Source organism: Melanostigma gelatinosum (assembly GCF_949748355.1).
Source record: "Melanostigma gelatinosum genome assembly, chromosome: 7".
Lineage (NCBI taxonomy): Eukaryota > Metazoa > Chordata > Actinopteri > Perciformes > Zoarcidae > Melanostigma > Melanostigma gelatinosum.
Window position 1 is genome coordinate 12959775 of NC_136640.1, and position 107369 is coordinate 13067143.

General features: G+C 44.1%; 3 protein-coding genes across 5 annotated transcripts; 1 reads left to right on the forward strand and 2 right to left on the reverse strand.

Moving 5' to 3' along the window:
- Positions 1 to 6458: 6458 nt before the first annotated feature.
- On the reverse strand, positions 6459 to 63186 carry arhgap35a (Rho GTPase activating protein 35a). 2 transcript variants are annotated; one of them, XM_079271295.1, is made up of 7 exons: positions 62576 to 63186; positions 23466 to 27308; positions 18530 to 18671; positions 13204 to 13281; positions 11769 to 11900; positions 10214 to 10319; positions 6459 to 9755 (listed from the first exon to the last, which is right to left on the reverse strand). In XM_079271295.1, the coding sequence occupies exons 2-7, from the start codon at positions 27198 to 27200 to the stop codon at positions 9263 to 9265; spliced, it is 4686 nt and encodes a 1561-aa protein (XP_079127421.1). In that variant the 5' UTR covers positions 27201 to 27308; positions 62576 to 63186; the 3' UTR covers positions 6459 to 9262. The 2 variants fall into 2 exon arrangements, with proteins under 2 accessions (XP_079127421.1, XP_079127422.1); XM_079271296.1 differs by lacking the exon at positions 62576 to 63186 and adding an exon at positions 34568 to 34597.
- A 2905-nt stretch (positions 63187 to 66091) lies between these two features.
- ap2s1 (adaptor related protein complex 2 subunit sigma 1) lies at positions 66092 to 71176 on the forward strand. The gene is made up of 5 exons (XM_079272527.1): positions 66092 to 66227; positions 66746 to 66895; positions 67164 to 67277; positions 69017 to 69076; positions 69720 to 71176. Exons 1-5 carry the CDS (start codon positions 66225 to 66227, stop codon positions 69819 to 69821), a joined length of 429 nt encoding a protein of 142 aa, XP_079128653.1. The 5' UTR covers positions 66092 to 66224; the 3' UTR covers positions 69822 to 71176.
- A 744-nt stretch (positions 71177 to 71920) lies between these two features.
- Positions 71921 to 81252, reverse strand: rab4b (RAB4B, member RAS oncogene family). 2 transcript variants are annotated; one of them, XM_079271204.1, is made up of 9 exons: positions 81192 to 81252; positions 79830 to 80086; positions 76780 to 76860; positions 76012 to 76126; positions 75746 to 75808; positions 74832 to 74986; positions 74627 to 74722; positions 74338 to 74512; positions 71921 to 74245 (listed from the first exon to the last, which is right to left on the reverse strand). In XM_079271204.1, the coding sequence occupies exons 2-8, from the start codon at positions 79843 to 79845 to the stop codon at positions 74400 to 74402; spliced, it is 639 nt and encodes a 212-aa protein (XP_079127330.1). In that variant the 5' UTR covers positions 79846 to 80086; positions 81192 to 81252; the 3' UTR covers positions 71921 to 74245; positions 74338 to 74399. The 2 variants fall into 2 exon arrangements, with proteins under 2 accessions (XP_079127330.1, XP_079127329.1); XM_079271203.1 differs by having other exon boundaries at positions 71922 to 74245; positions 74338 to 74515; positions 81192 to 81245.
- Between the last annotated feature and the right edge of the window lie 26117 nt (positions 81253 to 107369).

Genomic DNA, 107369 nt, shown 5'->3' on the forward strand with positions numbered 1-107369 from the left:
GCTTGCCACGTAAATAAATTATGAACAAGTATGTTACACGGGATGTACTTGGTTGGGAGCTTTCCCAGGAGGACTCTAGCAAAGATGTTGTCTCATCTTCCAGCAGTTTTGTACCATACAGCAACTTCTATGACTCCATCTTCATCAGCATGATGGATGAAAAATGCGGCCTATCCTTATGCCAGGAGATCTATGTTTTAGCCCTTTAACAATCAACTGTATACGTCTCAAACTCATCTCGCGTTCTACAAAGAGCAGAGGAATACAATGGCAAAGAGATCTATCGTTTTGTCACTGTGTTCGAAAACGACTGTATAGATCGATCAGTTTGAAACACTGAGAGATGTTCATCAAGCCGATCACAGCCAAGTCTAACTGAATTTGGAAAGGCAACAACATCAGCCTTCGTGCAGCCTGCTATAAGCACCCAATAAAAGACAGATAATATATTATCACAACAGAAAGCCTCATCTGATGGGAAGACACAGGTAATGTGCCTGACCCTATTTTCTCCGGCTCTAACAGAAGTGCTGGCTGTTGAGGGTCGCGGAGAGTGAGCGGGGCCTGCTGTGCTGGGGAGGAAATTCTCAGGACGATCGATGCGGAGGATTAGGGCCGGCTTTGGGGCTCAGAGGCCTGGATCTGAGCAGTATTCTCAGTGGGGCCCCTGAGAGAGCCGGAGAGGAAAGCTGGAGGAGGGAAAAGAGGAGGACCAGGGGAGAGGAAGAGAGAGGCTAACCTGGAACTGTCAGGAGGCTGAGAGAGGGTTGGTCAGGCTGGGAATAGAGGAGCTGTCATGGTCCCAGTTGAAATTATGAATGGCGCTGAGACTCAGCCACCCACCCAGACAAACACTGGCCAGTCTCATTGGATAAGCTGCGGAGCAAAGAGATTGTATGTAACACAAGAGAGAAAACAGACTGATGAACACAGATGAAGTTGGTTGTTTTGCCTCCTTACTCTTCATTGTTTTTAATTTTCTTCAGACCAAATCGGCAGTTGTCTTCTAACTTGATGATTGCAGCACACAACAAAAGGCTCCCTCCGTCTGCGAGTCTGCCTCCGATGCTCATGATTGGTCAGCCCGTTCGCCAGCTCGCCGCTTTCCCCCGGGTACAGACGGTCGGATCCATGATTCATTTTGCAATGAGGAAAAGAAGAAAAAAAAAGAAGAGAGCGCATGTGAGAGAAGAAACAGCCAAGACCACTGGGAAATTATACGGAGGAGCGGGGTGGTGGATCTGGAATTAAACGGCATAATTAATCAAGCAAAAAAACAAGCACGTTGCTCATACATTTATTATTTGCATTTTTTCCACTTCAGGAGATGTAATCAGCAGATATACGTTAGGGCCGCTGATCCATGTCACGGGGACCTGGAGGCCAAGCGCCCATTTAGACCACTGACCCTAAAAGCGTGAAGTGGGATCAGTTCTGTTCAACACTTTATTTGTTTTCTCACTGACTATCATCTCCACACAATGCCCTCTGCCTCCAAAGTAATCTCTACAACAAGCAGAACAAGTCCCACAGAATCATGTTGCTGTCTCCCTGTCCTTTAAATTAGGGTGTCTGCAAAATTGGGTTCACAACTCTTGGCTCTCTGTGGAGTTGTTCTGCATTATGCAGTGCGTGCACTTGACCTGATGAAGCAGAAACGAGCCACTTTTAGAAAGATAGCGTGGAAATATTACAGCAATATGATCACATAGCAGCAAGGGGCTGGCAAAGCCATGTAAACACCTCACAAAACAACTTTAAAATCAGTAAATCACCATTGCAAACACGGCTACAGAGGTCACATTAGGTTGCACGCCAATTAGCAGCCCTTGGAAAACCCCTGTACACCACTGCAAGTTCATCATACCGTATCCTTGAGTTGTTGTTTCCTGACTTTGGTATATAGTTGTCATGACTTTCAACACTGGTCCTCACGATGCACCTGCAGGTTGGGCACAGATCATTTGACTTATTTCAAACTTTGTTAGCTGTGTCATGTTGCTTTGAAAACTCCTTTACCAAAGCAGTGAATGCCAGGTCGGTTTTTTTACAGTTTCGAATGTGTAGCTGACAAATGCTGCCGTGTGTTTTAATAATGATTTCGTTACTTTAAATCCTTATTTCGTGTGGTATGTTCAAAAAAAGTTGTGAATCAAATGTTGCAACCGAACGCACCATTAAACCCCAGCAACCCTCGTCGCATGGTGCGGATGTCTATGAGCTACAACATGAGCAGATTGCATTATTATTGATTTTAATGGTGTTTGGACTCCTGGAGATGGTAAAAATAAATGAGCAAAGATTTGTGGAAAAAGGAGAAATAAGCATAATTGTGTGAGTTGTGTTTATTTTTTCCTACCTCCTTGATCATCTCACGGCCCCTCGGTTTGATCTTGTGATACACCAGGGGGTCCCGTCTCCTCTGCTTGGACCAACTGACCTCAAGGACAACAAGTTTACATTCAGTCACATTTGAAGAAACATTGCACATAGAGTATATTTCAAGCATGCACACTAGGCTATAGCTTTCTAACTTTGATCTATTATTTAAGCTTATGGCTCGGATGCTGTCTGTAATACTTGATTTTCCTCCTGGTGATCAATAAAGTTTGATCTTATTTGATCATCTTATACAAATAAAGAAAGCTGTAAAGCACAAAATTGGCACACTGTATTTTACCCAGTTGTAAATTGTAGTCCTGCTATTGTCTACATAAGTATTGATGGTGGTATAACAGCTTGTTGTTATTATAGGAATATCGATCACAGAATACAGAGCATTGCTGAATTTGCACGTAGAATATGTGATGCAGCCTCCATCATGACATGCACTTCATCTTTCACCTAGTTCTCCTGTGCCTCCGCCGCATATGTATCTAACCCTCGTTATGCCCATTATCCATAAATACATCCGCCAAATAGTTTGAAACGTATCACTTCCCAGCTGGTCAATACGGCTTGTTCCTGGGGCGCCGTCATCAATCGAGCCATCAATATGGAAATACCACTGTGACCCAGACATTAATCAATGGGCTCCTCGGGGAGCCGATGGAGGGCAGGGGCACCTAAAACCATCAATGAGACGGATCGGCCCGCAGTCAGGCTCGGACAGTCCGTATTGATAAGAGCATTTCCACCTGTAGCGGCGCAGAGCCGGGGAGGCAGGCCGCATCTGAATTCAATACCCGCCGCCGCAGCTGCGAAGCTCGAAGCCCAGAAAGACACGGTTGAACGGAGATACGTGCCTCGACTCATCATAAGACCAGTCTCCTTTTTCTCCATATATGTCCCCTTCCTCCTCCTCCTCCTCTCTGTCTACCTCAGAACTTTTCTTTTTTTTTTTGTGGCCGTGCCTCGCACTAAATAACCACATCACGCCTCTAATACAGAGCAACAATAGCTTGAAATTAAGTTCTTTGTCTTTATTCCGCGGCTTACTTCGCCTCCTCCTCTCTCTCCCCACACGATCTCTGGAGTTTAGTCAAACCTATTTCCTCAAACTTCAAACTGAGAGAGGGGAAGTGGAGCTCGACATCAATGAGGAACGTCTTGAGACGCTCGTCTCACGCATTCATCTCACTGTGAGCGCTGGATTAAAGCCTCGTCCCACCGTTGACGTCCAAAACCTTAAACCCAAGCAATTAGGTCCACGCGCCGCCCGCGTTTACCATCCGTTACCCGGGTACAGCCGCGTGATGGGTAGTGTGGGACAAGGCAGCCTCCCAGTGGTGTCTTTGTGTACGCACAAGGAAAAGCAGCAAAATCCACGTGAAGACATTTAATCTAAGAATAAAAAGGGAATATGAGATCATTGTGATTTAGTTAAGTGGCTGAAATGGGAACAAGCTCTAAAAGCTTTATTCTTTTGTCTCATTTAGTTATTTCCCCTCAAATGAGCTACTAATTATGGCATTCCTGTCAACCCTGAGTGGCTTCATCCCTACACTGGCCAGGAAAGTAAATGTTGACTATCCCCATATTTGACTTCCAATCAAATCCCACACACACTCTCTCCCTCATGACACTTCTTAAAGGTTAGAGTTCAAGGGTTGTGTGTCATGTGTGCACAAGGGCCTGCCCTTTTCATTCCCAATCAGCCGTTCTCTCGTCCTTTTTTTTCCTTCTTCTTCTTCTTCCTGAGCCAGAATGGAGAGATGGACCACAAAGGTCATGGACATGGATTTCCTTTGGTTTGACTCAATGAAAAGGTCAGATGAGGGCACCATGAAATGGCAGTGAGGCCTTCACATCGCCCTCACAGGGACCCGAGTCCTTAGGCTACGTCGTCCCTAAAAATGGCACAGGAGGGTCCCGTGGGCCGCTGTGATCCCATCCGGTCCCCTGGGTGGCTTTAGTGGTCCTTCAACAGTGTGCAGAGAAAACTGTGGTGGAAAGATCATAGCATTCTGTGTGAAACTAAACTTTGGAAGACTTATAAATGAATGTACACACGTCTTCTTATAACTGCTACTTAACTGGCAACAGTGTTCCACAAACTGATAAAACGACTCCTTACCCACTTTTCCTACAGTGATTTATTTAGTAAGTGTGTGTGTGTGTAGGCCCGTCTCTGTAGTAATAGATCAGAGTTGTTTTGCTCCTCCAAAGCAGCTGTACCTCTGTTGGTAGGGCAGAGTGGCCATTAATCGTAAGGTTTGTACCAGATTCCTCCCGTCCACACGAAGTGTTACGACACGGAGCACCAGACAGCACTCACTTTGGACAAAACATCTGCAAAATGAATGTCACGTATCTTAATAAGTGACTTAGCAAATTCAGGTGACGATAGAATGAAAAATCTGCCTGTGTTTGATGTGCGCAGGAACAGACTTCTAATGTATCAAGCCAATTAGTTTACAAAATCACAATCCACTGTATAACATGTATGGAATGTCTCAATTAAAAAATATATATACTGATTATACGGTTTCATATGATTTTTCTGTTCAGCAATTCTTGACATCAAACCTCTTACTATTAAACTTCTTCCAGTTATCCTGTTCCAAGCCACAGGGGGCTGCAAGATGAATCTGAAGGGTTGTAAGATGATTAACAGGGTAAATATAGTTGTTAAGTATACTTGTTACACATTTTATTTGATGAGAATTTAACTCAATCTTTATTTTTGCTTAAAGAGATCAGTTTACCTGTTTTGAGTCTCTAAACCTTTTAAAAAGTAAAACAACAAAACAAGGACAAACTCACACTTTTGGTAGAACCGGTCACAAACAGTAGACGTCTGTGGCCGCCGCTGACGGGTTGCAAGCAGACGTCTCTCGGCTTTATGGTGACACAAGCCAGAACAGGTTGGGAACCACATGTAGACCATCACTGTACCGGTCCTCAATGCACACTTCTGATTTTACTAAGCGGGTTTTGGAATTTGGATGTGTTGCCTCACAGAAAAAGTGATCAGAGCCATCATATAACGCTGATGAATAGCAATGTATAAGCAGTAGTTTGACGACAAGGAGAAAAAAAAAAAAGAACTGAACTCAAGTTCCCCTTTCTAGCTTTTCCAGAGCTCGTCGGAGGTTGATTGAGATTTAAAAGTTGATTAAGACTGAATTACACTCCCTGCAGACTGCTCGTGATTTCCTCATATGTTCAATGTGTCACTAATCACTGATGTGTAAAAGAAAGAGACAAGAAGCAGAAGTTTTACAAGATTTGATTTATTAACTATGATACAGATCACATAAGGCCTTGCTGTATACACCATTCCCATTGAGACAAATTACCATACTCAGCAAATAATGACAGTTTTTTTGTTTGATGTTATCTTTTCACTTTACAGTACTTCATTTCTTTTTTAATTATTTTCAAACCCCCTCCCCCATTATTTCTTTATATTTTTTTAATCATCTCTTAAATAGTGAGAGTGGTGGAGCCCTCTTCCTCGGTTGGGAAGAAATCATGCACTATACTGGGCTGCTCTCTCAATCGTTCACAAAGAAATTGTTAAAAAAAAAGAAAAAAATGCTTTGTATTTTTTAATTATTAAAATAAAACAAATTTTTTTTATTTTTTTTTCTCTATCACCACTGACTAAAGGGCAACGTGTTAAACCCCCTAACATACCAATAAACAACCATTTGAATATAGTTTTGCTTGTTCCTCATTTTAACTTAACAGACATCTGTCACCATTGTTGCAAAAAAGAAAGAAAAGCAATGCAGCCACATATCGCTGAACCAAAGTCACATTTTTTAATTCAATTGTTCTTCTAAACTGTCACTTTGCTTCCTATCTCTACCTCGACCCTTTTTTCCAGTCTTTGGCTGCCTCACAGTCAGTTCAGTATTAACACATTGATATACACAGGGAACGCCACTGGCCGGCGTTCACACACACACACAAGTACCAGTGGTCACCCCTCCTTCACCCCTCAGTCTCCCAAATAATGATCCCATTCACCCGTTTGCTGCCCGTCTTCCCTCCCTCTAACCCTCCCCAATCTCTCCTCCGTCTCCCTCACACTCTCTCTGAGGATCAGTGTGTGTAATCTGGACCAGCTAACAGGGTTACACCGCGGGGTAATGACCGCGAGGAGAACTGCATTCCTCTCCTTCACGTTTATTTGGATCACACGGGTGTCTGGCCGTCTGCCAAGCACAGCTCGCTAGCATGTTCACTGAAACCCACCGGACCAAACACACGTTCTTAACTCCTCTATCCCCTAATCACACACACACACACACACACGGTAAATAGGTAGTGTTGACTTATAAAAGCTCCTTTAAGAGTTCAGTGATTGGTTAAAAGTTTGTTTTTCTCTCCTTTTGGGACAGTCTGGGGAGACGTGCCGAGATGCAACTCAGGTGTCAGACAGAATAAGTGACCCTGGTGAGCATCTGATTAACATTAACACGCATAAGTTCACATGCGTGCACACTTTCTCGAGCTCACAGAAACACACACACACACACACACTTCATAAGCTGCTTCGATCAGGACTCACTCGGCAATTATCCTCGAGCCCCATCTCACTGGTTTCTACGGTGACAGCAGGCCGGGCCGAGGAATTCTGCGATGCTCGGTTGCAGTCATGCAGACGGATGAATGGACTGTCTGTTCTGTCTGCTGTCTCTCTTGGACTAGGAATGACGAGGGGATGTGGTGGCATAACAGTGACAGCGGGGGCAGACTGGTGTCGTGGTCACAACTCTTGCAAAATTATGTTTTTTGAGTGCACAGAGAGCAAGTTTGAGTCTTCCTTTCAGAGGTATGATGCTGTGTCCTAAGAGGGACAGCATGCTGAGGCCTGGAACAGTGCTCACCAATTACTTCCAACAATAAAAAGCCTTTCCCTGCCACCTGCCAAAGCGCGAGCCTCACTTCCAGCTCTTACTTTCTGGACCCATGCTGCTACATTTTGCCTCAAACTCCTAAATTCTTATATCCTACCACTGACACGGGGCGTCTGGAAAGTGGCCTGCACTCCTTTACAAAGGGCTGAGTGCTGTGGTGAAGTGTTAAGTAACAACACAAGACAGAGGACATTTTATTCACTGCATATCTAATCAACTGCAAGAGCAGAGCCTGAATCTATATCGTCTCAATTGATTTGTATCAGATTTAAAACTGCTGTTTTACTCTTACACTTTATGAGCTCTAAAGTTAATTTGACTGGACATACAGTGATGAAAAATCGGAACAATTGCTCCTAATAAGAGAATCTGACGCTACACACAAGCCACAGAAGGAAAATGGTGCGCCGCCCATGCAGTAGAGGAAGTCAGGTTATGGCTGCAATACCCATTTCTCCCTATAGATGTCAGTGGTGTGCTGCCAGAGTGAGAGAAAGTTGGGTGGACTGACAATAAAGTGAACTGTGGCTGTCATGTCACGGCAGCTCCAATTTAAAATGTGCCTTCAAAGTGCTCAGAAAAGTGCTTTTTGAACAAGGTCCTCACTGTGGAAACTGCAGAACCGCCTCGCTCGTAAAACCACCACAGCGTGAAAGAAGCAACATGACAGGTGAAGGTCCGACACTGGAATTATTCCCACTATCTGCAGAATACAGGGAAAAAAGGCATGGATATATATGCACACACTGACTGGTAAGACTCTCACACAGACACACACAAGGCCACGCATTGAGTGACGGGCCCCGTCCCACGATTCTGTCAAATGAAGGACAAAATAAAACACGCGTCGGGACAGCGGGAATGTAGAATCAAGATTTACACCGATCAATATATCAGACTGTTTTCTTCATGTGTTCACAAAGTGCATGAGGTTGAAGTTCAAACCAAGAGAGCGAGAAACCAAACAGGAGACTGGGAGGAGCCTTCCCAGAATGCAAAGGGTGTTTGAGTTCCCATAATCCTTTGCTCCAATTTGCTGCCTAGCAGATCCGGTCTGTTGAGATTTATTTTCTGTGCTTGGCATATTGCCTCAACTGAAACTGATTTTGTCTGCGTGCGTGTTTGTGTATCTGTGTGAGGGGTTGATAGATAAGAATGTGTGTGCGCGTCGCAGAGGACAGAACATCCTGTCGGGTGAGTAGTAACACGTGTTTCTTGCCTAAGTCCTCCGTACAGTGGCCAAATAAACAAATCGGTGTTAAGGACTCGCTCTCTGCTACACCGTGTCCCAGCCACAGCCTCCCAGGTAGGTACAGTGTGTGGGCGGATTGCAAAAAAAACAAAAACGTGCGCTGGCCACAAAAACTCCCAGGACAGCTCGCGGCTTCGGGATTGAGGAGAATGGTTGTCGGAGGCACACTGGCCACTGGGTGTTAGTGTGTGTGTGGTGAAGCAATCCCAACATAGCAGAGTTCACGTTCCCCTTTCCACTTTACTTCCGAGTCCCTCCCTGAGTCCCTTTAACAGTTACTGGCAACATCGCACTCATTAGTGTGTTTGTGTGTAGGTTCTCTACAAGGCAAGGAGGGCAGGTCTATGTGAAGTGACACAGACAAAGGGATGAAGTGGCGAGGGGGGTAGAAAGATCATACTGCCAGTTCAGAGGCTCTTCAGTGTTCCCCTTTTCTGCCTTGTGTGTGTGTGTGTGTGTCTGTTTTTCTAAAATGAGCAGAGGCTCAAACGCCCCCTTCTTCTCCCAAACATGTAGGTTTCTCCCTGTACATACTGCATCTCACTCAATCTATCCCAACTTGTCTTCCTACCTCTGGTTCCCATTTAAATTTGTCTTCTTCAATTCCGTCCCAAACTTCTAAATCTCTCATTCTAAACCCTTAAATCTCTCTGAATCTCGTCAGCCATCTTCTTCGTTTTTTCCCCCCTTGATCCCTGGTTCACAGCGTGTGTTGTTCCGTAGGGGGGTGATGGGGGTGTAGGGAGGGCGGCAGCAGGGCTGGGATGGGGGACTGGGGAGTAGGAGGTGGGGAGTGGGGTGGGGACTGATGTTGATGGAGGTGGTGGAGGTGGTGGTGGTGGTGGTGGATAGGAGGGCCGTAGTGCGGAATGACTGGAGGGGTGGCCGGGAGGACATAGGGAGTCGGGGACGGAGTCGGCGAGGCTTGGTAGCCTCCGGCCATGCAGGAGTAGGCCGAAGTTCCTCCCCCGGAGGAGAGCGAAGAGGTGGGGGAGCCGGGGAGGCCGTCGGCCAGCGGCTGATTGTAGAAGAAGTATGCGCACTGGTGGATGAAGCTCTCGATGATTGTCTGGTAGGTGCGGGTGGCAGTCAGGGCGTCCATCGTGGTAAAGTCTGGTCTCATCAGTGTGGGCCAGAAACAGATGGACAGGTTCTCACTGGTCATTAGGTTCAACTTGTTGTTCTGGTTCACCCTGCGCAACACAAAGACACCAAAAAGAGAAATTGATTGGCCTCAAATCCCCACAGTTCAATCACATAGTATTATCCCCAAATAGCTTCAGTTGAAGGAGGTAAAAGTATTTTATATTTGCCAGATTAGTTTTTTCTCTTGTTCTTTTAATCATCTTGCGACAACTCAAGATTTTTCTTGGGACCTCTTTGGGGGTCCTGACCCACTGGTTGGGAACCACTGATGTAAACAGTTTGGCTACAACGTTTTCCGAGCATTTATGGAGCAGAGTATTCATCAACACACGCAGAGAGATAACACCGCAATAACACAGATAATGACTCAACCCGAGTAAAGAGACCTCTGTGCTGTCAGTAAGCTACTTTCGGTGATGTCACTGCTAGGTCACTTGACTGGATGACCGGCGGGGTTAGTCAGCACGGCTGTCAGAGGCAGACTCTGACCCCGTCACTCACTCACTTGTTCAAGTGGCTGGCGACATATTTGAAGACCTCGTAATTCTCTTTGGGGAAGCGGCGCAGGATGTCCTTCATCGTCTGGAAGCGCTGCTCCCTATCATTGATCTCTGGATGGTGGCAGAGAGAGAGACGATAGAGGTCAGAGGAGGGAGGAAAGCGGCTGAAAGGAAAGATTAAGGGAATCTATGGCAAAGATGTCGGGGGAGTGAGAGTTAAGATGAGGGGGGCTGAAGGGAGGGGGAGGGGGCAGTACAACGGCTCTAAAAAAATACGTGCAGAACACAGCAGTACGAGTTTCACACATTTAAGTCATGAAAACACACACATTCAAAAAGGACTACAGTTACAGTACAAAAAAAAAATGTTCACCAGACAAAGACCACACACACACACACACATTCCAAAAGAGAGAAGTACACCCATCACAATGTCCTGTAGATTACAGCAACTCACACACACAAACACACACTGGGTGTGTTAAGCCTGATGGCAGCGAGGAGTGAGTCAGAAAAGCTGACGTCAACGGCGAACACAGTCCATCCTGTGTGTGTGTGTGTGTGTGTGTGTGTGTGTGTGTGTGTGTGTGTGTGTGTGTGTGTGTGTGTGCGAGGCAGAGAGCCGCAGTGGGAACAGCAGATGTTCTCGTCTACTTCGAAAAACATGATTTACAAGCAGAGAATTTGAGTTTGTATTCCCACAATGAGGTCAGTGTGGATCAAAAACACATTGCATGCCTAATGACTTACCACAGCCCCGGTTCCTCCTGCTGTACGTCCATCATCGGGCATCAAAACATAACTTCCTACAGCTTGTTTAAAGTAACGTCACCATGACCATGTGCACTAAAAATCCACCCGCCCAGCTTTTTCCGCATCCCTTCTTTTTCTCCACCTCTCATGCCTGACAGTAAGAAAAAGCCCGGCACAATTTGCAATTTTCAACCGAATGAAGTCTTTCTCGTCTCTAAACTTCACTCGCTCGTCTTTTCCTCTATTGTGGCACAGACTGCAGGAGCTTTATCAGGTCTCTGTCACAGCTGAAGAAGCTCGCCATGGCCGTTAAAAAACACACACACACACACACACACACACAGAGCGCTCAGTGAGTGACAGCAGCCTTGCGGCCGGGTGTAAATCTCTGTGGCGCGATGAAAGACTAAGCTATGCCTTAAATCTCCATTCCAACAGATTACAGGACACAAAGAGAAAAAGAGAGGCCGTGGAGAGCTCAGGAGCACCCTCGTTTATCTCACATATGACTGTTTTCTCATGACTTCATCCAGACCCCGCTATCCATAGTGCTCCTGCATCCCTTCAACATGTGCAATCATCCCAAAATTCTCCTCTCACAAGCCTTAAATATTCTCTCCTCCATCCCCCATTTCGTCACGGAGTGGCAAATCTAATTCTCATGGATGGTTTTGGATTGCAAGAGCTTTGCTTGTTAGGTTAAATAAAAGTTACAGAAAAGGATTTAAGGTCAAATCCAATACACTTCAGGTGTTCGTGCAGAACGCTGAGCCCCAAGTCCCCTTAAACCAGAGCCGAAGGACTTACTGAAGGCCTCCACCAGCTCTCCCTGCATGTTGTAGGGCACCAGAGGCTCAGGCAGCTCGGAGAAGAAGGCCTTCATGGCTCCGGCTACTGTGTTCATGGTGAAGTCTTTCTCCACCAGGTCCAGGTTGTGGTCTGGAAAAAGGGTTGAAATGGAGAGAAGACATTTAAAGTACAAAACACACACACTGTGTATATATACACACATCATCATTTTACATGCATACAGTAAATAAGAGCGATAATAACGATAATAATAACAACAATTGTGTTATTATTAAGACAGCATGGTGGCTTGCCAAATCAATGAACAGGAGTGTTTTATGGAAATAATAGACTTTTATATGAGTTTTGCATGAATGTAATTTAGTCGGTTATTACATTTTCTGGATCAAAAACTTACATTTCGGTCTGGTTGCGTTTCAGGGTTTTATCCATAAAGCCTACTTATGGAATTATTCACAGTTTGTGGTTGTTTTTGATTGTAGACAAGCCTGGTCTGTTCAATTCAACATTTAATCAATATGAATAGAAAGCATGAAGCTTATTTGGTGATACCATATGATCCTTTAGTTTAATAGAGAGAGTGAACCGCAGACTCTTATGAAGTAGATTAAAGCCGAGAGAGACCGGTCAGGCAGCAACACCACTAGAGAGGCCCTCAAGCGTGCGAGTGTGTGTGTGCGCACAAGAGACTTAATTAAAAAAAAGTAATTTTCTGATAACTTTCTACTTTACAAAAGGTAGTATGTGTAGAAAGATGAGGCGCTGAATAAAGTAACAGAGATACGGTTCGTGAGTTCTTGAACAGTCCGAGGAGAGATCCCATTCTGAGAGTTCCCAAAGTGCGCGGCTTCTGATGCCGCTTTGTCCTGCAATGAGATATCTGAATCTCCACGGGGCTGTTGAAGTGCCATCTTCAGTGTGGCTATGAGACACCTTCGCTGTAGTTTCACCTGGAACGTCTTGTCCCATCGGCCGGAGGCTCAGAATGATTCAACGCAGGTCTTCAACTCTGATTACCTGAGTTGGATTTTAGGCTCAACCAGGCGTGGACGCATGCGCGCGCACACACGCACACACACACACGGGCCATGTTGCTCTGCTATCTATCTCGGTAGCGACACGCTTCATTAACCAAACCAATCTGGAGGTAATTAACTGCCCACAGCAGATAGACACACGCATGGAGTCGCACACGCACGCAGGAGCAGGTAGAAGATAGAGGAGGCAGCGCCGCAGTCTAAAAGGAAGTGAAGGCCAATTCGCTCTGTAGAGTTAATGCTCCCCGGTTAATGAAGGGGGCCCGAGGTTTGTTGTAGATAGAAGCAGACATACATACGCACGTCTTCGTGGCCTTTTCGCCCCGCTTGTAAGTGCACAGCTGAAGCGAGGACGAGCAGGTGTACGCTTGTACTGCAGGTTGAAAGTAACGTACCTTGGTCAAATTGCCGCTGCATGCTCTCCATCTCTGCCTTGTTCCCGCTGACCCTGTAGAGGCCTTCTGTGCTCAACCCTAGTACAGACAGACAGACAGACAGACAGACAGACAGACATGTCATTATCACAGTGTTCTTTTCATGAGTCTAATTTGCAAATATCAAATATGTATAGTCACTGGTCAATCACCACCAATAACTATTTGATGTATCACTGTGCTGCTTATAGATGTACTCTGAAGGCCTAAAAAAGTAGAACTGCTCTAATGGCCTCTCCCTGTGTCCTCTTTCATCTAGACACACTATTAGCTCTATTTATTAAACCCATAAAGCACTCCTGCAGGTCTGCTAAGAGCCCACTGGTGCACTGTGACAACCTGAGGCTACCTTTGTAGCCACACATACTTTAAAATGACTTGAGGAACTGCAGATGCCAAATACCAGCTTCATCCTCGGGAGGATAATTACTCAGGATGTGCCGCCTTTCTTTAGACACGACGCAGTCAAATTCTGTCCATATTTACTCCGGGCCGTGCTGAGGCTTTGTGGCAGAAAATTGAGGTAAAGTAGGAACACTGAAATTAGCGTGTTTGAGCTCTTGTAATATTTACTTCAAAGTGCATTTCTATTTAGAGCTGTGAAATATACCCAAAGACCAATGAAGCGGAAGAGACTGCGTCTGATATTTAATGTCTGGATAAATCAGCAGTAAAATATGCGGCAGCGTTTTATTCGACACGCGCATAAGGAGACTACCGGCACATTGAGAGGGTCACAGACAAGCATCTAATATTCAGACAACAACAACATTTAAGTGGCTGCAATGAATAATACTGCAGCAAATTAAAAGGTGACTTAACAAGAGCTCTTCATTCATCACTGGAACGATACGAGACAAAAGAGCGGGAATCCAACAGGCTGCTACTTTTCATACAAATTCTGCCTTCCCGTTTCTCTCGCCTCTTGACTCAATATGTATTTTTCAACACTTGTCATGGCTCACACCCGCAGCAGTTGTGAAATACTTGTTAAAGAGGCCTGTTGGATTTTATTATTATTAGTGTTTACAGCAATAATACATCCCGTTATACTCTAATAATCGAATATCGTCGACGGTTTCAACGTTTTAACAGCGAACTAAAATCTCCCACATTGATTTTTCTTCGCTCTTGAAGGCCTTTTTAATTAATTCTGAGATATTTTTGTTGAGCTGACAACCACCGACTAAGCTATTATGTACTGTGGTCTCATGCTGCATGATTTCATTTCGTGCGAAGAATAAAGCACAATAGAAGTTCAAAAACTGTCGACGCTTCAAAATATTTTAAGTTCAGCAGCAGAAAGCACGTCTTCTACGGCCCAGCGTCGGTTCTTATTTTGCACATCATATCACACAGACGAGACTTACTAAATACTCCCTGACTTGAGTAGCGGTGGTGGTTTGCAGAAGGCGTAACTCTTAAGTATTTTCACAATACATCCATGTCCTCAGAAATGGAAAACACAACAGTGAAAGGCACACGGATAGCTGGTGGGGATGAAAGCTCACTTCATTTTGCTTAATTTTTTTCCCCCAGTTTATAGAAAGATAAGGTTCCAACTCCCGCCCTTGAAATTCTCTCTTCGTTCACACTTTGGTGGAGATTCAGGGAGACAAAGAGCAATCCAGAGGGAGTGAAGGAGATAAGGAGTGGCAGAAAAAGAGGGCGAGATAGAGAGGCAGGGAGGAAATGAGAGGGCTCTCAGTCAAAGCATACAGCATCGATCGACTCCTTCTCCCAATCAATTATCCACAAAAGCTTTTCTAGCCAGACGCACTAGGAAAACGGGGATGGGAGGAGAGATAGGGAGAGTAGTGTAGCAGTGGTGGGGAGAGAGAGAGTGAGCGATAGGGGCAAAACAGCACAAGCACCCAAGTATGAGAAAGATAGTGGGGGGGGGGGGGGGGGGGCGCATAGGAGTGAGGGGGTCAGGACTGATGAAAGAGAGAATGATAAATAATAAAGGGATTAAGATAAGGAGGGATCTATAGAATGTGTTTGAAACAACGCAGCATATCAAAGATGGAGGTTGCAGGAGAATGAAAATAATGGAAGAGGAGCCACAAAGCATTGGGAGGGTGGGGGGGGGGGAGTGAAAGGCTGACGAATAGAAGAGTTTTACAATGATGGAAATGCTGGAAGGTGAGCTCTCCAAAACAAACAACAGCATCCTCTTCCTCTGGGGTCAAACAAAGCGGCAGTGCTTCCTGGGGTCAACGTAAATAGGATTTCTTCTTGTGGCAAACAAAGGTTTTCTTCTACATCATCTAATAATTTCGTTAGAAAATGTAACAACTAATACCTTTTCCATTCTTTTAATCTATACTACTATCATTACTGTGATCTGCTTCTCGAGCTCATACCAGCAGGAGCCGAACATTAAAACCATCAATGGTGCCTTCACAGCTTCCAGCAGCACTCGAGTGGGCAAAAACATACCTGTGAACCTGCAATCACTCAAACCCCGAGAGGGTGATGAATGCCCCTGCAGTTAGCGGCTGTGCTCCTACAGCGTGTTACTGTCTGACAACACTCCAGCTGATCCCAAATCAGCCCAGACCCCCAGCGGCTGATTTCATAGTTCATCATGGCTGGGTGCTGCCCTTTACGTCGCTATGGAGGCTCCTACCGCCAGCAGATATGCCCGCACACGCTAACACACACACACACATTCATCACCCGGGCATCCGCGAGCGAAACACACTGCGGCTACCATGCCAAGAGAGAAAGCCAGAGCTGAGAGATAAGAGCAGTCACAATGGATAGATTTTATAACGCTGCTTCTCTACATGCTCAGAATGCATGAAAATAACACAGAAATACCACATCTACTCCTATTATTCTCAGGGACAAAGGGAAGCACAATTAAGAGATCCAACAAAGAAATAAGACTTTTGAATAGAAATACAAAAACAGAAAACAAGTTTTACTTCAGTGGCTCTTCTGTGCTGTCAAGACATGCCTCTAAAACATATAACAAATAAGAAAATCCATAAATTCAATGTTTTGTGACGAGTAAATCAACAATTTGGCTTCGTCTGAGGGCAAAACAAAATCTGTTTCCATCACACAGACCAACATCTTCATCGGTATATGAACACAAGACTGTAAGAGGATTATGATATTCAGCAAGTTAAGAATAAAGGCAGGAGGTAAGGGGGAAGGATGTATGTCAAAGCTGCAGGTCCAGGGTCAGCCTCTCGAGGTCACTCATTATGAGCTCACTCTATAGTGACAAACATAGTGTCTGCACTGAATGGCAATTTCCCGTGAGTGCCATTATACCCACAGATTGTAGACACAGATATTGTACAAGTAAAGTCTGACTTACAGCGACTACAATTGAAACTAAATAGCACATTGTAACTCATTTCCCCTTGCGGTCGCAGTAATTGTCTGTCTGGGTGTGCCATTCTGTACCGCATGCGTTAGTATGTAAACAAAAGCATTTATGTGCGCAGACTCTTCTTAGTTCCGACCGTGTGACGTGTGAGGCTACACTTCTCTCTCTCTCTCTCTCTCTCTCTCACACACACACACACACACACACACACCCCCCCCCCTCAGGAGCAAGCTGAACACACACAGAAAAGAGCTGAGCCCAAACATTCTTCCAATTTCCCACCTTGTGATATCGATCGGCCAGAGGGAGCTATGGGGCAGAACATTACCTTGCTACCTCCTGGTGAAAACACACCCTGACACACACACACAGCATGCTGACAAGAGGAAGGAGAGGCAGATATGAAAAAAGGGGGGGGGGGGGGTAGCAGGGAGAAAAAACTGCAGTGAATTGTGAATTGAGAGAGGTGACAATAAGGGAGAAATGGGGAGAAACAGAAATATGGGTTAGGAAGTAGATGAAAGAAATCAAATCTGACAAGTGAAGGTATTCGTGGAGACAGAAGGAGCAGGATGACTGGATCGGGAGAAAGCAGCAGAGAAACAAGGACACAGGAGGAAACAAGGGGATTAGGCGAAATACTAAAGGAGTGAGTGAGGGTAAGAGGTGTATGCACACAAGTGTGTGTGTGTGTGTATATTGACGCATATTCAACCAGTTTTTTCTCCTTCATCCAGAACTAAGTACAGCTGAGTCTGCTCCAGTTAGCACCTGAACAGGGGGAGATGAAATCTAACGTGATGCCTTGTTATCTAGCGCTTCGCCCCTATACTCCTACACAGAGGAAGGCGGTGGATGTTTTGTAAAGGCCGCCACAGTAATCCACAAATACAGAGTCTGTAATCAGGACACAGATCACAGCGGAATGCAGCGGCACGTCAGTAAGCGACGGCAAAGGTTTCGGCAAACATGCATGCAACTCACTTCATGGAAGGTAATGAAGACACAACTTAAGCAACTGTGGATCATTAAAAACTGCAGTATTCTTAGACCCGGTAATTTAAGGTAAAATAGACGGATTGAGAGATGGTTCCTGAGGCTAGATGTTAGTTGTGTTGTGTTTATTAGCTCTTGTGGATTTTCAAACACGTACAGATGCTCAGTTTAAATAAAACCAGTAGAAAACACAATAAAACAGCCAACTAATCAATAAAAAGATGTTCGGCAGTAGAGGGGTGAAAAACCGACTCATGACTTCACAGCCCAGCGAAGAATAAAGTAAGACGTGTTCAAATATCTACACACACTCGTGGACCCTAAACCAAGTTCTCTCTGGTTTAGTTTAACAGCTGCTGGCAGACTGAGAGGCAAGCTGGCAGCCCTGCGGCTAGGTTAGGAGGTTAGGAGAAGCTATCCAATCACATCCGTGCTCTCAGGGAGTACGGGACAGGAGGTATGAGGGCATGTGGATGACTGGTGGCAACGGCCTGAAAACCTGTTCAACACAATTGAGCACAGACTCTAATCCACACAAAGTTCAAGGTAAATGTAAAAAGATGAGCATTTTAGTTCAAATACGTGGAGCCATTTTAATGTCATACTCTCCATGACAACGGAGAACGGAACGGAGATACAAAAGAAAGCACAGACGCTCGTGCACGTTGACACAAAGGCTGTGATTTAAGGAGGACTGGAGAATTGTCATTGCGACGAAGACCACAGTACATAAGAATCCCACCAGGGAGGGACGAGGATTAAGATAAGGCAATGAGGAAAAAAAGAGCTGAAATGACAGCGGTACAGCATACACAGAGGCAGAATGGATCCTTTGAAATCGTTTCAAAACACTGAAATGACTGAAAACAACAGCCTGTTCTCTGCCTGATTGGATCCAATCAAGCATCTGTACTCCTCGTTATGTAAAGTAGAACAGATTCTTACCTGTTGTTTCAATGAAACGGATGCACTTCTCAATGAAGACTGGGATCGGCCTCTCGGGAGAGACCACGGTGGCCAGTGGGATGCCAAAGTAGTTGCTCTCGATGGGTTTGGAGATGGAATGCCTGGGTTTGGGTCGCGGTTTCTGCAAAGATATGATCGAGAGGAAAGAGAAGATTGGTAGGAGCACCCGGAGACTAAATCTAACATTTGAACTGCTGACATATAGGCACACATTTCCAAAATGACACTAAGCCTCGAGGAATTGTTCTTTAAATGAGTCGATATGGATGGAAAGGGCCGCATTTAATAAGTATTTATGTTCGTATCTGCTTGAGCAAAAAGACAGACACATGGACACACACACACTCACAATCTCACACATTCCTGAGTATCTTAAACTGATAAGTCATCAAACATTCCGGACTTTAACCCTGTTCTGTGCATAAATGATACACATCAGTTCCTCCATCACTCTTATCTCTTCATCGTTATCCTCCTTCCTTCAGAGTTCCGTGCTTCTCTTTCTGCAGCTCTCAGACAATCAAACTCTCCTATTCACCGTTTAATTACTTTGTAACTCCTGTTATTCTCCTGTTAAGACTCAGACCTCTAATGCACTCCTGCAACATTCTCTGCCTGCCCTCCGTAAGGCTGAGGCATCAGCAGTAATTGTACTGCACTTTAATGGTGTTCAGCGGGAATGTTTTGAAGGCCCCTGAGGCCTGGATCTCTAGTAAGTCTGTCAGCCCCCCGAGGCTCTGCTCTGGCAGGCAGGGTGGTGAGGCAGGGGTGCACGGTTGGCTGGGCACACACAGGGAGTGGGAGCAGTGCAGGCCTGACAGACACAGAAACAGGAAAGGAGCAGAGGAGCGCTCATTAGAGCGAAGGAGCACGGCGTGCTCTCTGCTGCAGATACTGGCCTCACTGCACTCCCGCAAACATTTTCGACAGCACATATATACACACACACACACACACACACTCACAGCGGTATTCAAGGAAACAAGGAGGGCAACACAAATTAATACTGAGCAGATTAACACTCACCTGGACTTTTTTTTTTTTTTGTTCGAACATTTAGTGAATTTATTCTGTTGATGGTGTGCGTTACCTTTCAGCTGGCTTTCGCCTAAACGAGCCTGACCGAACCAATATTATCAGCCAATACGTGGTTATTACAGATAAAACTACCAGTTACTATGTTTGGAGATACATATAAGAGATGGAAGAGTAAAGTAAAGCAATACATGTTGTATTGGTGGCATTCCAATGTATATACATTTTCCCCAACTTAAAATGTATTATTTTTTATTACATTTATAGCATTATTAATGCTTCATTTTAAGTTAAAATTCTAAATAACTTATATTTGAATGTTTAACGTCCAAATTGTCCTGCTATATTTACCATTTTGGTCAGCTGTCATTGTATTGTACAGTATTGACATCAGTATGGCCTCAAAGATCCAGTGTCATCCATGATTGATGAGTGTTTAATGATAAACTGTAGAAAAAGGGGGGGCAGAGTCGCTACTTCACCCGTCAACTGGGTGCCAAGTGTCAGGAAAAACAAAATGTCAACGATAACTCGATAACGCCGACTGGCTTAAGAGTCTGCACTTCATTCAGCGAGGCCCCTGAGCTGCCGATGAAGGCTCTGCGCTGAAGCACATCTAGGTTAAATAACGGCAGACTTTCCCAGCAAATCAACAAATGTTACCCAGTATATCTTTCTATGAGACCCAGCATGAGCAGACTCCGAACTGGAATTCCTTCACTTATCACTCCCGGCTAACTCCCCTGCGGCCCTGCCCGATCCACTCTGTGACGCTCCCGTTCTCAACGTACAGACATCCCTTATACTTGTGGTTATTAGCTGAACATCTGCGCGTACATAAATGTGCAGTGTGTATCCACACGTGTACAAAACACTCACATGAGGCTTTAATTGGATTACAGGGGTGGTAATAATAGATGTGACACGACAAGACAGCCTCTGTGGTGGTAGAGAGCTGTGCTGTCATAACTCACTGCCAGCTTTGTTTGTAGCTCCATGTAGCAGCTCATAATTTATTTGTGTCCTATCAAACCGACTGTGTTGTATATATGTGCCCTATCTCAGTTTAGCAGACTGTCTCTATCCCCCCCCCTTCGCCTCTCTTCCACCCACTTTTCTCTCTCACTGTCTTATCCCCCTGCAGTTCTGCCTTCTGGACACTCCTTTTAGTTGCTGACTGAGACAGGATATGTTGCCAGCGCTGAGAAGACAAAACAGACCTCTACCGCGAAATACAAACAAAACACATCCTTAATAACAACATGCAGACACCATGGTGAGCGTTTACATACACTGTAGGCTGCTGAAACACAAAGCCGCAATAAAAAAAAGAAACAGTTCTATCGTAACTCTTATTTCTCCCCGGCTCCATTTCATTTTCTTTCTGTCGTCGTGTTTTCTGTTTTTCTTTTGATTGTCTGTCTCCCTCCCTCTGATTTTTTTTGTTTGAGGACACTAGACTGGAACTAGGTGACTGAGGAATTTAAAGCATTTCTCTTGCTGGCTGAGGAGGTTTGAAAAAAAAGCTGCAGGAGAGAGAGAGAGAGGAAATGTTTCCGGCCTCTCGCTGAGGGAGGGCGGGCGGGACAGAGACACAGTTGGTCACTGCCCGAGGTGAACGGGGTGTTAAAACAGACTCTAAATCTACTTTCAATTATTTGTTCCTATCAGTCATGACTCGGGAGTGGTAGACGGGCTCCCTAAGGCTCTGATTAGGAAAGTGTTTACAGTGCATGAACCCAAACAGTCACCCTAAAACCAACCGTCTTGTTTTAACCCTTGCAAGCCACTATAACAGGAACGGCTGTTTCTATACCAACCTTGAGTTACTGCTACAACACGTCTCCCAGAGATGACCAAATAACTCAAGAACACGCCAGCTATCCTTAGGGGATTTTAGACTACAGCATATTGAAAATTGACTCTTATCTTTGAGACAGCTGCTTAGAAAATCGGTGATGGAACTTGATACAACCACAATTAAGCCATTATGGCCTTTAACACGGATATCCAGATTCCAGACCTGCTGTAGGGCGAAATTTAGAGGCACTAATTACAAGAAACTGATCTAAATACAGCTGGCTTCAATTTTCTTGTGGATTTGTTTTGAAACGAGCCTAATAATGTGTCATGTGATACTTTATTGATCCCCCTTGCCCCCAGGGGGTCAGAGCACAGGGTCAGGTAAAAGTCGGCGCTAAAGGAGCTTGTTTACCTGCTAACAAGAGGGCTTGAACCGGGCTGTCCAATTCATCGGTAGCCTGTCCTTGCACACTTATTTCAGAAGGACAAATGGCCCAGAGCACACTATGTGCCAAGTCAGTTAGTGCATAAAGGAAATAACGTGGTTTCGGCAGTAAGGAGCTATGTGAGAAGACAGCCTTCATGCAGGTACTTGGACATCACAGCCGAGTGTGTGTGATAACATTAATCATCCCCCCCTCCTGTTCCACCCAACTGACAGCCATGGTAATTATCACAGACGCGCAACATACAAAGCAGTAACTCTTATTCAGCTGACACTTCTGTAACACGCCACGTGTGTGAGTGAACAGCATTCCAGGCCGATAAGCCTAACAGAGTGAGGTCAAAACTATCGTCACACGTGTGGGAGACAAGCATAGAAAGAAACAGGACAGGGGTAGACAGAGACTGACGACAGAGAGATATGAGGACCACATCATGGGATGGGGGGGGGGGGGGGGAGAGAGACAGAGCAGAAAGTATGAATCAGCAAGAAGAGAAGAAGTGTTAATATGAGAGAATGAAAGGAAGGAAGAAAAGAAAGCCAAGCTGACAGGGAAGAATTTTGGCGTCTAAAGAACAAAGAACAAGCTGACCAGCCTTGGCACATACTTTCCTGCAGTACCACAACACTGAACAGTAAACAACACTGCCTTAACCTGACGACACTGATGTCAATCACCAGATCATTAACGCCAAACGCGCTGCACCGTTGGCAACTGAGTTGTAAACAATGCGTAGTCGTACTACTAGCGAGGCTTGAAGCAAGGTGACTGCACAATTTGGTACTGTAAATTATAATTAAGGAGTGAAGGATTCTCACACGTTTAGTACTTTTGTTTGCTGAACAGCAGGGGTGTTTACAGCTAATTTGCTGAGGGTATAACATTAGTTTTTATTTCTCTTCATGTATCGCTACAGCAAGAATTGTAAGATGGATGTTGATGCTTTCAAAATCATGCTAAAATAAATATCAAACATCATGAAGTCAGCTCTCGTATAATGGGAACATGATGCTAAACAAGCAGACATGCACACAAGCACAAACAGATAAAACCACACAGTGTGCTACTCTGGTTCTGTCCCTATTCATTAAGAGTTTCTGCCTTCTAGTATGAAAGTTTAGCCACTGGAGCTTGTCTCTTTTTCTCTCTGATTATTTGGCTAGTTTAAAGAGCTCTCACACAGTCGTCAGGGTCAAAAATAGCAGACATGCTTTCAGGCAAACTCCTACAGCATGGCTTGTTTTCACTGATGTAAACTACAGAGAGTAGAAAGAGTATACCGAAATCATTCCTCCACTTTAGTAATTAACACAGTTATCCACCAAAGCAAACAGGTGTTGAATCTCAACCAACTAATTGTACTGAGGATTATGGACAATTAATTAATTCTGTCCTTAAACCAATACATGTGTATTTATACACTGCAGACAAATTTGTATAGGTGAGCATCAAACATTGACTGACAACAGTCAGTCATAAGTTACAATTGATGTCTTTGGGAATAGTTAAATCAACCAATTAAAATGAAATGTTGAGAATTAAATTTAAGATTTAACAGTATTTTAGAAACAGATTTGAGACTCAAACATCAATCATATCTCACATAAACAGATGGATGCACAAACACTAACCTTCGTATTTCTGCGCAGGCTCTTAAGAATATTTCTTCTTTTGGGGTCCTCACTCTCCTCAATGGAGTTGTCTTTTTGGGCTCCTCCCTCATCCTGGTTAACCTTGGGTGGACCCCCCATCTCATCATCACTGCCGATAGAGAAGCTCGTCCTAAAACTGCTGAACTTGCCAAGCCGTTTGGATCTGTCTCTGTAAAGCTTGGGCTTTACCCCAATGGCGGACAACTTTCTCCTTCGCTCCAGCGAACTGCTATCGGCCTCACTGTCTGACCCATTCCCCCCAGCACTCCCGTTGGAGTGACCTTTGTTGGCATTGCGGATAGTGATAATCTTGCCTTGTGTGCTGTCATGAGGGACGGAGTAAATATTCTCCTCTTCTGTGGGTCGAGGTTTGCTCACAGCATCCATGGGCTCCGCGTAATCTGAGGGGTCATAGCCACCATCGCTACCTGGAGCCCAAGTGACAGCTTGGGGCAAGGAGCGGCGGTTGGTGCCACCCTGTTGGTCCATGTAGGGGCCGAGGTTCACCTTACGGACAGGCTTGGGCTTCACTTGTGGAGGAACCTTGTTGTTCAGCTTGCTCTCAAAAGTGCTAAGCTCAGAAATAACAGAGAAGGTGTCACTTGAATCCAGATCTGGCAGCTTGAAGCTTCCCAAGTGGGAACTGAGGCTGCCATCCTCCCTGAGGGTAGGGTAAGGTGGTGATGGATCGATATCGTCCTCGGAGTCCATAAGAATACTAACTGGACTAGGAGAGCCACAGCGAGGGCTGATGCTCTCATTGGTACATGCCTCAGCCACATTATCATACATGTGTGTGGCCTCAATAATAGTGCAATTCTCTACTGCCTCTTTGAGAAAGGATTGGAAAAGGTCTATCTTATGAAGCCCCCCTACTACCCCACCATGTCCACATATCACTGTGTTGAACCTGGCCTCTATTTCATGGGCTAGTTCCTCTCCTTGACTGACCTGCTCCTTAGCTGACTCCGAGTCTGACAGCTCCATCTGGCTCTCCCCAACTGCCAGCAACTGGACTGGGATGATGTCTTGGACCTCACACAGGAAAGCACATAATGTCTCCATAGAGGCCTTGCGGCGAGCAGAGTAAACTGCAATGTAGCCGTGGACCAGCTTGGTCTTGCGGAGCGAGAATGAGGAATGAAAGGAGAGTAGCGACAGCTCAATATTCAGCCTCTGACCTCCTATACTAAGATCCAGCAAAACCGAGGTGCCACTGCTGAGGTTAGCAGCAGGACGACAATGCTGGGGCAATAGGAAAGGAGCAAGCAGCTGGTCTATGTCGTACGTGTCTCCACACATCAGGCACATGACTATCCTCAGGTCTGCCTCTACCACTGGCTGGGACTGAGAGTCTCTGAAGGCAGAGGATGGAGGGGGTAAGGGAGGGGAGATGGTCCCAATGCTTCTCCGCGATTCTAACAGGCCCTTCAGCATCTGGTTGATCTGCCTCTCATTGACATTGCGACCGTAGCCCACGCCTGGAGAGGCGGGGTCCAAGTAGGCACACTGCAGCTTTCCAGCCACCTGCTGCCCTTGTTGGATAAGAGTCTGAGCTGTCTCCCCCCCAATATCCCCAATGGACCCCACTCCCCGCTTGGTGACCAGAAGAAGGGACAGCGGGGGTTGAGCTAAGCTGTTTTCCCTTTCCCTTCTGCTTATAGTTGACTCCCTAATCTTCTCTAAACTCTCGACAACATACGAGAGGGATTCCTTTGAGTTGTACAAGCACAGGCAACCATGAGGTGTAAAGGTTGGTGTGTGGAATGAATTGACTGGCAGACGTACGTTGCCCTCTATGGGACGAAGGGCTAACTCATACATCTTGCCATCCAACACGTACCGGTCGTCACTGGTGCACATGGCCCTTATCTCATTTGCCATCTCTCTGGCTAGCCCATCTTTACCGAGGATGACAAGATTTATCCTTTCAGCCCTCCCCAAATCCAGTCTTGAACTATCTGATGATGGGTAGCGGGTAGGGAATCTGTTGGCCAGTATCTGCTCTATCTTACTGTCCACACAGTGGGGATTGTTGGGACAGGTGTCCTTTGTAGGGTGGTAGACAAAGTGGATATGTTTTAACACCAGAGCATCCCTTTCTGCCTGTAGCTTCTGCAGGGCTTTAAACCTTTGCTCCTCGCCCAACACCTCCTGAATGGCTCCCATTTTCTCTTTACTTGGCTTTGCATCCACTTCCAGCTCATAAAAGAGCTCAGAGTATTCAAGAAGTAGTTCCTGAAAGTCCTCTTTGGCTCGGTCAATAATTTCCTTCTGGTGTTTGTTGTAGATATCCAGATATTCAGCCTCATCCAGCCACTGGTAGAAGTCTTCATTCATGATGAAGCTTCGGGCCTCCTCCCAGGGTTTCCCTGGTGTGATGAAAGGAGAGACGCTTAGCTTCTCCTTGAACTCCCATCTCATCTCAGCCCGCTTGCGCTCATTCCTTAGCATCTCCAGGTGGGTCTCATAGATAGCTTCAGCTGCGGGAGTCTCCAGGAGGTCCTGGGGGATTCGATCATCCTCCATTTTATCAATGTGTGTCGTGGTCTCCCAAGGGGTGTCATCTAGCACTATAAACCATTGGATGAAATCTCTCTTTGTCTCCAGGACTTTCTGAACTCCAGACCAGCTGAGGTGGTCTATCACATCCAACTCTGGTAAGAGTATAGACAGGGCCTGTGGTAGAGTACTAAGATAGGCCTTCCTACGTTTCTCTATGTGGTCTTGTTTAAGTCTATGCACATGCTGCTGGAAGAGCTTCTTGGCTTTAGCTGTCCCCTCAAGAAAAATGTAGTCCTTGTACTCAGGGGCAGACTGCATGCGACGACTGACTGTGAGCCATGGCTCATTGTGGTTCTTCACGATTCGGCTGACCAGCCACTCATAGCGGTCTTTAGCTGAGGCAATCTGTTGACTCTGCTGTTTCAGTGCCTCAAAGTAGGGAATGGTTTTGGGCTTTCCCCTACCCTTGTCTAGTAGCTGAATCAGTGTAAGAAAGGCAAGTTCAACATTGACATTAGATCTTGCTGATGTTTCCACCACCTGTAGGTTCTTCTTGGCTAGGGCAAATGTGTGTGAGTCTTTAATATAGCGCTCAACTCCTTCATCACATTTGGTGAGAACCAGTACAACAGGTTTCTTCGTTTTGGCTAGCTGGTTGTACAGGTTGGTAACAAACTTCATCTGGTCCTCAAAGCTACGGTTCATACCCCTGCTAACATCCACACAGAGTAAGAAGCCATCCACCATAAGCTTGCCTTCAGGCATCTGTTTCTGCTCAAAGTCCTGCTCCAGCCCCAGCTGATCTGTGCAAAAGTACATCAGCTTCTCAGCCGAAGCCAGCTTGGTGGAAGCTGCCCTCTTGATGTAAGGCTGGAGCGCCGTGCTTCGGTGCGGCTGGAACGTCTGGTCATCAATGAACTCTGTCTGCTCCACCACATTCATCCGGCATTCGGGCCCCTCCTCCAAAATCCGCCCGGCCTCTCCCCAAAACAGGAAGTGGTCATTGTTCACCACACGGCCTCCAAAGTCACTGGTGCTGAGAACAGAGGTGTGGTCTAGGTAGAAGTCATCGGCACTTGGCCGGACAAAGCGGTTACACAGGCAAGACTTGCCCACACCACATTGGCCTTTCTCCTTCTCCGTGCCGGACAGCCCAATCACGACCAGGTTGTAGGTGGGTGTCCGCACATCTTGCTTTTTGGCCATCATCAATGCTGGCAGAGGCTCATCCTGGCCAGTAGCTCTAGGGAGAGGAAAGGACTGCCAGGGAAAAAGGGGTTTCCATGCAAGAGTATCTCACTGGGCTGGTGTCTGGCCCTGCATGACAGATAGAGAGAGAAAAATGGAGAGATATAATTAATCTACAGAAATACAGAAGAAAAACACATTCCAATGACAGGCTTTATTATTCGAGAGCTATTGTGTCACTCATCTAAATTCCTTCTGCGCGCCTATGTCCTGTTAATAATGTTAATAATAATTTGTGATCCTATTTCTCTACTGAATGTTTCCGGAAAAGATTGAGGTCAGTGGCAAAGCTGCTGGAATGCTGCACATTACTTAACCCAGCTGTAGCTCAGTAAAAGGCAATTTTTCATCATTTACCTCATTTAATTTTTATACTGCCAGGATCGCACTGCTAACAATGGTGCCTTCCACATTTCATTCCTATGTTCGTTGAGACTCTGTGTGTGTTTTGGCGTATTATCCAACATCTAACACTATGGTTAGTCGTCTCACTGCCAGTAGCGGTACAATAAAGTTAGGTGGAGTTTTCGGTATTGCAGAAACAGACGTATTAATGTGCACACAAACACATGCACACGCACTACCACCACACACTTGTGAAAACCGGCTCACTAAGCTCCCTGCACCCAAAATGAAAGACACACACACACACACACACACACACACACACAAGAAGATGAAAGCAGATAAGTGTTCCAGAGCTAAAGTTACTAATTGGCCAACTAGGGAAAGCCATCTGCATTTTAAAAGGCTGCACTGCCTGTTGGCTGCCTCGTCTCCATCAAAAACATGTTTTCCTATGTTTCTCACTATACAGCACTCTGCAAGCCGATCAGACCGATCAGACTTGGCTGATGCACCATCACTAATGTCTCAACATATTTACCTACAGTAGATGAAGGAAAATATGGAGCCAAATTCTGGACCACATCAACAACAGACAATATCCAGAACTGATCTTTCATCACGCACAGCCATTGTTAATTAAGAAAGCCTGTTCTTTTAAAAAGGTATGCTGATGAACCTCCCTTTTCTTTTATTTTTTTTTTTTTTTACTGTAGTGCTGCTTGGTATCAATATTGTTTGCATTATTAGTTAGTCATGAAGACATAGGGTGGGGTTCGTGGCTGGAGGAGTGTTAACAATATGAAAATGTCCTAAAAATGTATTGCAATCTTCATGTTTTGACAGACTGTTGGGCACAAATATGAAAAAAAGAAATGAAAACAATAGCACATAGAAAGATACTTAGAGGTTTAGTAGACTGGCCAATCACAGTTTAATTTATTCCATCAGTAGAAAAACAACAAGAGAAAGGACGAGGGGTGGGGAATGCTCTTCATGGAATGGCCCTCTTTGACAGCACAATTTGTAAAGGAATAAAAATCTTTCAAGACAGCCAGCAAACAGACTTGCAGTACAAGACCACCCCCTCCATGTCATAACTGAGGCGTTAATGTCGTAAAACAGACATTAAAACCACTATTAATCATGAATAGCTCTTTTGACAGAGAGCACAAAAGCAGACAAAGCCTTCACTGCTGCTGAATCGAGTTTGTCAGACAACACAGAATTATGGATGCGCAAAGATGAACTTCAAAGCCCAATGCTGCTACACCAGGGGGCGAGACAATAAAAAGGAAATGGAAGGAGGCGTAAGAAACTCACTAAACTCACTACAGTGGAACACACTGTAGATAAAAAGCAGCCTCACAGCTGCGGTGTACTGACTACTCCTGCATATACTGTACATTTTTTGGTTTTACTTGAAAGCTGAGCCACTAATTGAAGTTCAAAGCCGACAGTTATGGCCTTGAAAACCTGAGTTTCACTAAAGCAAATTCTGATCAGACTGACATTGAATTAACATTAAAGAAGCAAGACATCCCAGGTGTATAACCGAGTGCCAGCACAAAAAGGAATAAATATCAAAAAGAAAGTCTTGTGTTTTGATATTTGCAGAGGAAAAATGCATGAAAAATGGATCAAGGCCCCCATAGAGGGACTCAGTCTCTGTGTTAGTAATAAGGGATGGTGCTGTGTGTTGTGCTCGGCCAGACTTGCTGGTCTATATTCTTCAAGTAGGTATATAACCTTGGAATTATGGTTCATTCAAAATCGTGTCTTTCCAGACTCTCTTGTAAGTTAGTAGGTTGACTGCATACATGTGTATTTCCTCATCTATACGTGTGTGTGTGTGTGTGTGTGTGCGAGCGTGCGTGCGTGTGTGTGTGCGCGCACCAACATCCAGTTGTATATCCAGCCTTGACTAGATGAGAAGAACTGCAGGTGTCGTATCTACAGAGCTGGAGTCCGCAGGTTAAAAGCACACCTGTGTCCTGACCTAGTCATGCTCACAATACAGAGCAGACAGCCTAAACTGCAATCAGCCACCAAAAAAACATGACTTGCTGCCCCTGGATATTGTTATATTATATATTGGCTAAAGAGAACATGTATCCAGCCTATTAATCATCATTTGTATATCCTGTATCTACACGATACCTGTGCTACACACTGACCAGGTTCATAGGCATTCAATTATTTGGAATTCATACAATAGATACCTCTGACATCTAGAATAATGTATAACGTTTTATCATTAACTGTGTTCTAAATTGTATATCGTTACTTTTGGAAGTCAAACAAAAGGGCTCTGCTATTGCAAAAGGTTGCCGTGATCTGCATCTCTGCACAGACTGAACCGTTGCGACATGCTCGAAGTAGCTGCCTACTCGGCTGACAGAGGGTGTGTTACATACAGATAAGTATGGAGACCCACATTAGCACAAATGGCCTCTATGAGTTTACACAAAAAAGTACACACATGCATGCACACACAGGCCATTTTTTTTGATCCTATGCAACTCCCTGGTGATGAGCGTCTCTTGTGTGAAATAGGTCATGTTTGTGACCAGTCGTGAGCGTGTCTGGATTAAATAAAGTCAAGCACTCCTAATGTCCCTACGGACCTGGAGGCTAGCCAGGCTCAACATTCTCACAGATGCATTGCTAACATCTGCTTTACTGACCCCACCTATCATTATCTAGGAATGGTCCTATGTATGTATGTACCATGCATGTCAATCTACAAGTTCGTACACATTTTGTGACGGTTAACTAACATACTCACTGCGGTAGAGTGCAGGTTAGGCGTGTGTGCGTGAGTGGGAGAGGGAGAAAGAGCTGGTTTTTTTATGCAATTTCCACAAAAGGAATGTCAAATAAAAGAGAAATAATGCAGTTCTGATTTTGTCCCTGGTCTGTCCGAGGGACAAGTCAGTGTGAGTAGCAAACATACAGCTCAGAATTCAGTTTCAAGTGATGTGAGGATGCAGTGGTTTAAACTCATAACAGCAGCAGATAATCTCTCCGGAGACTGGCTGCCGTGCCCAAGCCCGACGGACAGAAACACTGAATATATGTGACGTTACAACTGCACAACTCGGCTTGTTTCAACAGCCTGTGTGTACTGGCAGTCGAAGTGCAGCATTTCACACACACAATAGATCTGGTCATTTCGGGAATACATTTACTCTTTCCACAGACCTATAAAAACACCACTGCCTGAGCTAAACTAGCCTTCGTGAAGCAAGTCCAGTTGTAGAGCACTCAGACAGCAAGTCTCCCAGTTCACCCCGAGGCCTGGCGCCTGGTGCGCATGTCCAGCAACATACCACCGTCTCGAGGCCCAGGGCAGTTTAGGGCTGAGGCAGAGATAGGTTAGGGCCTGCGTTGCATCTGCCTCCGACTCTGAAACATTAGGGCAAGCAGAATATGAGAAAGAGAGAGTTTGAGGGGGTAAAAGAGATGCAGGAAGGAGTGGAAGGAGTTGGGGGGGGGGGGGGAGGAGACTGAGGGCGGGAAGTTAGTGCACATGGAGAGGATGGGGGTATAGAGAAGAATGGGTATGAGGGGAAGGGGAGAGGGGTCAGTGGCCTGGGTCATGTGAGCTGCACATTGGAATCCCCTCGGGGAAGAGGGGGGGGAGGGCGTGGTGAGGCCTGCATGAGTTAAGGGTCAGGGTCTGACCCTTCACATCTCTCTCTCCCCCTGCCTATTCACAAACAGCACTACAGGGAGGACATACCCAAATACCGCATGTCCATTTCCCCGTTGCCTTTTCTCCTCCCTTTCTCCGACAAGCATTTACAAATCTATTGGTTGAAAACAGTCTAAACACAGTTAAGACAGCCAATCTTGGCCTGGCTGAACTAGCCATTTCTAGGTCACCGACTTGTCTCACGGACAAGAGAAGCCAAGGAAGATAGGATGCATCTATAGGGTATTGGGAGTGCAGCCTGAAGCTAATGCTAGGGCGGCAGGGCGTGAAGTTCACCATAACACGTGCTACAAAGGGCAGCAGGGAAGAGGCTGCGTTCACTGCTCATACGGAGAGACCATGTCGCCTTCACGGGGTGGCTGCATTCCTTTCAGAACAGAGCAAGAAGAGTTCGCCTGGGAGTAATTGTCAGTCAGGCGTGTTTTGACATGGCAAAATAAATCCTTATTGCTTTGACGCATCAGCCTAAATGAGTGCAAATGGACTGAATGAGATAACCATGAGGGTAAGCTGGATCTCAAACGGAGTAAGAGGAAAATCCAAAATAAACGCGGAAGATCGCCTGCACGGTTTCCGAGCAAAGCCCTCTGGTTGTACAGTATTATACACCCAGGAAGGGGGTTGACAGAAACAAAAGGTCATGAAATAGTCATGAAGCAGTGTGATGGTAATGATGATGACAGAGCGGCAGAGAGGGAAAAACTCTCTCTCCCTTATTCTCTAAGGCTCGGGACTGGCTAGCCCTCCCTTTGCTGCAGCTTTTCCCTCCCCTTCTCACTCCTTCTGCATGATGCAAGTCTGCAACCAGTCGTACTTCCTCTCTCCTCCATCTTATTGTTTTTCTGTGTCTCCTGCGCTCAGCCACAAACAGGCAGGGCGGGCAGGGTTGGGGTTGGGGTGTCAGACTGTGCTCACTTCACAAGGGTATAAACACACAAATGAATGTACAGAATAAAACATGGACGATGAGTCCAAGACAACGAAATGAAGATATGTAGCACATAACGGCTGAAGCACACACAAGCATACAAATGATTCAAAGAATATATATGGAGAAGTCTGGCTCTACACCACATTTAACACACTTTATATAAAGTGCTCTGTGGTGCAGTGTGACTCGGTGTATTCACTAAAACAGAAGTCATTTGTCTCTTCCACAAATGCAGCACATCAATCTAGCACTCACCAAACAGGAAACACAAATATCCTCCGTGTTTCCATTAGAGAGGAAACGGTATGAAAATTTCATATCAGTGTCATAATGACCAAAAGAAAAACAGTTTTCAGTATTATCGACGTATTGTTTCAAATGTGCTGAAACATTCAGATAGTACTGATATACACACTGAAATCATTTCACCAAGTTTTCTATTGGAAACAAATAAAATTAGCAGCACGACACACGAGCCAATACCTTAATCAGAGCGCTGCCATTGACCCTCCGCCATGTTTTCATTGACGTAAAACAAACCCTCGGTGCATGCTGCGCCTGTTAACTTTGGTTGATGGGCAGTATTCACCATGACCAACCAAACCACCTGAGCAAATCCAACAGTCATGAATTATTCCAATGAGAAGAAAATACTTTGAAGTACCACAAAAGCTCAGCACAGGCTGAACCCATGTCCCTTCCATTCATTTAGCATGTTTTGCATCACACAAAAATACATATCTGCCCACAAACACAGAGATATTACATATCCAGGTCCTGATCCAGGAGAGCTGGTCAGTTGTGACTGGGATTATGGGCACCATGGATTACCTGCAGCTATTTCCATCACTTGCAGGATCACAAGTGGTGCAGTCTGAGCATTAGCATGATCTGATGATCACACGGCCGCTCTATCACACCACTGCCAAAGTGTGCACACAGACACACTGACACAGAACCACATTAAGTGTGTGCATGAAGTGAACAATTAGCTATTCCATATATTCTAATAAAATTAATTTTACATACAGTTTATGTTATGTATTCCACACCTGTCTGCTGCGGCCTACGTCTTCAGTGTATTATAGTTTATAGTAACCTAAAGTGAAGCCGCCATGTAGCCACTCCCCCCCCCCTCCCTCCCTCCCTCCCTCCCTTCGCCTGGCACTGCAGAGATAGAGGGACAGTTACTGATGGGCCCCCTGAGGAGAAAGGTGGACAGACAGACAGACAGAGGGAGGAAGGAAGGATGCAGGACAAGAGCAGAAAAAAAGGATGCGAGGGACAAAGACTGCAAACAAACATTCAGTCAACAACGGAGAATGCAGCATATCAGGAATGAGACAAAAGGAAGAGGGCAGAGAAGATGAAATTCAAGGCTGAAGAGTTCACGGAGCGGAGACAGACGAAAGAGTTTAAGGTTTAAGTCGGATAAAGAAAGGATCTTGAAAGAATGGGCAGCCTATTTAGAGAGTGGAGGGAGAGAGCGGTAAGGGCAGAGAAGGAGTGTGTCACTGTGGTGAAACCTCCTCAATTGCACCAGAAGGCCTCACTGATAGCACAGCTAAATATAATGTGCAGGAAACATCGACGATGACAGTTGTACATTTGGTACCAGCAGCGATAAAGTGAATGTGAGAGGTCACAGTGTTTCTGCAGCCGCAACTTAGCTCACCGCAACACCAGTTCTCTGCCCTTCACCTGCTGCTTTGTTTGATTTCAGTCACTATAGCTTTGATCAGTTCACTTTCACCGGCTGTTGAATTTTCTCTTTGTTGCAGCCGGAGCTTGACTCATCGGTGGATTGATTGTTTTTGTTGAATAATAGAAAATGAATTGGTTCATTGTTGAATTCATTCATCAGACAAGATGAGCTGAACATCTCTGCTTCTCAGATGTGAGGCTTTATATAATTGTAAATTTAATAACTTTGGGTTTTGGACTGTTGGTCCGACGAAACAAGCAAGGACGAGAGCATCTTTGGTTTGGGAAACTCTTGGATGATCTAGTTAAAAAAAATAAAAACGTTCGATAGCAAAGCTGCATGGGATATGGGGAACCAAACACTGGTAGATGGAAACATTTGCTCCAGAAACTCCCTGTTCAACAGGCTACACAACCTAAACAACAACAACAACAAGTGTTGCTTTATATGCACGCTCAGAAAGACAGACAAGCCTGTGTTTTCCTTTGGCACAAAAGCTCATCTGTGGGCCTCTGCTCTCCCTCCCACTTAATTCCCTCTGCCGGGCATGAACTGTCTTACTCATTTATTTCGATGCCCCCTGGCCCTCGTCTAATTCTGCCTATATTTCCCGTCTTCCTCCGGCTTACCATGTCTCTGCTGTGCTCCGTCTCTCTCTCTCAGCAGTAGTACCCAACCTCGTGGCCCAGCCCCTTGTCAGACTACAGCAGACTGTCTGCTGCCGGTGTTATCAGCATACATCTGATCCCTGCTCCCCTGCTAGAATGCCTGTCAGCATCAGCACAACTGTATACACACATTCAGACATCCAATACAGCTGTCCCGTCCTCCCAGCCAAACTCGATGCAACAGCACAAACAAACAGCTACAACACAGGCAGATATAGACCGTACGCAAATATGTCCAATGCGCTCGACAGTTGTGTGGTTAAATATGACGGCATTTTGCCCTCTTCCTAGAGGAGAGGGATTCGGGGGCGGGTCTTCAAATCCAGCTGCTAAATCTTCCACCTGAGTGAGCCTCCGATTGTAGATGCTATTGTACGGTAATTGGTTTGACAGCAGTGCGTGTGTGTGTGTGTGTCTTTAAAGAACTGGAGACTCCCATCATATCGTTTGATGAATATTTTCATGTCTACACCTGTTTCAAAAAATTCTATATTCGTCTGTGTTAATATACGTGTTCATGTCTTGGTGCATTAGTGTGAAGTGAAAATTGCGTAGAGCACATTCTCTCTGTTTACAAATGAAATTAGACTGCATAATAGATTTCCTCTATAAAAAGAGCCTGTAAACCAGAAAAGGAGCCGCACTCTCATACTGCTGAAGGGATATTACAGCAGAAAAGTTGCTGAACAGAAACTAAACTACTGCAGATACATCTGCACTCTGACCTCTGGGTGGAAAGGCGTCGTGCAGTCAGAGAGTGTGTCTTGATAAAACATAACTCCATATTTCATAAATTTCGAAAACTCGACAAAGGGACTCGCACTTACTCAAAGCCTCAATTCCACCCCCAGGCAGACAAAGCCACCCACATAAAACACTATGATTTGTGAGGGACAGACCGACTGCATTACCTTTAATTAAATTGTCATTATCAAACCATTTTTAGTGGAGTGCTCATTATGTGCGAGAGTGGGTTTCTGTCTAATAGATGTGTTATCTGTGATCGACTGCTGGGAGGGAGGGTTGTGATTGCAACAATAACTTGATTGCAGCCGCACAGCTTTCATTGTCTTGTCTTACAATGACAGAAAGTTTCCATCGTGCAGCATATGGGCTGCGTTCACGCATGTGTTCTGCTAGGGCTCCCCCTCTTGCTCGATTAGTCGACTCATCGTTTGTCTTGGTCTTAGTCGACTACGGTTTCTTTAATCGATCGGTTATATTTTCTGCATTATTTCATGCCGAATGACTCATTTCCAAGGTACTTTAGAGAACATAAAGTGGTGCTTTTTGTGCGATTCTTTGTGGTATGAGAGTTAAGTCGACTAAGAATTTCTTCGGTCGAGAACAGCTCTATCTTTTGCATCCCGTCCTTTAGAGGGGTGGTGGAAAGACGGGGTAGAATGACTCATGCAGAATGGCGTTTCGCGTGGGTTAGGTTAGCGTGGTTAGCTAACGGCCGCTGCTCTGCACTGTGCTCATATATCGCCGTTGACACGACGAGCTGTCGAGAGGCAATCTAAATATTCCCAATCTTTGATCTTGCACGTTAAACGTAGGCACACAATGTTGTAGATCAACTAGAGAGCCTTTAATAACCTGCACCATCTGCTGAAACTCATCAGCCAAGACATATTATACTAAATACACGGGATTCAGAAAGACTTCTCCATTTGAATATAATGTTGCTTACGTTTTTCCATCTGGGCTTGTAACCCCGAGGCTTTGTATTTAATCAGGTGTTATGATCCCAACCGGGAGATCTACCAGTCCAGAGATCACACAAACTGTTACTAGGTGACAGATGGTCATCACACACACACACACACACACTCAAACCCAACACCTACATCAGTTGCTCCACCGTAGATACGGCACGCTCTCATCTCTCGCATACACACTCCTTCCAACTTGCCTGCTCTCTGCTTAAATAGAGAAAGTGTTTTTTGTCTCTTCCATGCCGGGAGAGATGTTCAGGCACCGCTGAATCTTGAGACCAATTAAATCAGAAAATGACAGAAATTAAAAAAGGGACAACATTGGGAAATGCAAAACGATATAAACCAATTCCTGCCGAGGCTCAGAAACTGTGTTTGCTGTGAAAACGCCGTCTTCCAGGAGCCACTGTGCATCACTGCGAGGCTGTGAACGCCGCGTTGGATGTGTTCTCGTCATGTTCTGCTGTGTGGAGCCTACGTGCTAATGGGCCGGTCTGAGCGGCAGTATCCGTATGGCATCATCACAGCCAGTCGCACAAACTAGTCAATAGGTGCCACGTCCACTTGCATCTCAAGTCAATCCCCTCAATCCTTCACTGGCCTGCGGAAGGCTAATAAAGCATTCAACAGTAATAAAAGGTGCGCCTGGACACTGCACTGCCAGCTGCTTTTGACAGGCTCTCTGGTAGGTAAAAGCACAAACCTGATTCAAACAAGAGCGGTAGACAAAACAATCGCTGGCTTTGTTCGTGTAATTATTTTGTGTTAGAATTGTACCCACAAACTGATCGACCCATCTGGCGATGTTGGCAAAAAACGGCTCGTTATTATAAAGTGGATTCGAAAACTACAAATGTTTTTTGAAGGCATGTATGCGTTTGTACACACCGGAGCAAATTGTGTTTTTTATCGTGAGTGGCACAAAGAGAAAGAAATTATTTTCCAACAGTAAATGCAATTTTTCAAGAACTTAGGTGTCCCAACCTATAAAAGAGAGCAATTAAATAACCCAAAGAAAATAACAAAAGTCTGTTGGATGCAGATGTATTGCGAGGGCGAGTGTCTGGCATCATGCATGAGGAACTGAAAGGTACTATGAGAGGACAAGAAGAGTTTTGAGCAAAGTAAGGGAAGAAGGGGAGAAGGAGAGAGTTAGCATCTGGGGGAGGAGGTTAACACAAGCAGCTTCTGGTAAGTGCTTAGCACTTGCGGTCGGCTAATGGTACACAGACAGGGCTACTTTACGATCGCTCATCCGCACTTCTTGCTGCTGCCGCCATGACAAGCCTCAACATGAAAGAAATAAGACGCTCTTAAGAAGGCTAGACAACCACTTTCTCTACCTCTTTGCCCTTCACCTTTCCCACGGTCGTCTCCGCTGCCATTCAATTGTTATTATTCTTCTCTTTAAATCGTTCTCTCATATCGCACAGATGCATCATGCCCTATAGGAGCAGGATAACCTTACAGAGAATAAAGAGGTACACGGCACACTAAAAGAAAGGATGACGCGGAGAGAAAAAAAGGAATGAAGAGCCCCAGAATGAAGCGGAGGACCGCTGCCAACTGTGGGTGAGTCACTGCAGAGAGACAATTGGAAACACCTGAACCTGCCACAGTGTAAATTAAAGATAATGACTTTTTACTGGTTGCCACAGTAACCAACTGTTACCCCCCCCATCCACACTCCTCCCCTCCCTTCCCCTGCTTCCTATGTAGCTTTCATTTCCCCCCCCAAGAGCTTCGCTCTCTCTGTCTGCCCTGCCGTGAGCTCCACCAGAGTGAAAGTCATACAGAGGCCATAGCAAGCCAAAGAAATAAGCCATTTCCATGCTGAATAACCCCCAACTAAAATATTATTTGCTTTGTCTCAGTCAGTACTTGGTCAGTCCCAGCTGCCCAATCCGCCTACCCAGCATGCCTTGCCCCTACTCTGATTGGCTACAAGCTGCTAATGTTAGCTAAGATGCTAACCAGTGTTTCGAGCTAGACGGGCCTGGAAGGAGCGACTCATCCGGGGTAGCTCACACATTTGTTCTCCCTATAGTCCCACGGTAGGCTACCCGGTCTGAACAACAATACGTTGTTTTCATTTACTTTTATGTATACTGTTTCGTCATTAAATTCAATGCTGATAATTTTTGAGGCGAGGTCTATTTTTCGAGTATGGAGTGGTCTCGTGTGACGTCACAGTTTAGCTGTCGGCCATGTTGGAGTACATGTTGGAGTACACACAGCCACTGGCATGCACGGCTGAGTCGCAGAACCTATCGATCATGGTGAACTTTTGTGCTGTCTTTGGTTGTGGCAGCAGAGCTGATAGAGACAAGAAATCATTCTTTGGTTTGCCAGCGGTCATTACACATCAAGGAAATTACACGAAGGAGCTATCCAAGCGACGTCGCCAGAAATGGCTGTCGCGCATCTCTCGGGATATAAAGGAATCGAATTTGGGGTACACTCGAGTATGTGCGGATCACTTTATAAGTGGTCAGTGATTTTATTTACAAATTCGTTTGTGAACAGTATTTAATAAAGGAAATATAAATTAAACATGGACATGAGAAGGTTACCGAAGCTTCATCGGCCCGTGACAGCAGTCGGTGCCAGAGATGTGTCGAGCGTGTACAACAGGCGAAACACAGCGATGCAGCCTCAGCATTGCTTGATATGAGTTTAACGTCGTATCATGTATATATATATATATGTGTATATATATATATATATATATATATATGTGTGGGGGGGGGGATGAAGTTAGGAGTTAGTTGAAAGTGAATTCCTACACACACGCACACAATGACATGCACGTACAATGTAAACAAACACACGTGTCTGTTTGCGCTGAGTAAACATTGAATATTGCTAAATATCGGACCAGATCTGTATATATTTACCCTTCCAATGACGAGATGAGAATTCTCGACGACCGTTGCTTTGACGTCTCGGACCCATCCACTGACAAACTGATTATAAGCGTCGAGCCCTTTGTAGCACTCCAACTCGTCTTTCGTGTAAGGACTCGGGGTGTTCACGAGATACGTGTAGATGTTGGCGTAGTTTACCGATGGAAGATAAGTAGGATCGGCACTGAAACGATCTGCACTCATCGTATAAGGATCCAAGTTACCAATAACCTTCAATTTGGCAAGGTAGCGAACCTTTGATGCACTATCCAGTGATTCAAAGTATGGTATTTTCGCCGCACTTCCTTGTTTACTCGCCGCCATGGAGGATCTGTATGTACTCCAACATGGCCGACCGACCTGGTAACTAAGGAGATCGTGACGTCAGTGAGACCACTCCATTGGCAGTTTTGTGAAAGTTTGTACAATAATCCATATTAGTATGGCAGCCTCTCACAAATATGAAAATATGTGAAGATGAAATAAAACAAGAATACTCGTTATTAATATTATTAACAGCTGAGTAGCGCCTCCCTGGTCGGTCGAGTTCGATGCGCAGGCTAGCATCAAAGCCAGGCTAACTTTAGCATTTAGCAGCAAGTAGCCAATCTCAGGCAGAGTCGGGTCGGGTCTTGCCGCAAGTCACTCTGGGTAGGCAAGCAGCTGGGAAAAGACCAAACAGCTGGGCCGGATCAGGTAGTGACAGAAATGAACCAGATTCCGGATCACAGACGATTAACTAAGATGGAAAAGTAGACTCAAATACAGTATATCTCCCACAGTCTAGTGTAGCTGGTAAGCGCCTACAGAGTGTGCATATCTAAACAAATCACCTTTTAACACTCTTAAAGCCGTGTTTATGTGCGCACATGTGGGAGTGTCCCCTCTGAGCGCCTTCTGCAGGCAGAGTGGAGGAACCTTGTCCAGAGGTTACAGAGCTTGTGCTCGGTCATCCATTTTAAATCAATCTCCAGACAGACACTGGAGCGCCATTACAGCTCAAAACTTTGCTCCTCTGCAGCGTTCCGCCTGCAGCTGCAGCAGTATTAGGGCCCAAGGCCGAGCATTGCCTGCCGAGGCTCACGTGGTGGTGTCCACTGCCCAGTTGGTCCCGTCTGCATCGCAGTGAGAGGAATGCAGCCTTGCAGGGCAAGAGTCAAGCTTTTACCACAGTCAGATAAGTACTTTACAGGCTGCAGGATATTTTGTAACTGTGTCCTTGTGCAACCACAAAACGGATTCTTTAATCTCTGTCTTGCTTTCCTCTTGTACATGCATTGTAATTCTGTGGTAACTGGAGTACTCTGTATACACATGTACTATAAAGATGACCCTGGTACTAGTGTTATGCGAAAAAGAAGGGGTAAGACAATTGATCTACAATAAAACAGTGCTTATCACACCGCCTATGGATTCATTCATTCATTAATGAAAAAGGAAGACATCAGATCAAACTTGTCCTTTCAACTTGTCCTTTCACAAACAATTTCCTACAGTCTAAAAGAAATCCTGTTTTCTTAAAGTATGTGTGGTTTTTAAGCATTTTTTCATAGTTTTGTGTTGTAGTTAACCAAAGAACCGTTTTAGTATCAGACTGGAAGCATGGAAAAACAACGAGCCTGCTTAAAAAAAAAGATAACTTATGGATTTTACATTCCTATTTGCATACAGCTTAAACAAACAAGAAACAATATGTTAATCACTCACTTTTAGACGTGCCAGTGAGCATATTTTTGAACTTGTGAAATTGACGCTAACCACCCCCTGGCTACAGCTCCATAAATAGCACACATATTTGAGAAGCATCGATCTTGCCATCTAAGTCTTGGCAAGAAAGTGAATAAGGGTATTCCCCCAACATATATCCACCATTGGCGGCACCGTGGTGTAGTTGGTGTCATCAGCCTCACGGCAGGAGGGGTCTAGGTACAAACCCTTCCGTGTGAAATTCACATGTTCTCCCTTTGTCTGCGTGGGTTCTCTCCGGCTTCCTCCCATGCCTGTGAGGTTCCAGATAATGAATGGATAACTGTGATTCTGAAGACTATTGTTACGCCAAAGTAATTCTATATAGTCCTGGGATAAAACTAGCTAACATGAACAGTCGGTCCAGCCTTGAGTCGACCATTATTTCTTCCTGGGCTAGAGAGGGTGTGTTGAGAGTGGCAGGAGTGCGGCCACAAACAGTCTGGACTCGTACTATGGATCCGTTAAGAGGCTGTGGAGCACATTGAAGCCGAGAAGCTGCAGACTAGGTGAGAAGTCTGAAGCTTAGAATGTGAAAATATATAATGGCAGACCACAAACTCAGATGCTGCCACATAGGGGAGAAAATAATCAATGTTGACCAGTTGATCTCCTCCTCCTCCTCCTCCTCATTTCTAAAAGTTACACATGCACTATAGTATGCTTTCTTCCTGAAACTAGTTGCTATGCCGTGCTGGCCATGTTCCCTCTCAAGGCCCGGAGGAAGAAAATGTGTCAGGAAAAAGCAGTGGGTGAGAATTAGACCAGTCTCTCTGCCGAAACAGGAAAGGCACCACGTTGGATGTTAAAGCAGTTCTCCTGGCCCTGATCCATGTGTGAACCGCCCCCCACCCCTTGAGCACATGCGCACACTATCAAATTAATTTCTCTACTTAGCCATGATGCCGAATCTTGATTACTCTATTCCCTTCCTTCACTGGCCAGAGAAGGGCAAACCAAGGATCCTTGCCTGAGTAAAAACGTTGTGTACCCCTTCATGCCGCTTTTTTAATCTCTATTCTAAAATACATGGACACGTGTTTTAAACTAAACTTGCCTATTGACTATTAGTAAATGGTTTATGACAAACTGCAATGTAGCTGTAAGCCGATGGGGACATTTCTAAATGTCTATTCATGTATTCGACAACACATAACTGGTGTATAAACAGACAATGACGGACAACATGATACCAAATCAAATGACTCTCTTTAAGGTCAAGCTCAACACGTCTTCGTGAGTTTTGACAGTTTTAACCCAGTCGTGAATGATTTGTACGTGTGCGTGAACAACACAAAATCTGTCATAATGCAGTGTGAGGATTGGTTGGTTCAAGAGCATAATAATCACGGACTAAGATGACAGTTATGTTACACTGTCAATCATTCATTAATTGTTTATACACTAGTAACAGATGCTTCGTAAGAGAAAAATAACTGATATCTGCTGAAAAACCGCATTATAGTGCGATATGAAATTATAAAGTGATTATTTATCGCTCGCAAATGCTAAATAGGGCTGTTAAAGTTAAGTGTTGCTTATTTATGGATTAAAAAAAAACTGTTTTAAGAGCTTTGATGATGAACCCATGAGACTACTGTGACTTGCAGACGCCAAACATTATGTTTCCGTCTCTGAATCCACAGCACGGGGCCAATGTTACTGCAGCCTCTGCACTGGAGAATGTTTCGAATGCAACACCAGCCTCTTTAAGTGCTGACGTCATCTCAGATAATGCCAACACCACAAAGACACAAATGCACACACCCAAGCTAGGCGTACCATCTTTAAGCCTTTCTAATCCTTGATCTCAGACGAAGGAGGTGGCCTCTCACACACACCCCACCTGTCTCTATGACGATGCAAGTCTGTCTATTGATGAGCGCAGGCTAAGGTCATTACTGTCATTGTCGTGCGACGGTAAAAAGGGATTCTTTTTGCCAGCGTCCGCTCAACACACATCAGGGGGCCGAAGGTTCTCTCTCGTCTCTCTTTCTCTCTTGTTATCTTGCTCTTATAAACTCTCCAGCTCACTTTGCTACCCTTTCTTTCTCTCCTGTCATTTCTTTTATTATCAAGAGATAAAGTGTGAGCGTGTTGTGCAAAGCCTTGACAGGCACACGGTGACCGTACAGCCCTGAGTGGGCTCATTCATAAAGCCAAACCTACGTAGCGGGGGGGGGGGGGGGGGCACAACCACAGAAGAAACCGGGATAAAATCTACTGGGTGAGAGAGGGGGGCAATAAACGAATTACGCCAGATAAAGCCTTGTTCCTATTGCACTCTGGAGACTTGCTGTCATGGCGGTGAAAAGGGGAGAGAGGAAGAGAGCTTTAGAAAGCTCCTGGAAGTGAAAGACAGAGGCAAGCTGAGTCACACACTGAAACCTGCTGCTACACCTATTCGCAACTTTATTACGGCAGCCAGAAACTTTTCCATTTATAAACAAATTGATTTTAAAACAATGTACCTACATATTAGCTCTCAATATCCAATCATCTTTAAAAAAAATCCTCCAGTGGCAGTATAGCAACAGACTGCTCCTGGCTTCCATCCCACAATCCACTCTGATGTTTAGGGTTTTTAAGTGAGGCTCTTGCCTCAGTAGAAACAACCTATGATAGACGCTAAATCAAACTCTTGGCACAATCGAGGCTTATGATAATGAATGAGCCAGATTAAATAAGAACAATTTAAAGATAAATGACACACCGGGAAACTGGGAGGCCAATTTAAACACAATCTGACATGGTCCAGACGGGTAAATATTGCCCCGTTTAAATAAATCTACTATTCTTCCTCCAATGCCTATTAAACTCTGTCCCTTCATCTCCCTATTAACTGGCCTGCCAGGCTGTCTGTTTGCTGGCCTGCTCGACACAATGACATGTTTACCGCCAGTCAGATTCCCATTTAGATCCCCGAAGAAGCGCAGGGAGGTGAGAGCGTGTGTTTGTCTATGTGTGCAACAACAACAGAAAGCCTTGCTGTTATTTCACCCGTGTTGCTAAATGAGTTGGTTTAGTGCGACGTCTTTCTCCTCACCAGGGTATCATCCTTGGAAATTTACAAATAATGTGTCGGGAAGGTGCGAGGGCATTAACGCCGGCTACCATGTAAAACACGCTCATTATGTATCGCGCGTTCCTTCGCCTGCAACGAGGACACTAGTATATTCAAATCCAAGGACATTAACAGCAGCACGGTGAAGAACCAGGAGCACAGTGAGCAGCGCACGCAATCTTGGGATTTAGTGTTGCAAGTCCACTCTGTTTGCCCCTTCAGTATCTAACACAGTTAAGGCCCACCTGATTTCCAGAGGCAGTTTGTACTGTAGGCGGGGAGGCACAGATTTTCTATACATCACGCACCAGAAAAGAGACGTTAACTCCGCCACAGTTATGAGGCTGTGCATTCTTCTTTTTAAAGAACTCCTACATTGTCAAGCTCTACATCGCTCACTTACATCTCCATCAAGAAGGCCAGAAAGTGAATGCTTTGCAGAAAATGGCTGGCAAACTCTGTGAGAATGCCTCCACGGGGCATGAATCTACATCGATACAGAGTTTAAACGCTACACAGCATCATTAAAAACACACTCGTAAAACCCAAGCATGAATGCACTGTCATGCTATACTCTCATTGGCTCTAAACAGAGCCAGGACACAGTTCCCTTTTCGAGTTGTCCACATATGGGTAAGCTTCCATGTTGTCAGTGGTTTTACAGACAACTGTATTTATAGTGTCATCCCGGATTAGACTGTCCAAACTGTGGCCAATAAAGCAAAGATTGCTTAATCAGTCACACTTAACCAACAACTAAATCATTCTTTGATTGTCCCTCATGGTTAGCCATGGTTTTTCTGTCCGACAGTTCACGTAGTTATTTATTTTGCAGTTTTTGGATTCCACAATGAAACGCATTTCGACAAAACACGAGTCGAGCATATTTTAAGCTCATACATTGAATCTAGCCTCGACATATTGTATTAGAGCAGAGCGTATTCCTGGAGCTCCTTTTTGAGAGTATACCAGAAGTAAAACTGACTTGAAAGCTAGAGTGAATGTGTAAAAATGGGTACAATATATGCTTCGAGTTAAACCTCAGTCACACCTGCCACCATAAGTGTTTGGTCAAAATAGAGCCACATTACTCCTTAGGCTCTGCATTCATCTTTTTGCATCCCAGAACCACCTGCTTCCACACCCACTGAACATAAATCACAACCTACATTCATCTTCATAAAGCAAAGAGGCAGGCATACATTCTCTACAACTCTCCACATACAAGTGTGCGTCATGCGGTGTGTGGTGTGCATACTCCCCTCGACTGCTACAAGAGATCCCAGAGGGACCAAATATTCATGAACAAAGACCTTCACACTCAGGTATGGGTTTTCTGATATTACACACGATCTGTAAACCATACAGCAAAGTCTACCGGAAGGCAAATTTATGCGCACACGTCACCGTATCTCACGAATGTGTCTGGAGGCAAATTATTCAGCTTCTGCTTTGACGGCATTTTCTCAGAGCCCACTGCTCACACACGGACATATCGACGTGCTGGCACAGGACTCGTGTCTGGTGTGACGGCCACACAGGTGCATGTCATGTTGCAGACAAAGATGAGGACACGTGGCTTATAAACGTCACTCAAAAGTCCTTCGCGTTAACACCTCGGTCACACACACACACACACACACACACACACACACACATATACAAAATAATTGTTTCATTCAAGCTGCATTAACACAAAACCCACCCATGCTCACTCTGCGTGCAGATTCCACACACGCACACGCACACACACAGCTTGTGGTATAATAGGAGAACATGCAGCATAAAGACAGAATAAAGGCAGCTGGACCTGACTGGTGACAACACTCCCATTCACCACCATGCCCTTGGAGACTCTACATCCCTCCACAGTGACAGCAGTCAGCAGAGCGCTCGCTCACACACGCTCACACACAGTGTTACAAAAAGCACAGCATACAACGGCCCCGTGTCAGCATCACCACCACCAATTACTTGTGTTGTGTGCGAGTACGCGCTTGTATCCACATATATTATTCATCTGCATGGGAGCACATGAACCAAGTGTCTCTGGTAGGAGAGATAAGGGGCTCCTTTATTGCCGTCTTGTATGTGAATGAATGTGTGCGTTCTTCCAATCGTCTTTTAAAAACGGACAATTTGTTAAAAAAGGGGAGGAGTGGAAACGTACAGAGATGCCAATCGAGGAAGCAAGAGGGTTTCAAGGACGAGGAAAAATACAAGGAGCCATAAAATGAGGAATCACTTATAGGAACAGGAATAGAAAATGAAAGGCAATGAAAGAGGAAGTGAGGTTCGGAGATGGCAAAGAAGGAGCTCAAGGGGGCTTATCATTGTCATATTTTCATTTTAGTGCACAACCTTGAATTTATCAAGAGAGATTTTGCAGAATTCAGACACATCCGGTACAAGAAAACACGGCAGATTTGCCTTCCCATTCTAGCCCACAGTACTCAGCATTCATCCACCCAATCAGCGCCAGCAAGCCAACGCTGTCAACACTCGCAGTGGGCTTCACTTTATTCCATCTACAACGCAGCCTGCTTCCAGAAAACATAACACACACGCTGGCACAGGCGTACAGAATTACACATTTACAAAAACATCTGTGGAGGAAAGGCCTGAACCGCACAAAAAATATTGTTTTTCGTACTAAAATACAGCGACATATGGAGACGATGTAGTAGGGCCAAATGATTCATTGATTTCACATTGAAATCACAAACTGAAAGAGTGTGATTTTCCTGTAGCAAGAGCCACCACTTTAATGAGCACTGACATGATTAACACTGTCTTATAACAACAAGCAAGTAAAACTTTAAGCCAGCTATTTCACCAACTACAAAGACAACTGTCACCGGCACATTTCCTCAGCTGTGGCCAATTATTGTTAATTGTGCGAATTAGCAAAACAATAAAAAGCACCGTACTATTTACGCCTAGCCGCCAGTTTCATAGAAGAAGAAACACCACTTTGTATAATTTCCGTTAAAAAAAAAAAATGGGGGGCGATCTTTGTTTTGCTACACACAGAAGACCAACAGAGTAGCAAGACTGTTTCGACAGAAATGAAGAGTAAATATGTCCCGTCAATTTAGAAAGGTAGCAGGTTACTTGGACACTAGCTGTTGAGTGTAAATGACGGACAGTTAGTACAGTGGGTGTTCGAGATCTGCATCTTAAACCTTTTCGGAACATTACACATCCGATATTAATAATTATCATTACAACGATTTTTAACCATTCACCTTAAAAAGGAGGCAGCTTGTCCCGTCTATGAAGCTCACGTTAGCAAAAGCAGCTACTGTGCAGAGCTATTGGCAGTAGCATTATTCTGCTTCTTCCGCAACCACGCCCACTACCAAGAGGACCTGCATTGTGACTTTCAGAGAATACAATTCGACTTCTAGAAGAACCGTGCTCCTGGTCCCAGAGATGTATAGAAAGGCCGGAACCAGTGAGCAATTCTGATAGTGCATGTATGTGCAGACACGGAGAGAAACTGCTGCACAGACATCCTTCAATATTTCACACGAAAAGCTATAAATGCATGTATGAAGGTGGTGCAGTGCAGGGATTCGGGGATTTGTCGTGTCTGAGTATTAACATGTTTCAAGCACAGAATCTGGGCTGCTATCTTATGGGCTGAAACAAAAATGGTATACTAATGGTAACGTGTACGCACAGACACACACACACACACACTTCCATAGGCACAAAGACACACAATAGAAAGTCGGTCAATAAATGGGAGGGGGCCGGCAGACTAGCAGGTGCTGTGTTGGTGGACGATATGGCTTCTGTCCACCTCAGCATTTCTTAACACTCAGTTATCTTCCCTCTGAAAAGGAGGAGGTCGTTTATTTTTGCCTATGCACCACCATCCTCTCCATATTTCTGCTTTCCCGCTTCTGCTCCAGCCTTTTCTCCCGTCTCATTTATCTACTCCCAACCTCTCCTTTTATACCCTTTCCCCGTTGGCTTTTATCTTCTTTTTTTCCAGCCTCCTCCTGCTGCTGCTGCTGCTTTTCCTTTTCCACTCCACCCTTCTCCTCTCCATCCCCTCGTCGTCTCCTGCGCCCTCAGTGGAACAGCCCATTCAGCAACAAAACAAAGCTGCCCACAGCATCACACACTGGCTAATCAAGCAAGACCAGAATGCAGCAGCCCTCACATCCACTCAACACCACCATGATACTGGGCCGCACTGGAGGGGAGAGCTTTGTCACTTGAGGAGGAGAGGCAGCAGCGAGACAGAAAAAGGTAGAGTTTGAGAAAAGGCTAAAGAGAATGAATATTACCTCGTTTTCTGCAGCCGATAGGCGCTAAAAGGTCATTTTAAACTCCCACGGTTCAGTCTGTGTTGACATTTTCACTTATGGAAATAGTGAAGAGAATGAGTTTGACAGTACAAAAGGCCACAACCACCTCAGGTAAAGATGAGGTAGGAAGGAGGGCATGATGGAGAGGCAGAAAGATAACGGGGTGAAGAAGATTCTCTGACAGGCTATGCCCGGTGAAGCAGCGCATTCATGATGATGATGATGATGATGAAACCCAACAACGGTCAGCTGCAATCTCCTCCTGGACAGAGGATGAGCGTTTACAAGCTAGCATGCCAGCCAGCTCCTCCGCGAAGCTGTTCAGCTTCAGGGGGAAACTCAAAACACAACAAAGAACCCGGTCCTGCAAGATGCAGAGATGGGAGAGATGAGTAAACATGCCACGGCATCAACAAGGGGGGGCCACATCGAGAGCCGGTGTACGAATGAAGCGTATTGTAAGCTAGCTAGAAAGTTGGAATAACTCATCCACAAATATTCATACACATGGCCAGGGCACAGATTTGCTCCATGTAGGGATTAGGCAGGGGAAGTGTGTTTCTGACATTCTCTTCTTGCTGGAAGAGGAAGAAGGAAGGCTTAAGAACAGGGTCAGGGAAGACTGTGGAAGCAGAACTGCTGCAGAGAAGAAAAATGTGCTTAAGTACAGCAGACCCTGCCAAGTAACTTGTTGTAACACTTACCGCTTCCTCCCCCAGTTCTCAGTCCGGCTTCAACCTTTTGAATTCAGATCACATCAGCCATTAGTGCCTCTCCTCAGAAAGACCTCGTTATTTGTTTTATTTTTCTTGAGGAACTTTGTCATGGAACTGCATCTTCTCTGTCAAGCTCACACTGGGTACCAATCATTGACGAGACAAGAGGTGTTTCCTTCACCGTCTTTAGCATTTAGTATTTGTTTACCAGTGACGGGTATAAATCTGAATTCATGGCTTTCTGAAGGCTTTCCTCTGCTCAAACAATGTGCTCATTAGCACCAGGACTATAGGCAGACAGAGTAAACTACGGCTACAGTTGATCACGATTCGTAAAACGTTTCTATGCTCATGCACCGAATATCTGTCCGTATAATAACGTTGGTTTCTGGGGGTTTCACTTGTTCTAATGATACGCAACATGGCTGAAGCTTGTAATGTGGGCAGGACAAAGGAAAGAGTGGGACTGCAAGGAGGAAGAGAGGGCAGAGTGTGCCACGAGGAGGAGAGTGTGTGATGGTAGGCAGCAGTGATGAGACCAGGAGGCGCAAGTGATGGTGTGATGTAGGATGGGATTTGAGTCTTTTAACTTCATTAGTTCCGCCTCAGTCTGGGGTCTGTAGATTATGTCTAATTAAGCAGCTTAACATGGCTTAAAAAACACCGCACAGAAAGCACAAGAGCCTTATCTATCAACCTGCTCAAACGATTCTCCGCTTCTCCCTTTCTTCCCGTGGCAGGCGGACATAAATTCCCTTTGCATGGCCTTTATGCTGGAGAGATTAGAGGCGCCGACATCGGCGTGAGCTGGATAGCTAGCAGCCGCGGCAATAGCAGTGTGGGCTGTGGCGGGAGAGAGAGAGCGAGAGAGAGAGAGCATGTGTGGCGGGCAGTGGGGAGGCAGAGGGGCAGGCAGATGCTTCAGACTGCAGGGGGAGAGAGTCGATACAGAAGGGTGGGGCTCACCAAACACCAGAGCTCCTGTCGTTCTAATCGGTTTTGGTACACCAGCTGGAGTAAGGCCCAACAGTCTGCTCATCATTAGAGAGCGTAACAATGCATCACCAACCAGACAGCAGCATTAACACCAGGTGATCTTAAATTACAGATGTGCAAATCCAAAAGAGGAGCGATGTTCCCTCCAAAGTATTGAGAGGGTTAACATTAGCAGACCAGCATTCAGTTTATGATCAGGTTTTGGGAGGATTCTGGTAATCTGTCACACATTCATAAACCCGGATGAAGCCCTCGTCATGGCTTTGGGAAACCCAGATGTGCTAACTGCAGTACCATTAGTCAGTAAAGCAAAAAATGTGATGATAAATGATGGCCAAAAGAACAAACTTAAATATATCAACTTGGTTTTTGAAAATTACGATCTGCATTTTCACTCGTTCTGGATATTTTCTCGACCAAACGACAAGCAGCACATTAACTGATGATGAAAGTAACTGTTGGTTACAGCCCTGCTAATGATTTACATACTGAAATGAAATTGTGTTGTTGCACTCATCTTCCATTTAACTGGTGATCCAGCAGAGTAGTAAATGCAGCAACAGCATCAAGACAGCCAGTTAATGCTAAACTGCCATTTCATCATGCGTTCACAAACCTGGATCGTGTTATAAGCTCTATCAAAAGGACACGGTGAACGAGGTTTTTCAAGTTCCTTGTAAACGTCTCATCTCAAACATGATCAAAAGCGGCATACGACTCGAAACTGGAATACTGCCCTGCATGCTGAAATACTCATTACAGAAACGGTTGCAACGGCAACAACATTCACCAAACCAGATATTCCTTCTGGGTTGGGTTACAGGGAAATCTTGTTTGGTGAGACACCTCATCCCAACATCACATGAAGAGTGCGCGTGTGGCCTCTCCACCTCTTCCCAAACACCGCCTGTTAATTATCGAACAGAATTGTGTGACATCAGACGTGCCTGGCTGCCATATGTCATCGGTGAGCGACGTGGCTGAGGAAAAGTTGGAGGTTGCTGTAACGGAACACAGGAGCTCACTGGGAGTTTGGCTCCACTCGGCTTTTCCCTACCAGGCAACATTCCTCACCTCCGGCTCACAGGAAGACACGCCCTTCTTTTTTCAGTATCTACAGGTATCTCACGCCACAATCTTCTTTATTCCCGCCTCGGTTAAGTTATTATCTTTTGTGAATCCACAAACACCATCTTCCAGCTACAGACAGGATGTGCAGTATTATCTCCTGTGGGATTTTTAGACAGACAGTCAAGATGGCCGCCCCTCAAAGCTGGTCCATCACAGCAAAAACAATCACACCAGAGGATTGAGGAAACTGTTCACAGACGCAGACTGTAACGTGCTGGTTGCACGATCGGCCTTAGAGCACAGTCCACAGAGCGTCTCTTTCTGACACCAACTCATCTCATTCACTCCGGGTGCGAGGCCCATGGGCTGGCAAAACCCACTCAACTGCAGACACACAAATAGGTGCACAACATGAGGTATTTACATACCCCCCCCCCCCAAAAGAAGGAAAGCCTGAAAGAAAGAGGGAGAAGTAGAGGCCAACGGCTACAGAGAGGAGAAGAGCAGAGCAAGGTAGTGATGAAGAGATAAAGTCAAAGCCTGACTGATGCAGTGAAGAGAAAGAGAGTGCGGGACTTGGAAAGGAGGGAGAGATGAAGAGAGCGCTGCTATCTGATAGAAGGGATTTGCCCTTCCCTGGAACAGTAATTTACTAAAGCCAGTCTACAGAGGCGATCTGCTGGCAGATTAGACGACAAAACCTCATCCCTCGCTTTCCCCCCCAGCCAACCAGCGCTGGGCAGCGAGCACAGGGCAGAGGATGAAGGGAGGACGCGGGAGGGGAGGGGCAAAATTTCCGGTCTGTCTCTTGAATTGAGGGAGGCCGCATACACAAACACGGTCGCACACACACAGGAGATTGGATTGGAGTCGGAGCCATTACTGTTGCATGTCCCCCACCCTTAGGATACAGCTAACACTGCTTGGTTGCATGAGCTGGGGATTTGTCATTTATAATCAGTTTTCTGCTCTTGTTTCCTCTGCGCTCGCTTGTGCTTTTTGCAGTTTGTATCCTGCCCTGAAGGCCCACACAGCATTCCTCTGTTGTGTTGGCTCCAGCCACTCTCCCCTTCCCCTCCCTCTCTGTCTGTCTGTCTGCCTTCTCCCAATCCCTCTCTCAATCTCCCTCCCTCCATGCACTGCAGAGGCCGGTCTAGTGTGCCCCAGCTGTGCAAGCAGTAGGAGCGGTTTACCATGCTACATCATCAGGGAGCCCTGGGAGCACCGCCCCAACACGCTCAAAGAGCACTTACGAGTCACGACCGTGTTTCGCACATGATGTTGGAACATTATAGACCCTCTGAACAAGTCACCGACCCAGCGTGCACTAAAACAACCTTTCGTGGCAGACGCCCACAGCAGGAGAGCAAATCTCAACTTATCTTATTCTTCACGACTGTGGAGCAAAAACAAGGGAATTCTGGAGGTGAAAAAAAAAATATATATATATATATATATATATATGAATATAAAATACAGCTGAATAACAATTCTAACTCAACTCTGTCGGCCGTGTGGCTCATCAAATGGTTCCAGTAGCTCATAGATAAAAATGTGCACATAACCCGTGACTGAGCTCTTCCTGGCCGCACAGTCCTAACCATCTTTGTCCTGCGTCTCCATCTTCGGCGCCGACGTGTGACAAAAAAACAAACAAAGTAGAACAGCAGCAAGCTGTTCCTTCCCCCTCTCATGCCATCACTGCTTCCTGTTTGGAGCTGCTGCTGCTGCCCAACCTCACAAGACACCCGAGGATCCCCGGAGGCCCTGAGGAGAGGCCTGACATCACCCACCCATGTCTCCTGTCAACTATGACCTCTGGAGGGAGGGAGAGGGAAAAAGACAGGAAAAGGCAAGGCCCTAGATGTAAGCCCTGCTCTGTGGTCCAACGGCACAATACCCGCAGAGTTGCACAATTTCCGAGAATCTGATCCACTCTGGCCAAACACTGAGGGACCAGGGACAGAGATAGGATGTGTTTACATAGTTGTGAAGCAAAAGCTGAAATATTGTGGATGGGGGCGTCTTTGTAAAATATGTGTGTTGAAATAGAGTTTGCTCAAGGTCTGGCAATCAGTGTGCTCGTGTGTAACACTTGTTGTGGGACAAGGACAGGCTAAACTAGTCTCAGACACTTGTTCGGTTGGTTCCAGAAGGGCCCTGCAATCAAAACAACATGACTCAAATGATCCGACATGTTTGTGGCAACAACAAAGCTGATGGCTCTGACATACTTTTGGACATTTCCATCTTACAACTCTTGCTGTTCAGAGTCACTTCATCTCTCTGACACGTGCATACATACTTGCACAATATACGAAACACAGCAGGTGGTTTAAATAACGGAAGGATCAACATCCCTATAATGATAGCTTTGGTGTTATTTCTGGCAGCCGTTTGACAGGAAACTCATAAAAAGGCATAGCAATTGCCAATTACTGCTATCACAGGGAGTCTGAGTGTTTCCAAGAACACCATGACAGTGGAAACACAATGACATGTCCCAGACATGACCACAATCATGCCTTGTTTTAGCTTGTGTATTTCACTGACATATTCAACACATACTTAATGGTTGAGATAAAGCATTACCTTAGTACTCTGACAATACTTGAGCTGAGAAGTAGAATAGATTTCCACTTGTGAACTCAAACAACTCATTCTTCTCAAGCGACTTTAAATCACTACCACTAATAAACAATGAGTGGTAGTAGTTTTAAAGCTTCACATGGGTATTCTTGGAGGAGGCGGAGACATAATAACCACCTTGATTGGACTAAAGATGTGTTGTCTTGTAGGTAGTCTACTACGGGACAAGGAATGCTATTAGCCTGCGTTCCAACATGGGCAAAGCTTCATTTTTGAGAAACCCTTTTTGTTCAATCTAGCCGCCACTATGGTAAGTGATCCGGGCTGGGGATTAAAGTATTACTCGTGTAAAAGCACATCCGTTCTCTAATAAAAACCCTTTTGCATAATGCATCTTAAATTTGATGTCAGGAATGAAGCCAAACATTTCTCATAATCTATGACGCATGCGAGGGACAAGTTCCAACCACAACACCATGATGTCTCTGAGCTTATTTAACTTCTCTCTTTGATTGTTCAAAGATATTTCTTCTCATTGACCGGGTCAGATATGATCAACAATTGAGAACAAAAGAAATTCTTATTCGGCATTTACTCCAATCACCGCAGGATAAATACGCCATCAGTCATCCAGAGTCATTAGTCATGAACTACTTTGCCTTCTAGGAGTAACTGCATGACCGAAAACACAACAGTCTGCATGAACAAACACTGTTTGAACAGCTTCCCTCTTGGTTGGGACCCACTTAGATCGAACGGTCAACTTCAATGCCATTGAACAATATAATAACACCATACTGATACAACAATACTAATTTCTGGCATGCTCTAAATGTGTTTTTTTGTGTCAAGTTTTACATGAAAATGAAAACAGTTCAATTCATAAATACATTTTACGTTCCAGTATTAGCATGCAATAATTGTTTGTGAAATATTAAAGTTTTAATAAATCCATAAAAATCATGATTCATGGCACTCCAATTTTAGTTGTAAAAGTCAGTTTATTGCCATGAGGAGTATCACACAGGCTGTAAAAACAGTTACTGGCTCTAGTGGAGCTTGGACACTGCCGAGTTGCATTATGGGAGATGTAGGATCCAGTGTGTTTGGAGCTTGACCTATACTAAAGGACAAACAGTCATTGCTGCTGTTGCACAAATTTCTGAGCATCCTTCATTAAATCAGTCTCTTGATGTCCCCTAAATTTATGGTAATTAATAACTTAAATAGCTGGAGTACCCATCGTGTTGACATTTCACTTTTAAAGATCACATCGACTTGTACAAATAGCAGAATTCAAATGTTAATTCAAATGTAAAGAGGAAAAGGCTGCACCCCCCCCCCTCTTTTCTCCTCACTACGCCGAAAAAGTGATCCACACTAACATTTCAGTGGAGATGTGGTCTCTGTGGAAATCTAAAACCGCATTGACAATGTAACCGATACAAAAATGAACATCCTATAAGTCATCTAGAATGACGACATACTCATCCTCATGTTTCTCCAAACATTAGGTTCTCCCCTCTCTCGTTTTCTTTCTGGCAGTCGCGTAGACTAAAGCTACAACAGGCACCAGCTCGCAGCTCGTCCGGACCTGACAAACTGCATTCACAACGACCTTTTCCCTCATTGGGCAAAAAGGTCTGCATTCTCTTCTCTCCGATGACTGTGACTAATACGAGCCATGGTGTGGTGAGGCTCTCCCTGAACAACCCTCAAACCAAAAACAACCCGGAGAAATGTTTACATTCTTCCCCCATGTTTCCCTTACTTTTATCTTCACGACTTCGGACATTCGTGTAAGTCAGCACAGCATCGAAAGGAAGATGCAGGACTTGTGCAGACTCAGGTTTGTGGTTTTATGGGGATTTGCGACCACAGATGCTGCATTTAAAGTACGATTAGAAACTTCAGCAAAAACTATTGTGAGGCCGTCTTCCTTCCAAAACATTTAACTGCCTCATGTTTGTGACTCATGAACAGTATCTTAAATAAGGACACACAATCACACCTCTGCTACTTATGGCATAGCGTGTCCTCGGCTGTGCTAACTGTTTACTCAGCGTTAGGCTGAATGCAACATGATGAGTGTTCAACTCTTTAACTGAGATGAAAGGTTTTTAGAGTTAAAAAGCAGCCACGCTTGTGAGTAATGGGTGGTGAATTGAGACACATTTCTCCAGACCTCATCGGGAATGTTACAAAATGGTGGATCCTCAGTGCTGGAGCACTGCAACAGGAAATGAACTCTGACATAAGAGCTATGGACCTTGGGGCCCCACCGACTGCATCCTGGGAAATCACGGCACTGAGAAGAGAAATGACCCGTGTCACCCCCATGAAAACACAACTCACAGCTAAATCCATTTACAAACCTCCAAAATGGCACACTGGACATACGTCATTCTGGCATTCATGGCAGCCTTTTCTAATTGCCTCTAGATTCAAGCATGCAAGGTGAGTCATCGCTAAGATTATTTATTTAGCGCAAATGTGCTTTTGTTTGCACAACAGTAACAATCAGAGCAACGAGGTTAAAACCAGGCCAACACAGAGACTGGCACACTGGCGGAAAATCATGGTCCGTCTTTCTTTCATGCAGATGGACCAACCAGCACCACAACAAAGACAGCCAACAAGAGAAGGAAACGGGAGAGGGAGTTGGGACGGAGAATGACAGCGCTACCATCTTAAGACAGCACAAGGCAGTACCATTTTGCTCAGGCTGCTTCGGGTGTGCCTCCTCGGTCGGTAAAATCCATCTTTCCCTCCGACGCCGCTCTCCGTTTTATGGCCGTTCTCCCAGCCGTGAGACAATAGTATGGACACCATTAGCTAAGTGGTAGCTGGATGACAGGCAATGGCGCTGCAATCGATAGCAGCAGGCCAAGCCACCCGCAGGCTGAGCAGTGCTTACTCATCAGCCCCAGCTCGGGCCAGGAAACCGGGACATGGCCAGATAAGGGATGCGAAGGTGTCGGGGGGGGGGCTCACTGCTTATGATAACAAATAGTTATTCAGCCACCTTATCTTCTCACCTTAAAGAGAATATGATGCCCACTCTCACACAGCTGCCTAGCGGCCAGAACCACTCTGACAGTTGTGTTATGAGGGTGAGGAGGGGTCAGCCAGTGTTAGTTACAGAGTAGCATACATACTTCAATTCAGACCGCGGTGCTGAACAAGTTAGCCCCTTCCAATGCAAATTTCCAAATTTTTGCAGTTGAGTTGCCAACCATGAATACTAAACAATAACAGCCACATAATGATTTGGAAATGTTGAAATGCCTGGGGCGAGCTCCAAGTTAAGAATACCTAATCACAACATTGTAAAAAAAAAAAAGCCCCTTGTCCAAATACAAGGGGTTTGTGTGTCCTTTTGTGTGTGAGAGAGACAGTGTCAGCACATGTTGACTGGGGAGATGCCACAGGCCAGCACAGTGGTGGCCTGATCCCCCTGAAGTGGCATCTGAGACTAACATCTAGTGACAAAGGTGGTGCCCTTCCTGCGTCCTCAACCACAGCGGACTAGAACATGGCACTGTGCTCAAGGACAGAACATTTGAGCGACGGGGGGAGCCATGGGAACAGAAATAAACAGAAACAGAAATGTTCTGTGAATTCAAAGAAGCAGGGAGGCAACAAGAGCAATCGATAGAGCTTAGGAGGAGTTTGAGAAAAGTAGGAAAAACCTGGGGTTGAGTGAGGTACTCTCAAAGGCTTCCGGTTGTTTTGGTCTCCAGGCACCTTTTCCCTTCCCTCTCCGATGCTTATCAATCTGTGATTAAACCTGCCAACTTTAATTAGAACACGTTGGAAGAACACCTCTCTGCCTCCCACTCTCCACCTCTCTCTTCTCTTCTTGCATGCTGCACGTGTACAAAGACACTTCCAATAAAGTTGTCAGAACGCTGGGCCGAAACAGAGTGTACAGTAAGAGACATCACGGTAACTGGACAACATGGCGGGATAACACACAAACTAGAACATCATGTTCCTGACTCGTCGTCATGCTTTACCCATGACCATCAACGTTCCTACAGCAGTTATCGATTGACATGGCACAGATCTAAACCCAAAGAAGGAGTCACAACTCACAGTAGAGGGACTTTATGTTCGTATCACCACAAACTCACTCCATGCCTCTGCACACAGTTGTAAACTGCCAAAAGCATTCCGACGCAATCTTTCACAAGACACCTAATCTTATTATGGCGATTGTGTAAAAATGAAATGGGAAAGTAGTTTGTCACACAACCCATTGGTTTCAATTACAGCGTTTACAGAACAGTTAGAGGAGCAGAGCAGAGGTGGGGTGGTTGCATGTTTTTTCTCTCTCTCTCGCTTGTGATATTACACCAAAGGTGCAGCTTACGAGTGCAGCCAGTCTTCTGTCGATAACAGCCCACCTCAGAGCCTCTCAGTCGCACCGAAGTTGCCGTTACAGGAGCCTTTCCGAAATGAAATGAATGATACCCGAGGATGTATGATGATGTAAGGATGTACTGCAGCACTAAATAAAACGAATGCATTAAGGCGTCCGAATGGAAAGTCCCACAGTAGGTAATCCCAAAGTAGGTAAGAGAGCGATGTCGCGTCACACGTAATATGTAATAAATCCTGCACTCCACCTCTCTCTACAGTTAAAAAGGACGGGAATGGATAGACATGCATTGAGAGCTAGACTGCTGAGCTTCCTACTGAACCAACAAGTTGTATGAGAATACATGAACGGAAGGTGTGCCACCTGCAGCACCCACCATCACTCACCACGGTAGTGGCATTTCGATATTTTTCTCATTTGGTTTATTCCTCCGAATCTTCCCCTCACCTTTGAAATGACTCTCTCCTCGTCTCCTCCACCCTATCCTTATCTACTTCTCCTGAACCCCCGCCCCCCCCCCCCCCCCCCAGAGGAAACCCCAGGGGCGCCACAAGGGAGAATCTCCACAGAGAAAGTCAAACAATGACACACGGGGACTTCTCCTCCTGACTCCGGCCCAATTTAGGCAATGAAGCCTGGAGCCTTGCCAGTGACACGAGGGAAGGTCAGCACGACATGTTAAGACAGAAATGAATACCGAGTGTTGGGTTAGGGTGGGAAACGTGCGAGTGTGTATGTTAGTGATCCTTTAATACTCGTGTAGGTGGATTTCAGGGCCACATCTCTTTGTTTCTGAGAGGTTTCCAGCGTCTACAGTACAGTCAGCGTAAACACTGACTCACTCGAAAACAATCGGAGGCCATTATACCCGTAACGTGATAAAATAATGGAATATGTATTCACGTAAGACAAGCCCCTCTTTTCAGACTAGTCCCCCTCACAACCCATAAAACATTGCATGTCATAGCAGCAGCAGTCCAACCTAATGAACTGATTTCATTGGCAGTGACTCAATCATAACGTTTTATCTACAGACACGCTGAGTCATGGAATTTAACCGTGGCCAATTGCCAAGCAGCGGGGTTACTTGTGGCTGTCATTGATTGGTTGATCCCTCAGCAGAAGGCTGAAAGGGCACATACCAGGAACACAGCCTGAAGCAGAAACTGGCAGCTCGCATTTTATTTTACTCTCTCATGCTTGTAGCTTTGTTTTCTCCTCCAACTGACTACCTGCTTTGTTGTGTCACTCTCTTCCTGTTCATAGTTTATCCCCTCATGCCCCCCCGCCCCCCCTCTTCAGCTCTTCCAAATTACCATAGCCCATAAGCCTTGCCCCTCTGTTGTGTAATTTGTATCTGGAATAGCAAAGCGGGGCCGCTCACGTCCAGAGGTCACCATTCCTCTGTGGCTTACATCCTGGTCCCTCATCTCCATGGTCACCGTGAATCCAAACAGTGTCTTTTATTTATTTATTTTCCTTCTTCTCGGGAAGAAACATGAAGGCTAGTTAAAACTACCCCAACATGGCACTAGGGCCATCATTCAAACCATTAATCATATCTAAAGCCCTTACTTTCCAATAGCATTATCCATTAATAATGCATTTGTATTGGAAAAGCAACACCATAATACAGTGGGCTTGGGAAATAGAGCAAATGCAATCTTTATTACCGATTGATTTCAATAAAAATGACTGACAAACTTCTTTGGTGAACCATTTGTTATGAAAGGGCCCCTTGCATATGAATACTAGTGATATGTTCTTATAATTTTGTTCCAGGAATTAAAAACAAAGCGCAGCCACCATGGCTGAGCGGGGGTGGGTTCCCTCATACATAATTCGGCCATTCAGGATATGGAGTTAAAGTGGCTCTAAAACAGGAGAGGGGCTCACTACAGAGGCCTTTATATCAAGCTGTCCCCATCTGCAAATCTGTATTGAGCATGGGAGCTGAACCAGCGGGGAGAGAAGAGAGCCTCAGTTCAACTGAGGCAGGCACACTTTCTAATGGAAATTCAGATACAATCATCCCAGAATGCACTTCTCTCTGCCTAATAATCGGCCACTAGAACAAGGCAGCCATTGAGAGGAGAGTGACTGTAATCTGGTCCACCAAACTCCAAAGCTGCCCGCTATAATTAGCTCTTTTCTCCATCAAACACAGGCTTATACTGACTCACAAGCAAACCTCTCCTGTGATACAAGAGAGAGACGGCACATTTTCAGATGAGCGGTGACGTTTCTCCATCCCCGGCATACGGACTCACTCTGCGTTGACAAGTACGCCAGCTGGGAAATCGGCAAAAGAGGGAAAGGCCACAGTTTCATTCGGAAAAAAAAGCCCGCGTTGACATGGAAATAACATTGCATGGTTCAAGTTTTCAAATTGAGTGACATTACAATCAAATTAACTCAAAGCTGGGTTTACTGATTCAGAACATGTTCCACACTTAAGGGCCCATGTACTCTCGGATTGCCTTTATCTGTGTTGAGAAGTCATATTGAAGACTATAGAATAAACTTGATAGAAAGGATTAGCTGTCCCTCTACTGTCTCCCTTGTTTTTCTATGTGTATCTGTCCACATAATAGAAGGACATAATCTCACATCAAAGGATATATCCACATCTCTAGCCTACATCCTGACGAACAAAGCCTGCCCTCCTCTAATCCCAGGAACATGTTCTAGCCCATACCAACGACACGATCCGCAGCCCAGAGGCAGGCAGACAGACAGGGGTGAGTGGGTACGCTGGTAGCTTGCCTGCTGCCTGGGCAAATGGCACGGCCATTAGGGGAAGAAGAGGCTTCCTGGAGAGGTGTGACTGCACTGCATAGGGCCCAATCAAGCAGAGAACAGAAGTGCTGACAGCTGCTAATGCATTTACCTGAGAGCAAAGAGACTCTCTTGCCAAGGAAAGTGTGTGTGCTTGCGTTTACTTCCTCCGCGGCATGGTCGTCCCAATAAGGCCGATTAAGATCAAAGATCAAAAAGCACTCAGTCAAAGAACAGTCAGGGACATGAGTCAACTTATTTGCTTGGTAAGGATGTCAAATCCTCATCATAAATCCATGATTAAATGACAAAGTTCCTGTTTTGAACATGTCCCCCGTATATCTGGCAATGACACAGCAGTACAGGCCACAGCCCTCGCTGTGTTAAAGGCCATATCACAGACATTCCCCCCACTTATCTCCTTCTCTGAAGTCTTTCACAGTCGATCTTAAATCAATATTCGAGAGGCAGGTAGAAAAGACCACTTCTAAATTAAAGTAGTGAAGTCCAGTGGAAAAAGGGAGTGGCTGGCAGGGCAATGACCACTTTGCAGTGGCAGTGAGACTGAGCTTGTAACACACCGGTGACAAGTTCTGGCACAATAATAGATTAAAACGCAGTGTAAATTGTTATCATACGGTCACCTTAATCAGTCTGTACCTTGTCTTAGACCGTGAAGTGGTCGACAAGCCGCATCCAGACATTCAGGTTAAAATAGCCACACCTGAGATACATATATATTTGGTAGAAATGGCCACACATATAATGTATATCCTGCCTTGGAGGATTTAAGCCACTTGTGTGACAGGTAGAGTTAAACAGGAGCAGAGCACTGTTACCTCCCGGCAGGGCGTACGCACATTATCTAACGGTGTCACCAGGAAGCACTGCACATGCAGCTCTGATGTTTGCAAAGTTAGTGTGGCATTTAACAAAAGAGAAAATAATCACTCAAACAATTTACAATGTGTAAAGAGCGTGTATCACGATCTAAAACTGATGAGGGTCGTGGTTTGTGGCTACTAAATAGCTAAACATGACAAATAAAAGCCCAGACAGCGACATTAAACAACTTACAACTTCACAAAACCTCATTTAAAAAAAAAAATAATAATAAATAAAGCATTTGATCTGAACATTGATAAATACACAAAACACGCAGCATCTAACAGTTGTTTGACAGCCAACGCAATTAAACCCAATCCCCCCCCTCCACCAATTAAAAATCCGTGCTGCTCCTTATATTCAAGGCTTACATGGGGAGTTTCTCTAGGCCTGACCAGACCAATGCATACCAGGTGTTGTTGTACAAACAATTTTAATGTTTGGACAAGACCCATTTTTACCTACCCCCCCCCCCCCCCTTTTCTCCTCTGTGAACTTCCCATTTAAAAACACGCACAGGGCAAATGTAGCCGACATTACAACAGGTTTTATTTGTATCCACGCACGCATCGTCATTAGAATAATCATTATTACTATCGAGGGCTTCAACATCTCTCCAGCCCTCAGGGGGACTGGGGTTGACTCCCAGTTTCTTGTTATTCGCAGCACTTCATATTGTAGGGAGGAGGTAAACGCCTAAAAATATATATATCCTTTCACCATTTGTTTCAAATTGTCCATTCACGTGCGTTATTTGGGTGCAAAAGAAGAGTGATCTCGTGTGGTCTACATACCATAGCATTCCTCTCTCCGGCTCCTCGTCCACTCCTTTCTTTCTGTCGCTGCTCCTCTCTGCTCACAGCCGGGGCGAAAGACTTTAAAAAACAGATTAAAACACTTCCTACCAGCACTGACACCGATCAACGTTCCGCGTTTTTTAAATGTACAGGCTATCTGTCCACTGCTTTCCCCCGTTAAGTGCTCGTTTTCATCAGACTGAAGTTTTCAGAAACGAGATGCGTATCTCGCCCCGTCTTTGGAGAAGAGAGGAGAGGAAAAAAACACAACTAAATTCTCGTTAGGGGAAAAAAAAAAAAAAGAGAAATGCTGTTCAAACTCCAGTCTGGAAATGAGGAGGAAAGGGGGAGGCGTTGTAAAAAGCGCTGTTTCGGTGTGTTTTTTTCCCCCTTCTTGATTCAACCACCACGTTGTTTTCACCAATTATTATTTCCTTTGTTGTGTCAAAAATAAAGAGTCCGTATGAAACGCGATTAAAAGCCCTGCCTTCATTTACCAAAAGCGCCACTTTTAGTGTACAACAGATCGTCCGAACCCGATGTATTCTCCTTTCTGATCTTAAGCCCTTTACAGGCGAAATGTGTGACGGTGTGTATAAGTCTATTTTTTTTTTTCAGCTTCACAATAATGGCGGACCTTCTCCCGAATCCAGCATCTGCCCTCCTATTCACAGAACAGGGGGGGGGGGGGGGGGGGAGAGAGAGAGAGAGAGAGAGACGGAGAGAGAGAGTCTCGCCCAGCGGTTCATGGACACAATTACAACACGCACTCTGTTTATGAAGAGATTTAAACGTGACTATTAGATCCTTTTCACTTATTATACATTATACATATTATTTACATATTTAGACACACGTCATATTCATTAAAAAATAATCACATTCGCAAAAAAGCCGGAAAATTTCTCTCTAGATCCCAGATCAGTTTTTTTCTTCCTATTAGTATTTATTTTTTTGTAGTTTCATGTAAACATGTATTGTTTCTGTAATTATCAGTGGACGAATTAATCAACTAAAACATACAGGAATATCTGTAATAATGACTGAACAACTATATACTCACACGCAAAAAACTTAATAAAAAAAAGAATGATCTAAACCGGAGCCTGCTGTGCTACAACTACAATGTTAACGTACATCTACATGAGTATTTCCTTTGTTATTTTGTACTTATACTTTCACTACATTTCATTTTAAGAAATAATGCATTGTTATTTCAAATACTTCAATTTGTATTGTTTCATATATGTCGAAAAAACAACATAAAGTACATTGTTGACTTTAAAAAGGTAAAGATGGGAGAGGAAATTTCAAATGAATAAAAACATTTCAAATTGGATGTTAACACTGATATCAGACTATTATTCTGTGTTGCACTGTGTTCTACTGCAACACTGTTTCCGAGCTACAGGAAAAAAGAACATCATGTCATCATGATTGTAATTCATTTACTTTATTTCGGCCCATTTGCCCTCTTGGCCTCATGTCTCACACATCATTTCCTTTCACAGCTGATCCCCGTTTTCCTGTACAAACTCAGACATGTCATCTCCAAGATTTTAATGTTCCGCGGCTCCATAACTGGTAATAGATTTGTTGAGCGTTCACCCGAGGACTCCTACCTAAAACCATATCGAACAGCACAGAGGGAAAATATTTAACACCTTTTTTTGGGGGGGGGGGGGGGGGGGGTAAACATCATCTCAAAGATTAGTCATAATTATATATGTTGTGACCAGAGTCATCCATTTGGTACAAGGCTATAGCTGTGAAGTCTGCTTTGATTTGACTACACAATGAAACATTTTAAGATCCTTAAGTAGTTTTCTCAGAAAGACAATGCAACTACTTTCACATACTTGGTCTGCAATGTTGTACAAGACAACTGCCTGTACCAACAGATGTAGTGTCTTGCATTGGGACTTTCTCCTGGAATTTAACCTCATCTCTCTCCAACAGTCATTGAAAACAAATACGTTTATAGGGATTTAAAACCCAATTTATTGATTTGAAATTGAATTCCACATGTTAGAAGACAGTTGAGACTGAAACACTGCATCATTGAAGCAATACAGACATTATGTCAGAGGCATGTCATCAAAGTTAAAGTCATGGTACAATATCCCACCTCCTGGCTGCTGAATGGCAAAACCAAAACATATAAGAAATAATTATTTGTAAGTGCTGTAGATGTTGTATTTTTCCAACATGAGTTGTCAAATTACAATGCGCTGTGTGTGCTTTGACAGTCAGGGTTCAAGGTGCACTGCCCACCGTTTTAATAAGTCCACACTTCTGTCCAATCACATTAGTCACTGTGTCCTCAGTCATATTTGCATGACCCCAATCACACAGAGCAAGATTAGCATGGGGTCAAAGTTTCTGTTGATTAATCTGCATCCCTCAATCCTACCACCGTTTTTTCAACATGCTCCGGACCCTATCATACAACTTGTTCATTTAGCTGTTAAATGATGACACAAAAGGTTATTTGTGCTGTTCAGTTTTCATGTGAAGGCTAAAACATGTTGTGCTTTCTTTACCATAAACGCACCAGAGTCAAAACACAGCTGCAAACACATATGGAGGAAAACCTATGTTTATCGTTAAATCATTGGTTTTCCCTTTCATTTTACATTGTTTCTTTATCAACCCTCTTTGTATTTGTTGCTGAAATATTTATGGGCCCCAAGAGCAAGCACATTCCTTCACTCACAGTGTTGCAATCCCTGACAATCACAGTTCCCCCATCCCCCTCTGACCCCCTAAACACCCTGAATGCCCAGAGAGGCAAGCTGTCCAAGCTGTCTGGGCAATGTTCTGCAGTGAATGGCTGCACACCCAGACAAGTAAACAAATACTGGGCCCTGACACTGCAGAAAACAACCGCAAATGGTGTAACCCTCGGAGGTGGAAATATATACCGGTTTTGCAACTTTTTCTTTCTATATAGTGTATGAAAGTTATTCAGAGGTGCAGTGTGCCACAAATGTTAGTACACATAACCACACATACTCTCTGTCTCTCTCACACACACACACACACACACTGAAACTCACACACACACTGAAACACTATTATGAAGAAATGGCTAAAATACTATTTATACAATTTCCAAAACGTAGATGGCATATATATTTTTTACATTTGATGTGGTAAAAATGTCAAGCTGGACAATAGTAATGAGTACAATTTTAAAGTAACCTTTCGTTTCTTTAAAAACATTATTGATACGACTGATTGAATGATGTTCAGTGTCACAATACATGTTTTATAATATATGACATGCTGACCTATAATAACAGTTTGTTTAAATTCGCATTAGAAACTACATCTGAAGATTTTTCTGCAATAGAAAATAATAGATCTTCTCATGTGATACACGACGCGACTCAGCTGAAGACACTACGGAGGGACGCTGGTTCTTGAAGTGCCATAAGACGTCCCACTGGCTCTAAATGTCGCAACTTAAACTACTTTTCCCACCATGCAACGCAACTTAGTGTGGTTTCTCACTTCCTGTTAGCTCGAGGAAGGTAGCGGACGAGCGGTCGAAGAAATTACTGATGTATTTATGAAAAAATCCTCGCAAAATTCTTCAGGAACGTGATATTCTGGAGCCTCTCAGGTCCACATTTAGGAGACAATGGTAAATATATAACATATGAACAATGTTTTCCTCTCATAGTGGTAGCGTTTTACCGCTAGCTGGATAACCGCGTCACTCAGTCAGTAGAAAACGTTAGCAAAGCTAGTCGGTTAGCTTACTTACCTTAGCAGGCTAATGCCACAGATCTGAAGTCACAACGTTTTTTATCACAGACACCGACTACCACGTCGCTCAAATAGATCGCCTGGCAATCGTTTTGACTTTGTCTAAGGTCTTGCACAATCTAGTTGTCAACAGAATGGGTGTGGTTTAGCTACCGCGAGCTTTACACGTCAGCTAAAGCTATTGCTACCAGTTTTTTAACTAGCTACAGTTGAATAAATAATTAGAGAAATACTGCTAACTCTTTAGATAATATACAAAGTAGCACTACCGTTAGATAGTCGTGTCCTATCTATGAATTATCTGTTTCATATCTCTTAACGTTAGATATCTAGGACAAGTAACGGACTATTTCTGTTGTAAACTCTATTATATTTTTTAATTGTATCGCATAGATCCGCTTCATCCTCATCCAGAACCGAGCAGGGAAGACGCGACTGGCCAAATGGTACATGCAGTTTGATGATGATGAGAAACAGAAGTTGATCGAGGAAGTGCATGCTGTGGTAACTGTCAGAGATGCCAAGCACACCAACTTTGTGGAGGTATGGGATTAGTCAGTATCACACGCATGCATGCACAGTTATATGACAATTAGAAAAATAACCATTTCAGCCAATGGATGGCATTCTGGAGGCATTCAAATCCTTGTCTGCGGGCAAGTTGTATTATGCATTTTGTTCCAAGGTAATCAGACGCATACTGTGTGTTTTACCGTAAAACTGTGAAGCTTACCTCCAAGCAAAGCTGCTGCTGTTGTCATAATACGACAGACATAGTTGTTAAGAGGCTTTATCTTTTTTGTTCCCACAGTTCAGGAACTTCAAGATCATTTACCGGCGTTATGCTGGTCTATACTTCTGTATTTGTGTGGACGTGACTGATAACAACTTGGCATACCTCGAGGGGATCCACAACTTTGTAGAGGTAACAGACATACACTATATATATATATATATATATATATATATATATATATATATACATACATACATACATACATACAGTAAGTGAACTATGATGATTTACTTCTCACGGCCTGATTGTTTCGAGGAATGTCCGTTAATGATTTCCTTCAAAAAAATGTCCTCCTACTGTCTTGCGGCTCCTTAATATCAAACCTGCATTCTGTGGGAATTACGGATTGCAGTCAAATGACATTTAGTGCAATGTAATATCTAAATCGATGTGATATAAAGCACATACGGTTTAATCCTCAACAGAATATGGATTATCAGAGTGTTGCTAGCACAACAAGTGAGTCACAGTTTAACAGTGACAGTCTATTTCAGTAAAGATTAGGAGGATAAAGTTAATTTTGCATTCTTATGTTCAGGGTGTATTGACTTAATCAGTGTTAGATAATAAGTCAAGTGATGCTGGAAATTGGCCTCCAGCAATAAAATAACAAATTGATCACTAATTACAAACTGAGTCTGATAGCAACTCACACTAAAGTGGCAATGATGCAGTCATTTCAGATTGTGGAGCTGATTCTTTTTGTAATGTGCATGTAGTTTGATCAGATTTAAAAAAACAAAAACAAAAAACACGTTGGAATTTTCCTCATAATGTCCGTGCCAGCTACTGTATGACCTGCTTCAGCACAGTTGCATCCAGTCATTGCTCAGGTCGGCCCATGAAGTGCTACTGCAGTAAAAACAGCAAGATAAATGCATTTCAGTATCGTCTGATAATCATTTCAGATGTTGCTTGACAGCAGATCTACAAATATTTAAATCAGAATCATGTTTTTTTTATTTCTAGTTTACAAGTACCGGTAGTAGGAGGAATTAGGCCGCTCGAGTGTCACTGTTTACTTTGCTTTGGTGAACAGCTTTTTTCCTTTTGAAATTGTGAGCTTAAGGTCGGATCTACTGTTTGTTTTAGGCTAAGAAGACAAATGGTAGCTGTAGTCTGAGCCCTCGGGAGTGAAGGTCATTTCATGTAATGTTTGACGATGAAGAAATGCCTGCGAGTCTTAAGCTGCACTTTCTAAGCGTGTTGTTGCACACGACCCCATGCCCAAGGAGAAATAACCCATTTAAAATAAATACAGTGCATGTATTTTTATTTAGGCAGGACTTCATGGTGCTTGTTTCAACATTTACTTCTGACATTGTGAATTACACTATCACTGCTTGAAAATTAGTTGTTGTGGAAACAAGATGGGAAGAGCACCACTTACATTTTAAGTTGGCATATTTTACATAGTTGTAGTGGAATTCGCCTTTTCTTGCCTGGTTTGTAAAGTGGATTCTGCTGCTCCTACAGCATTAACATAATCTGCAGTAATGCGTAACATTCAATGAGCTGTATTCAATATTCTGAACATTAATATAGCAGCAAACAACTATGAGCTCTGTAAAGATGTATTATGCCAGAAAAACCTGTACTTTGTAAGGGCAGCAGCAGTTTACACTGACGGTAAAAAGTATACGATTTGGAACTACGGTTACACTGTTAGCTCTGTCAGCACTTATGCACCGCTGTCAGCACCGTTAGCTGTGAGCCACTGGTTCGACTTCGCCATGTTAGCCATCTTGTATCTTGCACCCTCCAATCACCAAACATTCTTACGTCTTCTTACAGTAGACTATCTGGTTATCTCCTGGCTGCTATCAGATTAATAACATTTTTGTTACTGTTCTTCTCTTTCCTGTAAGGTGCTGAACGAGTATTTCCACAATGTGTGTGAATTGGACCTTGTGTTCAACTTCTACAAGGTAAGCACATCGCAAGATTATTTTAGCTTTGTGAGACTATTTTATAATCGCTTTGATCAGAGAGAAGCAGCAGATTAGTACAAAGGCAGATGAGGGAATGTTTCTTTCATTACAGTCAATGTCAAATTGATATAATATCCACAACTCAAGCAGTCATTCAGTGAGATTCATCTCAATCATTCTAGTGATGAACTGCTTTCAACAGCTGCTCTTACTAATCACTTAAGGTGTCTGAACATCCGCCCACAATGCAGTACTTAAACCAAGCACCACCTACTTTTGACATGTTACACCCAGATAGAAGAGAAATGGACAGTGCAGTTCCAATTTCATCCACTGATGCCCAGCTGCTCAGAGGACAAAACAATTTCACAAACTCATCCATTCACGCATTGAAGGACTGATTCCTCTCTGTCACCCAGCTGTTACGGCTACATGTTGATAACACAGAGGTGGAGTTGAGTAATGATGATGATGCACCTTTCGTAGGGACAGCGATAATAGCACTTGTTGGCTTTCAGGTCCAACAACACCACGTGTGGTTTGAGGGATTTGTCCTCCATGTTAATCCTCTCATTTCCTGCCACCACACTGTTAGGCCACGTCCGCCCCTCTAATGGACTGCCTTTGTCTGCACTTTAAGGTGTACACGGTGGTGGACGAGATGTTCCTGGCTGGAGAGATCAGGGAGACCAGTCAGACCAAGGTCCTGAAGCAGCTCCTCATGCTCCAGTCGCTGGAGTAGAAAACAGACCACCTGCCCCTTAACCTGCTGCCCCGATACCCAAACTCACCTACTCCTCGTTCCCGTCACTCTGGAAATCTTTTTCCCCGCCACTACGGAGCAGACTTCACTCTTACTGAAACTTCAGGAGGAGGTGATTTTAGAAATAGAAATGCATAATATTGTGTACATATGGATATATGACAGGGAGCTTCAGTTAACCTGTTTGTCAAAGCAGTCTATATGTTGCAATGTTCTGTATTTGTTATACTTCTGAATTGTCCCAGTATTAAAAGGCTGTACATTTCAAAGTGTTGACATTTCATACACTGCCTAAGTTACAATCAACAAGAATATTAGTTTACTTTTCCAGAGGCTGCAGGAATGAGTTATTTCATAAAGTAATCAATTAGTCTTAGTCTGCATTTCTCTGTGTGGAAACACTGATGTAGATCTAGCAGAGTGTCTCTCGCTCTCTCCTCTGCCCTCCCGTCAACTTACATTTAATGGCACTACTGTCACCAACTAGCACCACGTATGAAGAGTGACCGCCTGCAACAGCCACTTCTATAAAGCCATGTAAAGAAAGACCGTTTGCTCATTTTGTGTCTGGATCACAGTACACGTAAACTATAACTAAAAGGCCCTTGAGAGCAATTGACACATCCCTGCAGGTTCATAATTGAATCGAGTGTACTTCGGATGAGTGTCATTCTGACGGTGTGTTATGGCAGCCTGTGGCAACATCCTCATGGCTGATGATGATACACAGTGGAGGTTACGGAGGCTCAGACGGCTGCGCTCTGGGTGTCGTAATTGTTTTCATTGCATTTCTAATGATCCAGATTTGAACACATTACATTAAATGGTGCTTGTTGGTCACACAACAGAAAGTATATTTTACAGTCTGTGTCGTTTGTGTGTACATAGTGTATCTTGCGTATGTTGAATATTGTGAAAGTGACACATGCATTCCAGAAGGAGTGGTTCTTGCTCACTGTGTGTGAGGAGCATTTACTTGTGTAAGATCCATAAACACTTTTTTTTTGCCATTGCATAAAATAAATTGGCTTCTAAATTCCTCAGACAAGCCTCATGAACTTTGCTGGACTTTAATGTCTATAAAACTACATGACATACTCTAAGTTAACCATATCCTGTCACAAAGGTGGTTTCAAATGTTACTGTTGTTGAACTTTTGTATTTCTATTTGTTTTTTTAATGATTAGGCAATTGTGAAATATGTACTGCTTCCCTTTTTGTCCACCTGTTTGTCGATGGAAGATGTGTTTGTATTGCCGTCTCCAATTTAACTACCCACATCAATACGTCCCATTATATGTAAATAATCTAATAAACATGAAGTGATACATGAATATCAACTGTCGATTGCTTCTAATTGATGATTCATCTCTATGGAAAGGACATTTTATTAGATTGATATTTTCCCATCAAGACTATCGCCCGATTTGTCATTAAATATGTAGAGAATGTCCTAAAAAATATGGTAATAAATGTCCCTAAACATGTTCATTTGACTAGTGCAGCTTTTAACAGGACTGACTAAAACGTGCAGTCTGTCAACATGAACTGGAGATTTTTCTATCTGATATTTCAGCACCATCTAGTGGTCACACATCAGCTCGTCTGCAGTAAATTATGCAATTTGGTTATGAGGTCATCTTGACAGCCTGTGCAGGATCAATAAATCAGCCGATATATCCACTTCAGCTACATTAAACCACTCTAGCCGTTACTCCATCGACCCCGGGACATAAATCCAGACAATTGGACACACAGGACATTTACTCTCTATCTCGAGTCCTCTGACATCCTAACCTCGCCCTCACTGCCTTTCACAGAAATGAAAGCAGGAAAATGAATCACGTTCATGGACGCTATTGTTAAATTTCAGGGCCTGCTAAGTCAGCTGATGTGTAATAAGTTATTGCTCACATCAGTTTTAAAAAGACGTTATATTTACCTATAATCATGATCTGATGTACTTTAACAGGAACCTGCAGTCACTCTGAGTCAAGACACACGTGGACATGAACATCCAGGAGACGGGTAAAAGGGATTAACTGAAAAAACAAAGCAGTTTACTGGGAATTGCATGTTCATTACAATCAATGAGCAACACTCACGCTCAATAGACATCTTATTTACAGCATAGGTTACCTGAAATATACAGTAGTATTTGGGGTTGATTATAGAACATTAGTTACTCGGCAATAACTGAGTCGGATTGCGTTCATCACGCGATTGAATCTAGACAGGAAGTGAGAAAATGATGCTTATCATATGGCTATTTTGATTTAACTGTACGATAAACACACAGGCGAATGCAAGCGGACTGGTTCAACAGCAGTCAACCATTTACGCGTCTTACTGATTATAAATGACAACTTGTGATCAGAATGGCTGCTGAAGTGAAGGTCCTCTCGTCACTCCCTCCACATCAGCAGCGGGCGATAAAGACGACAGAAGCAGTTCTCCTCGCTACAGCAGAAACCAGGGAAATTAAATGACGGATCTCAGTTGTTATTTAGTAAGCAATGATAACGTATACAATTCAAATCTTTATTCAGTATACTGTTCAAGTAAAATAAAATGTACAATTCTATAGTTGCAGCATATAAATGAAAATTCAAAAAGTAAAAGTGCACTTGCAGAAGGAGACAATGATCACACGCCAGTATTTTATGAAAACTAAAAAAAAAGAATCTTTGACCATCTGTCTGATGATATTCTATAGGATCTGATGTTTGCACGACTCTGTCTTTTTCCCTTCAGTGTGTTGGCTGACTTGAGCTTAAAACGCATACGGTTCGTCTGAGAGGATATATGCTAGCACTCTGGGAGAAGACCTGGGGAATAGGATCTCCTCTCGGCTGGGTCAGTGCGACCTGCTCTCAGTGGGTCAGACAGCAGCAGGGCCTTTGACTCAACAGCAGGGCAGGATGTTTTGTTAGTAACTCGCAACCTCATTTCTCCTCTTGGCAGCACCGCGAAACCGTGTCGTCGGTGCTGCATCGAAAAAGGAAACCATGTTACAGTGGAAACTCCCTGTTTCTCTCCGGGGCAACACGGCTCTGTTCTAAAGGAGAAAACATGTGGGGCTGACTCGGCAAACTCGATGACTGGTTGCAGCAGAGCAGAGCTGCTGCTTTGCTTGAGAAAAGAGAAGTGGAAGGCTAAAAACAGCATTCCCGCTTTCATCAAGGCGCACTTACAACCTTGAGCATGATAACCGTGTCAAGCCTCTATGAGAGAACTGAGTGGGCAGAAAGTTTCCCTAAACACGGCACTGAGGCAAAACCAACTGTGGTTTCCTGTGAAATTGGTGTAAATTAAAGGGGAGGTCAAACAAAAATGGAGGAACAGCCCAGCAGAAGACACTTTTACTGTTGCAAATATTGACGACCATCTTAACCGTACACTGTGATGGGACCAGAGGCACTGGGACTAAATCTGATTATGCAACTCTCCAGACTTTGGGATATTTTAGAGTAAAAATGAAAGAGAAAAATCTCTTTTGTGCTTCAAACCTGTGTGGATGTACAGTGACGTGATTGGACTATTCCCTCCGACAGTTCAGAGACACGGTGACGAGGAATAACATACTGTAGATCCACAATATTAAGCATATTACTCAGGCCAGCACTTGATGTCATAATGGTGCACTTTAATGCAAAGCAAATAGTCAAATGCCTCAACATAACACACATTTTAGAGTGGGTAGAACAACTGGGCCTGTGTGACTTTAAAAAGAATCTTCACTTCGGATAAACTCACGGATCAGCTGCTTCCATTCGGATCCACAATTTACTGAAGAAACCGTGACAAACGTTTACATCGTGTCTGGTTTTCAATATATTCTGGATGAATACTGAACCAAAATGTGGACAGGTTGACTTCTAAAAACCCTTCATCGCTTCGTCACCATCCATGTCTGAAATTACGCAAAAGTACAGTGAACTCAAATAATGGAAAATAAAAAGCAAAACATCAACGAGTGCCTTTATGAATATTACAACTCAAAAAACGCTGACCAAACTCATCTTGAATCACATTCAGATAGCTGGAACAAGGGAAAATGCAGAAAAATAGCTTACCAATAATAATTCACAAACAATGATGTGCAAACGTAGAAAGCGTGGAGGTGACACTAAAACCAGAGTGAGCAGCACAGAGATAAAACAACAGTAGGGGAGCCCATACACACACAACCCGTAACTCTGCCTGGTCTGGTACATCACAGAGACTTTACGTTATGATCCCAGCCTGTTCACACCGAGGGGTCTCCCTGCCCAGACACAGGGGCAAAGTACCAGAGGTCAGAGGTCAGGGGTTGCAGTGATCTCCGTGACCACTCGTCCAGGTGATCCAAGGTGTGTGAGGCTGCAGAGAGAAGGGTCCCACACACCAAACAACACCTGGGGCTGTGGAAGAGGGAGGAGACGAGAAAGTGATCCAGTCCAAAATGAGAGAGGGGTGAAATGTCTTATTTAAAAATGGATGACCTGCCGCTCACCTGTAGGGGGCGCCCTGTCTGTGTGGGCCTGTGGGCTGAGGTGAGGGCGGGGCCCCGATTCCCTAGCAATTACACTGCTGCTTATTCTGTGCGGTGGTGCCTCTTGGCTGTCGCAGCTGCCTCAACGAAGCGTCGCCGTACTGGATACCTGAACCCATCCTCTCCGGGTCCAACTCTCCTTTGGAATGAACCGTAACGAGTGAAGTCAGACCGGTTACACAGTAAGACTAAAAAGGCAGATATATATACGGGCGACATGCATTCAAGTAGTGATCAATGAGCAGAGTACCTGAATCTATCTTGCCGAGGATGGTGCGAGCGCACTTCAGGAAACCCTCCTCGACATTCTCTCCTGTCAGAGCACTGGTCTCCAGGAACATCAGCTCTACGGAAAAAAAACAAAGAGGACAGAATGAGGAACAAGAGACGGGGTGAGGTGGCACAAATGATGAAAAGCAAAATGATCCAGATAATGTGGATTTAACGTCAGCTACCGTTCTCCTGAGCAAAGCGCGACGCTTCCAGGAAGGTCACCTCTCTGTCGGCATCCAGGTCCTTCTTGTTGCCACACAGAATAATAACAATGTTGGGGCTCGCCAGAGTCCGCGCATCCGTCAGCCAGTTGGTTAGCGCGTTGTACGTCTCCCGACTGTAAGACAGGACAGAGGGACACGCGGTGCAGCACAATGGCTGGTTCATCGTTTTGTGCAGAGGATCATCCTGTAACATCTGCATAACCTCAAGGGCCCAAGTCACATACAGATGTTGTACATGTGGGCCTTTAAAGTACTCTTCAGGATCCGTATCAGACTGATACTGACTCTCTTGTTTTCTGTCTCCATCTCCTCATGCTCCTTCCTCCACCCCCCCCCCCCCCCCCACTCTGAGGACTGTTTTTTTTCCTGAGGTGACACTTCCTGTGATGGACTTTTTCTCTCCCGCTTGCTGCTGTTGCTGCTGGGACGCCTCTATATTACAGCTCCTGTCACTCTGCGCTCCATCTCTCCCTCCATCGCTGCACAAAGCGTATGAAAAGCAGGCCTGTGTGTGGGTTCTGATACTCCCGTCGTTAAAATTGCACAATTTCTGGAGGTGGTGTGGACACACTATAGCTTTGTGACACCACGACAGGCTGAAGAACCACAATATAGGTGCTCGTAAAAATTACAACATTTCAAAATATCATTGCTGTGAATGTCTCACTGCCATGTTGTGTTTTCAGCTTTCTTTTGTAGTTTTTAATGATTATTTTGTCATTTAATAAAGAAAAATGTCTTGGTGACTTTTCCTGGAAAATGTATGTAATGCACTTGTGTCTATATCCCACAATATGGAAAACAATATTTATAACTGTTCATTCTGATACACAGATATGTAGTATAATAAATGTGGAGTGTGAGTGTTGTACCTGGTGATATCATAGACGAGGAGCGCTCCTGCTGCTCCTCTGTAGTAGCTGCGTGTAACAGAGCTGTGGAGAGAAAGCAGACATCTGGGTTAAAAAGAATAGATTCACAACATCAGAATGAGAAAAAATCCCTCGCTTTTAACCCTTATCATCAGTTTAATGGAGCTGCTCAGACAGTGGGAACTGTTTGATGGTAGATGTGTGCTCAGCAACTCATGTTAAAAAGTTTGCCAAACCCGTAGCGGGAAAATATTGTGGGCCGTTACCGGAATCGCTCCTGGCCAGCAGTGTCCCAGATCTGCAGTTTGACCGTCTTTCCACCAACATTGACGACTCTGGATCCAAACTCCACGCCGATGGTGTGGTTGGAGTCCTGCTTAACTGCAACAGGAACACGGAGAAAGTGTGAAGAAGAAGAGACATGAGGCAATAAGCACAGCAGAACAACCAACCTTAGCACAGTTCTTGTAGTGATGCCTTTATGTATGTGTTCCTGGCAAATTCACGTGAAACTCTTACCTCTGATCTAGAATATGTTGGTGTGTTGTGCTCGTTTAAAAAGACCTAAGCTGTTATCGTCAAACGTCTCACATCCTCATTAGAGGCTGGAAGCAGTCTAGATGGGATCAACACCGTCGACCTGCACAGGTCCCCGACATGTCTTCATTCAAATGAATACGGGCATGTGTGTGAGAGGAAACTGGTCCATTTACTTACTAGCTTACTTATCAACACTGTCACAGTTCTGAAGTTCAATGGATAGTTCAAATGTTGTGTTTGTAACTGGATCACTGAATTACAGCTGGGTAATTGTGTGTTGGTCAATGAATAACTTTTTGAGGAGGAACTTGTTGAAAAGTAAGTGAGTGAAACCTCACAGCAGACTGAAAGAGTTTATTTAGTGTGTGTGTGTGTGGCATGAAACAACGCATTTAAATCAACAACACTAATTGTGTCTGTGTAAGAGCATACTGATGTTTTTACTCTTATGCAAACTGATGTGACTTATAGGTTTAAATGGAGGTCAAACTTACACTTGTTCTCAATGAATTGGTGGAGGAGGCAGGATTTCCCCGCCCCGGCGCTGCCAATCACCAGGAACTTAAACAGGAAGTCTGCAAGCAGAGGAAAGGAGGCCGAGATCAATGAAACATCAATGTGAGGGGAGAATCTCAACCTGCTTCTCTCGATACTTCCATCCCCAGAGACGAGCCTTGGATTTACTCCTAATCCCATTGAGCTCCAACTCTCAGCGTATCCAACAACCCCGAATTAGCCTGCTAATCACAAAGCCTCGCATGCAGTCGGTATAACCTGCTACTTATGATTCTGATTGAATATGCTTGTTTGTCTGAGGTGGAAAATGACTCTAAGGCACTTAATAACGCATGTCAATAGAGCAAAGATAGTAAACGTGGCTTAGGTTAGCTCACAACCAGCTGGCTGTACAGATGTTGTTATTGTTGTGGAGAGTGGGCCCTACAACCCAACCCAACCCACGCATATGATCCAGAGCCCAAATGACTCCGCCCCCTGACATGCAAGGCCCATCAACGCAGCACAGACAGCCTTTGTGTGCTGTGACCAAAGATAGCGCGGGCCAGCGGGCATTTACATACGTAGGCTGTGCATCAGTTCCAACTGGATATGATACAGTGTGGTCATAAGAGGAAATTAAAAGGTGTGTGTATGCGAGAGAACCACAACTGAATCAGTGTTTGCAATGCATAGAGGGGGGTAGTAAGAGTATGACGGGAAAACCGAGAGTGGTGGTGCGTTCCTCAGACCGCGAGAGAGAATAACCATTGAACTCTACACCTTCCCTCCTGAGAGCCTGCAATTCAACAACAGTGTGCAATTTCAGCTCTGCAGGCAGGAGTGCTGGCCTGGCAAAGGATTAGTGACTACTGTTGAGATCACCAGCGAGGTGAACATCCTGAGAGTATTCAACAGAAAGAGTAGTTTCAAAGAAAAGAGGAGGAGCCGATGAGATTGATCTTTAGTTCCTGCGTGGCATTTAAACTCGCTGTGCTCGTGCTCTCAGAGCCGCCTTCATCGGGCCAACACGCAGCCGGCTCAGTTTATGGTGCACCTTTGTTTGTTGAAGCGGGTGTTTTCTCAAGCAGCACAAGCTAGAAGGTAAATATTCACAGTTAGAGAATGGCGAAAGCAAAACAAGGAGCCTACAGGCTCTTACGGGTTGCTTCTGGACCAGCAGTGAGCATTTATAAGCACACACTGTCAACGGTCCCAACAACAGGACTGACGGAATCAAAAGCGAACAGCCCGGTTTCAAAAGCTTGCCTCAGCGTCTTCCCAGACATCGCATATCCCCATGCGAGATCTGCATACAACAATCAAGCTGTCAATATGTCGGAGCAATGGGCAGAGAGGAATGCAGCACTGCCCTCTCAACAGCAGCCTCTCAGGCTGTTGTATTCTTTACACATCAATATTAAAGAGCCCTCGAGGGAACACACCAACACTGTTATCTGCATTCACTTACGCTGTCACAACACTTACCACGCGGAGGCCCAGGTCTACCGAGGGTCTGGTGTGCACAAAGTGCACAGGGAATTTGCACTTAAGGTTACATAAAAAATGTTTGCCTTAGTGCACATGACAGAAGGAAAATATGGAAACGGGAGAGATTAGATTTAATTTCACAAGTAACATAATATGACTCAAAATGTCAGATGTAACAACGGAGAAAATCAATGCTGAGCAACACAAGTGTCGTTTGTTCCGTCCAAATACAGGATGGACATTTTCCACGATTTTGATATTTTATAGATTAAGTCATTAAGGAATGATCAATAGTTGCAGCTCAAGTACCTTACTTACATTTTGCCTACATGGAGCAACATGGACTAAAGAAATAGTAAAATTGTCCAACAACACCAAAATGTTGGTATATATTGCTTATTAAAATGTAGCCGAATTCAGAATTACTCAAAAAATACTGCATTGATATTTTATAACTGACAGATGACACTATTTTTTGATACAAATCCCATTCTGTAATACAAGATAAACTAATGGAAGAGTGCCATACAGACCAAATGAAGTAAAACATATAATGAATCCCCCCATGGGCCCATCCAACCTGCCCATGTACTTTCTGTGTTCCTATTGCTTTTTGCCACTTCCAATAATACAGACCCTCCAGGAGAGGAGACAGCACAGAAGAATCAGACAGAAATCAATAAGCTATCACAGCTACCATTAGCGCTGGCACTTTTACCTAAATACTGCCCACGGGATACAGTTTCATACAAGGAATGAAGAAGACAGGGTACAAGCAGAAACATATGTAGAGAGAGGGTGAGTGTGTGAGAAAGTGCAACATTAGAGGATGATAGTGTGCCATTTCAAAATCACTGGGTCAGTGTCAGGTCTGCTGTGCTACTGACACAATCAGGCAGTCATGTTGAATTAATTCATGCAGAATAGTAACTATTATATAAATAACTTTGTGTCTGTAATACTGGTGGTCTGTCGTTTCTCGCATTAGCTTGTAATGGAGTTTGTCTGGAGTGCAGCTGCCTGGTTTCAGGATGTGGTGGAGAACAATGACACATAACAGCTGCTGCTCTACAGGTAACCGGATGACTGCCACAGCTACCTAACTTCCTCATAGGCCTTGCAGCTAACGGCTACATCTCAAATACAAAGACACAGAGCGAATGCAACATGCTTGCAGTTTACGATGTTTAACCAATCAGATTAAATTCAAATAAACTCAGGTTCCCCCAACACGTCCTTCATGTATCGACATGCTACTGACGCGTCGTGTATGGAGTTTGTCCCAACTTTTACCTGTGAAATGTGTCACCATCTGTTTGCTCGTGTCGTTTAAGGAAGCAAGTGCACTCTCCGCCATCGAAGGACAGATGTACAGTACACTCGTTTCTTTGAATGTAATACAAGCAGCACACGTCAACCATCACTATCAACCTATTGTGAGGTGGCAGCCTGCAGCTAACGTTAGCTAACCATGTAGCTAGCTAACTAGCAAACACTGCTAAGAAGCAGTCCGTCTCATCACACCACAGTGTGTACACAACGTTAAAGACAAACGTACCGTATGTCTCAGACATGTTGACCCTCGCTGTACGAAGGCTTCCCTCGGGTCTTTGTTAATGCCCTCTTGGTATTGTGACAGCTGTACCCGCTGGCTCCACACCTGTTCGGGGGTGTTTATCTACGATGCTTCGAGGTTTCCTTGATCCTTTCCGAGCGTCTTCGCCTCGACCGCAACCAAACACGGCAGCAGCGTGCAACGTCATTCGTCGTCGTCACAGCTCGTGTTGTTGGTCCGTGTAGGAATCTTGAAGACAACTAACATGACAAGACGCAAAAAAGTGTTGGGAAATAAGTTTAGTTTGCTTTTAACAATAATTGTGGTTCGCACATGTCTCTCGTTTTGACTATGTGTCGGAAACCCCGGTAATGCCCCAGTAGATCCGATAGAACAGAAACTCAGATAAAATTGGCAAATTATGTATCATTAAATTCGCACTTGAGTTCTTCAGTGTATGAAAAGTGTGATCATTTCAAATGAAATTATTCAATTATTAAAATTTTTCAGCGCTGATGAGAAAATACTTACTTAGAGAACTGGAAGGCAGCATTATATTGTAACGGCAGTTTCCCTACCTTTACCTAATTACCGGCATTTCTCAATGTCAATCCAAGCAGTCGGTCTTCAGAATTAATTCATTAATTATTTAATTCGTGTATTTATGTTATAGTATATACGCATGATTGATTTTGTATTTAGTTCTATGTCTGTAGATGCAACATCAAGCCACAAGGTGGCAGGCAAAGATAAAGGGACTACCTGGTCAAATACTGAAGCCTCAAAATGACATGACACAACATGATTTGAAAACAAAAAACAAAATAATTCCACCCAAAAAGCAATCCTGACACAAACATGTAGTTTCAAAATCTGTGGTAATAGGAGCTATGCATACCTGTGGTGTCTTTGGTAAGCACATGACTACTTTTCCTAAGTAATAATTTCTCAAAATAATGTCTCTTGAGGTTTGAGAGAAATGAGGAATGTCTGTTTCCCTGTTCTTTACTTATTTATTCATCACCTTGCCATACCTACACACAAACACTCACACAGAGCCCAGGGCATGGAGTACAGGGCCGTCCAAGGGCAACAGGTGATAAATTACAGAGCCTTCCACTCTGCTACTATCTCTCCCAGTTCCTCCCTGCCTTTGTTCTGCTTTGGCAGTTCCCCTCATCCTCCCCAGCCTTGTTAAAAGCTCTTTTCACTAAGATTAAAGACAGAAGGAAACACCAGGCTCAGCGTCGTGTGGGGGCACGGACGTTTTCCTAAGGTGGGCTACAAGAAAGGCTCGTCTAAAAGGTGTGCAGCAGGCAGGAAGAAAAGAGGGAGGCTTTTGCTTCCATTGGGTGCTCTACTTACCTTTGTGGGTGTCTCAGTGTCCATTGTGTCTCTCTTGTCATCTTTCTTCCTCGTCTGTTGAAAGTGACATCATCAGGGCAGATATTAGATTGGACTGCAGGGCAAACAAAGTGCTTGTGAGTGTGTCTGTGTGTGGGTTGTTTGGGGATTTTGGACTATTCTGTTCTGTCGCTAACAGTTCAGACTAACAGCAGAAAGGCCTGCTGGATGCAAGTGCTTTTAGAAAAAAAAACCCATGTAAAGCAGAAAATGGCTTTGAAGGGAGGGGAGGGGGGGGGGGGATCTTTCATGTCGCCTGCAGACAGTTTCAATCCAAGATCAAAACAAATGTGTTTATGATGAGCACATTGGGGAAGCCCCACATAAACCCTACAACGTTCACAATGTTTACAACCAACAATGAGTCATTTTCCAGAGGATCATTTGAGTGAGACAGGTGGGCTCTGCGGTTGACTGGCATCGCTGTAAATATAAAGGTGTTCGTCACATCATGAGTCACAGGCCATACAGTGAAACAGAGGGATGCCTGACGACACGCTGTTTCATATACAGACACAAAGGCAAACTATGAAGTAAGGGCTGTGAAGACACACTGTGGTGTAAACATAGCCAAAAGGCACGAATGCATTAATGAGTTGAAACAAGTATGAGAATTTTGCATCTGCTCGAGCCGACAGATTTCCACCTATAGAGGCGCTGCGACTGCAGCAACTGAGGTTTGAAAAGTCTCAGATTTAAAACCCAACGGACAAAAACTGAATGAAGCTCTCAGACAGACGGTTATGTGTTGGAGTGGAGAACGAACAGTTCAGCTCTGATTCAAACTGAGGGGGTGTATTTATGTGCATACCTACAGTGCACAGTGGTGCTTGTGCAACTGTTTGTTTGCTTCGGTTTCTATCCCACCTCACTGTAGTCCACTCTGTGCTGCCTCAGTGAGTAAATACCCTTGTAGGTCGCCACACACTCGAGCATATTTGAATTAAAGGGAATGGGAGCCTCATGATAACACAAGAGGGACTGCAGTCGTTGAAATGAGTAGGAGGAATAAGAGAGCATCTCTTAAAGTCATACTGAGGGTTACATAGAGAAAGGTCTGGCATATCAAGTTCCTTTTAGCTGTTCATAGTTCACGTCTCTTTCATCTTTCCATTATCAAGACAGTTGTAATGCTGTCAGCTGTAAATAGATTGCGGCCATTTTATCTTTGAAAATAAGACCATAATGCCATGCTATCTTGTCATGCCCACATCATACTGACAGCATGGTTTCCATCCATTCATCAGCCATTTCTGCATATTCGTGAGGGTCGTGGGAGAGTTGGAGCCAACCCCAATTGACGTTTTTATTATTTCTTTTATACAACACTTTCTTCTCCTATAACTTCTCTCTATTTTTCTATACAGAAAACATCTCTGAGACGTGTTCACAAAAGTTAAATCTTGGTTTAGTGTGGAAGCCTATAGTTCACAGAAGTCAACCATTTGCCCCATAATAAGTCATTCTGACGTGAAGGTTACATGCTAGAAGAGGACTTTCTTTCAGGCTGCAGCGGACAGGGAGCTCTAACGAGATGATCTAAAATAGAACGAAGGCGTCACAAGCTACCCAGAGGCCCACAGACCGATTGCTTTTCACTTGGCAGACAATGACATTCACCAACAAGTGTTGCTATTTTTGCTGTGTGATTAACGTAACTTATACTATTCGTCAGTTGCACACAAGAAAACATCAATTCATATCTTTCAGATTTAAAACTAGCCTCGCTCTGTAGGTGGCCATGAAGAGGTACTGAAGCGAGACCAAGCTCCAACGGAGCGGAAGAATGTCGACGAGTTCAAGGTTCCAAGCAAACCCAAAACAGCAACAACCCAGGCATCCCATCTCAACCGCACCTCGAGCAGCCAAGGTGATGCTAAAGGGTTCAAACTTAATGGAGCAAAGGCTGCAAGCTAGATCAGGCAGGCCAGTTGTACTGATGCATTCACACATGGCACACTGCAACATATATTCAACACAGCTGTTGCAATGAAGCAAACTCTTTAAGTTGTCAAAGCTCGGCCCACTCTTCGGTATCACCGATGAACTGTAGCTGAAAGCAGTTTTTCTGTCTGTGTTTTTGGAAGCTTGTTTCTGGGGTGACTGCTCACTTGCAGAAATGCTGAGGATCACTGATTCATTTCAACAAGCTCTTGTCACGCGGGCTAACAGCGGTATCATGGGGAGATCTCTTGGCTCTGTTCAGTTGGTGTTTCTGTGCATGGCAATATCACAAATTATTGTCACTCCAAATCTCCTCTGAGCTTGTTGTATATTGACGGAGCCCAGACGCCAAATAGCAACTCTGTGCATATTTGATATTCACATAGTAAATCCGTTCCATATGAGTTGGCTGCCTGAATTAAGGATTTACGACCCCTTTTAGTCAGTCACATACAGTTTATCCAAATGTGAGCAAAATTACATTTCTGAAATACACACAACACGCTGCCAGTTCATTAGGTTCACCGAACTAAAACTAATGCAGTCCAATACATCCGCCCTGCAATAAATCCTACACTCATGAAGGTTATTAAATGTTTGGTTATTGTTGAAACAGCTTTAAAGAGGTGCTAATTTAACTGTATGGTCATTTTGAGACTACCGGTACATGAAAACAAAATGTATGCTGAACAGGTTCCTCAACAAATATAGTTTTCATTGAGAAAGGGCTCATTTAAGTTAGAGTTACTGGTCAGGGGAGATAAGAGGACCGGCTGTGTTAACGGAAAGAATCCTGCTGACCTCTCCAGTGGCAGATTGCTATCTAAAGCCCAGCAGCCTCCTCCATACGTCTTCTACTGCCGGTGTTCAACCTCACCTCTCTTCACCTCTTGCCACCAATTTAGTTATTCTTCCGCTTTCCAAACACCACAGCCTGAAGGAGAAAAGGAGGGCAACCAAATGTTACTTGTGGTCAGCTGTCTGGAGCCGGAAAGAAGGTTTCACGTTGTTTGTTTATGCACTGTAACATTTTAGAAACATTAAGACTAGACTGGACTAAAACAATAGGCCTTTTTCACCAATGACATTTTCACAAGTCCTTGTAGGTGTAAATCTAAAAAAAAAATGATAGCTACATTCCCTTAAGCTTCTGTCGTAATATATTTGTTATTTTCATTCTATATCTGGAGAAAGCTATTGTTTTCACATCACAATAAGACATGAAAGTTCAAAAGAGCAATGTAGAAGTCTCTAGTTGGGGTGAGAGAATTATTTGCTGGGGGAGGGAAAGGGAACAATGAAGTAATTGCAACCACAAAGAAGACAATGCAACAATGTCTTACTCAGTTACTGCTGTAGGTTCCTGTTGTTCAAAACATGCATTCTCCTTAGAAGTTCACATGTTCTCAGGTAGTTGTGTAAAAGCTTGAACTCTCTTCAGCAAAAGGTTATTGCTGAAATCATAACGGGGGAAAAAAAAAACATGCCCTGATGTGTTTCTTTCAAATTCTTGGCCCCATTCCAAGAATCAATCGTTTGCCTCATGCTATGCCACACATTGACATATGGAAGGTCTTATCTGCTCTCACTTGATGTAACTTGTTCAGGAATCTTTGCATGATGTCATTCAAAATGTGTGGAATTCATACAGATCTGCTGTGAAGATCATCTTGCAGGTAAAAAGGGAACGAGTAGCCCGAGGCGCCTCATCTCAGCTCTTCTGGAGCCGACTGTACGTGCCTGTTCTCTTTTCAAGTCCTGCACTGCAAATAACAAGAACTCATATTTCTTAATTTAGGGGTATTTTGCAAATGTGATTGTCAGTTCATCTTTCAACACACGCTTAAGTGAAAAAAGACCCCTCCAGAAAACATCAAGAGACATGCCAGACTGCACCTACACAAAGGCTGATGCTTGCTGGGAAGAAAAGGCTCTTTTCTTTACATTCTATCTGTGTGTGTGTGTGTGTGTGTGTGTGTGTGTGTGTGTGTGTGTGTGTGTGTGTGTGTGTGTGTGTGTGTGCCAGGCGGCAACCTCCGGTTCTGCCGAGTGTCTTGAAACTCGCATTCTCTCTACTGACCAGCAGGGGGCGAGTCCTCCGGTTGCAAAAAAAAGTGCGATTGTATTGAAGTCTATGAGAAAAACTTCCCTCTTGATTTATTACCTCAGTACACATTATTAACATGAGTTTATGATCTCAATCACTAGTTTTAAATCTTCTTCAATACAACATGTTTTCGTAAATTATGGTGCCTTTTCAAGTAAAATAGACCATAAAGCAGAGTATGCTTTTGGGCGGGATACATCACTGTGATTGGTTGCTGCCGCTACCAGAGCGGTATACGGTGTCTCTACGTCACTCATTCAAAATATGGTAACTTCTGTTCACCGGTTGCAAAAAAAACATGGCGACGGCTGTAATCTCGAAGCTTCTAAACGGCAGTCCACAAAGCAATGGGAGACGTCACGATGGCTACGTCCACTTCTTATGGTGTGTGCAGAGGGAGGAGGAAATCCCTGCTGCCAACAAAGCCTCATTAACCATCTCTCACTCCTGAATAGATATATAGTATCTTACATACAAAAATAAACAGCTTAATTGTTATTTATTCAATCTGTGTCTCTGATGATGTCTTTTCCTTCCCTGAATTGTTTTCTTTACTAACTCTCCTCAGAGGTTATCTCCCACCTTCCCTCAGGCACAAACATATGCCAAACTCTTCCCTATTACCCCCTTCCTCTCACACCTGTCAGAAAGCCTGAGAACGTTTCCTCTCCATACAGATATAATCCCATAATTATTATTTTATTCTCTCACTTTCTTTACTTCCTCACTTGCGTTGCCCATTTTAGTGTATGGCTGGCTATTAGTAACTGTTTTTACTAAAGGTTAGAAAATGTATTAAAGTGTACCAGGTGTGATATCATCAGAACGGTCTACACTATCATTTGTACGAGATACAAATGAAACACAAATCCCTGCATGAAGGGTGAAGTCTTACAAATGTGAGTGAACGCATGTTGCTCAAACAGATCCCAAACTGAAGATGGTAGAAATATAATGAAGCCCAGGACAAGAGGCCCAATGTAGGTCAGTGGAACTTGTCTGTCCAAATTGTAAAAGTGTGCATGCGTACAGGAGCCCTTCGCCAAGTTGTGCCGTTCAATATACGGTAGCTTTTTTCAAGTAAATGTCACAAATCTTTTTTTCAGTGTAGTTTGCTGCTGCAAGTTCATGCACGCCCTCGGCTGGCCCTGCAGCAGAGTGTCAGTGAGAGAAAACAGTCGCTCCCTAAGGATGATGTCAGAGGCCATGATGGATGACATCACTGACCAAACTCCCTTATGTCTACAAATCAAAGAGATGTCTGTGCACATCCTCTCTGTGGCTCATAAAGTTGGAAAAAGTTTACTGCCATTACTCTCTTTACACTATTCACGGTTTTGTAGTGGAGCAAAGTAAGGTTTAATCCATTTAGCATGTAATCTAACAATAATGGATTATTTGATTAGGGAGCAAGAACTTAACTTTAACGTTGGCTTCAGCTCTTTAAACGTGAGGGTCTGCTGCTGATACAGATGTGTATCATTGGAAATTGAATATTGTTGGGTTTGGGACTGTTTTTCAGACAAAACATTTTAATCACCCCGGGATCTGGGCCATTTTGATGGGCATTTTTCACATTTTTATTTTACAGATTTCATGATAAACGGATAAAAACAAAAAATGAAACGGAACGATTGACGTTATTTTGTGCTACGTGTATTATATGCATCTGTAAACTTAAAAGAGGTGCTGTCAACAGCCTGAACTTGCTAATGTGTCCTAGTTCCACCTCTCAAAATCCCCTCTCTAGTTGTAACAGGAGAGAGGGTCATTGACCTCAGTTGGGCGGGTTAATCTTCATGTAATGGGGACATCCAAAGGCCCAGGTGTTGCACACCTGGGCTTTGGTCCGACCGCTCGTGCAGGTGAGTGTGGCTCACCCTCATCCCCTCCCCGCAGCTCTGCTTCCCCCGCTGCCCTCCCTTAAGCTCCTCTAATTGTGTTCTCATCCCACATCCCCTCAAAAAGCTCCAAACACAAACTCAGCCCCGCCTCATGCTGCCGTTCTCTTTATGTTACGCTTATTCTGTCTTCTCACGCAGAAGAATGTGCACTGTGGAGCTGTTATATGACAAGAGTATGATGTTCTTCCCAGCAGACATATCAGATGAATAGATGTGAAAGTGCAAAAAAGTATGAGTCTATACTGTAAAAAAACATTTTGAGTGTTATTGGCCACCTGATGGATGTAAGCCCAATATTCACTCTCCTTTTTGCGCCAACTCCTGAGGGAAATATCTGGCTCTTTAGCCACTAAATACTCTACGTACATACACGATGTTCACCATCTAGTTGGTAACTGCGTCTGACTGCCGAAAAGAAGAGAAGTGAACCAACACAGCAAAGTTGTGGGCCGGAAAACCAAAACAATGAGCAGAAAGTCAGAACACAGCTTGAAAAGCTTGGACTTCAAAATGATTATTTATGTAAATCAACTCAAATATGCATTTCGGCAAAAGTTTTGTTCAGTGTTTTTTTTAACAGGGAACGAGACTTCAGACTAGGACGGAAATACATGTATGGATTTAAAACCGTCTAAACTAAATTGTATAGTAGCATAGATCACTTCTCCGAGGTCAGCGAAGGATAAAAACACCTTATCGTTGTGAGGAGGTGATGATATGTTTGTCCTCTTCGTTTGAAGGAGTCCAGCTGCTCCGGCTTTATGTCCTCTCAGAGTGTGCCTGTGTTCGCTGAACCTCCTCTCTTTACCACCTTTTCATTGTATCTCTCTCTGCCTTATGTCCCCACTGTAAACATTAGCCACTCACTTGTCATTTGGGCTTAATTAAAAGGCCAAACTCCCCCCCCCCCCCCCCCCTGCTGTACCCCCTCTCTGTATTTAGCCTCTCGGTCACTTCTTTCCTGAATAATTTCGTAAAGACTCGTTTCCCCGAAGGGTCAGGGCTGACTTGACTGCCTTAAAGGACTCTCAGTTAATAGAGTTAAACCCTGGTAGGCCTTTAGAGGCCTGGAGATAAATTAGCTGGCTACGCTGCTCTGAGTGGCTCGCCTCCAGGGGCCTGAATGGTGGCTGAACTATTCAAAGAGCACAGATTTGATCTTTTGTAGAAGCAACGAAGTTTTTGTAGATGAGTAAGTCAGGAGTCCTGGTGATCTCACTTGGGATAAGTGGCAATTTAGCCGATCCCTTCTTTAGTTACAATGGCAACAATGCGTCTGTGTGTGTGTGTCTCTCTCTAACGCGCACACACACACACACACACACACACACACACACACACACACACACACACACACACACACACACACACACACACACCACACACACACACACACACACATCTTGTTATAATCCACTTAATCCCACTATGGGAAAAAAGTGGATGAAAGTTGAGCAGAGTTGTTTAATCAGAGTGTCACACACCTCATTTCTGATTAACCTGCTCATCACTCGAGACAAAAGCAGACCTTTAGTCACCCACCCACTCCCTGTCCCGCACTCCCTGTCCCGCACTCCCTGTCCCGCACTCCCTGTCCCGCACTCCCTGTCCCGCACTCCCTGTCCCCCACTCCCTGTCCCCCACTCCCTGTCCCCCACTCCCTGTCCCCCACTCCCTGTCCCCCACTCCCTGTCCCCCTCACGGCAGAAACAAATAGCCTCCACTGGGGTCTCTCAGCAGGAGGCTTCAGCGGTGCAGAGCTGCTGATCACGTTCCCGCGTCCAGCAGCTGCATGAGAACCTTTTGGTGTTTCTCTGCTTAAAAGTGAGACTTTAAATTACGTTACACGATATGAGAACATATGGACAACATGTGGAGCGCGCCTCACAAGATGCCCGCTTCTCCGCCTGTAAAAGTCTTCAACGAAAGCACAATTACCTTCTCAAATATCGCTGTGATGTTGTGATTGCAGTGGAAACTGTGTAAGCTCCTCTCTTTGATCACCACACATGTAACTAATAGCAACTGAGCACATGAAGCTAATTCATCTTCATACGACGGAACAAAGTCAGTGGAAAATGTCAGATCTGGGTGGAGCTCTCAGGTGAAATTTAGCTGTCAAGGATGACAAATGAAATCAAAGTCTTGAGAAAGTGCAGTGGAGACGGTGTCTCTGTTGATTTGTGGATGAATGGAGGTGGGAGGAGGCTTATTTGGGGTTTGTTTGCCTGTAGCCATGCTGAATCAGCTCCCTGCAATCTTGACTCAGAGCTGCGAGTGGCTGCCGGCCAGGACAGGCAACCCCTGTGACCTAACTTCCTCTACCTTCTAGACACACACTGATTCATACAAACTGAAGGCTAGGGTTAGTTATTGAATGTGCACATGGGTATGCGTGTGTGTGTGTGTGTGTGTGTAGCTCTTTCATTTCCTCTATAATCTCTTAATCATAGAGCCCACCTGGGGGCTGCAGCCTCTATTTGGACAGCGTTCACTTTCCATGATGTCACTTCCTCTCTCTCATTCTCACTCACACACACACACACAAATCTCATACTTCCCACATAAACAGCTAAAACTACAAATCTGTCTGTCTGTATTGTGTGCTGTGAAGATTTAATTCACTTAATTTATAACATTTACTAAATTTATTGTGAGTAATGATGTTATAAGAGGCAGCGAGAAAGAGTAAAGGAGAGAGCTGCGATTTGAAATGTACATTTTCTGGCGGTTACTATAGTTCAAGCTCACAAAACGACACTGCACACGAGACTGAGGAGAGCTGCCAAGAGTCACAAATAACATTGTGCTATTTTTAAGTGTTTGTTGTGGGTTTCAACAAAGAAGAGAAACTCAGGAAGTTCACACCGGACTTCCACAGATTGTGTTTGTCTGTGTGGTTTTATCTTGACTCATCTCCACTGGACAATTGGTCCTACGAAATAAAGAGATATCGAAGGCCTTAAGAGCCTTACAAGGTTACAAACCGGCTCATCAACTCCTTTTTTTTAACTTGTCGAGCTTCACTGCCATAAATGCTCCTTTTGTTTGTGTGTGTGTGAAACAAAACACAAATCTATCAGCACATGTGGATTTTGAATGATGCCATGTGTTGTGCAATATGTTTATAGGTATACTTATATGCGTGTGTTGTTGAGGGGCTGTGCACACACACCTACATAGAGAGAGACAGTGTTCTGAAGTGTCATTACCTGCTGGAGGGCGGAAAGTAGACTCCCATACTAACACAATAACAACTTACTAAGTTATGATGTGATCTGTTGGCAAAAACTCGCCCAATGTTGCTTGTTCGTTAGCGTAACATCAGCATGCTGTTAGCTTTCCAATTCTTACTACATGTCAAAAAACAAGTCTGATTTTCACACTGGTTGTAGCTGCATTTGCTCCACTAAATGTTTTACCATGCCTGTGCTGAAGTGAGTCAACCGTATGGAGCAGAAAACCAGAGCAATGATCTAAACGTGGCTGAAAGCAACACAGAGCTGCACTGGGATCTGTCAACAATACACTTCAACATTACAGGTATGTAAATCATATATTTAAATGATACGTTTCATTTAACTTCATCAAAATCATGGTCAATATTCAAAGTGCCTCATAAGACACGATCTATTTGAGTGTCGGTTCGTGTGTGATAGAGTTTAGGTTTAGGATATTTAAACCTTACACGGGTGCCTCCAGCTGGAGTCCGTCTATTTGTGTTTTTTAGAAATATTTTAAAGGTGGGATCATATCATCTTTATGAGCTGTCCGGAGCTGTTATTATCACATATTTTCCAGTGCAACCAAGGTATTGCCTGCCAGGCTTGTTATCCTGCACTGAACAAAATCAAGGCCACCATTTCTAAAATACACAGCAATTTGCCAGTAAAATAACCGGCTCCTTCTAGCCATTCAAATAAATCACTTTAAGCTCCTTTGACTCCTCTGACTAGCACCGGCTAGACAGTCACTAATAAATGCTTCACGCTAACGCACACTCAGCAAGGGATCTCGGTTGCCACACACATATACAGACAGCAGACACATTTATACACATGAGCGCATGAACAGAGACAAGTACACACACAATCTCGCCACATCATCCTGTACGGCGTCTCTCTTGATCCCCTCTGCCTAAGCCAGTCTGCTCTGCCTCCCTCTCAACCCAAACAAGCTCACGTTTGGAGAAGAAATTGGTTCAATAAATCAAAAACTGTAACCAACACCAGCACCACGCCTGAGTTTCTCTGTCCTGCTGACCCCAGGAGCCCCATTAAGGGGCTATAGTGGGGTCCAGGGAGGAAACGGGGCAGCCTGGACTCCTTCCTCTCTTCCCTGCCTGGCCCAGCACAGCACACGGCACAGCACGTTTCCCACACACTCTTGGGGTTCACCTCTGACTTCTGACCCTCCAGAGTGGGGGTTGGATTGGGGGTAGGGGGGGGGGGGGGGACCACCCAGTCAGGCTCTAAGGGGGCCCCCTGGGGATGGGACGGCTGAGGGGGGTGGGGCTTGGACTTCAGGGGACAGCGTTATAGTGGGTTAGGAAAGGGGAAGGAGATCAGAGACATGTATTTGGTGGTGTTGGATGGGTTGAGCTGAGGATGGGGAAACAAAACTGTGAAGGAGGGGTTAAAGGGGCTTTAAACTTTGTGAATGGGTGTCGGGGGTCACTAAGTACTTCACTAAATGACCAGAGGACGGACAGAGAAAACAGCAAACACTCATATTTGGGAAAAATGCTTGCCCTGATGTTTGTATCTCTTTTACAATCACCTGAGGGTGGGGTCATACATGCTTTGTGTGGTTTTGCCACTCTGTATAATCTGAGCGATGAAGAACCTTAATGAATCAAGTCAATTAAGGTTGGTGCTAGAGGGTGAAGTGATAACATTAGTGCAGGAGTGAGTCGGACTGATGGAGTGAAGACAGACTGATTCTGTGCCTGGGTTGTAAATCTCTCCTTTATCACCAACCAAATAATAGTTCCAGAGCATTCACTCAGGCAGGAAGGCGCCCCAATAAAGCTGCCAGATTGTGCCGACACATCATTACTGTAGCAATGGTAATTCACATTTAACCGATATTAATGTTGTGAGCGTGTTATGGGGCATCTGAGATTTGAGAGACAATAACTTCCGTATCTTTTTCTTGACATCTGTGTTTTCTGACTTTATCATCTGGACAAAGTTGTTCACCATTTGTTTTCCGGCATGTTTACTTTGGAAATGTAGTGACATGAATGTAAAGTACGGTAACAACATTTATAGTCAATGGCCTAAAGCATTCAAACACATCCACCAACAGATGTTGGCATTTAAAGCATAGGGCTTGTTGTATTCTACATCTTATTGTCAACACATCTCATGAAACGACCAAAATCAGGAATGTGTTTGTCTGTCACTCAATACTTTCTGACTTCCTCACCCTGTCAGTTGCCTATTAGTTACTACAGACATAAATCGGTATTTTCCTAAAACCCTTTCTTACTCAAACAGATGTAAAAAGTGCATTAGCGTCGGACTATTTTTCAGCTGCAGAGTAGTGCTTAGTGAGTATGTTGAGCGGCAGGATGATTGGATTGATTCACAATCAATTTAAATGGCTATATATTTATAACACAGTGAAAGGGTGTGTCATATTACCGGTATACATATATAGCCTTTTAAATTTATATTGCAGGGTTTTACTAACATTTAAAATTGAGCATTTATTAAAGCTACACATGGAAAATGCAGACGAGATGAATAAGATTTAAGCTGTAGAAGCCCTCTCTATCCCTAAAATGTAGGTCTTATGAAGCACAATGACCTGATTTGATCAGAGCCCGCATACAGCTACCGTCACACTGTCCCGACCGCGTGCCGTGTTTTTGTTTGGTCTGAGTGTGGCAGGTCAGCGGTGGACGGCGAAAAACAGAGATAACACTTGCAAAAGGGGAAGAGAGGAACAGGAAAAGAGGGCCATAAAGAAAGAGTGACAGTGGAAACAGAGCAACAAAGAGTACCAACACAAAGAGATTTGACAGGGCAGGAATGTGCCGGCAGGTAGTGCAGGGGCCCAGGAAGAAGGGAGACATGGGAAAACATGGAGGGGGGAACAATAGCAGCGTGGGTGTGTGTGTGTGTGTGTGTGTGTGTGTGTGTGTGTGTGTGTGTGTGTGTGTGTGTGTGTGTGTGTGTGTGTTCGGAGGTGGGGTGTAGCAGAGCCCAGGGGTAGATCGGTTTACCCACCACTTACCTGCTCAGCACAGCACTCACGCTGGGAGCAGGCCTCAAAGGGAAACGCATCAATGGCTGCTATTCATATAGTATGTAGGTGTAGGTGCGTGTTTGCGTGTGTGTGCGTGTGTGTGCGCAAGCATGAGCCGTTGATTAATTGATGCAGAGATGGGGTGGGGAGGAAATCTTTCAGACTGTTGTCAGTTGCATTCTAAAATAAGCACAGATGTTTGAACTGTGGTTTCTATGAACAAAAAATAAATAAAAAAAAGATTTCCGCTGTGCAATAAGTCCTTTAACTGAGCTGCTCTCGCTGCTCTTTAATTACACTAAATCACAGAATGGATTAACACTCCATTTTCTGGCACTGATACAGGGAGAAGATTATGTAAGGATGTGTGGTGGAGCTCTTCATTACGCGCAAACATCTCATTCAGACACGCAGGTAATGATGATCGTGTACAAGGTTAAATAGCTCACATCACATGAGTCCCAGAGAGCCAAACATTTGGTTTCAGCAAATCAAGGGGGGGGGGGGGGGGGGGGAGTGGGGGTTGTTTTAGGGAATCAACACAATGGGGGGTTTCCGCGGAAAAACAAGGGGGATTTTGTTGAACCGCCTGACAGCAGATAAGAAAGGTGTTTCTAATATCTTTCCCTCTCATATTTATGGCACAGTTGATTCAGATTGTTTCATATGAGGACGCCTTGTATATACGCAGCCTCGAAATCCCCCTAAACAAATGTGTTGGCCCTTTGCTCTAGTAAACTCTCCAACTCACAAAAAAAAGGCTTACAGAGAGCTAAGATTTCATCCTCACAACCACACGCGGAAAGTAATTACTGTACTTAAGGAACATTTTGAGGCTCTTGTCGAGAGTATTTTCATGTTATGCTGCTTTTTACTTCTATTCTACGACATTTCAAATCGTGCTGTTTGCTCAGGCTGTTTCTCATACACCATTCAGAGCTATGCCTATGAAAAGCATTGCACTCTTATTTGTATATATCCCACAAAATAGGTCTGCATGGGCAATATATCAACATAATGATGTTGTGATATGAGACTAGATATAGTCTTAGATTTTCGACATTGTAATATAGCACAAGTGTGGTCTTTTCTAGATTTCAAAGACTGCACTACTGTATAGTAAAGTCATTTTTTTTAACATACCAGTCTATTATTTCCCTTTACGCACTCATTATATCCACATTACTGATAATTATCAAAAAATCTTGTGGTCCATGGTCAACCCTATAATATTGTTTTAGATATCAGGTAAAAAATATCACGATTGATTTGTCATCAAAACAATTTCTTTCTAAATAAGACTCGTCCTTATTCACAGTGCATCTAGAAGCAACATAAAATACCCAAACTATCATGTTTTGCTATGTTGCGCTAATTAGTACATCTTAGCATCAAAATAAGGCTTAAAATTAGTTTTTTGTCTAAGATTCTGATTAATTTTGCAGCCCTAAACTCATTGACAGCCAATACCTTTGGGATGAATTTTGAGCCAGCCCTTATAATCCAACATCAGTGTCCGACCTCACTCATGCTTTGTGGCTGAATGGGAGCCAATCACTGCGGCCAGGCTCCATGATCTTGTGGAAAGCCTTCTCAGAAAAGTAGAAAACCAGCATATTAATGACCAGGATTTTCTAATGAGCGGTTCAATTATCATACGAGCGTTTAATGTTTGGGTGTTCATAGACATGTTTTCCTAGGCACTTCTTTGGTACTTTAACTTGTCACGCAACTTTTTGCCTTGTTTACTTGACCGAACAATCTGAGGGATAGAGTGTGTCGATGGTGGCAGATGTTGGAGTGCAACCTGAGACAAGCTCTGGTCTTCTCCCAAGCAACAGAAGACATGGGTCGCAGTGACAAAAACAAGTGACCCACAGCAGCTGGGGGAACATGGTATGTGTGTGTTGTTTCATATATGTGCATATGTTATGTGTGTTGCATACATGTGTGATATATGATAGTGCACGGGGCAGATGCCTGGAGCAGAGACGGCCAGTTGTCAGTGGATTCCCACGCTAAATCTGTGAAGATGATGGACATGAATTTAAGAATAAAAAATAAAAAAACATACACAGTGCAGAACATTTTTTTCTTAAACAATCAATCCTTTTGGTATACGCCCATTTGCTATAGGCTCTACACATGTACAATTACACACACACACACACACACACACACACTGGTGTGGTATTTTTCCAGAGATAGGGTAGGTAAACTCAGGGGATTCCCACGCTAAATCTGTGAAGATGATGGACATGAGTTTGATTCATGCTGCCCCAAAAACACTGCTAGACTACAAACATGACATGACGCTACTACATCTGTCTCTCCCCGTTTGCGTGGACGCCCGTCAACACGTGCCTGTGTTTGTGTGTTTCCACGAATGCAAAGTCTGTGTGTCCTTTAAGAGGAGGTCACTTTGCAAACAGGAAGGTGCTGACAAAGTCTTTATTTTCTAAACAGTGCACGGACAGAGCAAATAAGTAGCCTGTTGAGTTTATTTGTTTTGAGGGGCTAATGAAGACAGTGGGATGGAGGAATACGAGACCGTCATCTATTGATATTCAGAGAACTAAACCCATATTTGAACAGAGACACTGTTTTGTCTCCATTCAGGCACATGTCAGTGTGTATGCCAAACGTCAGACTGAAGGCTATGTGGAGCAAAGGGGATATTGTAGGGCTGTTCTTTAGTAAACATCAAAAAACACATTTCCCACTATGGAAGTTTTCGTGTTGCGTGATAAGAGCTTATGGAACAAACCAGAAAGTGTTTTCACCCAGTTTCCACCGTGACATTTCGAGAGACAAAAACAAAAAGCATGTGTTGAGTAATATGTATGCCCCATATAGCCTTGAATCTGATATTTGGCATGAAGACTGATATGTGGTTGTTAAAGCTCTGAGCTGTGGGATAAACCCTTGAGATTGGGCTTAAAGGGACTCTGCTCTCAGCAGTGTGACATGCCGCTTATTTGCCCTGAATGGCCCAACAGAGGTGTGTAATCTCTCTCCTCGCCTATACTCTCCTCCTCTGGGAGTAAAGGGATAAGTGTGAAAGGTTGATGTACAGCGTCCAATAAGATGTCAGACCTCGGAAATAATCCTCAGTCTCTCCAAAAAGAATCCCCCCCCCCCCCCCCGTTATGTTATGTCACATGACTTTGTGGTCATTAAATAGTGATTTGGTTGGCATCTATGCACATACACATACATCCAGTACAGTAATAATGTGTATGGTCAAAGACAGTCCGGTGTACTGATCAGTTCAAGTTGACACCCGAGCGTCCTCTGTGGTTGCCCAGGTGTGTGTTGGTGTGTGGGTCAGTGGGCTTGAATAAACAGGCGGACCATGCACCGGCATTCCAGAGCTGTTTTTATTATACGCTCCCATGATCACACTGACACACATGCCTCTCTGGTCTTATCTATACTGCTGGAAGGGGCTCCCTCTGTTCCATAGGAGAACAAAGTCCACTAGTTTCACCACAATAACCCACAAAGGGCGAGAGAGTCAGTGTGTGTGTGTGTGTGTGTGTTTAACTTCCAGTAAATGGCCTTACAGCTTTTCGCAGCAGCCTTAGTGAGCAGGTGTCCTTTGTTAGGCCTAATCCTCACAAACCTCTTTCAAAAGCAGCCTGATATTTACTTATTTCCCTCTTACTGAGAGACTCTGACGTCAATGCAAGATACTGACGAGGCTGAAGTGTTTGTTTCACAGCAATTCAGTCCGGGTAACGTTTTTACAGCCTGTATCTGCTTCACTAACAGAAGATTTATGATAATGTCTCTCCCCCACTCCTCTCCTTCTCCTTCTCAACTCTCTCCACCCTACTTTCCACACTTTGTTTTTTAAACTCCTTAAACCTCCCATCCTTATCTGTTCTCCCTGCCCCCTCTCGTCTGCTTCTCTCCCCCCTTGTATCCTCCTCTATCTCCTTTCTTTCAATGCCCCATTTCTCCCCTGAGCTCAGGTTGTCTTGCCTGCAGTTGCACCATCGTGCCCATCATTTACTTTTTCTACTTCCCCTTGTTATGTCATACCCTCCGTCTGCAGCCCCGGGGTGCATGTCAATCAACAGGGAGTAAAACAGCACTCATCCCACCCTGCCCACTTTCCATCAGCCCACATACACACACAAAATCAGACTATGCTGTTTTTTCTGACCTCTTTTCTATATTCTTTTTAGTAGTTAGCCCTAAGTTGCTGTGGTTGCGTGTCTAATTTACGGTACAGAGATGAGACAGCATTTGCATTGGCCAAAATGTTTTAAATAGGCCGTCGGCTCTATAAAACACAGCAGCCTGATCCAGCAGCTTGTCGGGTCTGTTTATCTTACTATATTTATGTTACTCTGTGTTTCTAGTGTCTGATTTACTCCTCAGCTAGTGGGGTCTGAAGCAGCTGCGAGTGCTGTTATTGGATAAATGTCTGAGCAAAGTCTTTTTAATGCATTTCAACTATAAAACACCGAAGACATTTTAAAAGATGTGCAAATGCTCAACATGTGTACAGTAAGTAAGACACGTCTGTCAGTCTGTTGCTCATTGAAGTGTGTGTGGATGAATAGTACATAACAGTGGGGTTTGGGGTGGGTTATATAAAAGGGGGGGGGGGGGCAGAGTAATGCATTAGGGCGGACATACAGCACACAGTCTTTCCGTGCTTGTGACATGTTGGGATGAGAGAATGGCACCTCTTGTTTATCTGCGTCTCTGCTCCACAACTCATCAATAAGGCTCTTTGACAGAGACACAGATACACTGTGTGTCCTTCGTCAACCTGCCGCTCACTCCCACCAGCTGACCCTCGAAGCCCCGAATGCTCCCATTTGCGTCCCACCTCCATCAAACTAAACAAAACGTCCATTCAAAAACATGAACACACAGAGTGTAATATTGTTATAAATAGCCTCCCACCCATGTTTCTTCAATAACATGTCCGCCCGTTAGTTCCACAAACTATTATTTGCTCAGCACAGTCAGCTGCTTGCTCAGAGCTGGTGTGGTTTTCGATAAGAGGTTCTGGACCAGTCTGGTACAATAGAGACCCATTGTTATTCACACAGACCCAGGTGGAAAAGCAGACAGACACCCCGATGACAACACTGTTTAAACAGATGTCAGGTGTCAATGGCCTCAGGTTTTCCATGGCTAACAGAGCGCCAGCTCAGCTATAACTCACTCAGCGGCAACATAATACTAATGACAACAATCAGGATAGAGCATTTGATATGCTACAGTGTAAAAAGGGATTTTATGTATCACCTCGACTGTAGAGCTGCATGTCAGGCCATGTTAGAATGCACCTAGTGTTGATTTTGCTGCCTGCCTGATTTCTACAGTGTGTGTTTGGAGTCAGATGAGCTGATTTTCAGTGTGGAGATTGACCTGCCAGTCCAGAGTGGTTCTATCTATAGGCCCACTGAGACATCTGCAGCAGCTGGCCATCGTAGTCACCGGGCAAACATTCATTTTAGGCTATGGACTGCAACACAGAATGGCAGGACCTCTAAATGAGAGAGAGGGAATAAATAGAACAACTGTGTTCTTCTCAGTGAATGACAGGGGAGATATGAGATGCAGTACAGGCAAACAGGGAAATGAGCAAGAGCTGCAAACCACATAATTCGTTATAATTAAGCAAACAGAAAGGCTGTCCACAATGACAGGAGGCCTGTTAACCTTTTTGTTACAGTGCAAAAAAAACAAAAAACGGATTCAAATTAAAGAGAGCATTTTTTCTAAATGCTCTTTCAGCAATCAATCAGTTCGTAGCAATTAAAGCATGATTATGGTTTTGTTTTTGCATTCTGTTTAAGCACTCAAATTACCTGGTTAAGGTAAAGTCTTGAAGTACGAGACATGACGTTTCTACTTCATAATTCACACTGAACCAAAATCACAATCTTTCCCCGACCACCTTCCTGTGATTTGTGCAGTTCAAAAGCTTAGCAATTAAACTGCAAGAGCATACAATTTCTCTGTCATCGCACATCACTTCAACTTTACTACAACTAAGCCAGGAGACGAAGACAGAATGACTTGAATTCAGAGAAAGCCAGAACAACAAGGAGAGAGAGAGAGAAAAGTTAAGATTGAAAAGATGGATGGATTTGTGATGAATGTGAGTGACCTCGGATTACAGAGCAGTTCGTGTCATTCTGTGTTGACAAAAAAGCAGTTATGTAAGAGCCATTTGGCCTGAGGGACATTTCCCTAACACTCAAGCAAGTGACAGACATCCACTGTGTGTGTGTGTGTGACAGCAGAGAAAGAGACTGTAAAAATGCATCATACACACACACTGCTGTGGTGAAAACATAAGTGACGAGGAACGTGAACTTGGAGGTTTTTATTCCCTACAGGAAAAGGTACAAGTTAGAGGACAAGTGTGTCAACAGTCACCAGCCTCAGTCGGTCTGGGGAATTGATTGACAGATACAAACTATTGCTGCTGGCTGTCTAATCCGCAGCTCAGCTCCCAGACCCTCTGTAGGATTCACATTCAGCAGCAGACTGGACTTGGAAACAGATTCAGTGTTAGTGCACCAGATTTACGTCAGACGGATCACCACCAACTCCCACACATGACCCAGTCTTTCGTGGGGACACAGACGAGCACATAGAAACACAGAAGTACTCATGAACACGCACATTATGCTCATTAATAAATCTACACACACACACACACACACACACACACACAGAGGCATGCGCTGGCTGACAGAGAGAGTGGTTGTTCCTCCGTGTCCTCCCTTGGCCAGCAGCTCTGAGACGCCATGGGTCTATATTTCAAAGGCCAAGGTCAGAGCGGCCTGCATTCACCAGGAAGTTACACAGTAATTAGACCAATTAGGAGGCAGCCGGCAAAGAGGTATTCGTTCTCTCTCTTTCTCTGTGTCTCAGGAATAAAGCCTCACTTTGTCCTCAGATGAGATCCACATTTTTACAAAAACCTTAAAAACAATAAATACAGCTTCTTGGCTATTGGCAGCTGTCATAGGACTCTTTTTTTCCCCACAGCTGGGAGAAATTGGCACCAATTTTGATTCAACCTCCCATTTTTACTCACATTACACTCCCTCAATGTCTACGCGGCTCCGTCTCTACCTCCCTCTGTCTTTCACAAACTTTCTCTATCTGATTCTCTCCTCCCCTCTCCCTCCCTTCTTGTCTCTCTATGGTTCACTCCCATCAGCCCAGTGTCCCATATGAGAGATCACACACACACACATGCACACACACACGCGCACACACAGTTTGATTCCCATAGTGGCCAGCATGTATCCATTAACAACCATCTGTGCTGTTCAACCTTGACTGGGACAATGAACCTCTGCATACTAACTTCAGCCAGTGGGGACGAAAGTAAAATTCTCGTGCTGAAGTAGCACCTTCAAACTTTTAGGTCAAGTAAGAATACAAAAGTATCATCAGCAAAATTGACTTGAAGTAAAAGTACTTCTTATGCAGCAGAAGTGTGATATTATGTATCATCGTATTTGATTATTACTAACGCATTAACATTTAAAGGGAGTTTCATTCGGTTCGGTTTACGCACCACCAAGAGTGCTATTCAGAATGTGATTAGATGTTATTGGTTGTATAATTTTTGAGAGGATCGAGAGTATTTGGAGTTTGGACCTCAAACTCAGCTGCTTTCTTTTTCCATTCCGTCTGTTGTGACCACATTATGAAAGTACAATGCTACATGTTACATGAGCTACAATGTTGTAGCTCATGAAAGTAAAGCTAATTTGAACAGTTAACAGTTATATTCTGCAGCACAAGTTTAATTTATATCGCTATATATATATATATATATATATATATATATATATATATATATATATATATATATATATATATATATATATATATATATATATGTATATAATGCAGCCAATGCAGGCAGAAAAACACAGTGGAGAGACGATTTCAACTTAAACATTTGGCTTTCATGGCAGCAATAGGGTGAGCGTAGACAATAAACCATCAATGCATTTACATCCGAGAGAATGCCACAGATCTTGCACGCAACATCACTTGTGGATTGTTAAATGTTGAACATTAGATGACAAGTAGAAACAGTGGAAACACCGTAGAACACAAGGTACAACAGCCCAGACCTGAAAAGTAACTAATGAAGCTTTTAGAGCAAGTTCAAGCAGGAAGACAACTGTTATACCTCATCATCACAGAGAGGAGCCACCTCTCAACCATTAATGATTTCACTGAACTGGTCATTTTGTATTTACCAGAACAACACATCATGTTATTAAACTGTAGGTATTTAGACTCAGTGAAATCCTGCAGGGAGTCTTTGTTCCCATTCTTCTGGTTGTGAAAGCAGCTTTGCTGCTGACACACACTAGACGTCATGACCCCGGTCCCAGCATGTCCAAACCCTCTCCCTGCTCTTAACGACTCAACTCTCACTGATATTTTGTTGGCTGACGCTCTACAGACCAACAAAGAAAAGAATTAACGGTCAAAATTGAAAAGAATTTGGACAAAAACACCTCAGTCAAAAGCATCAAAGCCATTTTCTGAATTAAATAGCGAAGCCTGGCTGGTGGTTTGACTACCTTTCAGTGGTGCACTCTGAGATAAGCCAAAGTTAAATACAGAGATAAAGGCAAATGGATGATGTGGATTCATGTCAGAGGCCCAGTGGCATCACAAAGAGAGTTTGCTCTTATAAACTTGAAGTGGCTGCATACATTCATAATGTCATGGTGGATCGGAAAGGGCGAAGAATGGGTCGAGGAGGACACTAAAAAGAATGGAGGACCATAATGAAAGTTAATGTTTTAATACACAAAGAGTATAAAAGTTTGGAGGAAAAAGAAGAAGCACCTGGAGAAAAGTTACACCAAGACATTACTTCTAATATTTTGTAAAGCGATACTGGCATACTCACAGGAGTGAATCAGGGCTGGATAAATAGTTTTTAAACTACAAATTACACTTCTTGTAACCATTTTTCCAGATGTCTTGATGCGTGTCCCCTCCATGCAAGGCAGCCATTTGTTTCCATTCATTTCATTCTGTCTACATGCAGTCACTTGCTTGAGATCAGTATACCATCACAGTTAATGTAATGCACAGGTAGTGCATTACAGATATTTCAGATCAATCAACTCAATTTTCAAGTAACATATGGACATGAATGGTAACCAATGGCTAAGACAACAGAAGAGCCGTTCAGAAATATTTAACACTATAACCTGAGAAATGATCAGTAGTGATACATAATTGATGGTAAATAAACGATGTGATGATAACAATACTGATTGTTATTTTAACACTTATCTGAACCTCTTGCATCTTGTTGTCTGCTCAGGTCAGGCTGGTCCAGACACTTAGTCTGGACAGTGTCTGGGGTCAAGGCCCTCCTACAGAGCTCCTCTTATAGGTCACATCCTGTCCGAAGGGGGAGAAAGAGGGGACTCCTCTTACCGTGGGAGGTGGAAGGCAAAAGGTCAGAGGTTAGGGCTGCTTTCTCAGGTTTCAAAGCTAGCTGGGGGCTGGGGTCGCATGGGTCACGGCTCACAGTTCGACTCTAGTTAGGGCCGCTGTGTTTATGTGGATCACAGTAATGGCTTCCGCAATTAAACACTAAAAATGGAAGCATTTATATCCTCTTGCGAAAGAGGGAAACGGCGATGATCGTCAGGCTGTTTCGGCCAATTATGTGACCTGTCTCGTTACCTTATGTACGCCGGAGCACACGCTGCAACAGTGATTTTAATGTGTGTTGTGTCGTTACTGAGGGATTACTGAGTAATCAATCATTGAGGGCAGCTCTGCTTTTGACTTCAGTGGACAAACACAGCCTCAGTGTGAGCTCACTGTTGGGGATGAAAGACTACTCAGTCTGGCAGATTCAGGAGTGTGTGCTTGTGTGTGATAGTGGTCTTTGTGGTGGCGACGGAGGACGGACTGGTAAATAAATAATTGTGGTTTATAGTAGAGTGTGTCGAGGAAGTACAAGACAACGGAGACGGACTATATAGTGAAGTATACTGGGATGAAAAAAGGAGGGAAAATGGAAAAAGATATTAAAATAAAGATGTAAAAGAAAGGGAGTGGGAGGGCAAAGAGAGGCAAAGGTAAAGGTCATTCTGCTGGGCAGGGTCTGAAGAATAAGTCATTGTTTTGGGTATTCGTTTAGGAAAGTGAATGCAGATATGTAGAAGTGGGATAAAGGGCAACTCTAGGGTGCGGGGTGGGGGCTGAAACAGGAGTGAGTGTTAGTGTGGAAGACACAAAAGACCACAAGAGAAAGACTGCCAAGAGTGAGGATGATAAAGCGGGTGGGAGAGAACGCATTGGAGCACAAATCAAAGAACTTGGAACAAAATGTGCAAAAGAAACAGCAGTGAAGAACTAAAAGTATTTTCCAGAGGTACAAGTTGAACCCTGTTGTTTTCCAGCGAGATGTAAAATTGCTCCACTGTACCAGAACATGGAAGTGGAGCGCTTCTGCAGGTGTTATCTCAGTTACCGATAAAGAGCTCTATGCACAGTGTGGCGTGAGGCGAGGATCTGAGGCTCATAGGGAGAGAGGGACACGCTTACGTAACTGGCCTCGTAACTGCCTACAGCTGGCTTGGTCTGGGCTTGCAGCGCTAAAACCTCAATACGGATCCAGATCCAGATTTCATGTGTCCGTCAGTAAGTAGAACAGAGAGTCCCTCGCCATGAGAGGTTCTGTCTCCCGTCAAGATGCATCTTCTCAGTCTAAGCAGGAGAGCACATGTGTTGATCAAGGGCCAAGAACTGAGAAAGAGGTCACGCAGTCACTTGAATACACTGATCCACTTATTCATTTCAAACTGTTTCAGTTCAGTTTCAACCACGTGATGAAGCAATGCACCATTTCCCAGCTTCAGGCCCTCAATCTATTAAAATTAGATAAAGTGTATATCTTCAATGCGTCACTACGAGACGAGGAAATGAGGAAAACTGGAGGAAGGAACTTTTACTAATCAGCACTCAACACAAAGTATGGCTGGTGGGAAAGTCAATTCTATTGCAGGTATTGGCGCTCGAGGAAAGGTCAGGGGATCGCCAAAGTTATTACAATCCATCCTGAGGGGATCATACATGTCTGTTTCAAGCTGTCATGACAATCCATCTAAAAGCTGTTGAGACATTTTGGTCTGGACCGACGAGGTGGTTCAACCGACTGAAAGACAAATCGGGCTAACAACATTGTCTAGAGCTGTGACACCAGCATGGCTAAAAATGCCTTCTTGGTAAAGTGTAGGGAACAAACCTGGCCATGGATGCAACAATTAAAAAAAAAAAAAAAGAAGAATGCTGATTGCTCCCACGTCGTCGAATACAGACGTTTTGTTGACCCATCCATCGACCTGACTTCCTCCCTCTGCGGACTCAGTGGCTCCATAATAATGTCTCACTATTTCCTCCTTTGCTTCAGATGGACAAGAGTGAGATTCCTGGAGCCGCTAGATAACTTTTCCACTTCATCACATTTGCTGAATCGACTGATGCTGTCTATTTTTCTTGGAAGGTCTCAGATTGCTCTTTCAAATTGACGACCACAAGCTCAGTCAATCGTGCATTCGTGGAACTGAACAATCTGTTAACTTTCGCAATAAGGAACACTTTGGTCCATCAGTCCTGTTGAGCTGGTCAGGCTCACTATTGAGTCACAGGGGCGGGTAAATAATCAGCTTCCACCTCTGACATTACCAGTGACCACTAAACCTGTGGACTGATTTCATTGGCATCGGTTTACTCCGTTTAATAAAATTGCACCTTTGCTGATAACGCAAATTCTGAATGGACGTTCGAAAACACTCAGTCCGGGTGTGTGATCAATATTCAAACCAGTGAGTCATCCATATGTTATCTGAGGTGTCTTTGTCCCGTGTAAATCAGTTAAACCGAAGGCTATTGGATTTGTAGTCCAAACAATGGCAAACCAAAGGACGACATCAAGGCCAGGAAAAACAGGGCATAAATGTGTGAGTGTGTGCATATGGACACACACACACACACACACACACACACAGTATCCTTATCTGTCCCATATGAGAGATCAAAGCACCGCAGGCCGTCCGCAATCAAACAGAGAATGAGGGAACGCCAACAAAGTCAACTGATAGAGAGAGCAAGCGATAGAGGCAACGGAACGAAAGGGGAAGCACATGATGAAGAGATACAAAAGGAAAGGAGGGAGCGAGACAAGGAAGAAAGGAGAAATGAAATATTCACATATGTCCCTGGGTAAATGAGGTCAGTTCACCCATGAGCCGTTTCAACACAGAGAACAATATATGTCTCTGGAGGCCAATCAGATAACATCAACCAAGGGGGCTGCAGCTGTGAGCCAATCGCAATCGCTCCAAGTGACATCAGACGTACAGTATGATTTAAACCAGGGAACATGATCTACTGAGGAAAGAAAAACTTAAAAGAGTAGTTCCTTTTGGAAATCCAAACCTAATAGAATTAGACCCTGAAGCCTCCACTCATGTGCTCCGGTTTCATCAGCAACATGACATTCTAGAGTCAGGGAAAGACTACTTTTCATGCCCCAGATACAATTTGGCAATAAACACCGAAACAAAGTACAGTGCAGGCAACTTGAGACGTTGTTCTAACAGCAGATGCCCTCTTTATCAAGAATAACACATCCAGAGAATATAAATCTAAAATGTTTACAGCTTAATCTCCAAGACAACACGTGAAATTCAGACATAACTCACATCAATTATTAACTACAATCGTCAATGGAGAGAAGTTTCCATTGTGTAGCAGTGCTGCTGATAAGGGACAGATAGGGAGCCGCTTCCGTCATCTCCAAACAGGTTAATTATCTTTTCAGCTGTTTGCTCAACCATAAACCTCGGGGAATTACGCAACCTTCTCCTGTGTTTACCTCTTTAAACAACAACATATCGTTAAAGGCCACATGTGACTAGAACACAGGCGTGTGCATTTGTGAATGAAGCAACAAACTAGGAACTTCTGGCAATTGCAAGTGGGTTTCATGCTCCACATTTACAACTGCATTCATCACGATAAGAACATCTGAGTAAAAACACAAATCCATGCAATTGTTTTAAATGCAAACTATTGTATGCTGAAACATGAGCTAGTCAATTCTTAAGTTGGAAGAAAATAGTGGATGGAAGCTTACTTCTGTAATGGCTTTACTGATTAACCTCACAAGACTCCAGTAGAGAATATGAGCGAGGACAGAGGATGTCTTTAGACTACAGGTAGTAGGCCATGTGGTAACTTGGATTACCCTCCATTTTGTTCAGAAGCTCTTCTGCTTACTTCAAACGTAAAAAACGAAAAAAAAACGAAAAAAAATGACTTTTTTATGTGGCCGTACCAATGTTACAAGACAGCCACGCTAGCTCTGTATGGCTGTACTGATGCAGACTGGCGCTTTGAACTAAATGCTAACATGCTCATGTTTAGCAGGTATCATGATAACCATGTTCACGGTCTAGCCAGTTACTATTAGCATGGTAACATGGTAAGTTGCAAAATGTAATGTGTAGTAACTTAAATGTCCACATGTATCAGTTTTGTCAATAGTCTGTAAGCATTATGTCACATTTCCACAAAACTCAATAAACTTGCAGTCAATGCACAACTGACATGAGCAACATCGGCATCATACTGCTGTCTTACCAGGATAGAAGGGGAAGGAGAACGGGACGTTCAAACTTCTTGCTTCTTCTTTTGGTTTCCAGAGTTGATTAGTAAGCTAATAGACACGTTAGCTTTTACTAATTATGTCAACTTTTTAACGCTACTTATCGAATCTCTTTGCTCTGGTCGCAGGACAATATCTTCCCACCTTCTCCCACATGACGCTACACCATGGTTACACTTGACAACCATGTGGTATGTCAATCAAGTGAGTGGTTG

Coding starts and splice junctions, on each gene's coding strand:
- arhgap35a (XM_079271295.1), bottom strand. CDS start 27,200: ATGATGGCCAAAAAGCAAGATGTGCGGACACCCACCTACAACCTGGTC. Junction 18,672..23,465: donor GCCTGCGCAGAAATACGAAG/GTTAGTGTTTGT, acceptor ATATCTTTGCAG/AAACCGCGACCCAAACCCAG. Junction 10,320..11,768: donor AGAGCTGGTGGAGGCCTTCA/GTAAGTCCTTCG, acceptor GCCACCATCCAG/AGATCAATGATAGGGAGCAG.
- rab4b (XM_079271203.1), bottom strand. Junction 74,723..74,831: donor GCGCTTTGCTCAGGAGAACG/GTAGCTGACGTT, acceptor TTTTTTCCGTAG/AGCTGATGTTCCTGGAGACC. Junction 74,516..74,626: donor CCTCGGCAAGATAGATTCAG/GTACTCTGCTCA, acceptor TTCATTCCAAAG/GAGAGTTGGACCCGGAGAGG.
- ap2s1 (XM_079272527.1), top strand. Junction 66,896..67,163: donor AGCACACCAACTTTGTGGAG/GTATGGGATTAG, acceptor TTGTTCCCACAG/TTCAGGAACTTCAAGATCAT. Junction 67,278..69,016: donor GGATCCACAACTTTGTAGAG/GTAACAGACATA, acceptor CTTTCCTGTAAG/GTGCTGAACGAGTATTTCCA.